General features: G+C 45.8%; 14 protein-coding genes across 14 annotated transcripts; 7 read left to right on the top strand and 7 right to left on the bottom strand.

Annotated features, from left to right (window-relative positions):
• Positions 1–9,406: 9,406 nt before the first annotated feature.
• PtA15_12A281 (uncharacterized protein) lies at positions 9,407–10,427 on the top strand (the record flags this gene model as incomplete). Its single annotated transcript, XM_053161874.1, has 4 exons — positions 9,407–9,452; positions 9,531–9,948; positions 10,027–10,183; positions 10,314–10,427. The coding sequence occupies 4 exons, from the start codon at positions 9,407–9,409 to the stop codon at positions 10,425–10,427; spliced, it is 735 nt and encodes a 244-aa protein (XP_053025848.1).
• A 1,344-nt stretch (positions 10,428–11,771) lies between these two features.
• On the bottom strand, positions 11,772–13,517 carry PtA15_12A280 (uncharacterized protein; the record flags this gene model as incomplete). Its single annotated transcript, XM_053161873.1, has 6 exons — positions 11,772–12,244; positions 12,337–12,490; positions 12,593–12,712; positions 12,835–12,967; positions 13,121–13,293; positions 13,386–13,517. 6 exons carry the CDS (start codon positions 13,515–13,517, stop codon positions 11,772–11,774), a joined length of 1,185 nt encoding a protein of 394 aa, XP_053025847.1.
• Positions 13,518–30,510: 16,993 nt separating this feature from the next.
• On the bottom strand, positions 30,511–32,106 carry PtA15_12A279 (uncharacterized protein; the record flags this gene model as incomplete). Its single annotated transcript, XM_053161871.1, has 1 exon — positions 30,511–32,106. The coding sequence occupies one exon, from the start codon at positions 32,104–32,106 to the stop codon at positions 30,511–30,513; it is 1,596 nt and encodes a 531-aa protein (XP_053025846.1).
• Positions 32,107–33,953: 1,847 nt separating this feature from the next.
• Positions 33,954–34,550, bottom strand: PtA15_12A278 (uncharacterized protein; the record flags this gene model as incomplete). The annotated part of the gene is made up of 1 exon (XM_053161870.1): positions 33,954–34,550. The coding sequence occupies one exon, from the start codon at positions 34,548–34,550 to the stop codon at positions 33,954–33,956; it is 597 nt and encodes a 198-aa protein (XP_053025845.1).
• A 6,935-nt stretch (positions 34,551–41,485) lies between these two features.
• Positions 41,486–42,141, top strand: PtA15_12A277 (uncharacterized protein; the record flags this gene model as incomplete). Its single annotated transcript, XM_053161869.1, has 3 exons — positions 41,486–41,655; positions 41,738–41,799; positions 41,924–42,141. 3 exons carry the CDS (start codon positions 41,486–41,488, stop codon positions 42,139–42,141), a joined length of 450 nt encoding a protein of 149 aa, XP_053025844.1.
• A 20,862-nt stretch (positions 42,142–63,003) lies between these two features.
• Positions 63,004–64,698, top strand: PtA15_12A276 (uncharacterized protein; the record flags this gene model as incomplete). The annotated part of the gene is made up of 4 exons (XM_053161868.1): positions 63,004–63,325; positions 63,404–63,478; positions 63,557–63,828; positions 64,594–64,698. The coding sequence occupies 4 exons, from the start codon at positions 63,004–63,006 to the stop codon at positions 64,696–64,698; spliced, it is 774 nt and encodes a 257-aa protein (XP_053025843.1).
• A 4,744-nt stretch (positions 64,699–69,442) lies between these two features.
• PtA15_12A275 (uncharacterized protein) lies at positions 69,443–70,318 on the top strand (the record flags this gene model as incomplete). The annotated part of the gene is made up of 1 exon (XM_053161867.1): positions 69,443–70,318. One exon carries the CDS (start codon positions 69,443–69,445, stop codon positions 70,316–70,318), a length of 876 nt encoding a protein of 291 aa, XP_053025842.1.
• A 4,315-nt stretch (positions 70,319–74,633) lies between these two features.
• On the bottom strand, positions 74,634–78,237 carry PtA15_12A274 (uncharacterized protein; the record flags this gene model as incomplete). The annotated part of the gene is made up of 7 exons (XM_053161866.1): positions 74,634–75,374; positions 75,538–75,756; positions 75,900–76,117; positions 76,202–77,024; positions 77,126–77,201; positions 77,275–77,397; positions 77,519–78,237. The coding sequence occupies 7 exons, from the start codon at positions 78,235–78,237 to the stop codon at positions 74,634–74,636; spliced, it is 2,919 nt and encodes a 972-aa protein (XP_053025841.1).
• A 1,037-nt stretch (positions 78,238–79,274) lies between these two features.
• Positions 79,275–83,199, bottom strand: PtA15_12A273 (uncharacterized protein; the record flags this gene model as incomplete). The annotated part of the gene is made up of 10 exons (XM_053161865.1): positions 79,275–79,391; positions 79,501–79,683; positions 79,766–79,852; positions 79,977–80,096; positions 80,230–80,434; positions 80,522–81,212; positions 81,287–82,234; positions 82,330–82,714; positions 82,851–82,970; positions 83,035–83,199. 10 exons carry the CDS (start codon positions 83,197–83,199, stop codon positions 79,275–79,277), a joined length of 3,021 nt encoding a protein of 1,006 aa, XP_053025840.1.
• A 968-nt stretch (positions 83,200–84,167) lies between these two features.
• On the bottom strand, positions 84,168–85,297 carry PtA15_12A272 (uncharacterized protein; the record flags this gene model as incomplete). The annotated part of the gene is made up of 5 exons (XM_053161864.1): positions 84,168–84,195; positions 84,287–84,378; positions 84,467–84,885; positions 84,965–85,092; positions 85,164–85,297. 5 exons carry the CDS (start codon positions 85,295–85,297, stop codon positions 84,168–84,170), a joined length of 801 nt encoding a protein of 266 aa, XP_053025839.1.
• Positions 85,298–95,663: 10,366 nt separating this feature from the next.
• On the top strand, positions 95,664–96,210 carry PtA15_12A271 (uncharacterized protein; the record flags this gene model as incomplete). Its single annotated transcript, XM_053161863.1, has 3 exons — positions 95,664–95,716; positions 95,802–95,947; positions 96,116–96,210. 3 exons carry the CDS (start codon positions 95,664–95,666, stop codon positions 96,208–96,210), a joined length of 294 nt encoding a protein of 97 aa, XP_053025838.1.
• Positions 96,211–100,313: 4,103 nt separating this feature from the next.
• Positions 100,314–103,248, bottom strand: PtA15_12A270 (uncharacterized protein; the record flags this gene model as incomplete). Its single annotated transcript, XM_053161862.1, has 9 exons — positions 100,314–100,484; positions 100,550–100,721; positions 100,835–101,167; positions 101,250–101,586; positions 101,692–101,851; positions 101,929–102,841; positions 102,913–103,001; positions 103,075–103,130; positions 103,197–103,248. 9 exons carry the CDS (start codon positions 103,246–103,248, stop codon positions 100,314–100,316), a joined length of 2,283 nt encoding a protein of 760 aa, XP_053025837.1.
• Positions 103,249–103,440: 192 nt separating this feature from the next.
• Positions 103,441–104,391, top strand: PtA15_12A269 (uncharacterized protein; the record flags this gene model as incomplete). Its single annotated transcript, XM_053161860.1, has 3 exons — positions 103,441–103,586; positions 103,672–103,841; positions 103,925–104,391. 3 exons carry the CDS (start codon positions 103,441–103,443, stop codon positions 104,389–104,391), a joined length of 783 nt encoding a protein of 260 aa, XP_053025836.1.
• Positions 104,392–112,837: 8,446 nt separating this feature from the next.
• On the top strand, positions 112,838–119,506 carry PtA15_12A268 (uncharacterized protein; the record flags this gene model as incomplete). The annotated part of the gene is made up of 13 exons (XM_053161859.1): positions 112,838–112,842; positions 115,505–115,733; positions 115,819–116,273; positions 116,407–116,695; positions 116,784–116,993; positions 117,083–117,340; positions 117,434–117,575; positions 117,676–118,106; positions 118,255–118,678; positions 118,785–119,135; positions 119,207–119,274; positions 119,382–119,392; positions 119,464–119,506. 13 exons carry the CDS (start codon positions 112,838–112,840, stop codon positions 119,504–119,506), a joined length of 2,916 nt encoding a protein of 971 aa, XP_053025835.1.
• Between the last annotated feature and the right edge of the window lie 6,324 nt (positions 119,507–125,830).

Genomic DNA, 125,830 nt, shown 5'->3' with positions numbered 1-125,830 from the left:
AGTTTTAAAAGGAATCTAAGGTCTAGACAATCTTGTTCTATGGCTACCAAGTTAATGTGGTAGAGATCGATGAGGTACACTCCATGCGCGAGAAAAGAGCCGCATGATTGACTTGTATTTTTTCTGACATGCGATCTGAAGAGCAGATACGTACAAGCCTGTGGCAGGTGATGAATAAAAACAATATGACTCACACAATTAGGAATCGGAAGGAGGCGCTGAACAACGATCCGCGAGGGGAAGCCTTGTGGGGTGGGATGAAATCGACTGTGACAGGGAATAACCGAGCAAGGAGTGGTCAAGGAGGGGGGTCCGGACTGGCACGAAGCTCAATGCGCAGGAAGGAGATTGTTTAAGGAGAGTTGCTGCCAGTGAGCAGATGGATTGTTGAGGAGGTCTGTGTAAGGAGATGTGCCAAGGAACTCTCCCTTGGATAGACCATCGACCCTTTTGAATCAGCAAAAGTAATCGATTGCGGAAACGAAAGAAGGTGACCAAAGCTGGCCGGATTGTAGAACGCGCAGCCAATTGGTTCCACTTTCTCTCAATCGAGCTCTCGATTGGTGGAATATATTCTACGCATTCATTCCGGCTTCAACATACGGCTTTCAGCTCTCAAGAGCAAATAAACCGGTTGGGAGATGTGGCGGCCAATCAAAAGCAGACAATGTACACTGAGTACACTGCCATCACTTGATCGCTGGTAGTACAACGTTCCACGTTGTAAATTTCTTCTGCCTTGCTGTATTGAGCTGTAGAAAACTCTTGCTAGCAAACGCGCGGAGAGCTGCAGAGGCTCGCACTAACTTCAGCCTTCATGCATATGTAACTTTCGAGAGTTTTTCTGAATTATAAAGCTGTACGAATTTAGCCTAACATCGGCTCGGCGGCCACTCTGCCCGTCACAGCGAGGATCGGCGCATAGCGGCAGACTTCCTCAGTGCCAACTCCGAAGCCCTGAACACTCATCAAACTCAGTTCTAGCAGCTATCGCCCTTCCACCGCGGACTAACTCTCGCTGCCACCGCGCTTCTCTTTGCCGAAAAGCACCTCGAGGTTGGGGACTAATGCCGAGTTCCATAGCCAATGCCGCCACATGGCAATTTGCTGACCTCAAGAATTACAAATTGGCATCTCCTCAAACCGTAATGACGACTTGATTCTGTTTGATTCCACAGCTTGCGCAAGCCCATACATACTACGGCAAATGTGAGTGCTACATAGATATTATTTGCGTACATGCCGCTATGTGATTCATCAAACCCACGAAAGGAATACTTTTCATTTTAATTGGTAAAAATGTGCATGTGCATGTACAGGCTCACAACAGCGGGTAACTTCTGTTCGATCGGGCGCCATGATGTATTGTATGAAGCCGAACAGAGCCGAACCTTCCACCTCAATGCAACTTGTTTGTGGATTGCCAAGCTGACAAACACTCGCGCCAGGCTGCGCCGTACGTCTGCAACCATTCCGCCCAGTGCGCATCAAGGAATATTGGCCCGAAACAACCGGAGATGCAAGTCGGGAAGCCCGCATGCCTACTATAGCAGTGTTTAATTGAACAAACAACGGCCCATTCCGAATACGGGGAGTCCGAACAGGTCCGGACTTGTCCAGTTTCTCGAGTTCATGATTATTTGTTGATTGGTTAAATGCACACTTCAGCATCGGCGGTCTCCACTCTCTCCGCAAATTCGTATATCCGCTCCGGGGTCTTTGCCCATAACATGAAATGTTTTTGATGAATAGCCAAGGCAAAGCATGTAAATCAGGCGAAGCATGTAAACTTATAGGCTTCCTGGTCATGACAGACGGTCATGGAAACAGAGCTACATATTCCAAATTTATAAAGAAGAGCTGCAGTTTCTAAATTTTTAGCAGAAGAAAAAAACATGAAACATTCATTCCAAACCTTAACTCTAGTACAGTCTCTAATCATTTTCCGCAACAATCACTTGTGAGCACTTACAATATTTCATTCTCTCTGACAATTTAATTTTATCATTGGAGGACTTCCCGTCGACTTCAAATAAGTCTGGAATTCCAGATTTTGCAGGGGAATCTGGAATCTGGAACTCTGGATCCCTTTGGGGACCAAGATTTCACTGCAAAATCTGAAATCTGTCGGCTCAGATCTGGATTTCCAGATTGACAGGAAGTCCTCCAGAATCTGGAACTCTGGATCCCTTTGGGGACCAAGATTTCACTGCAAAATCTGAAATCTGTCGGCTCAGATCTGGATTTCCAGATTGACAGGAAGTCCTCCATTGTCTAAGCGGAGCTTTGTACCTGTGCCTTCATACCGTAGTGCTGGCTTATTTTGTAATTTATGAGAATTAGGATTATGTTTACAAGGCACATGAATTCAGTTTGCAACTATGATCAACCAAGCATGCCAAAAAGATCTGGGAGTTTTCTGGGCACTTGTGCTTCTTGGATAAATAAGCAGCTCAATCATTCAAGATTAATTGTACCTGTTCAAGATTGAGATTTGGTGGCATAATAATCCAACAAAAAAACTTCCAAATTTAAAAGTAAAAGTGGAGAGGTGTTTTTACATTTCAATGATAACAACTACATCAAGGGTTGGTATGATCATTTGATTTGACTTACTGATTCTGGTTTAATATAAGTCTTTGAGAAGTTCACCTAAAGTTCTGTTGCAGAACTCTCCACCGCCATCGGTTACAAGCTTTTTCATTAGATGGCCGGTCTGTTTCTCGAAGAGTCGCCGGAAGTCGTCGATGGCTCCCACAACTTGATTCTTTTCCTTGAGTATCGCGGTATGGATGTAACCGGTGTGTTGGTCCACTAGGGTTAGAAAATACCTGGCGTTTCCGTTGTTGGGGGGCGAAATTGGTCCCACAAGGTCGCCATGGATAATTTCGAGTGGGGCACTTGAGGGCTTGAAGTGACTGTTGCACGGGATTTGGACTGCCTTGCCTTGCATGCAAGCGTTGCAGGCATGCATTTTCTTCAGGTTGAGCTGCGAGGGAACTGCTGCTGCGATTCTTGCTGAACTAGTGTGTCCAAGTCGATTGTGCCACCTCACAAAGTCAGACGGTGGTGTGGCCGCCTCGGTCAAGAGTCCGACCACCAGGTTTTCAGGGTCGAGAACACCCTTTATCTCAAGCAAGTTGTTGCTGATGTTGACACCGAATGGCTTGCCGTTGTCAATCTTGACTGCAAAGCCGTCCACACCTTGCTGGATGATGGCTTTGGTTTTCATCAGCTGGACAAATGAAACTAGGTTGCGTGTGAGTTTTGGAACATAAAGGGCGTCTTTCAGCGTGAGAGTTCCGCCATTGGCTAGCGGAAGAGTTGCATCACCGCGAGCCGTTGCTACAAGATCACCAGGACCGCTTCCCGTCGCAATGTTGATGTTAACCGAGCTCGTCTGTTTGAAGTAACCGAGCGCAGTTAGCATATGATTGCTAGCGCTGGAGTCAAGAATCGTCATGAGGTGTTGTTTAGGGCTTGAGTTTGACAGGTAGCTGAACGAGGGTCTTATATTCGAGTCCGGCGGTGAGTCTTGGCAAGAGGTAGTAGTGTGATAGGTTGATCCCTTTTCCTTCTCTTTCTGTGCCTTTTTCTTCTCCATTGCTTCCTGGAACTTTGAGGGGTGAAGTGTCCAGCAGTCTTGTTCAGAATGCTTCGCCGCGGGATTGTGTTTATGATCGTAGCATCTGATTGGATTGTAGGCTTTCTTCCGTTTGTTGGAAGCGTCCGTGGCCAGCGCTGTTGTGGTACCGCTCCCTGGGTTGGTTTCTGTTGCTTTTCTTTTGTTCGACTTTTCAAAACGGCCAACCTCGCGCAGCCGGTTGATAAAGAACTTAGGCTTGCCCAACGAGTTTAAATCGCCAAACAGGCTCTGCATTAGAAACAGCCTTTTCTTGGTTATTCGGCTGATTATACTGCAGCAGATGACAAAATCCGGGACGACCATGGATAGAGATTCGAACTTTGCTAGGCATTCTTCTATCCCAATGATGTAGGCCCTCATATCGTCGTTGAACTGAGTATCTTCCCACTTTGCCCAGACTTCGTAACTTGCTAGGATTGAGTCAGAGGCATATACTGACTTGAAAATCTGCCACAACTTGTAGGGGTTCTTCGAGTTGTTTTTCTTTACTATTGTATTGAAGACTCCATCGGTGAGGTTTGAGCACAGCAGATTGGCGGCCTTTTGCGCCTTAGTCTTGTTCCTTTGAGTCATGTCGGGTAATGGTGGCTCATTGATGAAGTGCTCCAGATTGAATTCTGCGAGGACCATGCGGATCTTCTTTTCCCAGATCTCAAAGTTCTTGCCAGTGAAATTTGGAACCTTCATGGTGGGTTTGCCTCCGATGCTGGATTCACTAGATTCATTATTGGATTCAGCCATTTTGTTGACCTGCTCCTAGTCGATCAAAATAGAGGTGCTGTTCGAGCTTCAAGACTGTAAATCTGAAAGATTTCAGACAACTAAGAGAATTTATTTCTTAGTAAAAGTTTGTAATTACAACTTAGTCATAATTAGATAGAAGGAATGGAGATGGAGGTTTACCTAAGAGCAGGCAAATATAAAGGAAAAGTGACTGGATGCCAAGGATGAGGCGAGAGAAGGGCTGAAGAATACAAGAGCACAAGATGCTCAGGGACTCAGAACAAAAGATCAGAAGTCTCCAAAGGAGCAGGTCTGTCTGATATGGGCCCGGAACTGAGTGAGTGTGTATTTCATGAGGGAACAAAAGAAATACACTGTGACAAGGGGCCTAGAGAGGGGGCCTAGTTGGCTATGGAACCCTCTGGAAAGGAAAAGAACAACAATAGGAATAAACCCTCTTCTGGGCATGGGGCAGAATTCTAACAAAATAGGCCGCTCTCTTAGCGTGAAGCTGATAAGAAGGGGATGAGTAGATGGACGGCGTTTCTAGTGTTTGGCCTGCATCGGTCTAGGCAACAAGTGCCGTTAGCTCATCTGTTCTTCTCTCATTGTACTTCAAGACTTGAGTGTCCTTACCCAATTCGGGTTTCTGACCCTTGGGGTCCACTTGGTTGTGCTAGGCGAAACGGCGGAGTAACAACACTGTCTTGTCTGATCAGAGCATTTCCCATTAGCCTCTTTGTTTCTTTTGTGCCAGCTTGGGACACAGCCACTCACCGTGTCTCTCTACTTCTCTTTGGTAGTAGGCGGTGCGGTCGGTCTGGTCCTCCTTGGCAATGTCTAGAGGATTTAGGATTTTTATGGTAGAAGCATTAGCTTTCCATATTGCTTTCAGAGTTTCGAGATGTCAGACGCTCACCTTTGGTGTTGACTGATATTCTAGCTCTTAGTTGCTGGGAGCCGGGATTATCCACAAGCCTGGTTTTGTTGCTCGCTGGTGTCGGACCTGCATACATCAAATTTGATGTGTCAGTTTTACAACGCCTCGCGGAAGATGGTTTGCTTTGCTTACCAAGTTCCGCAGCTGATTCAGCTCCGGGCCGCTCTCTCAATTTATGAGCGCTAAGCCTTTCGCCTTGGTGAGAAATCTCACATTTGCAAGTCTTCAGGTTCAGGATCACGTGGGATCCTTGCTTGAGTTATCAGAGAGGCTTGAGGCGACTGGAGAACACATGCCAAGCGGGGAGAGACCACGCAGCAGGCTGTAAGAGGCCTGGTGATTATTTCAATCTTGTCTGTCAATACTGGCTGACCTCAAGCCGGGGAGCTTGGAGAAATAAAATTGGATGCCAATGGAGAGGCCCCCGCCTCATGAGTCTTTGGTGTGGAAGTCTTGGGGATGGAAATTGCTTTGGGCCTGTCCATTGTGACGGCTTGAGACAAATTGCGGCTCCTGGTTATTGCTACCAGTAATAGCACATCAATATTCAATTATTGTAGGTGTGTGTCAAAAGCCACACTTACTTTGTTTGGATTGGCACCATGGCCCCTTGCTGCCAACGGGGACAATGTATTGGCCCTTTCTTTGGGGACGGCTTGAATGGTGTTGGAACACTCAATTGAAAGGGCTTGATTGCAGGAATAGCTGACAGCTGGGTCCTTCTGCAATCAGATAAAATCAACCACATGTCAATTTCCCTTAATAATTTGCACGTCCAACCTGAAAGACTGACTTAAATTTTATGCTCCAGAGGTCCTCAAGGCAATTGCAGGACGGTGTTCCCCATTGGTGTCAAAATAAAAGTGTGTTGCCTGATAAGATAAGGTGCTCCACCTCCTTTCTAGATAAACTCTGGGTTTGAATGGTTACTGGCGCTGGGCTTCCGCAACGTACATACCTCTTCAGCACTCCGAAAATTGCAATGAGCCTGATATTATCCACCTGGTCTATGTAGGGTCCAACCTCTCCGCTTCCGCACAGTAAACTCCACAAGTAAGTAAGAATTTGGGCGGTAAAAAATCTCCACAATGTAGCAATACACAAAAGTAGAGTAAGAATAGCAGTAAATGCAATATCTATAAAGTGTGTAGTACATAGAATTGACAGATTAGTAAGATGAGTGAGAGAAAAGCCACCCCAAGAGTACATTTTCCTCCACTCCCTCCACCCGCATAACTCTTCTCCCAGCCAAATTTGCCCTTCCTTTCCCGCACTTGCCATAACTCCGCATGCATCACTTCCCAGCCTAGTACTTCTCTGACACCCGTTCTCCTAAACCCTCTGACTAGCCTCCGAACTCAGTCTCTACCTGGTGCTTCCACCCCAACATTGTCCGCTTCTGCTGCTCCAGCTCACCTGGTGCCAATCTGCACTATTCAGTCCACCCAGAAGTCCCGCCACAGTCCTACTCCAACCAATCCCCTAAGTCTGCGCGCCCAGAACATGGTTCAAACCCTGGCTCCCTTGCACCCATGTTGAGTCCCTGGTCCCGCAGCTTTCCCTGTTTGCCGACTTTCTGCATGCTTTTGTAAGTGGTGCATTCAAGGTTTTTCCTCAGTCTACATATGGAAAAGTTAAACATAAGCACACCTGCTTATTGTTTGTTTGTATATGTAGACTGAGCATTTGCTCAGCCACACCACTGCATTTCCGTCCATGCTACGTTGAGCGGACATTCTACGCCACTTGCCTTTATAAACCACCACATTGGGGTCTACTGGGTGAGTTCTTTTCACAGTATTCCTGTCCACTGGCATTGAATAATAAAAGGAAGAAGGAATAGAAGACATTAGTTAACTCTAAAACAACTGAAATTAAATCAATGTAGGAATTGGAATTACATTTTCAGGTGGATCATTTGGTTGATGAATGATCATCTTAAAGACTACTTCATTTGGAAAAAAGTTGTATGCAGCCTCTGAAAAGTTGGTGAAGGAGGTGTTCCTGGCAATCCAAATCTTGTTTGCATGATTGTAATCCCAATTCCTGGATAGCGTGACACACCATTCAAGGGCCCCAATCTCATTGGCGCAACACAAAACACAAAAGCCTGAATCCACCTCTCTGGGTTTAATTTTGTGAGATTTAAAAGCCAACCCCTTCACAGACTGAAGCTCTAGAGTATGATTGAGCAATCATATTGAAGGTTGTGATCTTGGTTCTGGGGTTGTATTTTCAATATCCCATTTTTTTGGTGGTTTGGCAGCTGAAAGCTGGAATGGGCTGGCGGATGGGCTGATTGGATGGTGGCAGCAGGCAGGCGGTTGGATGGTCATGACAGGCAGGCAGAAGGATGACTGATGGTGGTGTGTATGCCCAACTTAAATAAGTGCCTCTATTGCCTTGGAGGGGCGGCGCTGCCCCGCAGGGACCCTTCGAAGGAGGGACTTAAGGTGCTAAGTCAACCCTGCGGCCTGAGAGAATTAGGAAAATGGCATGTTACAATCCTTTCTGGACACACCATTTCTCACTGGACAATGAAACTTTTGGGAAAAAAAAATGTACAAGATCATGAAGAATCTTTGTAACTCTTCTGGCTATTTTTCAGGGCCTTGGTTGGCCGTTGAGATCATTTTTTGTGACTGACATGTGCCCACTTCATTATGTATTACACATTTCGCACTGTACAGAATATGAAATTGATGATGTTACAACTATGATTGCAGCTGAACTAGAAGAGTTGAGGATGTGAAAAAATAGTAAAAAGATGGAGACAGGTTGAGCCATCCCAGAAATGAAAATTAGAGCAAAAAAGGTGAAGAAACTCATGTGAGAGATTGGTTTTAAAAAAAGTCCCCACCAAAATTCTCTACTGCCGCGCGGTCGACATAGCCCGAGTCCTTCCTTCGGAGGTCGCTTGGCTCCCCCGAGGAGGAGGGAATTAGCTAAGTTAGCCCGCGAGCACAGGGAGGGACTTGTGTTAAGTTCGCTGAATGACAGGCTCCCGCTCCCCCGGTATCACTCCCCCGGGTATTTTCAAAACTCATAGGTAAGGCTGGGACCCGAACCCCGGCTTTCGGGCCATGCCCCAGGGTGTATGCCCCAGGGTTAGGGCATCGGGATGGGACTCATATCATGCCCCGAACCCCGGGTCATGACAGGCTCTGAGGATGAGGGCAAGGGTGCGTCTCTTTTTGAGTTTTGAACCCTTTTCTCTGCTCAAAATTCATTTTATGCATCTTTAACTTGTGTAGGTACGACTCGCAATGCTTGAAATTATCTGAAACGGGATCACAATGGGCTCGGTACCATTCCTTGAGGCAAATAAGGACTGGCCCCTCCTTCCCCTTGCCCTCAAACACTTCCATGCCACCTGCTCGGAAAGCACGCCAGTGACATCCACTCCGCGAACGAGGCCCGCTGGCTGGTCATCAAGGGCTACTACCGAGCCTGCCTCCTACCGACGCCCGCCCACTTGCCTCCGCTCCCTGTGGGCAGCTTGTGGAGGAACGACGAGTCCCAGAAGAAGCTCGTCGCCTTCCTGGGCGGCCAGGACGTTAACAGTGCTTGGCCAAGCGCAAGGGCTGACGCCGAACGGGCTTTCGTCGCAGCTGACGGGGGGCGTTGCGGGGCATTTGCAAGGGGTAGTAGGAGCGGCGCTGATCAGCAGACGCCTGGGTGTGGGGAAGGGCAGCTGCACAGGACCGGTCCTAGCTGGACGGAGCTCAAGAGCTCGGCAATCCATGCGCTCGGATTGCTGTTCCACATCGGCCTCAAGACCACCCGGGCCTTCCCCCAGGCCTCGCTGCCCCCCAAGCTCATCTCCGTGACCGCCGAGAACAAGGGCTTGCCCACCCCTATGCTCGCCATGACCGGCCTCCCCCTCGACTTTATGGTCCGAGCCTCCAGCGGCGAGGACTAGATTCCCCTCTGGGGTTGATTTTTTTTGGTTCCATCCCCGGGGTTCAGGGCATGCCCCGATCAGTCCGGGGTCTGTGCTTCGGGACGAGCTTCATGCCCCGTCCCGAACCCCGGGTCCCACCCTTACTCATAGGTGCTGGTTTCGTTCTTTCACACTTGAAGTTGGCTTCTCCCAGATGACTATCTACTCATTTTATGTCTTTGATCGACATTGTGTTGCTGGTGCGCCATTTCAACTTTCTGACATATCGTGGCGAACGGCCGGTCTGGGCTGATAGGAATACGGATTCGCTTCTCAAGTATATTATCAAGATTGGCATCGATCGCCGTTAAAAGCAGCCAGGCCGGATCCTAACGTACTGCCATGTGTCTCACCAGCGATTTCGCCGATGAATGAACCCAGCCAAACGAGAATGAACACAGACCTGAATCGACAGCAGAGTGCGATCGGCAATCTGCCGTTTAGCAACCGGACAGGTGTCGTCATGGGAGGCGAAGATGTTCCGAGCGATCTCCAATCTCTGGTTTCGTCTTCGATCTTAAAGAAATCCATCCCTTCTCTCAACACCAATCAACTCTCAAAAGCAGCTACAGAAAATGCAAATGATGATCAAACTCAGACTTCTAAAAACCCAGGCTTACCATTCGATGAAGAGGCTAAATTGGTCTATGGCGTTGTTTTCAGCTTACGGAACATGGTCCAAAAACTTGCCGGCAAGTGAGTTGAATCTGAGCTGAAGCTGCAGCTTGTTTGGATACCATCAACCAGCTCATTCCTGCGTTTGTCCAACTGAAGGCAAGAGGTGCTTCATTGCTACACTACTTCAGCGTACACGTTACATATCCTCACCACACCCACAAATCATACATTTACCCTTTTCACTTCCCCGATGACCGAAAGTTTGAGACCGGCCCTTAAAACGTTATGGAGGACTGCTTGGCTGGACTTTGTGGTAAGAACGCACTCTTGGTTTTTCCCAATACTTGGCAGCATAAGTGTGATATTTCTTACTTGGCCTGAACTGGAATGTATGTTTTCCATTTTATTTTTTCCTCCTGGTCGGATACCAAACTTTGGTCTAGGTTCGGAACCCATTAGTCTCTATCGATAGTAAAAAATCGGGGAGAGGGATTGATAATGAAATGTTTAGGAGATCGGTCGATAATCAAATGAGAGCCCTGCCAGTATTCAATTGACATTTATCTGACTTGCGACCTTGTCTGTCCAGATAGGACTTGGAGCTATTGCATTGGGTTCCAAAATTGTCCCAATGGATGCCGGCCACCCGGAGGAATGTCTCAAGGTGATGGTTTACAAGTCGGCAGACTCAGGACCAAGCGCAATTCTTGCTTGGGTGATTGGAGCGGCTTGATGCAACTGGAAAACACAAGCCGAGGGGAAAAAGACCACGCGGCGGACTGTAAGAGGCCTGGGGAATATTTCAATCTTGTCTGTCAATACTGGCTGACCTCAAGCCGGGACACATATTTTTAACTTTCAAGACCACAAGACACTTTTTTGCAATTTTTGGACAAAACAAGTCCTTTGGTATACAAATCACACTTTATAGTAGCAATTGAGAAAGCAAGTGCAGACTGTGTTTGTGTGTAATTTTGTAGGTGAGAGAGAGCAAAACCAAGCACAGGAAAAGTTGTATATATATATATTTTGAGATTGAGAAACCAAGCACTGGCTGTTTTTGTACAAGCAGCCTTGGCAGCTTTGAAAACATGTGTTGATGGTGATATAATGATGTTCTGGTGATTGTATAGCCATCCAAACTGATTTCTTTTGATTATTTTTCCTCAGGCAGTACACCACAAAATACACATGGCAAGTGAATGTGTGGAGCAATTGGCAGTATGGAACAAGTAGGAATGCGAGGCAGGGCTGCTTGCGCTGGTGACGGTAGTGGGACAACATCATTTGGTGCTTATTCATCATTGGATTGTATGGTTGGGAATTGATGAAGTCCTAACTGCATGGACACGGGAGAAAATCCATCAAAAGTTGAAGCAAATCCAAGTGATGGAGTGATAACCGAGGAGGGCGGAGGGAGCAGGCCCGAAGCTGGTGGCATGCCAAAGCCAGACAAATAGATCTGTGAGTTGGGCTGATGGACATAGGCGCGTGAGGCCATCAAATCCGGATGGACATGCTCATGCTCAGATGGTGGATAGATCTGGGACAATGGGGCTGACACTTGCAAGTATGACCGTAAGGGTGGAAGTGAGACATGGTTGGGGGAGTGATTCTGGTATGGTCAGCTGGTACCAGAAAACCAGGGAAATGATTGTTGGAAGAGGGAGGGAAGGGGGGAATGAATGAAAGGACAAACACATCAACCAGAAGAGATCAATTGATCAGAACTCAGATATGTAAATGATGGTTTCATTCAAAAGAAGGGGACATGGATTATCCAAAAGTAGGGTTTGAACTTTGCAAGTAGGCCACTAAAGTAGATTGGTTTTTTTCATTTTCAAGGATCTGATGTTGAGGTTTGGGCTGAAAATTAAAATTGGAAGCTGAGTGAGAGAAAATTATTCGATCTTCCAACCAACCCTCCTACCAGCCCAGAACGGAACAAGCGAGACACCTTTCTGAGTCTGAGTTTCCAGAGACGATGTGGCATTGTTTTTATGGAGCTCAGTAGACACAGGAGGGTATTGATACGTAAAGCTATGCTGAATCAAGGATGAAGGATCCCGAATGAGGGTTACGGTTCTGGGCAACGAGGGGCTGGGTAAATCATAAAAGCGTCGTCCGAAAGTACTGGAAAAGTCCAGAAGTCGTTCGAGTGGGATAGGGCTGTGGATTTTTCTTTCCATCGTTGATGCCTTCCCCTGAGTCGCTAGAGGGGGGGGAACGGCTGATTCAAATATCGATGCTAAGGTCGGTAAGAGATATGCAGTCGTGTAAATTCCTGCGGCACAGCATTGTGAAGTCGTGTTTGGCAACTTTCGATGAAGTGGGTGGGGCGCCGAGTCCGACCCTAAAAAGAATCGGGGATGTCCTGTAACTCAAGCGAACAAAAACGATTCAATGTCCCAGTTGAGCTGAAAGCTGACATTATTCACAAAAAGGAATCTGAAGTGGTAGCTTTACCCTCGCGAATTACTTGTCTTAATGCCTCACGATCATCCGGTGACTTGGCTACAGGCTTGCAGAAGTTAAGTCCATTACCTGCCCAATCATCGATGGTCAATGAGAGATGGTGCAAGGTGATCGTACAAGCCACGGTTGGCCCGCATGCTTTTACCTAGTATTGATAATGATGGAAGAGATCCAGCCGCGTATATCAAAATACCTGTTTCATAAACCTCGTTTCATTTTGTAAGTCGAGTTGTTAAAAGCTACTCACGGCTTCCACAGCATCCCTTGTAGTGGCGTGCTCCAAGATTATTCTGAGCTGGGGAAACCGCCGATGAATTTCGAGCAACTGCGGTAAGAATTTTGATTCGGCGTTCCAAACACAGGTATCCTGGTTGACTCGAAGACGCGGTCATCGGATTATTCTGTTCAGTCTCTCTGCCTCCTTTATCCCTCAAGTCCACCATAGAAGTCCTGAGACAATGAAGTGCGGGTAGTGGAGAAGACACTGACACCGGTCTGGGTTGAGGGTACTTCGCCATGCAAATTCAGTACCAAGTTCTCCTGTTCCATTGCCTCAAAAACCGGATAGTAGATTTCGTAAGATTCGACACCCTCAGCCGAATTAGTGGTCACTCCGCGAGGACTAGAAAAAGAACATAGAAGGATCAACCAAAGTTCAAAACATTGTGGATGGACTTCGGGCGAATTCTTATCAATAGCAAGAGGGGACCAAGATACGAACTTGAAAGATCCAAAAATTTAAAGGGATGATAAGACAAAGACCAGAAAAGCTTACTAGCTTTTCACACCGGATACACCACATGCCTTGGCTCTACGTATATCGCTTGGAGTAAGTGAGGGCGAAAGATATAGAGAAATAAAGAACTGAATGGAGGGTTCCAGTTTTTCCAAAGTCTGTCGGTACTTGACCGCCATTTCTAGCGTGGTTATGGGTGGAACAGTGTTCGGCTGGAGGATAAATATTTAGTCACTTGATCAGTTTCATTTCCACTTCAGCTTCTTCCTGGATTTCATGAAGCAACGAAACTATGAAAACTGACCATCACATACACCGATTGAATCCCTCCACTGGCAATTTGAGCGACCACCAATTCGAGAAGCTCACCAGGCTGGCGAAGATGAACATGGGCGTCGAACGGACAAGGGATAACGATCGAGTCGATGGAAGTCATCTTGCTCTCCCGGCAATCCAAGTAATATTCGGCAGCCTACCGGTCTTCGAAAATTCGGTATCGTGCATCCCCGTCCCGCCCGCGGCCACCACAGGACTCAAGGGGGGCTTGTGCTAAGCCAGCTTTCAGGCTAGGGTTGAGCTCTAAACCCCCCTCATAGAGGGACACACTGTCACAAGGTGAGACCCGAACGGCGAAAGCCCTCCTTGAGTCCTGTGTGTCAAACTCAGGTCAGAAACAAACAAAAAAAAAGTAAAAAATAAAATAAAAACATATTAAAGCACTTGTAAATTCTATGTATTGTCTTTCCCATTAATCTTGGACCCGGCACTCTTTTTTTATGGATTTATGCAAGAGGATTTAAAAACTTGAAATTGTGTTTCTGCCTTGGATGTCTCACGGCCTTCATGTTCCCTGTCAGGTCGGAAAGCGGCCGGGTTCTTGGTTGGCCCCTCCGTTGGAGCAGAGGGCAATGAGTCGGAAAGCTGAGGGATGGGTCCCAGGGTCTACAAACTGCCCTGGTTCTGAATATGAGCTCGGATTTTCACTGGCTCTACTCCAACATCATCTACTGGAGAATGGTGGCTCCAAGGGTAATTTCCGGCGTCGGCTTTTTCTGACAGATGTCAGGATAAAACCCCTGAGAAAAAACAACTGTATGTCTTATGTCAATACCAAGTCGATGCAAAAGAGGTGCAAGCTTTTTGGTAAAGACAATAAATTCTCTGGTTACAAGTTGGGATTTCATACAGATCTTTTTCTATCATCACGGATCATTGATAGGTTACTTTATGGTTGTTGTAGCAACATGACAAACGATGTCTAGAAATTCTCTCATTAAAAATTATTTACATTCTTTATACGGACTTACTTTGCGCACTGCGGAAAACTCTTTGCGCACTGTGGGGGTCGTCGTATCAACGTCCAGCCCCCAGTGCGCGCTTCTGCCACGGCTCTTCGCGCACTGCATTTTCCGCCAAAAAAACAGCTTGCATTTCTTGAGATATTTTTTGATGAATCAATAGAATGGCTTTTTATGATCCCCCTAAAAAATAATCAAGTTATTTAGGGGTCTCCTTGAGCCTAGAGAAAATTGTCATGAAAAAATCATATTTTAACGCGGCAGGGACCTGTAATATTGCTTCCTGTGCCCCATTAGCCCCAAAACTTTCACAGTATCATGGCACATGTGTAAATTCATGACCTGATGATTTTCAGAATTTTTCCCAGAGATATAAGGGGTGCGCGGCAGGCTTAGTAGGAAAATTACTGCTAACTGTATAGCTTTTTTGTTACACACTCAAACAGTCCCAAAATTTCAGAAATGTTTTCATTGTGGATATTCTCTGCGCAATAAATTTCTTGGCAATAGTGTGTCATGATAACATGAGATGTAGTGCGGCGGGCTTAGTTGGAAAATGACTGCTAACTTATCTCATGTTTTAATGACACACTATTTCTAAGAGCTTTATGGCGCGGAGAATATGCAAAATTGAAACATTCCTGAAAATTTCAGACTGTTTCAGCGTGTAAAAAAAATCTATACATGTAGCAGCCATTTTCCTACTAAGCCCTCCGCGCACCCCTTATATCTCATGTTATCATGACACACTATTGCCAAGAAATTTATGGCGCGGAGAATATCCACAATGAAAACATTTCTGAAATTTTGGGACTGTTTGGGTGTGTAACAAAAAAGCTATACAGTTAGCAGTAATTTTCCTACTAAGCCTGCTGCGCACCCCTTATATCTCATTTTATAATGCCACACTATTGCTAGGAATTTCAGGGAATTAATTTGAAGCATATTTCTCTGTGCTCTCAAAATTTTGTGCCTTTGGTGTGTGTAACAAAAAAGTTATACATATACACAAAATAATAAACACAATACCTATTTGGGCTACAGGAAAGCTGGTGAAAATTCTGAAAATTATCAGGTCATAAATTTGCACATGTACCATGATACTGTGAAATTTTTGGGGCTACTGGGGCACAGGAAGCGATATTACAGGTCCCTGCCGCGTTAAAATATGATTTTTTCATGTCAATTTTCTCTAGGCTCAAGGAGACCCCTAAATGACTTGATTATTTTTTAGGGGGATCATAAAAAGTCATTCTATTGATTCATCAAAAAATATCTCAAGAAATGCAAGCTGTTTTTTTGGCGGAAAATGCAGTGCGCGAAGAGCCGTGGCAGAAGCGCGCACTGGGGGCTGGACGTTGATACGACGACCCCCACAGTGCGCGAAGAGTTTTCGGCAGTGCGCGAAGCAAGTCCGTCTTTATGAATACGATGAAGTGTTACATTGTTTTCCTTTTCCTCAAGAGACTTTTTGTTATCTTTGTTTATCCACACATAGTAAAATAAAAGTAAAAAGTTTAGTTTTGTCCAAAAAGGCCATAAAGTTTGGTGCGTTCTTTACATTATAAGTCTCTAATCATTTACACTCATAAGTACACAAGTATAAACAATCAGTTGTTGCATAGTTCATCATCACAGTAGCACAAAGCATAACAATTGTAATACAGAGTATACCAATCATTTCAGGTTTTTTGTTCAGAATTTCGCAATCAGTTCAAAATTCTGTCATATTCTCTAGCAAATCTCCCAGAGGAGGAATCTGATCAGTTGGGATCCTCCACACCTCGGTCAACTAGCAGTTCTCAACCCTGGTTTTCTCCCAATTCTTCCCCCATCCGTCAACATCTCCCCAGAGTTTCCTCCCCTCTCCGACAAACTCACACTATTTCTTCAGAACAAAACGATTCGAGTTCCCACCCTCCCAAATTCAATTGGCAAATCCCACCCCATCTCTCTCTACCCCCGCCGACTCTCTCTTGACGCGTGTCGCTTCGCCCCTTTCAAGAGTTGCTTGATATCATCCAAACAATCAATCACTGAACCGCTCTTGGATTCTTCACACGCAAATCCAATCTCAGGCCCAGGAACTTTCTTCAGAGACTGATCTCTTAGGTGTTTGCTTACACTCATATATTGATTCTGTTTCCGCTCACAATCATACCACCCCTTCGCAAACCGTTTCCCCTCTGCACGCACAGTTCTTGCCAGACAGGATGGACCCCAATGGATAAGATCATTCAAATCACAGTCAAGCTCCCGCGGAGAACCTTTTGATGGAGGCCCAGTCCCAGCGCTTGGACAAATTGGATCAGCAAGTGGGACGTATGGCGTTGGGTTTGGAGCAACTCATCTCCATTATGAAAGATACCAACCTCCGTCAATATCCCCCTCCACCTCCGGTTCAGTTTGATCCAGTTTCCACTGCCTTTGTGGACACCTCAAATTTCGCTCGCTTTGCCTTTGTTCCAAACGCGGAAGCACCGGTACCACAGCTACAACCAGGCAAGACTTTTCAATTGGCAGGCGGAAACCCCCAGCAAGGCAGGCCGATGCCTTTTCCGTCAAACAATCACCCAATTGAAACGGTTGAAGGACAGGAGTTGAGAAGGGTATACTTGGAGCCCCCAAAAATTGCAGACCTATGGTTTTCAGGAGATCCCAGGCATTTGGCTCGTTTCTTACAGCTGATTTGTGATTTTCTTTACTCTTGAGAGGCGTTTTTCTCGTCTCAAGCCAGGATGATTGTCTGGATCTCTTGACATTTTGGTTACAAACCATTGGATTCGAACCACAACCCCAGTCCGGCCAAAAATTGGTACAATTCTCTCATTTTGACCAATGCGCAAACCCAGAACGTGTTGGATCCCTACACCGATTTGGATCGACTTCCCTTTCTCCATCCAATGCTACAGACGGTAAAATATTTTGAGAAGGGTCTGGTGGCTTCATTTGGAGACAAATTCGCGGCGGATAAGGTGAAGAGGGCTTTGGAGGAGTGTGTTCAGGGAAATCAAACGGTTGCGGAGTACAACACCCATTACCAATCTCTGTGTCATTTGGTGGTGGATTCGGAGAGGGCGATGATTGACAAGTATGTGGAAGGATTGAATGATGATATTGTTGATCAAGCAATGTCAGAAGCGTGGTTAACAACACCCAATCTGGCCACCAAGATGAGTCTGGCTCTTAGTGCGGCAGTGCAGTTGGAAAATCTGTTGCGACAGAAGCAGAAGAAAAAGGGGAAGCATTCTCAATCCTCTTTGTACCCGGTTCACTATCCGGCTACCCATTTTTACCAGCACCCTAATACCTTGACCCCGGTCAGATCTCCGGACACTATGGACATCAATGCGGCATCAACTTTCAGAGCGCCCAAGACCCCGGAGCAGAAGTTTGAGGCCTTATTCTGGACGGTTTGCATGGCTCAGAGAGTTTGTTTTCGATGCTTACAACGTACCACCCCTCCAGACCATATCAACGCCTATAATTGCCCCAACATGGGGGTTTCGGGTGCTGCTTGCAAAAAATTTGTGGAGCAGTACCAGAATGTGGTCCCTCGTCAGGTCGTGGAGATCTCATTTGGAATTTGACCACCGGACAAGAGCAGTGTTTGGCGTCTTCCACTCTACCCCAACGGTCCTCCAAGCCTGCCACAGATCCCTCAACATCCCAGTTGGAACTGGGCCGAGACAGTAATTCCGGCCAATCCCAATGTCCATCCAATACCTTCTGTCACCACGGCAATTTCAAGCGATCCTATTGGTTTTGATGAACCTGAAGACAAAAGCAAGATCATCCCGGTGGCGACAGTTTGGGTTCAATTGGATGTTTCGAAGGCGGGCAGAATCCTAATTCCGGTCTCTTTTTGGACTTTGGCAAATGAGTCAGTCATAGCGTCAGTTTTGGTGGATACAGGGTCAATGGCAAACTTCATTAGCAATCGATTCATCCAGGAAAACAGGCTCCCCTCTCAAAAGCGCAAAACGGCAATTCAGTGTGTAGGGTTCACTTCAAGGATAATTAAATTTCCCAAGAAAAATACTCAAAGTTTGAGGTTGGGAAAATCATTGAAAAAAAATCACTCTGTACTGAAAAAAAAGTGCAAACTGAGCGTGCTCAGCCAAAAAGATAAAAATGTGTCAGACTGAGTAAAAAACAATGGGGCACATTTTTGGGGTGATTTGTTGGATGGGCCTGCACAAGGCCCGCATGGGCCCCTAACAGGCCCGTTGGGCCCATTGAAGAAGTAGTATTTGTTTGGAATTCCAATGCTCTGCTAAAATGTGAAATGGGTCAAACTGAATAAAAAACATGGGGGTACATTTTTGGGGAGACTTTTTGGAAGGGCCTAAATGAGGCCCACATGGCCCCCACAAAGCCCACTGGGCCCATTGAAAGAGTAGCCTTGGTTAAGAAAGCATATGCTCAGCTAAGAAATAAAATGTGTCAGACTGAGTAAAAACCCTAGGGGCACATTGTTGGGGAGACTTTTTGGATGGGCTTGCATCAGGCACATACGGGCCAACAGGGTTCCAAGTAAAAGGAAAGGGCTTGGACATATATTCTGTGAGTGCACAAATGTCATACAGATGTCAGTAGCCCTTCAATATCTTCTGTTGATTAGTGGTCAATTGGTACTGTTCTGAAACATCATATGGGCATTCTTAACCAAGACTACTTCTGGGTTGGCCGAACCAGCTTTGGGTGGGCCCTCACGGGCCTGATGCAGGTCTGTCAATAAGCCCTCCCCAAAAGTGTGGCCCCATGTTTTTTACTCAGGTTGACACATTTTTGTTTCTTAGCTGAGCATAGGCATTCTTGACCAAGGCTACTCTTTCAATGGGCCCAGTGGGCTTTGTGGGGGCCATGTGGGCCTCATTCAGGCCCGTCCAAAAAGTCTCCCCAAAAATGTACCCCCATGTTTTTTATTCAGTTTGACCCATTTCACATTTTAGCAGAGCATCAGAATTCCAAACAAATGTTGCTTTTTCAATGGGCCCAAAGGGCCTGTTAGGGGCCCATGCGGGCCTTGTGCAGGCCTGTCCAACAAATCACCCCAAAAATTTGCCCCATTGTTTTTTACTCAGTCTGACACATTTTTATTTTTTTGGCTGAGCACGCTCAGTTTGCATTTTTTTTTCAGTACAGAGTGATTTTTTTTTCAATGATTTTCCCAACCTCAAACTTTGAGTATTTTTTTTTGGGAAATTTAATTATCCTTGAAGTGGTTTGATGGTCAACCAGGTGTGGGTGGCACGGTTACCCACGATTGGGCAGGAAAGATCACTCTTTCAGCAATTGACAACAGGCCGGTGCAATTCAACAGTACCTTTGGCATAACTCGGCTTGGATTGGTCAATGCTATTTTTGGTCTGCCGTGGTTGGATAGGCAAACGTGGAGCGCTTCAGGGAGTGTGGAGCATGGGCATCGCTTCACTTTAGGGTCGACTCAGGTCTTTGTCATAGATTCTTTGGATCTTGGGGAGGGACTTGAAGGTAATGTTGACTTTCTTAACAGTATTGCCTCCATGCCAGATTCTCCATTTGTCCTTCCGTCTGAATTTGAAAGATTTGCTGATGTTTTCCGACCACAGGATAATTGTAATCTCCAACTGCATCGAGACATGGATATTTCCATCAATTTGCGGGAAGGAGCGGTCCCCCCCTTTGGTGGACTGTACAATTTATCTGTTCTAGAGTTAGCGCAGTTGAAAGAATATGTTGATGAAAATTTGAAAAAGGGTTTTATTTGAGTTTCTTCTTCTAGGGCCGCTGCGCCTATCTTCTTTGTGAGAGTTCCTGGTAAGAAACCCTGTCCTTGTGTGGACTATGCTCTGCTCATTTCTGTGTCAAGTTCTAGTTAAAAGCTAGCAACCTTGTTAACGGTTGTGAATGAGGTGTGGGAAACAATGAGTGCAATCTGGATGTCCTGCTTCAGGCCCTGGCAGTACTGGCTGATAAGGGTGGGGATTTCCCATCCCGCGGCAGAAGCGTGCTGGACAAAGGAGTGGGTGTAGTCTGCTTCAGCGCTCAAAGGGCCCATTCCGCCTTTGCCTTCTTTTCTGGGTCAAAATACATGCCCTGGAAGGCTGCCGTGAATTCTGCATACGTCAGGGTGGGCGGGTCCCCTGCTGCTTGGTCAAGGAATGCGGTGGCCCATACGCCCACCGGTCCGGTCATGTAGAAGCAACAATGGGAGGTTACGCTACCCGTAACGGTAGCGTAACAAAAACGTAACGGAATCCTTGCCGTTATTGTTACCATGACGGCGGCAAAGCTTCCGTTACGTTTTCTTTAATTTTTTTCCCTCTCTTCCTAGCTTAGTTACGTTATCCCTTGCAATTATAGGAGGATAACCTGCGCAAAAAAGGGGAGTTTTCCCCCTTTTATGGCATTTTGACCTCTGGTAACGCGGTTAACGCGTTATCTCCGTTATTTTTCCGGGTATTGAGGGTGAAAAAACCCTCTGTTACGTTACCCACCGGCCCAAGGAGAAATTTTGCCAGATAACGGTAGCGCGTTATCTGGTAACGGTGGGAAGTTACGTTACAAAAATCCCTCTGGATATCGTAACGTATGTAACTTCCCATCGTTGGTAGAAGGACACAAACAGTATTTGTGGCCTGTTGGTGGGGAAAAAGGCCTTGTTCAAGTTCATATAGATGCCAACCTGGCGGGAAAACATCTCCGCCGCCACTCCATGTTTGCCATTAAGCTTGCTGTGTTGGGAAACTTTGGGGGCCTTGTTTGCGGCTAGCTCTGCTCCGGAGGTTGGTACTTGCGTCAGGGGGAGGGGGGGGGTTCTGAGTTTGGAGTGCGTCTTCTAACTTGGCCTTGGCCTGGCGGCATTTTTCCTCCTCTTCATTGGACTTCTTAGTGATGTCGGCCAGTTGTTGTTGGAGTTTGGTGGCTTTGGAAGCATCCATTGTATAGCTAGGGCTGAGAGTTGGGTGTGATGTCAGAGCAGGATATTCAAGGTTTCTAAGAGCAGAGTTGGGATATTCAAGGCTGTGGAGTTGGGATTTTCAAGGTTTTGGAGGCGGGGCAATCTGGTTTCTGTTGGTCTGTTGGGTTCTTAATCTTTTTCTCCGTGAACTAGATCCTGCAACATGTTAGAGCCTGTTCTGTGGAGAGGAAGATGGAGTCTGGGGTCTGGGGTTCTGGATCCAAGATGGTAGATTGCAGGATGAGGAGCAGTCCGGGATCTCCAGGCTCTCAAATCTTGAGAGTGCAGTCTGTGACATGTACATGTAAGCTATGTACATGGAGTCCTGCGCTGCGGAGCCTGCGCTACAGCTCATAACAGGGTTTGATTTCACACCCCATGTTCTCAGGGCCACCTTTTCCCCCATTACAAACAAAGTTGCAGGCATCAATCTGAATTGAGTCACTTACAATATTTCTTCCAAGCCTCCAGGTACCTTCAAGGCCTGTTTTTCATTACTATTTCATTCTTCAGGCTGGTTCATCTTCCAGTATCAAAGTACAAACACTCCTATTACGTTTTGCTTTGTTTTGAACAGTGGCTGTAATGTGACTATTTTGGCTTGCTCTCTTTTACCATTTCTACTAGAGGCCAAGGCGGCTTTGCCGCTGCACTCCCAGGTCCCAGTATCTAAGGTTTATGGAATATTTGTGGTACTCATGGAGTACTCTCTGGATTGTCTATTTATTATGATGCCACAATTATACCCCTAGCCTAAGTCTGAAAATCAAAATCCTAATCCTCAGGATATACATACATACTTTGGAAAGAGATTAATTGAATTAGACATTGATCTGGCCAGAGTACTGTTTTCAAAGTTTTTAATCCACAAGGAGGTGGAATATATTTCTATGATTGTGATTCCCAAGTTCTCTCAAGCTGGTCTTTAGGCTGTAAAATTGCACGCAGCATTCCATTGTACAAGGTTTTTGTCTGGTCCCAAATGCTGGGGTCTAAAACCTAAAAAATACAGTTTTTTCACATATTTTTGGGCGGCTGGGTCATGGTATGGTGTCCTAGCTATGGTTTTACACCCACCAGACACTCCTCAAAGCACTGCATAACAGTTTCTGCCTTCATGTGTGGGTTTAGTGCCCAACCAGAAGGCATAAGTATGGGTTTAGGAGCCCATACATATGTACTTATGCCCGTATTTGGGAGGTGGATCCCAAAATATGGGCTGTGAACAAAAAAAAATTGGCTGGACCAAATTGGTTGCCACTTTAGATTTGGAATCCACACACTCTTTATACTCTGTTAGAGTGCTGGACCCCCAACCCAGTTGGGGTTTCAATTTTTGCGGGTAGCTCTGTACAGTAGAATGTTGCGCGTAACTGTAGATGTACCTTTGAATTGATATCAAATTAATATTCTCTGAATTAAAAGTAGGATAAGCCTAAATGTACTCCAAACTTGTACTACTTTTTGGCTTTGGGGGAGCTGGGTTAGGAAGATGGTACTCCAAAAAATCTGGAGGGCCTATTTTACTCTTAACTCCATGTTTGTTGGAGCACATGCCTTGGCACTCCAAAATACACCAAAATGGGATGCACTCCACCCTGATTTTGGCTTTGTACTCCAGTGTGCAAATATGAACTGGAGTGCCCACAGTAGTCATCAAGCAGGGCACACCCCACTTGATGACCAGCTAATGTGCAACTCTTCTCAATGAGCAGTACAGACCAGTCATTGAGAGGTGTGAGACCCCTCAATGGCTGGTACAGATCAGTCTTTGGGAGGTGTGAGACCTCGATGGCCGGTCCGACCGGTCATTGGGAGGTGAGAGATCAATGGCCGGCACGCGACTGGTCATCGTACTGCGGAGCCCCCCTGATGAACCCTTGATGGCCGGTCCGACCGGTCATCAAGAGGTGTGAGACCCCTCGATGACCGGTACCAACCGGCCATCAAGAGGTATGAGACCCCTTGATGGCTGGTCCGACCGCTCATCGGGAGGTGAGGGACCCCTCAATGGCCGGCAGCGATCTGTCATCGAGGTGTACTGTACTGCGGAGTCCCCTCAATAACCGGTACCGACCGGCCATTGAGAGGCATGAGACCCCTTGATGGCCGGTCCAAACAGTCATTGAGAGATATGAGACCCCTTGATGGCCGGTCCGACCAGTCATTGAGAGGTGTGAGACCCCTCAATGGCCGGTCCGACTGGTCATCGGGAGGTGAGTGACCCCTCGATGACCGGTCGGACCAACCATCGAGGGGTAATGTACTGTGGAGTCCCCTCAATGACCGGTACAGACCGGCCATTGAGAGGTATGAATCTCCTCAATGCCGGGCTGTTCCGGTCATCAAGAGGTGTTACCTCCCTCAATGACCGCGCAGACCGGTCATCGAGAGCTATGACTCCTCTCGATGACCGGCACAGACAAGTCATTGGAGAGGAGGAGAATCTGCTTGAAGCCGGTCTGTACCGGTCATCGAGGGGACTCCACAGTGCATTACCCCTCAATGGTTGTGTGAATCCCCCCAATACCACTACAGATTGGCATCGAGACGAGATGGAGACCTCGGGGAGGATGCCTCCCCGGCAAGTTTCCTTGGATCCGGAACATGTCTCGATGACCCTGACTGGTCATCTTGAGAATTCAAGCTCTCAAGCTGACCTGTAAACACTCGGATGAGTGTGTACAGGCCAGCATTGTGTCTGCCCAGATGCAGGGCCCTGACAACCAAAAGTTTTGGTTTGAAGGATGTCAGGGCCCTGTGAGCTTGGTCAGATACTTAAAGGGCTGGGGGGGGGAGCTGCTTGTCCCCCCAGGGGATCTGGTTTTGTCCACCCCCTCCCTGAAGGCCCCCTATTTCATTCGAGTAGGCCCCTTCTTGATTTCAAAAAACAAAAATTTCAAACCCAAACAAAACTTTAACAATTTAAACTTTAAACTCACAAAAAACAAGAAAATTTAAACTTTGAACTCACACAAAACAAAAACATTTGAACACAATCAAAACACACAAAAACATAAAATAAACTCACACAAAAACAATAATTATATAAACTCAAACAAACCATAAACTCTGTACATACTGAAAAAAAACTTAAACTTTTTAAACTTAAGGAACACAAATTTCAAACTTTTAATTTCTTCTGCCTGCAATTTCAATGAAATGCAGCATGAACCCATGAAGTCAGTTTCTGTGAAACTGTGGTTTTAATAAACTTGGATTGGAGCTTTCTTGTGATAAAATACCAATCAAAGCTGCTCAGCATACAAGTTTTTTGGGTGGAGACACCTATTGTAAATTAGAATTCTCTTTTTTTTTTTGAAATTCAACCCCTTCAATAAAGCAATTGTTTCATTTCACAAGTTGTGCTCATCTTCCATGTTTTGGGGTAGGGGGGCTGGAGGAGGATATGTGGGTGTTAACCATTTAGTGGTGTGGTGTTGAGCCCAACTTTCACTGTAATGACAGGCTTGATGACTGGTCATGTCCGTCATTGAGGGAGTAGTACTAGGGATCCTTCTCAATGAATGGTTATTCTGGTCATTGAGGAGAGCTCTTCATGAATGGTCTGGTCATCAAATGAAAATAGAGATGGCAAACGGGTACAGGTGTCTGTTTTTGTGCAATATTTAGGGGACTGCTGCTTGATACCCCCCAATACTGCTACCTTTTTTCTGCTGTGTAGGTCCCTGCCCTCTTCTGGACTTGTCTCCAAGTCCTGTGTGATATCCCTGGCTGCGGCTCCACCAGCTTTCCAAGAGAGATTCCTCTTGGAGAGATGGTGTATGTATACCAGCCCAGCAAGAGGGATCCCTCTTGGCAAGCTGGTACATGTCTACATGCTTTCCAAGAGGGACTATGTACACGGGTATACATACACCAGCTCGCCAAGAGGGATCCCTCTTGGGCACCGGCGAGCTGGTATATGTATACCTGCTTTCTGAGAGGAATCCCTCTCGGCGATCTGGTGCGTGTATACCAGTGCTTGCCAGGAGGAATCCCTCTCAGCTAGCTGGTGTGTGTATACCAGTGATTGCCAAGAGAAATCCCTCTTGGCGAGCTGGTATATGTATACTTGCTCACCAAGAGAAATCCCCTCTTGGCGGCAAGTATACTGATACCAGCTTGCCGAGGCCCAGGAGGGACGCCAAGAGGGATCCCTCTTGGAAAGCAGGTGCATATCTATATAAAAAAAAAAAAAAAAAGTTGGATCCATAATTGAGAGGGGCACTTACCCTTGATACTGGTCTTCAGGAGGAGTGTCCTCAGTACTGCTTCAGGTCCCAGGAGGAGTTTCCTCTGTACTGGTCTTTAACAGTACCCTCAATTACCAGTCCAGATTGTTCAGGGGCTATGTACAGTCATCTGTTGCTGCATTTCAGAAACCTGTTGCTCCTGATGACATTGCATGAGAATGAAAACCCACATGCAACAAGTGGGTGGCGTTGCAGGCTGCAATTTCAGCTATTTGCTTGTAGTGTGAGCTAAACACACAGTTTTTGTTACTGGAGATCTTTGAATATCAGATCATAAAGCTTGGTGTGAGCCTGAGTCTCTTAAGTTACTACAGGACACAAGAAAAAAGGGGGGGGAATCTGGTTGGATTTCTTGGGATGAAGAAATACAAACAGTAGGAGAGAAAGAAAGAGAGAAAGAGAGAAGATCAGGCCTAGACTTTAAGTCTTTTAATTATTGATCTGTGCTATTCTCAACCTGGAAATGTTGGATTCCAGCTGTGCAAGGCCAAGAGAGTGCAACAGCTTCCACTCACAACAAGGAAACATTGGTGGGATTCAGAAGTAAGGTTACTACTCTGCTCTGATTTTATAGGTCTTAATCAGAGACAAACTTTTGATCTTTGATGATTGAAAGAGTTAAAGAAAATGAAGAAGCTATCAAGAGCAACAGAGTTTCACTCTGGATAAGCAAGGTTCAGTGAAAGAGTTTACTTACTGTCAATATCCTAGGCGCCTGTGACGGTAGGTATACTGGGAGCGTGGTAATCTCTTTGGTGGTGAACCTGGGGTATCTGGGGTGTGGTTCTGGTTTGCTGAAATCTTTAGATCCTCCTCAGGCAAGGGGGATCCTGACTTTGGAAATTTTCACAGTTTGCTTATGTAATTACATATGTACATGTGGTTTGGTGCACCTGGTAGCGCTGACACTTCACAACTGCGCATGCGCACCACAACTCAAGAACTGAGGGAAGGAGTATAGTTACAAAGAATTGGTAAGTTTTAACTAGGGTTAAAATTGCATAAGAAAACAGAATATGAAGCAAAATAAGGATATCTCTTAAGATGAAAAAGATATGAAGTAATTCATATGTAAAAGTAGAAAAAGGTAGGCTTTAGGTCAGCTGTGTTGACTCTAAGGCTGATACTTGGCCACTCAAATGGGGCTTGAACCATATATAACAACACTCTCAAGGACCAGAGAATCAACGTCCAACCTGTTCCGGTGAGGAACTCCTACTGTGTCAGAAGGTAGGCAGTTGGTGGAGGGGAAATGGGAATGAGAGAATGAGCTGTGTGTGCCCTCTGGGGTGATTGGCTGTGAATGAGTGCAAAGGAGTCGTGTAGCGTTGAGGGGGGGGAATGATTTTCTGACGGCTGGAATTGCGCATTGGTGGTGTTTATGTTGAGAAGGGAGCCAGGGATACTGCCGGCAGAGGTATGATCAAATCAGAAACAGAAAGTGATCGACGTTTTCTGGGGTAATGAACTTAAAGAGCTGAGACTCCGGTGTGGTGATCCAGATCTGTTGCGCGCAACAAAACTGCCAAAAACTCAACTCACAGCCTAAAATACTTGCATATGATAGAATATTACTAGAGAAATAGATTCTACATACAAACTTAACCCTAGTAACTCACTTCAACTACCCAGCTAGCTCTTTTAGTATAGAAGTTAGTTACAATTATAGGTTTAGTACAGGCCATACCCAGGTGGAAATTCATATAAATCATAAAAGGCATGCATATAAAGAAGAGTATAGTTAGATTTACTAGTTAGGCAGGCCTCCACTATTAGCTACAGATCACCTCACGCAACCTGCGCGTTGGAGACTGCATCACTGCCAGCATATTTGGCTGGGATGAAGTCATCCCAGTTTAACTGGGATGCACTCAACCAATTTAGAATGGGTTGATCTCATCCAATGAAATATAAAACCAAGGGGGGTACCTTGGATTTATATTTCATCAGTTGAGATCAACCAAGTTTAAATTGGTTGAGTTCATCCCAGTTTAACTGGGATAACCTCAACCCAGCCAATCATGCTGGCAGTGCATTGACTAGGCCTCCACTCAACAACTCAACAGATTTGCGCGGACCTTAAATCAATGCATGCGGTCAGAAAGCCTCCACTTTGGCAGTGCAACCAACCTATGCGGCCTTTGCCTTAAAAAGTACAAATCACACATTGTCATGCGGAACATCAGTTTAAGTTATGCACCCCTTACAGAAGGCAGTGCAATCCACAGGGTCACCACCAGCAGAAATGCCTCGAGTGCAGCCCTCACCAGCAAAAATAACTCAGAAAAGAATATATAAGGAGGCCCTCCTCCTACCATTTTTCCAGCATCACCCAGGCACCCCAGCTCAGTGGTCACCAGTCATCATTTTGCCATCATCACGGAAGACACAGTCATCATACATTAACATAGAAATCTCATACCACACTCCATCATCATTTCCCTCTTCTGAAACCATTAAAAACCCAACAAAACATATTCTCACTTGATTATATTCTTTGCCCATCTTGCCATATAGAGGTTGTATACGCATCTTGTACTTGTTAAAACTGATCTAGGTCTGATAGAGACTACTACATACAAGTTTTCTCCGTCATAAAAGTCACGCCACAACAATAAATAAATTTGTTGTCAGAATTCTGTAGTATAATAGAGGGGAAGGTCTTTCAAACCACCTGTAACAGTAGTATTACTTAGCTGGAATATCATATTGTTATTTCCCCCTCAAAGAACTGCCAACCCATCCCAAAGGAGTTCTCACACCGGGAAAAAAGATGCCAAGACCAATAACTTTGAATTTTGATGGAGAACTGAAAAAAATATGGTTCAGAGTGGGTCCATGTCGCTCCAAAGTCTGAGTTCAAACTGAACTCTAACCCTGGAGCTTGTGACATCTAGCAGACAGCTCATCACAACCTAGTGGGCACACGCGCGCTACAACAAAGAAGACAGCAGAAACAAAACAAAGGAAAAGAAAACAAGACACAATCATAAAAGAAAACCAAACCTGTCCAATGCGCGCAGAGTGAAAAAGAAATAACATAACATGATTAGACAAGAAACTAGCATTAGAAAACAAAACAACCAACACAGAAACAAAGGGGTAGAAAGAAAAAGAAGAGGAAGAAGCCTGAAATGCCTTGAGGATGTGCGCCACGCTGTGCTGTTGAACCTGAGAAAGCCTTGAGGGCTGGGAACTTGAGGTCTTGATATCTTGAACCTTGACGTCCTCTGGCGCGCGCCACACGCAGTAAAACTTTGATCCCCACGTGTGTACCAGTTTGTCCACCACACCAGTCACCAAACAGGTTGGTCATGGTCATTGAGGGTACTCCCCCAACAACCAGCACACACTTGACATTGGGGAAAGATTTTACTCCCCTTGATGATTGCACTAGGACTGCCTGTCCTGGCCAATGGCTAGTCTATTGTCATTCATCAAGGGCAGTTCAAAGCGGGCCAAGGGCCAAGGGCCTGGGGGTTACCCAATTAAACCAAACATGGAAAGTGGTACTTGGGGGCAGTACCCGGGTACCGCACTGCTTTTTCCAAAAAAGACGGGCACCAGGCACTGCCTGGCGGGTGCAGGCGGCACCTGGCCGTGGGTGCCAGGTACTGGTCAACATTCTCTAGGCAGCTAGGTGCATAGATTTTGATGTCTTCCACATCTCCTTGTGCAAATCTGCTTGTGTCTCTGTTGCGCAAAGCTATAGTTATTTCACAAGCTATTGCACAAAATCTTGCTTGGTCAGGTGTCAGCCTTAGAGTCAACTCAGCTGACCTAAAGTCTGCCTTTTTCTACTTTTTACACATGAATTGCTTCATATCTTTTTCATCTTAAGAGATAACCTTGTTTTGACTTCATATTATGTTTCCTCATGCAATTTTAACCCTAGTTACAGCTTACCAATTATTTGTAACTCTACTCCTTCCCTGAGTTACTGAGTTGTAGCGCGCATGCACAGTTGTGACATGTCAGCGCTACCAGGCACGCCAAACCACATGTACATATGTAAATTACATAAGCAAACTGTGAAAAGTTTTGTAGTCAGGATCCCCCTTGCCTGAGGAGGATCTACAGACTCCAGCACACCAGAACCACACCCCAGATAACCCTAGGATCACCACCAAAGAGATTACCACGCTCCCAGTATACCTACCGTCACAGGCGCCTAGGATATTGACAGTAAGTAACCTCTTTCACTGAACCTTGTTTATCTCAGAGGTACAACTCTGTGTCTGCTTGATCTGCTCTTCTTTGCTGGCCTTTGCCATATCCTTGATCACAGGGCTGTCCCTGCTTAACATCATTCTTTTTCTGTGGTTTTTGTAAGAAACAAACCACATAGGTTTCCCTTCAAAGAACCTTGATTATCCAGAAGGAAGCTAAAAAATTGTGGCTGGATTAAACTTGTCTAATACAGAAGCCCTCCATGTTTCTTTGGTGAGAGGAGGCTGTTGCACTCTCTAGCACAGCTTGGCAGCACTCTTCTAGAGAGGTAGCATTGCCAGTGGACGTGCATTCCCACCAGAATAACTTTAAATATCTGCTTAATCTTGAATCTGCTCAGTCTCTCTCTCTCTCTCTCTCTCTCTCTCTCTCTCTCTCTCTCTTATATTTGTATTTTCTTGATCCAAGGAAATCCAAGTATTCCCCCCTTTTCTCTTGTGTCCTGCTGTCACTTTAGAGACTCAGGCTCACATCAGGTGCACAATAGATTATTTTTCTTTAATCTTTTTTAAATGAGGAATAACTTTTTATGTTGGTTCCTCTTTTTTATGAATTTTTTTATTTCTCTATTGTTTTTTATAGTTTGTCTAGTTATCTCCTACTGCATAGCTGGCTGAAATCCATGCATCAGACATATTTTGTTGGAATCTGGATTGTTGATGTTTCATACTTGAGATTTTTAGTGGATGATGAGCTGAATCAGAATGATGTTGACCTAGAAATGTATTTTTGATATTGTGCTGAGTAGGAATAAGTGAAGACATTATTAAATAATTCCTTGACCAATGTTGGGACAATATGCGAGCTTGGGTCTTGGAAAACTCCACTCCTACAAGTGGCCATCCAAAACTCCAAATAAGTCCAGAGGAGTGGATGAATAGCAACAATTCCATAAGCAGGCAACTGTCTCCTGAGATTTTCAATGGTATCTTTGATGAAATGTGGATTGTTGTTCATGTTCTGGTGATGTAAGGCCATTGTCAAGAAGTTGAAGGATCTTTGGGCCCAGTCAAGTTCAGTGGCCATAGGGGTAACCTTTGAGTTGACATGCCCTCTTGGAACAATGGAGCATATCATCTCAACATGAAATAGATAGAGGGGGAAGATGAGCCCAGCGCGATTGAGACCAAGAAAGTAGGGTTGAAGGAGATTTGTTTCGAAGTTGATCCCAGTTTCATCGAACCAATGTTGATACCAATGTTTACAGTGTGGCACAAATTCATATAGTTTTTTTGCTAATCTGCGCCTTCTAGGGTCTCCATCTTCGTTGCCAGCGGGTGATTTGGTAAGTTCGATATATTTGTGATATGTCGCCATGAATTTGCCTTCGGGGATGACGAGTAGGTGCGGGAACTTCTCGAGGTTTTTCCGGATTGCATGTATTTCCCACTGTTGCAAGGGTGTCAATGGATGATTAGGTGCAAAGCAATTTGAATGAAACTCTAGTCTTCCCTGTGGAAGTGTCATTGGAGAGAGTTGAACAACAAAGTCCGCTTGGGAAGGAAGTGGGACGTGCAATTTGCCTCGGCCTTTGTGCCGCTGTTGCTTACTCTTGTAGCTCCCACGACTAGTCTGAGGTCTGAGGCTTTCCACCAGAGATTGAACCGGGAGGTGCGATTTGCCTTGGCCTTTGCGCCGCTGTTGCTTAATCTTGTAGGTCCCACGACTAGTCTGTGGTTTGAGGCTTTCCACCACAGGCTGGACTCTTTGATAGGGTCCAGAGGTTGTGTCGGACGGAGGCGGGAAGGTATACCCCGAGACGGCGGGCGCGTGTGAGGGATCAGCGCCTGTCATTGAATGACTTTGACGATTCAACACATGCGGCACACCATAATCTGTCGGTGGAGCACCTGCCGCCGCGAGGCCATCGGTGCCTGGTATTCCGTCTTGGAGAAGCTGTAGAAGGCAAGCGGCGTCGTGTGGATTCCAGAACCCGGGTCCATATTGTTCGTCGGAGCCAAATGACATGTGCAGCCCATGACTAGGATGTGCTTGAGCAGCACTCTGGACAAGATAATTGTCGGGTAGGGGGTAGTTGTGGCTAGCTGATGACCCGGCTGGGAGGCCGGTAGGCTGTACATGATCGGCTAAGAGTGGTTGATGGTGATCCGCTTGGTCAGCCGCTGCGGCCGCCGGTGAACCAGCTTGAGGGAACATATCGTTGAGCCCGGGCAAGCGATCTTCCCAATGAAAATATTCCGACAATGCTTCCGAGCTTGAAAGCTCGCCGATGAGGACTATCAGCATGAGTAGACTGATTAACCGAATGTCTCTGCCGGAGTTATTCAGAGACATTGTCGATTCGCTTGACTAGCCTCTTCGAACTTGTTCGGCCTGGGTGTGTTCCGCAAACCCAATCGGAGACTCAATGAGTGGTCGTCGTGTAGCTGTGCCCGTGACACACAGACACCGGCTTCAAGTCCCGACCCTCGCCCTTCAAACGGACTTATGCCTTGCTCATTTCAGGCCGTCCGCCCTTCCGTCGGGCTTGGGGCGCTTCTTATCTCCACCCTCGCCCTCGCACCGGGCTTGGGTATACACAACAACAGCATCACGACGGACGCCTCCGACCTTCAAGACGACGAGGGTGCCTTCTTGTTACGTTTCCTTCACTCCGGACTCTTTGCATGTTTGGGCTCCAGGCCCGTTTCCGTTTCTGTACCAGCTTGTTCCCTTCACTGCCGCGCGGTTACTCTTTGTTCTTCTTGTTACGCGTCGAGCCTGAGGGTGTGCCCCAAAAGCGGGGTGCATGGGCCTTGGGTGCACCCCGAACCCCGTGGTGCATGATGTTTTCTTTTCAAGGGGACTTGGTGTTGATGTTTTTTGGGGAGTTCTGTGTTTTTTGTTTGCCATTCCGACGGCCATTATGTAACAACTAGCTTATCACTCGTTATTATTTAAAATTATGTTAACTGATGTTTAGATAATTACGGGAAATGATGTCATTTGATTAATGAATCATGTGCTTAATAGTTGTGAGTTCTTTACTACAAAGTAATACTCAGTTGTTTTAGAAATATTGTCTCGAGATTGTTTGTTACATTCTCGGTTCTCTCTTTGTCTTTGTTCCTCTTCCCTCTCTTCTTTATCTCGACATTCTTGTTCTTTACATTTTATCAACAATAGAAGAAACTCTTTTATCCCTTTGTGTTAAAAGGTTATTCTCATTAGAGTTTCTACAAGAATAATCCTTTCCTCCTCTCGCTTATGCTAGGCTACCTTGCCATTTGAGATAAGCCGAGTAGGGGGGTTCACATTAGTCTGATTTTGAAATCAGTCTAAAAACCTTGCTAAAAATTGATGTCTGCTCATGCAGGTCTATGCAAGGATATTCTAGAAAATAAATAGAGTTCTCAGCAAGACCTCCCCTGTAAAGGCCTTGCTGAAGGGGATGCTTATGCAGTATTTTTTTTAAGTTTATGCAGGAAGCGTGCATGAGATTTGAAACCATCTGTGACCAGCAGCCAAAATCAGGCTAATGTGAACCCCCCTAGTAGGTTGGCCTTCACAATTATATCGAGATCTTCATACTCAGATTCCTCAACATCTCTATAGCGTTTGCGGAATCTTGTTCTACACAGCGGTTCCACATCGCCGCCAATCCGGCCAAAGTTCGGCCGTCAATTTGACGGTTCCCCCCCAGCCAGTGTTGACCGTTTGCATGCCGGCCTCCCGTCAACCGTCAAGCGGACCGCCGAACTTGGCGGCACCCCCGCCAATGCCCAAGCGGACAACCCGCTGGCAAAAGTAAGGGCACATCGAACCGTCCGGCAACACGCCGTCCAACCCGAGCCCCCCTACAAAAGCGGTCAGGGCCGCTTGCCCACCGTTCGACCACCATTCAACCACACACCACCGGCAATTTGCCGGCCGAACTCTCAGGACAGCTCACGGGCACTTTCAGTTTTGTTTTAACGGCCACCAGGGCTCTTTTTTTGTATTTTATTGCATTTTAAAATGTTTTTTTTGTATATCGTTGTTTTTTTTTATATCTTTTTTCATTTTTTTGAATCTTTTCTTTTTCGGAATACATGCTAGGGAGGGAAGGAGAGATAGTGAAAAGAGCGAGAAATTGCGGAATACTGAATTCTAAGGGATTGAGGATTGAGAGGCTGGTAAAAAGAAAACAGCCGCACTACTGCTCAAGGGTAAGGTCCACTTCCATTCAGAGAAGCGCCCAAGCTGTCTCTGGGCCCTCCGCTGAAGACCGAACGGGGGGACGCGCGGTCGGGAGAGACCAGGAGGCGGTTATCGAGGTTGGCAAGGTTGTCTCGGGGGGGCTGAGAAGGGGGCGGAGGGGGGGCGAAGGAGTCGGTCTTGGCGGCGACGGCGAGCGAGCAGACTCTGAAGCAATGGGAGCGGTCGAGGTCGAGCGAGTACGATTTGGTGGGCGGGGGACGGGCGCGGAGGAGGGTTGGTGGGAGGGGCTTTTGGCCGAAGGAGTAAGCCGCAAAGGCTTCGCCGTGGCCTCCCTCCTCCTCTGCTTCCTCCGCCTGGTGCTGGTGCTGTTGATGGTTGGGATGGGGGCGTGGGGAGTGGGGTTCAATGCGTTTCGGCGACAGGACGCTGGCAGAGACGGAGGTGGAGGTGGACGAAGAGGACGGATAATGGTGGGAGACCGAGCGCGCGCTCTTTAGGTGGCCGAGAAGCCCGCTTTCGCCTGGGCAGATACTGTTGGCTTGGTGGGGTCCGAGGACGGAGTGGGTCTTGGGCATCAGCTTGCGCTGCTCGAAGCTCATCAACTCGGCCAAAAACCTGATATCTAGGTTGCGTCCATCTCATCAGTCCTCTCCTTTTTTTCCCTCTTCTGGGTACAGGAAAACACTCACTCGGACAGATCCCCGCCCGCCGTTCAGACACATGCGCATACGCTTTCTTCAGGCTCCACCGGTACCAATGGATCAGATATGCGAGGACAATAGTCACCGAGCGCGATTTGCCGGCCTTACAATGCACATAAGAAAAAAATCAGGAACTTCTGTTTATGTGTAATCAAGAGCAAGAAACGTGGACAAAACTGAGGACTTGATTAGCCTGGTCGATGCCCTTACGGAAGGAGCCGATGGAGCCGAGCGAGGTGCGGAGCTCGATGGGGGATGTGATGTGGAGGTGGGCGTGCTGTGGATGGGGTGTGGGCCGGGCAAGGAGGAGGCAGGCGCAGAGGGACATGTCTGAGGATGTGGTTTGGTGAGGGTGGGGGAGATGGAGGGTGGCGGTGATCCAATGAGCGGACTTAGGAAAAATGAGGCGGGTGGATGGATGAGGGCCGAGGGTGACGTGTCCCTCTGATGGGCGGACTTTGTCTTGGCCCCCTCTGCCCTTTTTTTGGGGTTAGCCTGGAGCTTGCCACTGTTCCCACCGGGTCAAGCACGTTCGTCGGCAAACCGGCCCCAGGCAAGTTATGTTAAACTTGCCTGGAGTCAAGTGCCGGCGGTTCGGCTGTTAATTTGGCTGGCAGTTTGACGGCTGACGGGAGGCCGTTAGGTGAGCGGTCAATCTGACTGTCACTTGGCTCTGACGGCAGTTTTGACGGCCGAAACCCTAATCCGTGCAACTGCCGTGTACTCAAAACTAAAGGAAGAAATCTTTTTTGCAGATTCAATAACAAACCTTCAAGCTTTGTTCTTCAAGGTTCAATCATCCTCAATACTCAATTTTTTTCGAGCGACTATTTGTTAGATTCTTTGGTGGTATCATGTCTGATAATTCCTCCCCCCTTGAGCAATCTTCCCATCAAATGCCTTTTCCTAACGCTACTACTACTGCTTCAACCCCGTTTATCCAATTTTCTCCAACACCAAATGTTCTTCCCCCTCAAGATAACGCTGCCACTTTGATTGATAACGCTATTCCTCCACCGTATAATACTCTTCCTTCTCCCGGACCAGAACCACCTAACTTTGTTCCTTGTCCCATCCCAGGGGTTATCGATCTTAATCATTGTCCCAATCCTAATCCTCATTTCACCACTCCTATCATTCCCATAGTCCCTCCCACTCCTAATGTTTCTGATTTGTTATCCGGTTTGCGAGTTAATGACGGTTTAGATCAGGACAATACAATCCTCTCTCATGCTCAATCCATTGCCAATCTTCAAATCGAATCTTGTCGAATGGAGGACAATCTTTGCCGGGCTGAAAATTCAATTTGCGAACTGAATGAATTACAAGTTTTTGTGACGGATGTGACTCATTTGAGAGGCAGTTTACAGCGTGAATTTCAAGAGGTTTGAGGGATTGTCGATGCAGTGAATGTGGCAACCAATGTTTGTTTGGCTCGATTGGAGGAGCCAGCAGTTGTTCTGGCTTGTCAGGCAGTTCAGAATATCCCCAAACCCCCTTTCTTCTCTCATATTTATTTTTCTGGTGACGTTACGGAGACTCATTGTTTTGCTTCTCTTGTTTGAGACACTTTTGCTCAACTTCCAAATCATTTTGCCAGCAATCAACAACGCATTCTTTGGATAGCTTTGTATTTCAGGGCAGCATTGGGTCGTATTGGTGATTCGTGCGCATCATATTCTTGGTGGCGTAGTTTGTTGGCTAGTAATGCTCACACTCAAGGGTTGGATACAAGGAGGGCCTCAGTGTTAACAGAGTATGTCATCGACGAATTATTGACGTCGGACGGTTTTCTTTCTGCTCTCAAAAACATCTTTTCTAATCATACTGAAGAAGAAGATGCTAGGCGACAGTTGTTGGCTCTTCAACAAGGTTCCCGTCCCATTGGAGATTTCAACATTCATTTTAGGACCTTGTTGTATGGTGTGGAGCTTTTGGATGCATCTCAGATGGAGGTTTACAATGCAGCTATCAACCCAAGAATCTTGGATCTGGCGGCGATCAGGGGAGGCTGGAATGATTTGACTACTTTAGAGGCAAAAATGCAAATGGCAGTGAAAATTTTGGTGGATGTTCCACAAGTGGCTTTAATTAGTCAGCGCCGTCCTAACCCGCCTGTCGCTCCCAGAATTTAATCAAGGCCAGTGGTTCCACCCCCTTCTGTCAAGCCATCTCAACCGGTTCCTATGGATTTGGACGCTATGGAGGCTTCCAACGGTTTTTCTTTTGTCAATTTTCGAAATGAATGTCGCAAGCGTCATCTTTGCATTTTTTGTGGCGAATCTTATGATAACAAGCATGAAGCTATCCATGGTTGTCCTCTTCCGGATAATCAACGACTACGTCGACCAGATATTCTTCGTTTATGGAAAGAAATGGGCGGCGCTCTTTGTGAGGATTCACGAGAAGACTGTTTGGACTCCCCTTGCGAGTTTCGTTGTGAATCCACTGTTGGTAAAGGGAAGAAGAGACAGTCCATTTCGGAGATATCTCAACCTGGAGCGGCAAAGAGGTTGCATCAAGATTCTTCCCCAGTAGTTTCTGGATTTCAAAACGGCTCTAGGGCTTTGGTGGTGGCTTCCGGTTCTGTTTCTCACGCTCCCGGTGGTTCTGGTCCGGCGGGCAATGGGTCTTCTGCCAATCATCAAGCGGTTCCTTCCAGAATGGAAGCCTTGGATTCCGTGTTGGTTGAGCCTTGGTTGATTAGCAAAATCTTGTTTCATCAACAGATGATGGAAGCTGAATATGATGAGGAAGAAGAGGATTGTAAGTTTAAGAATCTTGTTAAGAAGCCTGATGTCGCGAGTAACAGACCATTTTTTGACGGAAAATTGTTAGTAAGAAGATCGGAGCTAATTGATGTTTCCGTTTTGGTTGATTCGGGGGCTTTGACTTCTTTCATTGATGAATCATTTGTTTTACAGAATAAATTGAAGAAGAATCAATTAGATTGTGGCCTTCGAGTGCGTTCGTTTGATGGATTGGCTCCGGTATCCGGAGATGTGTTTTATTTTATAGATGGTTTCATTGTGATCCCCACTGTGGGGGGCAAATTTCTTCATTCTTCTGTTTGTTTATACATTACTAAGTTGTCATCAGCAGCTATTATTTTAGGGAGTACTTGGTTAAGCGCGACCAATACTTTCATTGGTGGAGCTTTGAATGACATTGTGATTCATGGTTGTGAGATTTTGATTCCTGTTAAAGCTTTCCCAACGGGTTCCACTTTGTTGAAAGAATTTGCAGATGTTTTTGTCACTGAAAGCTTGTTGTCTCTTCCTCCTCATCGAGCGGGATTTGATTGTGAAGTGATTTTAAAGGAAAATTCAACTCCTCCTTTTGGCAAAATGTACAATCTAAGTAAGGTGGAAAGAGATCAATTGCGCGCTTATGTTGATGAAAATTTAAAAAAAGGTTTCATTAGGATTTCTTCTTCTGCGGCGGGGTTGCCTATCTTTTATGTGAAGAGGGAGGGTAAAGCGGATAGGCCTTGCGTGGATTATTGTTTGTTAAATGGTATGACTGTAAGGGATTCTTATCCATTGCCCGTTGTCTCTCAGTTGTTAAATAACTTACAGGGTTGCAAGTTTTTGTCAAAAATTGACTTGAAAGCAGCTTTTAATTTATTGCGTGTAGCGGAGGGTCACGAGTGAAAAACAGCATTTCGCACTCCATGGGGACTTTATGAATATTTGGTAATGCCTTTTGGTCTAGCAAATGCACCGGCAACGTTTCAACGGTTTATTCATGAACACGTTTTGCAAGAATATTTGGATGTATGTTGTTTTGTTTACATTGATGATATCCTAATCTTTTCTCAAACTGAAGAGCAACACTTTGATGATTTGCGCAAATTATTGTCAAAGTTGAGAAAATACTCATTAAAAGCTTCATTATCTAAGTGCAAGTTTTTTTGCTCACAAGTGACGTTTTTGGGTTTTGAAATTACAGCAGAAGGTTTGAAAATGTATAGAAAGAAATTGGATACTATTAGGGATTGGTTATATCCAACTAATTTAAAAGTTTTTCGGAGATTTCTAGGTTTCACCAATTTTTACAGGAAGTTCATACCAAATTTTTCTCAAGTTGCAGGGCCGCTCACCACTTTGACACAAGTAAAAATAGGGGAGAGTGTTGGTTTTAAGACAACGGACTTGGTAAGGGCTTTTGAACGCTTGAAGTCTTTATTTATTGATGAACCGTTGTTGCGACATTTTGATTTTGATAAGATACGCATAGTGCATTTTGACGCGTCAGGTTTTGCCATCTCCGCGGTTTTAAGTCAACAAGATTTGGAGGGAAATATATTTCTGGTCAGTTATTTTTCTAGGAAATTGACCAATAGGGAAAGATCTTGGCTTATTTTTGATATAGAATTGCTGGCAATTGTTGCGGCGTTTGAAGATTGGAGGGCATGGTTGATGGGTACGTCAGAACCTGTGCAGGTTTTTTCTGATCACTCAAATCTTTTACATTTTAAAACTGCGAAGTATCTTTCTCCAAAGCAAGCTTTTTGGGCGGGATTCTTAGATGCTTTTAATATGTTGACTAGAGGCCTAGGCGGCTCCGCCGCTGCAGGGTACCAATCCATCCTCCTGTTCTACCAAACAGCTACCCAAGCCACCTCACTAGCATTCCAATAGATGGGTCACCACTCACTGTTATGCCTCCCCCCCACTTGCCTGCCCCAGAAAAATATCAACAGCAAGTCTTCCTGCAGCAGGGCAAGCAGGAACTGGGTGTGTCACAACCCAGGAGACTTTAATGCAATGATGTAAATCATGGTTCTTGATATTTTCAAACTTGGCCCTACAGCAATAGAGGAAACAAGAAAACATGCAACTTCTCAAATTTGGCATGTTTGACCTCCCTTGCTATTCAAGCCTTCTTAATCTCAATCATCTCATGTAATAGGAGTCACTTCAAAACACTCCTCATGTACATGGTATTTAGTTTTTACAAAGTAGCAAAATAACAAATTAGCCCACCAACTCGGCCTTTGACTCCTTGCTCTCCTCCAACTCTGTCAATATCATGGCAGCTATTGCACTCTTCAATCAACCCTGTTGTCACTCTTGGTGGGAAAAAGCTCATACTGTGTGGCTGAATATTGGTACAACCAATTATTTCTCATCCAAAGTATGCTTGTTCATCTTGATTGCTTTATTCTTGCTTGATCTCAAGACATGCTCCCCATTTGGTCAGTTTCCATGCACAAAACAATAATAATTAAACTTGTATTTTTTTCAACTTACAAAAAAAACTGATCTTGTGGTTTTGACTCAAGTGTTTACTATAATTCTATTTGTTTTGTTTTTTTGATTTTTTTAATAGGGAACTTGGTTTGGATTTGTTCTGGAAGACCATGATTGGACGACCATGGAATCCAATTTCCCTTTTTCTATCAGTTGTCATTTGTCTGCAGATCACCCTTGAACAATCAGGCCAGACAATACCGCTTGTGCTTCTTCAGGCGTTGACTCAGCTGTCATTCACGGTCTTTGGGGCTACGGGATTTTCCAGTCTGATTGGCTTGTCTCTGGAACAAACAGCCAAGTCCTTCTATAGTCAGGAAGGCAAGCGCCCATGACGTTGAGTCAAACATCTTGAGCGTTGGCGGACCAATGGGATACTTGAACAACATCAAGAACCGACTTGAGTCGGAGGTTGAGCTATTAAACAGGGTCTTGTAACTTTTAGTAGAATTCAAACACCTGAGTGAATTTAGATTTCAGATAATTAACAATCCGCGAAAACAAGACTCTGACTCTGACAACTCGCAACACACCTGCGTTGTACGCAGTGTTGATTTTTGTTTTATTGATTTGGAATTTGGATTTTGAAGGACGCGCGCAAGAGGGATTGATTAGTCTCTTCTTCACGGTTGAATTGATATAAACGCGTTTTTCATTTTCATGTTTGAGAGAAGAAAGTTATGAGATAAAAATATAAGCGAACCTGAGTGAATTTAGATTTTAGATAATTAACGATCCGCAACAACAAGACTCTGACTCTGACAACTCGCAACACACCTAGATGAAGAAGAAGGAAAGAAAAGGACAGGTAAACGATAATGAGATATAAGAAATTAGATATTGATTTTGATGTGATAAGAACGGTAGGTAAGATGCATACCTGCGTTGTACGCAGTGTTGATTTTTGTTTTATTGATTTGGAATTTGGATTGTGAAGGACGCGCGCAAGAGGGATTGATCTATGGGGATAATGGGAGGAAGGGAAAAGGGTAGAAAAGAAAGGAAAGGTTTTGATGGATAAGATTTGTTTCAGTTGAGTTTGGTTTCTTGGATGAGAAGTCAGAGGCGGGTGAAAATGGAAGGTGCTTACTAGTCTCTTCTTCACAGTTGAATTGATATAAACGCGTGAAGAAAAGACTATTAAGGTGTGCGGATACTTTCGGGTCTTGTACTTGAGCAATTAGGTTTACAACCGGTACTTTGTCTGATGAGAGTGAGAATTGAATGAGTTGCTGCGTAGTCAGAATGCGGAGCCGGGTTATGCATAATCTAACAGGTCTACTCCCGACCGAACCCTGAAAGGCCAACTCCTCAAGAGAATCCTTCAGCTGGTTGATTCAAACTTGATCCTTGTTCATCTCGACAGCTTACTCACCCATGGGCCTGTCAGGCTCCTGGAAAGCTTCCCCGATCAGGCCGCGGCTGCTTTGCTGAGTGGGTCTACAAGCTGCTGACCAGACTTGGCGAGCGACCATTGCAACATCTCTAGACAAGTTTCCGCAGTGGATCAAGCTGACAGGGGTGAAGCTGGTTGAAAAAGCCAGCGGGGGCAAGGCGGAGGCAAAATGAGACGCGGGGATGGTTGAACGACTGATTGATTTTAAGACCAAGCTGGACCGGATCGCCGTTGACTGTTTCGCGGAAGATTGGGAGATGTTCTATGCAATTAGGGAGGCATTCAAGAAGTTGATCAACAAACGTTGCAATAAACCCGCCGAACTTCTGGCCAAGTTTCTCAACCTTCAGATGTGAGCAGCTAGTCGGCCAATGAATGAGGCGGAAATCGATACCTGCCTCAACCATGTCCTTGTCCTCTTTCGTTACTCTCAGGCTGAGGATATGTTTGAAGAGCTCTATGAACACGACCTTGCTAAGCGGTTGTTGTAATCCAGGTCTAGCTCAATTGATCTGGAACGGAACGTGGTGATGAAGCTGAAAAAAGGCATGTGGCAACCACAGCTTAATGCTATTTTGATTGATTTCCTGGAAACTAATTGTCTTTGGTTTGGACACAAGAATGTGGGCCAGGTTTTATGGCAAAGTTAGAAGTATTGTTCCAAGATTTGGAGACGTCGAGTGATTTGAACAAGGCAGAAGCAACACGGAAAGAAGGCGGCCATGGCGAGGGGGTAGAGCTGACAGTGACAGTATTGATGTCAGGGAGCTGGCCGATGAGCCAGTCAAACAAGCCAAAAGTCCTACTGCCCACCCGTTTACAGTCCCACCTGACCTGATTCAAGAGGTTTTGTGCGTCTAAACATCTTGGTAGACGCTTATATTGGGCCAGGTCGTCCTTGCTGCCATGGACAAGGAGGACAAGTTGAGTGGGGGCCGTAGGGAGGTGGACAGGGGGACTCGCAAGGCACGAAGGGTCTGGAGGAGGGCGGGGGTTGGTAATTTTGTTGTTGTTGTTGGATGGACTTGGTCTGCACGGTTGCAGAGGATGACGAGAAGAAGTGGCACCGGAAGCGGGGTCCGCGCGTGGCGGTGGCGAACTGATTGATCATATAGGAAAATCAAATATGTATCAGTATGTGCATGGAGACAGCGAGTGATACTGGACCAGCCAAGTTTGAGAGCCCTCACAACTTGGCCTGCAAGGGACAGTCACAACAATGGTAAAAGGAACGTCCATGTTGTTGAGAGCGGGTCAGTAAAGTGATGCTAGCCCTGGAAACTTGCACGAAGCAGGGCATTGGCAACGTGCAGTCAGGGGTGTGCAGTCGAGTGCTGGTGGCATAACCCAGCGTGGTTATTTAAAGGAGAGCCTGTTGCACTGGTTCCCCCCAGGGGATCCGGTTTTGTCCTACCCCCTCCCTGGGAGCCCCTTAACTGCTTGGTTAGGCCCTCCCTGGACACCTTTAACAACCGGCCCACTTTTGCTTGTTGCTGCGGCACAGCTGGAGGGTCATCCATAGGGCCTTTGGGCCTTTGGGGAGTTTCAACTTGTGCCTTTGTTTAACTGTTGTGTGCACTATTTTTTTGTTGTAAATTTGTAAAAAAAACACCCCAAAACTTAGATCCAGAGGTCTAGGTTTTTGTGGATTTAAGAAAGCATCTTTAACAACCGGCCCACTTTTGCTTGTTGCTGCGGCACAGCTGGAGGGTCATCCATAGGGCCTTTGGGCCTTTGGGGATTTTCAACTTGTGCCTTTGTTTAACTGTTGTGTGCACTATTTTTTTGTTGTACATTTGTAAAAAAAACACCCCAAAACTTAGATCCAGACGTCTAGGTTTTTGTGGATTTAAGAAAGTGGGATATAGATATCTTATTGTATCAAAGGAGATAATAAGAAATGTCAAGGATCTAAGAAGTGAAGACTGAGAAATATTCAGAAGGGGAGATGTTTAGTTTGATGAGTATCTTAAAGGTTTTTGGGAAAGAGGAAACCAGAAAAGAAATGCATTGATGATCATTTCTAACCAAGTTGGAAGCCAAATGAGGTGGTCCAATGTTGGCAGGTTGAGCAAAACTTGTTGATTGAGGAAGTTAGATTCCAGTTGGTAGAGGTTTAGATCAGAAAGATGAACAGTTGAGTGAAATGAAGATGAGTTGATTGAGCAAGGAAAATAAGGGGAGGAATTGTTGTGTGAGGGTTCTTTGAGTGGTGAATGTATTGGCTAGAGTAGCAAGAGTATTGGTTTGGCTAGCAGGATGAAAGGAATATATGAGGCCAGATAAAGTGAGAGGATGAAGGAATAATATTTCCAACTGCAGCTTCCTTTTATAAGAGATATGAGATTGTCTATATTAGCAAGTGGTCTGTTTCATTTGAACATGCCCAGCCCAAATTTTGATATTGGAAACAATATTTATCAATACAAGGTTGGTTTTGCTCAGGCAACCACCTGGTCTGGTTGGTGTCCCACCAAGGGCTGTTAGTTGTGGGGTTACTCCTGGTTGAGCTTGTTGACCAGTCCAATTTATTTATTGACTAAAATAGTCCAAGTCCTGGGCAATAGAATGTGTTGGTTTATGCTGGGGCTTCTCATGGACACCTTGGCCACCAAGTTTTCTGGTGGCCATGCTGATGATATCTACATACATCAGTTCAAGGGTCTGCATTGAATGGGCTGGGGCAGCTCTATGATCAGTCATTGCCCAGGGAAGATTTGGGTTGGACTGGGCAGAGAAGACAAAGAACTACCACTCAGGGAATCAGAATGCTCTGGCAAGGCAGTCAGTCCGTGAACCAATGTTGATTGGGGAATGGGTTGGTTCGCTGATTGTCTTCTCAGGCGCTGCGTTCTTGTCTAACGGGCCTGTCTACATGTGTACTAGTTGATCATCTCAGGTATGGTTGTTTGACCTCTTGTCGGACATGGTTGCCCAAGGAGGAAGACCAAGAACTACTCAGCAAATCTGAATGCTCAGGCGGCACAGTCAGTCGCTGAAGTGGTTTCAATTGGGGGACAGATTGGTACACACACATTGCATCATCTTGGGGTCTTTGGATAGCATCCGCAAGCTGCATGGAATTGGCTCCCCATTGGTTCTCCTCTTCGTCATCATTGCGGCCGTCCATTTAACTTTGGGGGCATCCATTGTCCCTTGCAATGAGTCGGGAACACAGGGGAGGGGAAGAGTGTTCTTCTCCTCATCTTTTCATCATCACTGAGCTTCAGGACAAGGTTGGACAGCGAACAGTTATTCTCATGGGCGTCAATTTTTGAACGGCGGACGGGTCCAATGACAAAGGTCGCAAATATCTTTTTCTGCAGAACCCCTGCATACTTCCTCATCCCCACCCCAAGCCACTGCCATGAACGTTTTCCTCAATATATTCTTGTCTCACATATTACATCGTCAACCTACTGCACCACTCCTTTCAACGTTTGCACTTGAAAAAAACAATCAAGGCGAGCGCCCCAAAGATATGTCGGCAAAGTCATGCAAGCAGGCCTGGCCGTCCCTCCTCCCAAGAGAGTGGCAGGATGGGGGACGGATGAACAGACATAAATAGGCCAATTGGTTGTTTGCGTTTTTTGACGGTGTTGGCGTGAGTGAATGACTTGGGGAAGCGCAACTTCGCTGCAGTGCCACAGTAGCGCAGCCATAGAGGTAATGCTGTTGTTGTCAGCAGGGTCTATGTACATATTTATTTTTATGGGACCGGTGGCCGATCCAAGGTCTGGTCCGACTCAGTTTGGAGTGTGCGCGGTCCTGATCAGCGGGCCTGGCCCGGAGTTCATGGGCTTGTTCTGGGCGGAAGGGTTGGGGGGCATGCCCTTCAAACCCGAGAGGGTTGTGGATGTGGTTCTGACTGCAGTACATATCTATGTACGGCAGCCTGTACTTCACATATGTATCTGACACAGGTGTCAGAATTGGTTTTTTGTTTTTGTTTTGGGTGGCACAACCAATGTTGGCCCAGGTCCACCGTACCCCTCAATGACCGGACAGAGGGGACTGCAGCCCAATCACCAGTCTGTCAGTCGAGAGGGCTGTCCAGTCCTTGAGGGGACTGCAGCTCAATTACCGGTTGGTCCGGTCATTGAGGGGACACAGCCCTCTCAATGACCAGTCTGTCCGGTCATCAAGACTGCAGCCCTCTTGGTGACCGGTCTGTGCGGTCATCAAGGGGACTGCAGCCCTCTCGGTGACCGGTGTGGTGCTCCATTCCAAACCATAAGTAGTATTTTATTGCTTTTCTTTACATATATTCATCATTACATTGCCCATCTCCCCATAACCCTTCACAAATACCTCATTATTATTGCATATTCAGATTCTAAGCCAAATTTCACCTATAGTCACTCATACATAGTACCCCCTTATCTTCAATGGTTCAATAGTTATAAAGGATATAAGACTTACAGAAAACCTACAGTCTTCATTAGTTACAATACTCATTTCATTAGTAACTTAGCTGAATCATTACATCACATTCTTTTCACAGATATATTCTCACATACTAAACCCTTTACATACATTGCTCATTATTTACTATGCCTATTGTACACATTACATCATTGGATCTGTGCTTATCCCTTTCAGTAGTGCTCATCATTACAAGTAGTTACTATGTTCAAATCACCTTCTCCATTTGTACAAGCTTTTATTCCCATAGCCAGAACCTTTCCCTAGTTGTATAACCTTCATTCCCATAGCCAGAACTCCTCATTGTCTGTGCTCATCCTTCCTTCATATAAGAACTGTCCTTCCTCCCTCACTTGTACCTTATGCAGAATTTATAGAGAATTTTAGATACAGAAATTATAGTGCCCATTCTCATCAACCCATTGCCATTGAATCATTGCCAATTGCTTTCCCCCTTCAACCATTGCTCCAACACTCTCACCCTCAGTAGTCAGTAGTCAGCTCATAGTACTAGCTCCTAAGATCAAGTAGAAATCAGCCACACCTTTTCTTTCTTTTTCTTAGTTTTACTCTCATCCCCTCAGCATTAGTCAGGAAGGCAGCCTCATCAGCACCCTTGCATAGCTTACATTAGTACTAGTGTTGCTATCCATTTCCCTTCCAAGCTCTATTCTCCCCATTGAGTAGTTCCACACCGGTCTGTGTGGTCATCAAGGGGACTGCAGCACTCTTGGTGACCGGTCTGTCCGGTCATCAAGGGGACTGCAGCCTTCTTGATGACTGGTCTGTCCGGTCACCGAGGGGACAAAGCCCTCTTGATGACCGGTCTTTCCGGTGACAGTCATTGAGAGGGACTGCAGGTACCCGCGGGTACCTGCCTTTTGCACCCGGGTACTCGTCAACGGGTGCCGGGTGCAGGTGCGGGTGTCCAGAATCCTGGAAATTTGAGGCAGGTACCGGTAACCGGGTGCAAAGTGACATCTCTACTGAGAGGGCAAGAACAAAGGGGCCAAGCACTACAAGAAAATGTTGTGCAACTGCCATCAGTCAACATGGGCAACTTGAAGGCAGCAGTTTGTGTTTAGCTGAACCTTTGTCATAGGCAATTTAACACAGCTTGAATTTACAGTCACTGTGCAGAGAAACATTTCTATGTACTATGGTGGAGTTTAAATGACCATTATCCTGGAGCATCTTGCATTTTAACTGACAGCAGTTGCACAGCTTTTTCTTTTAGTGAAGGGAGCCTGAGGAGGGCTGGGAGCTGCTAGCATTGTAGAAATAAATTGTCCTGGTAAGAAATGACTGAGTCCGCCTTTCTTCAAGAATGTGTACCAAGCTGAGTGATTACCAATGACATCCTCTCTTTACTGCTACAGTTGGCTAATCTTCAGAACTTCACAGTGTGTCTGATCTTTAGCCTGATGGTCCACATGTAGTAAGCTCCCTAATTTGTAAGCACAAGCCTGCAATAGCAAGTAAGAATAAGGTCAACACATCAAAACTCTCTTCATACTTCAACTACCGTCTGCAAGTGTACTTCAACTACTGTCTGCAAGTGTAATTACAATAAGATGAGTAGTAAGTAAGATGATACCAAAGAGAAAGATATAAAAAATGTCCACCCCCTTCCACTTCTGGTTCTCTATGCTTGTCAAGTGCTGTTTGCATCCAAATCTGCACTACAGCACAATCCCACACAAGTCCACCATCTCCACATCCCAGTTTCACTGGGATGAAGCCATCACCAGTGTGAGCCTGTGTCTCTAAAGTGACAACAGGACACAAGAAAAAGTGGGCACTTCTAGTTTGGATTTCTGGGATAAGAAATACAAACAGAATTAGAGAGAAAAAGAGACATGATCTGGAGGTGGTCTATCAACTCAACAAACTGAGGATCCTCTGAGTCAACTTGAAAAAACTGGAAAATTTGTAAGGAAAGTTGTGCCAGAACAAAGAGAGCAACAACCTCCACTCACACCAAGGAAAAGTTGGTGGGACACAGAATTAGTAGAACTAATCTGCTCTGATTTTTAGACTATGTCTAGGTGGAAAAGGGTAACCCATGATCTTTTGATGTTATGGGAGAGAGAAAGAAAGGTGAAATCAAGAGACACAGATTTTCACTCTGAGATAATCAAGGTTCATTGAAAGAGTTTACTTACTGTCAATATCCTAAGCACCTGTGATGGTAGGTATACTGGGAGTGTAGGATCCTCTGATGGTTGATCCTGGGCTATCTGGGGGTGTGTTTCTGGTTGTCTGAATTCTGTGTATCCTCCAGCTGCAAGGGGGATCCTGAATTCAAAAAATTTCAAGGTTGGCTGAAATAATCATGTAAACCCCCACCCCTTTTGGGGTTTCACAAGTACTGTCACCCACTTACATCAGCCCCAACTTGCCACAATTACTTAGACTTGACTCCTCCCCCTCCTTCCTATAGGGATGCAATACGGGTCCCCGGCACCTGTTGGAATTCAGCAACTGGATTCATTTCTCAAAATATAAAAAAATCATGTGAGTTGTACGATTTGTGCATACTCTTGAGGATAGAATGCTGAAATAAGTTCTTTTGTGCATAGGCTTGGCAAGCTCTTATTCAGAGCAGCCAAAGAGAAAGCGCTCAGCTTTTGAATCAAGAGATGATACAATTGACATTGTCAGCCTTAGAGATACAACAAGTATCCAAAAGACTGCAATAACTTAATAAATAATAATAATTATTAAATTATTATTGCAGATTCAGATTCCTCATCATAAATTAAGGGGGGTCACCCACTCAAAGTACCCCCTTATTCCTATTCCTTCATGTACTAATTGTATAAATAAGAATTGGCCACAGAAAGCGCCCAAAATTAGTATTACATACATAAACTTAGTAAACAAACAGTGTACATAAAATTAAACTGTTATACATTAATGAGTAATATTACTCGTGTAAAAATACCCCGTGAAAGTATTATGTAGACTTCTACAGAAGCTCTTTCACATGACAATTGGTTATAAATATGTCATGTGACAGAGTCAGGGAAATTAGTCTATTTTAATACAATTAAAATACCCACAGCCAAGCCCTTTTCACGGCTACAACCCAGGATACTCCCATAGGGAGAAAAGGACTCAGTGTTTACGCCCACTGAAGTCCCCTCTATAAATAGAGGTCTATTTGGCCCTCAGGAAAAGATCCCCCAGACCATTCACCGCCCATAAACTGTAAGTTGCCGTGAATATTCTCCTCTGCTACAGAAGTAGCCACTTTTCCTTATAAACCATCCCCAGCACGTAAAATCCACTGGATTAAACCCTTTAAATCATCAAAAATCCCTTATTAGCATATTTAAAGCTTTATCCTTATAAGTAGTTGCCGTAAGACCACCGCCTCTGTCAAGCAGCCAATCAGTTTAAGCGCTTACCACCTACTTTTCCGCCAAATTAATTCCCTATAATTAATAATTACATATTATTAATTACATAATTAATCCCTCCTCTGTTACAGAGTGTAAAAACCCTTGTAAGTGGCCATATTTGCCACGTAACAAGCTTGGTAATTTAAATTACCAGTGTTTATATCAGCACAGTTATAGTGCTAGGGCCCATAAACCCTTATTTTAACGGGTTTTTTGCCCTAAGCTTCATAAACAGAGCTGTCATTTGGGGGCCTCATCGTGTTTTTTTACCCAGAGTACCTGTCAAGGATAAAACTGACTTTTTGCTGAGTTTTTTCCTTATTTTTAGCAATTATCCCCATAATTTTGCCGTCAGAACTCCCGTTTTTACATAAAAAACTAATTAAATCCACTAAACAAGTACGAATTTTTCCTTGTTTTTTGACTTATTGCGCAATAGAGATAAAACCAGTAAAATACACATAAAAAGTACATAAACTAAACTATCAAAAAACATATTTCTGCCGTTTTATCCCTATATTTCGACTTTAGTGTCTGCTCCCGTGCCAGCCGCTAAACTCGTCGACAACTACCCGGATACTACCAAATCGGCCGATCCGAAAACCGCGGCCGAGAAGAAACAAGCCAAGCGCACCGAGTCCCTCCCGCCCGGCTTCTTCCTTAGCCCATACCAAGAGAAGAAACGACCGCACCTGGCTACGCTACCAGCAAGGATCATAGAACGACAGTTTGACCCGAAGGCCGCGGCACTCAAGCTCCTAGAAGGTTAGTAAAACCACAAAATACCAATAAACGACCAAAAAAACAAGACTTCTAACTATCCTTGACCATGGTTGGAACCAGATCAGGAAAGGACCACGCAGCGAAACCTCCCCCCACCAAAAGAGGTCGAGGAAGGGGAAGCCAAGGAGGAAGAGCTCGAGGTAGTCACCGAGGAACCCCCTCGAGGTCAGTAGACACACCATCCAAACAAACACAAGCCGACGAATCTATACTGACATCGCTCGGCCCTAGTCCTGAACAAAGCGCAGGAGGACGCGATAGCGATCTTCAAAGCAACAAAGGCCGCTTATCTGAACGCGAAGAATTACGACGAAATGGACCTACTCAAGTCGTACCTCGAGCAGGTGATCTCATTGTTTCGAGTGGTTCAGAAGTTCCTCCCGTGGAAGGAAATCTTGACGAAGCACTCGGACGGCTGGAACCCGTACACGGAGCGCAAACATATCAAGGTCCTCAAGAAGAACAAGCAACCGGCAAAGGAAAGCAAAGAGCGCGATCCAAAGAAACCATACAAGATTCCGAAAATCAGAAGCATCGGGATCAAAGCCGAAACCTTACGAACGGAAGCCGAAGAAAGGCGAGAACAAATGGAAGGAAACCTTCCGCATGGCCCGAGTCCTCATGGAAGTCAAGGACGCGATCGAGGAATAGGTAAAGAACTCCCTAATACTCATATAGCGGTAGCCTCCAAATCGGAGAACAGTAAACCCGATAGTATGCGCAATCAATCTCATAATATTTCCATTATCAACCCCGTCGCTTCATCCTCTACATTGTTTTCTACTAAAGATCGAAATGTTTCAACTGCTAAAGAACCAGTCCCAATTTCTACTAAAGAACCTTGTACCGATTCTTATCCACATGTTCGTGAGAAATATAGTACCGATGTTAGTAATCAAGAATCTCATACTATATCCCAAGAAATGAACAATGCTCCTAAACAAAAAACAAAAAGTGTGCGCCAAGAAGTCCAACGCTTAAATAAGCAAGGACAAACTAGTACAAAAGAGAGTAAAGAAATCAACAAAAAAGATAAGACAGAAAATCTAGAAGAGCTTATTGATCCTAATGAACCTCTAGCACGAGTGGAAGATTTCTTTAATCAAATTTTGATTAAAAATATTGAGCACATTGATAGTAAAATCAATTCAATCCACCAGAATGTACATGATAGCGCTTTTAAAATGAAAAACTTAGCAGAAAATGCAGTAGAAAGCGCTAAAGATATTAAAAATATTGTACCAGAGGTCAAGAAAACTACAGGAATCATACAACAAATTAGCAATATTAAATTGGGACTTGTAGATCCAAGTTTATTAAATTCACCAAAACACAGCAAAAAAGATCTAAGTTTTGGTGTGCAGCCAAATGATGGCCACTGTTGAATAGATTATCCCCGAACACAGTATGTGCCATGGATAGACTCTCCAGCTTGTGACAGTGCAACAAGCAAAAAAGAGTCGGCATTTTGTTGTCTCAAGCAGGGGCCTAATCAAGCAAAGTAGGGGGCCTGCAGGGAGGGGCCAGGACAAAACCAGAACCCCTGGGGATCAACTTGTCTGTGGTCCTTCCTTCTATTTATGTCAAAACAACTGGCCAACACCAAGCTCAGTTGTCACCTCACCCAAGCGGAAACGCACCCCTTCACCTTGCTCTTCACAACGGTCATTGCAGAACAAATGCAATCCCTGGCAACGCAAGCCATTTTCTCCAGTGCAACAGCAACCAACACAATCATTCCAACAACAAGTCGCTATAACCATGCTCAAGCCACCAAGCCACACCTTGTTGGGACCATCATTGCCAGCAACCCGGGCGCCATCTTTGGCTACAGCCACAGCCCGCTGCGGTCCCAGGAGCAGATCATTGTCCACTGGAAGGGTTCTGCCAGACCATCTTTAGCCTACAGACATTGTTGGCTGTGCAACGCCATAGTCTGCTTCTCGCCCCCCTCCCCACCAATAAAACAACACTGCCCTTTGATGATCCGCGTCAGATGGGAGCAACAGCCTGTAGTCGGACGGCCTTGGCGGGCCAGATAAACAGAGCCATCCAATCAAAAAAGCCCCACAATGGTGTCTGTGTTTGTCGCCGCTGTCTCGCCATTGTCCTCCGTCATCAGGCCATCACCTGTCCGCCCCCATCCCTCAATTTAGCTCCACACCAGTCTTAGAAGGCTCCAGGAGGAGATGGAGTGTGTGATGCCAGAGTTACCGGAGGCTTTGGCCGGCGCCAGGTCATAATCAGTTGCTCTCTCTCCTTCTTGGTTTTGTCCTTGAAGTCTCCACGACACTGACCCATGTCCCCGGTTTTTGTGGCCAAGCAGCCCAGCTCGCCACTCAATCAGACCTCCTCGGCGCCCGGCCTTTGGCTCCAACTACTCATCATCCAACGCAAGCTACTCACCAACCTATCCCTCTTCGACGCCCAGACAAGGAAGCTTGTGGCGCTGATGGCGGCGGTGACAGGAGGGGCCGCAGAGGCCTGTCTGGTGCATCGCCGCCCCCGCCGGCCTGTTCCTGCGCGATCAAATGGGCCTGCTCCGTTCCTTAGGTCTGCTCGACACGCAGTCCTCACCCAACCCTCCCCCTCCTCGATACCGGTACTGCCCTCTGTTTGCCAACCTTCTACATCAAAACCCTCGGCCCCGCTTCCTCTGTCGACCCTAATCAGCCCGGTGGCGACACTCATGCCTCCCTCTTCAAGCTTAACGTCGTGCTGCAGCAGGAGCTTCAGATCAAGTCCTCCCTCGCCACCGCCCGCGCCAAGAGTCAGTTCGAAGACGTTGCCAGCCTCTCAGCCTCCCTCCTCAATCTCTACCTCCCCTCCTCCCCCTCTTTCTCCCCCCTTCTGTCGTGGGTGGGGACACTTATATCATTACTTTGTCTTTTTTTGATTAGCGGGGAGGAGATTGCCGCGTTCAAGAAAGTGCTCCTCTTGGCACCCACCCTCTTTCTCTGATCAATCAATTACTACCATCCCGGCCCGGCGTGGCACACATTCTGCTTGGAATGAATTGGGGCCAGCTCCAACCCAATTTTATTTCTTGAAGGGGGGGGGGGGGGGGGGGGGGGGAGGGGCAAGGAGCACTGGTCGGGCTCTGCCGCAAGGCACATTTTTTACTTACCTTATCTTAATCTAGCTACATAGACATGGTATAAATGCACCTACACCTGCATTGGCTTCTGTGCCGCTGTATGTATTCATAGTTTGGTTGTGTTTTTTGTAGCTCTACTGAGGAGGTTACCTGGAGAGTCAGAATGGTTAAAAATGATGGGTGGATTGCACTGTAGGACCATTTTGACTGTGTGGGATTACTAATCTTATAGAATTATCACTTGGCTGTGTCCATGATGTCAACCCAAATCAATACAAAAAAGCACACAACATGACTCTCAATTGCCTGGGTGAAATTGGGCCTTGAACCAAAACATTTTGCTTGAACAATTGTGTATGTATTCTTCCATCAGATGTTGTATGTAAAGCCTGTGATTGGATGGTACAGGAACCAATGCAAGTATTTCTGGGCACAGCACATCTTGTATTGGTGCAAGGAGCCAAAAAATCCAATTGTCTGGGTAATGTCTCAGAGAGGTCCTGATATCCCAGAAATTGACAGGCGCTCTGAATCAAAAATTTCCCTTCTCACCAACGGAAAAAACCCTGATTTATATGCCTGCTTACTTCTGTTGCCACCCTCATTATCAACCAGGTTTATTACACTGTTAATCTAATCCTACCCCATCCACAAATAGTTTTAGCTAACATCAGGCATGTAGCTCACGGGTTCACAACCAGAAAGGTTATTCCAGACAATCAGGCATCCTCCATAGTTATTCTTCCCTTCCCAGTCAATCTCTTAGCCCCTAGGTCATGCTGAATCAAACTTGGTTTTGCCGTGACCGTGTGAAAGAGACATCAACATTTTCTGTGCTCATGAGTGGTTGTTAATTGTATAGTTGGGGGGGGGGGAGGAGGGTTGTTTGGAAGTATTTTGTTGAAGAGCTGATTTTTTTGTAGGATTAATTGGCTTCATCAATCATTGAGGTCATTGTGAGGGGGTGCATTTGCTTGAAAAAATTGACAAATCATGTACGCCAGGGACCCAGATTATGTTTTGTGGAGTCATTGTTGGAGGGAGGGCGGGGGGGGGTTCCAGTGAACCAAACAAAGTTGAGGGGCTTTGCGCTTATTGGGTTGTAAGCTTGGTAGATCAAGCGTGTTTGGGGAAGGGTGTGCTGATGGAAAAGCCAATGGCAAGGCAGTGGATGGTGGGTTGGGTCTGCACGGGAAACTTGGCTAGATTGCCAGGGGCTCTGCATGTATGTACTCCAACAGTTTTGGAGCGGGTTTATTTGTGTGGTTGGTGCAAGCTATGTTTGTGGCTGTTACAGCAATATCTGATTGCTGGGACTGCTTGAGGGAAGGGGTGAAAAAGGGCTCAGCCGGAGGGCTTGTCTGGGGGTGCCTTGGGGTGCTCATTCCGCCATGTGTGTTACGGGGTGCAGCTGGACATGGGGTGTAATTACTTAATGGTTTCAGTGTTGTTCAAATGACACTATATCTTTATTTTTCCACTTAAAATGCCAAAAACTTTTATCTCCACACCATGGAGCTTTTTTGGGGGTGGCTCCCTGGAGATTGCAGCGGCGCAGCCGCCTTGGCCTCTAGTTATAATAATAAACTACAAAAAGTTACAACAGAAATTCAGACAAATGCTAAAGAAACTACAGTAATGGCCAAATTAAATGCAATACACACTGATATTAACAGATTGGATATTACCAGTAAATTGGACCAATTAAAAATAGATAGTGAGCATGAGTCAGAAAACCGTGAAACTCAAGATGAAAACATAATTGAGATAATGGACAAAGTTGATAAACTTGAACAACTTATCATACACAATAGTGACAGTATGGCAGATGAAATCATCAAAATTAACAATAAGTTTGATGAAATGCAGAGTAAGCTTATGGCCAGCATGGATAACATAGCACAGAAAATTGGCAACAATATACAAGTGCAACCCCAAATCCAGACACCATACAAACAAGGAATAAAAGATGTACTACCACATCAACCCAGTAATCCTTTCAGAAGAATGGCAGAAGAGGAAACACCCTTGAGAAAGGAGTACACAGTACCACCAACACCATTCTTTAAAGAACAATCATATAATCCAAGTATCCAAACTATGAGGGATAACTCTAAAGATGTACCCAGAATTAAAGACTGGCCATCATTTAGAGGTGAAGGAGAATATGACCACCTGGACTTCATTAAAACAATTGATTTGTACCAAGAAGATTTTGAGCTTAGTGATTCCTCAATTACTGGAAGACTCAACAGCCTCTTCAAAGGTTGCGCCAAGCGCTGGTTCACAGACTTACGCTCAACCCATGGCAAACAATCTTGGGAATGGTGGAAAGACCAAATCAATAGTAAATGGGGAAGCCCAGCATGGCGCTTCAAAATTGAAAATAAATTTGATGAGAGCACCTTTGATATTGAAAAGGACAATCCACTTAAATGGGTCATCTCTCAGAAAGACAGATTGAAAGCCATTTGGCCCAATTTAACAGACAATGAAGTCCACCTGAGAATCCTCAAAAAATGTGGAGGAGATCTAGAGCATGCCATTAAAAGCAGACTACCCTACAATGCAAGTACAGAAGATATTGTTAACACATTAGAAGACATAACTACACGTACACGCATTGGCAGAAGGTACAAGCCTAAATATCAAGGAGATAAAACTGAGAAAACAGAAGAGAAGAAACCTTCTACTTCAAAAGACCAGAGTTATCAAAAGGATAAGAAGTGCTACAACTGTGGAAAAATGGGCCACACCTCACCCAATTGCCCTCAACCAAAGAAAAACATTAACAATGTTGAAATAGAGGCAGAAGAAACAGCTGAAGAGAAGACTCAATCAGACACAGAAGAAACACATGATGATGGGTCATCAGTCTCATCAGGGTCTTGTAATATGATCAACATAGACATAGCAATGGCTGAAGCTGAAACAGAGTACAACTTACCACAAGCATGGCATCCTGGACAACCTATAGGAAATATACAGGAAGCTAGACTGATGAAAACTAAACCTACAAGAGGAAAAGGCTACACAGCTGGTAAAACCAACATTACACATATACTGTTTAATGGTAGAGAAGCTGAAATGTTACTTGAAAGTGGTGCATATTGCTCAGTAGTACCTGAGACATACTTGAGAAAATTATGCCCAGAATACAAAGACATTCTTCTACCACTAGGAAAAGTAAAGATAAACAGTGCCAGTAGTACCATGAAACCAATAGGAGTATTTGAATGCCCCATAATAATTCCTCACCCAACAGGATCAGTCAGAATGACAGTGGAGTTCATTGTAATAGAGGATGCAGTAAGTAAACACTTCATCCTAGGAAATGATTACTTAAATATCTATGGCTTTGACATAACCAATAGCAGAGAAAGATACTTCACTATTGGGAATGACAATAAAAAGAAGAAATTCCTATTTAAATCCAAAGAGCCTTTACCTGTAGAACAAGTAGAAATACATGATGAAGAGAAGGAGAGATTTGGAAGAGAACAACTAGCAGAAGCTAATTTTAATGATAAACTGAGTGTAGATCAACTACTACAGTTACGCAACATGCTGTACAGGAACAAGACTGCATTTGCATCAGATAAAGAACCACTAGGAGCAGTCATAGGCCATGAAGTGGACATAACATTAAACATTGAGCGCCCCTACCCACCTTTACTAAGAAGACCAGCTTATCCAGCAAGTCCCAGAGCAAGGGAAGAGCTTGCCAAACACCTGGATGAACTAGTAAGGCTCAATGTACTCAGGAAAGTAGGGCATAATGAAGAAGTGGAAATAACCACACCAGTAATTATAACCTACCATAATGTTAAATCACGCATGGTAGGAGATTTCCGTGCACTGAACACCTACACAGTCCCAGACAGATATTCTATACCAAGAATACAGGAGACTCTGACTAACCTAGCTAAAGCTAAATACATTACAAGTATGGATGCTTTGAAAGGATTTCATCAGAATGTAGTGACAGAACGTGCAAGAAAATACCTGAGAATCATAACACATAAAGGAGTTTATGAGTACCTTAGAATGCCTTTTGGAATCAAAAATTCCCCATCACATTTCCAAAGAATGATGAATACCATCTTCTGTGAAGAACTTGGACTGGGATGGCTAATTATATACATAGATGACATAATCATATGCTCTGAGACTTGGGGAGACCATATGAGCAGGATAGAATTAGTTCTGACAAAGATAATTAATGTAAATATGAAAATCTCCCTAAAGAAATGTGCATTTGGATTTGCAGAAATTAAAGCACTAGGACACGTGGTTTCAGGACTAGCATTATGCATAGACCAGAATAAAGTAGCAGCAGTGTTACAGAAACCAGCACCTACAAATAAAAAAGAAATGCAAAGCTTTCTTGGGTTTGCCAGCTACTACAGACAACACCTAGAAGGCTATGCAGCTATGGCCAGAAGCTTGTATGAAATAGCATCCAATGATACAGCCTTTGAAATGACCACAGAAAGACACATGGCATTTAATAGAATAAGAGAACATCTGACCAGAGCACCACTATTACTAATGCCAGACTTTGAGAAACCATTTGTGTTATATGTGGATGCCTCAATGGAAGGACTAGGAGCAGCCCTCCACCAACTACAAATTATCAATGATAAACCAGTAGAGGGTCCCATTTGTTTCATATCCAGACAACTTAAGAAGACTGAGGCACGCTATGGAGCAAGTCAACTGGAATGCCTATGCCTAGTTTGGGCACTAGAGAAACTCCACTACTATCTAGATGGAAGTGTTTTTGATGTAATTACAGACTGCATTGCACTAAAATCACTCATCAATATGAAAACCTCTAACAGACATATGCTTAGATGGCAGATATCCATTCAAGTGTACAGAGGTAACATGACAATAATTCATAAAGAAGGGAGATTGCACAAAAATGCAGATGGACTTTCTAGATGGTCTCTACCAAACACACCAGACAATCCAGCCTGGGCGCCTGAAGACCCAGATGAACTGCCAATCATGGGAATTAGCATCACTGAACTAGAAGATGAATTCTTTGAAGAAATCAGAAATAGTTATAAACAAGACAAGAACTGTACATTACTAGTACAAATATTGTCCAAAACAGATTCAAAGGATGATGACCTGATTGCAGCATTAGACACAGCATGGAAAAAATCATACCAAGAGGGAAGATTCCACATGTTTGACGGAATCATCTATCACAGATCCAAACATACATGTGTACTAACTGTAATGGACAGAGTATTGATCAATACACTACTACATGAATGCCATGACAGTACATCATCAGGCCACCTATCTTCAGACAGAACAGAAGACAGGGTAAGGAATCTAGCATGGTGGCCAACATGGCAACAAGATGTAGAAACATACTGTACTACATGTGAAAGATGCCAGAGAGCAAACAAAGCAACAGGCAAGAGGTTTGGACACATGATAAAAATAGAAGAACCCACCAGACCATGGGAAACAGTTAACATGGACTGGGTCACAGGATTACCACCTGGAGGAAAGAAAAACTATAATGCATGTCTAGTTATTGTAGACAGATTTAGTAAAACACCTATATTCCTACCATGCCACAAAGATGATACAGCTATGGACACAGCCATAATGATTTGGCAACAAGTGATTTCATGGACAGGACTGTTCAAAAACATCATCAGTGACAGAGACCCCAAGTTCACATCAGATCTATGGAGAGGACTGTACCGCCTATTTGGTACTAAACTCTCCTTCTCAACAGCATACCATCCACAAACAGATGGGCTAGCAGAAAGAATGATTCAGACTTTAGAAGACATGCTAAGGAGATTCTGTGCCTATGGATTAGAGTTTAAAGACTCTGACAGATTTACCCATGACTGGGTCACACTATTACCAGCCTTGGAACTAGCCTACAGGACATCAACCCATGCATCAACAGGGAAAACACCAGCTATTCTAGAAAAAGGATGGAACCCCAGACTACCACAAGACAGCCTGAAAAAGGACTTGGTAGAAGTACATCCCACAGCAGCAAGCTTTAAAAATATGCTGGACAAAGCCAGAAAACACGCTCAACAAAGCATGGACAATGCATTTGAATACAGCAAAGAAAAATGGGACAAAAAGCATAAAGTACCCAGTTTCAAAATAGGAGATTTAGTATTAATATCAACCACAAACTTTACTAATATTAAAGGACCTAAGAAACTGAGGAATGCATTTGTAGGACCATTTGTAGTCAAAGCATTACACGGACCAAATGCAGTAGAAGTAGAACTATATGGAGAATTAGAAAAGAAACATCCTACATTCCCAGTAAGCTTACTAAAACACTATAATGAATCAGATGCTGAATTATTCCCCTTACGCAAGGAAATACCTGAAGCAGAAGTACCTCCACTTGAAGAGTCAGAGGAGAAGAAAATTCATAAGATCTTGAAAGACAAAAAGATCAGAGGAGAGAAAGATAAGTTATACCTTGTCAGATACAGGAACCCAATTCATGAAGATGAATGGCTACCAGAAAAGGACATTAAAGATGCGGATAAATATCTAAGAAGATTCAAGAACTCTAAACACAAAGATTAAATTATTTCAGAATTTAACCTTTTTTAGAGGGGGCGAGTGTCAGCCTTAGAGATACAACAAGTATCCAAAAGACTGCAATAACTTAATAAATAATAATAATTATTAAATTATTATTGCAGATTCAGATTCCTCATCATAAATTAAGGGGGGTCACCCACTCAAAGTACCCCCTTATTCCTATTCCTTCATGTACTAATTGTATAAATAAGAATTGGCCACAGAAAGCGCCCAAAATTAGTATTACATACATAAACTTAGTAAACAAACAGTGTACATAAAATTAAACTGTTATACATTAATGAGTAATATTACTCGTGTAAAAATACCCCGTGAAAGTATTATGTAGACTTCTACAGAAGCTCTTTCACATGACAATTGGTTATAAATATGTCATGTGACAGAGTCAGGGAAATTAGTCTATTTTAATACAATTAAAATACCCACAGCCAAGCCCTTTTCACGGCTACAACCCAGGATACTCCCATAGGGAGAAAAGGACTCAGTGTTTACGCCCACTGAAGTCCCCTCTATAAATAGAGGTCTATTTGGCCCTCAGGAAAAGATCCCCCAGACCATTCACCGCCCATAAACTGTAAGTTGCCGTGAATATTCTCCTCTGCTACAGAAGTAGCCACTTTTCCTTATAAACCATCCCCAGCACGTAAAATCCACTGGATTAAACCCTTTAAATCATCAAAAATCCCTTATTAGCATATTTAAAGCTTTATCCTTATAAGTAGTTGCCGTAAGACCACCGCCTCTGTCAAGCAGCCAATCAGCTTAAGCGCTTACCACCTACTTTTACGCCAAATTAATTCCCTGTAATCAATAATTACATATTATTAATTACATAATTAATTCCTCCTCTGTTACAGAGTGTAAAAACCCTTGTAGTGGCCATAATTGCCACGTAACAAGTTTGGTAATTTAAATTACCAGTGTTTACATCAGCACAGTTATAGTGCTAGGGCCCAAAACCCTTATTTTGACGGGTTTTTTGCCCTAAGCTTCATAAACAGAGCTGTCACATTAAGTGGGTCTCCTCCACTCAATGACCATTGAGTGGCAATCTACTTGTTCATTGTCCATTGACTGGGGTGTGTACTCCGCTTGATCGCCGGTCATCAAGGGGAGTGTGTACTCCACTCAATGGTTGGCCATCAAGTGGGGTGTGTACTTGGCTTGATGGTTGGTCATCAAGTGGAGTACAAATCCCACTCAATGGCCGGGGTCAGGGTGTGTTACCCCCCACAATGACCGGCGCAGACCAGTCATCAAGAGGAGATTTTTTTTTCCCCCGTAATTACCAGAAGAGACCAGTCATCAAGGGGTGTGTGTATGCCACTCAATGGCGGGTGATTGAGTGGGGTGTGTACTCCACTCAATGGCCAGTCATCAAGTGGGGTGTGCCCTGATTTATGGCTATGTGCTGTGGGCACTGCAAAAAAAGGAGACTTGGGCCCTGTTTGGCACCAATATAAATATAGGTGAAATAATCACCAATTAATTCAGTAAAAAATACAATATTCAACATAAAGCCACTATTTTTTTGTAGGAAGCCTACCAACTGTGAACTCAGAATAGACTTATCCAACCATCTTCAGTACCATCATACCATTATATTGCTTCACATTGGTCAAAAGCAATATAATTGTATTATGGTGCTGAATATTACTGAATCAGTTGTATCTGAGTTATCAGTTGAAGAGATCAGCACTGTAGGTTGCCTACAAAAAAGGTTTTGGAGGCTTTATGTTGAATTTTGTATTTTTTATTGAATTAATTGGTGATTATATCACCTATATTTATATTGGTGCCAAATGGGGCCTTGGAATGCACCCCAATGTACTCAATTTGGTATTTGCCAGCTGGAGTGCAAAGCCAAAATCCTTCACTGAAAAGGTGGAGTGCTTGGGGTTGCACTCCATTTTTTTGGAGTCCATCTATTTGCACTCCCCTATTTTGGTCAATTTTGGAGTACCCAGTTGTGTACTCCAACAAACAGCCCATCTGGAGACTCCATTTTTTGGGAGCACAAAATCAAGGCACTCAAACTTTTTTGGAGTGCTGGCCCCCCAAAGCCAAAAATGTGGAGTGCTGTGCACAAAGTAAAAGTTTGGAGTGCATTTAAGCTGACCCTAAATTTTTCTGGTGACTCAAATTAAGTGCGCAGTGTGCGCAGCGTTCCTGGTGGGATGATAAAAAAAGGGGGTTGAGAAATCAACTCCCACACACCAGGAAAAAACAATTATCACTTGTCAACAAGTGACATAGCAAAGTACAAAGGCGCCTTTGTACTTTTTTATGTCACTTGCAGAAAAGTGATCATTGTTTTTTCCTGGTGACAACTTGAAAAATTGACTCCCAAATGCAATTTACGTTGCGCGGACCACCTTGGGACGTCTTTCCCGGGTCCTTGCAGCCATATTTTGACCCGGGGGCGTTTTGGGAGTCGGAATTGTAATTCCGCAATCCCAAACGGGAGTTGGGATTTTAATTTTACAAAAAATCCCAGAAAATAGAGAAATATTTATATCTCCTCACTGGAGAACCCAAACACTCCCAAAATTTTACAGCAATCTAGATACACTGTCTAGAAAATATGTTGAGGTTTACAGCAGTAGAAACCATCAGGAAGGCCTTGTGGAACAGGGGGGTTAATTTGGCGGATTTCCTACTAAGGAAAACCCCCAAAACCTTATCTATGGTTCTCCAAATAGCCCCAATTTTTGTATGCCACAAGAATACACTCTTTAAAACATATGCTGAGCTTCACTGCATTAGCACACCTCAGGGACACCTTGTGTAGCCGGGGGTGATTTGGCGGATTTCCTACTAAGGCAAACCCCCAAAACCTTATCTACGGTGCTCCCAACGGCCACAAATTTTTCTGCCAGAAGAATACACTCTTTGAGACATATGTTAAGCTTCACGGCATTAGCACTCCTCAGGGAGACCCTGTGTAGCCGGGGGGCGGATTTCCTTGCCAATTACCGGGAGCGCAGCGGGAGGTGATAAGGTCCAAGAAGCTGTGGACCAAGATGTGCCCTCCGCGGCAAAAGCCCAGGGAGAGAGCCGCGCAGTGGAGAAGCGTTGGCGGCAGGTGGCGCAGCACGCGCAGGCTTGGAGCTGCGGATAGACCCACAGACCCAGCCGGGCGGAAGCCGGACGAGTCGGGAACTGTGTACCGTCGGCTAAGAAACCTTACCGGAACCAGCCCGACAAGGTTATACACCACCTACCGCCAGGTGTAGAATCTTTTTTCGCCAAGGAAACCTTATCGGAACGGGATAATCCTCATCAAGGTTTCAACCCCAACCGACTACCGAGAAAGGATAAGAGACACCTATTTTTTTCGCTTAGCTCTCTTTCATCCTTAGTCCTCACAACAAAAATGTCAAACTCAATGCAGCAAGCGACGGCATTCGTAAAACAATTAGCAGGAATTCAACCACAGCGCGAGGAGGGCACGGAAGATCCCGCAGCGACGCCACAAGAAGAGGTCGACGAGGTGCCAGACTTGAACCCACCCAAGAAAATCAAGAAAGGAGCCGTGGCGAAAGAAGCGACACGGAAGATCGCAACCAGGTCGACGTCGAAGGTCCCGGAAGATCCACCGCAACCAAGAGAGGCCCACCCAATCGCACACCAGTCGAAGGAGACCGACAGGTGGGAGGAACTGTTAGGAGGAAATGGTAGGCCGGGCGACAAGAGAGGTAAGCGCGCGGAAGCCAACATGCGGAGCACAAGGAACTCCAGAGGAACTAAGCAGAGAATTTCCTTACCGCTGTCAGCTCATATACCAGAGGAAATCACCGACGTATCCTGGAACGAGAGAGGACAGAACAAGAAAGCGCGACCAGGATCAGGTAAGTCGACAGATAGCCCAACGGAACCCAAAGGAATAAACCACAGGAAGTCTGACCTGGCATGGCTTATCCCACCAGCGTCCAACCCATTAGACACAGAGGCAGAACCGGTGGTCGCGTTGGAAGCGATACCCGCAAGGAAAGCCCAAGAGATGTTGGTGGCGATGGTCGAACGGGCAATGAAGGCAGAATCCGAGGGGAACCAGGCAATGGCTACTCGCTTCTACGACATCAGCGCCGGCCTAGGGAGAGCAATGTCAAAACCGGCCCCGGCAACACCAAGCCTTAACCAGAATCAAGAGGTACCGCCCCCCCTAATCATCCAGGGACTCAAAGTGCCGATCCCGACCGTCAAGGACAGCTATTCAACCGAAGGGATAGAAGAACCAAGCCCGGCAGGAAAACCCAAACCAAATACCACCGGAAGCATTTTGATTTGCGACGAATCTGCGGTCCCGACCTCCGTCGACGTAGGGTTGACCATTGTCTTCCAGAAAAACCTAGAGGAATTGAAAGGGCCGCTCCCATTGACCATCTTCAACAAAGAGTGGCAGGACAAAGCCATTATGCACTACGCAGAGAAGAGGCCAAAGTCAGAAGATAGCAGCACCGACCCATCCCGGTATTCTGGGTACCCTTACCCAAATGAATATTGCCAGACGTATAACGAGTGGTCGGTGAACCATCAAGGGTTCCACACGGCACTACTGAAAATCGAGACCGAAGCACACAAAACCTTTGCAGGGTGGCTCATCACTCACAAGAGGCACTGCGACGCAATCATCCTCCGAGACGGCTACATGACCGGATTGCGGTATGACATACAGGTTTGCGCAAACGTATTGGCGCACAGGGTGACACTCGGAGATGGCCGGCTTTTGGTGGCTAACATCTCGGTGTATCGAGAGGACGTGGTGAGAAAAGCCTACGGGAAGGCAAGAAAATTTGAAGAGGTTGACTTCCCAGACAACCCGTACTCAGCAGGCAGCAGGCGTTACGGATGGGACCCAACAACGGGTCAACCTAAGGCAAAAGGGGATAATGGAGGAAACAACCTACCACTGCACCTTTGCCAACCGGAAACTCGCCAGACTGACGGGCGACAACACAACCAGCAAAGACAAGCCTCCCCCAAACCGGCAAAGGCTCAAGAGAAGAGCGGCCAAGGCAATCAACGCCAAAGCCAGGGGGGCTACAAGGGTAGCCGCGACAACCCTTGACACAACGACTGCGAGGGTAACCAAAGAAGGAATTACTAGTAGCAACGGTGAAACAGATACTATACAATACAGTATCTTCAGATACTTGTGTATTGTATCTGTTGAAAAATACAAAATTGTAAATACAAATGTATTGTATCTGCCTGAAGATACAATACCATAGTATTGTATCAATAAATTATTAAAACTTGATTTTCTTGTTTTTTGCCACTGTGGACTGTATACAGAAAAACTATCAAAAAACATAAAAATACAGTATCTTGTATTGGGCTGTATTTGCAACAAGATACCAAAGTTTGAATACATTTGTATAGTATTGGTCTTTGAATACAATACAAATAAATATTATTGGGTGCAAAACAGATACAAATACAGGAAGATACAGATACATGTATTGTATTTGTTTCACCGTTGCTAGTAGGCCTGATCCCTAATTTAACTTTTCTCGTTAGTCAGAGAGAAAGTAAATCCACCAGAAGAGCATCTACAGGGATCGCACCCGCACCCCTTTTTTTTTGCCATCATTTGTTCTTAGTCTTGGCATCTCAAGAGATTAGAACCCAAATGTTCTTTCCTTCCTTTTCTTTTTGCCAGTTGGCACAATGGAAAATATATATATATATTTAAGGAATGTTTTGTGCTCCGGACGGGCGCAACAAAGTGATAGACAAATAGGTCCTCCTTTATGCCGTGAGAAAACCGTGAGAGAGTAGATTTCTGATTCAAGGGTACAAATTTCTACGACAGTGATAACAACAGAGACAGGAAGGAAACCAACGGTTATGAGGAGGTTAACGCAAGAGAACCAAACGGTGAAGAGAACCTAAAGGCCTGGCAACTAGGCTGGCCAATAAAGGTGTCCTGCGAGATGAATATACCGCGATGGCAAGAGGCTTTGGAACAGGCAAACCTCCTGGAAGAATTTGAAGATGTACTGATTGGTTTTGAACAAGGTTTTGACCAGGGTATCCCTAAACATATCGTCGACGGGTACAAGGAATACTACACCCCTCCAAATCATAGCTCCGCCCTACAGGCCAGGGCAAAGATTGAAGAGTCAATGAAGAAAGAAGTGGCAGCGGGAAGGATGCATGGGCCGTTCACGAGGGAGCAAGTAAACAAGCATTTCCCATTCTTCCGAACTAGCCCTTTGGGGGCGGTAATCAACAGTGATGGCTCCTTGAGACCAATCAACGATCTATCATTTCCAAACGGAGATACCAGAATTCCCTCAGTGAACTCATTCGTTGACTCTGACGAATTCCAGATGACATGGGACAACTTCAATATTGTGGCACAATTCTTAAAGAAGACCAAAGAACCGATCCTCCTAGCCATTTTTGACTGGGAGAAGGCATACAGGCAGATACCAACAAGACCAGATCAGTGGCCATATCTGATGGTGCGCGACTTTGAGGATGGTATACTGTTAGATACACGAATCGCATTTGGAGGAGTAGCGGGCTGCGGTTCATTCGGAAGGCCGGCGGACGCGTGGAAACAAATAATGCTAGCAGAGTTTGACGTACTTGCCATCTTCAGGTGGGTCGACAATAATTTATTTGTAAAAAAGAAAGAATCAAGCCTAGTCATGACGGACGTGGTAAGGAGATCAGACGACCTAGGGGTGAAGACAAACAAAGAAAAGTACTCCCCGTTTGCAGAGGAACAGAAATATGTCGGATTCATATGGAACGGAACCCAGAAGACTGTCCGGCTACCATCTGACAAACTCGCAAGACGAATTTACCAGATAAAAGAATTTCTGGAGACCGGAGCGGAGTTTTGGTATAACGAGGTGGAGATCATTGCCGGTCGACTTAACCACGTATTGTATATCCTCCCGCAGCTACAATGCTACCTATGCAGCGTATACAGGTGGCTGAAGAGCTGGGTCTATAGAGACAAGAGACAACCACTTCCAACCGACGTCAAAGAGGATTTCCGCGTCTGGCTGGCAACCTTGCAGAGCTTCAAACCCACGCGGCTGATAGGGTCATCCAAACCAACCGAAGTGGGCTGGGTAGGCGATGCCTCAACAAGTTTTGGGATTGGAGTTATGATAGGGGAAAAATTGGGCACAGTTCCTCCTCCGGTCGCGCGAAGAATTGGACAGGGGGATATCAGACGAGCTCGATATCAAGAAGGAGAGGATATCACGTTTGGAAACAATCACGGTACGGTTAGGTCTATTGATGCTAATCAAGTTAGGCGCAAGAGCGGGCAAAACTTTCATTGTGTGGACAGATAATACAACGATGGAGACAGCGGTGAACAAAAGGAAGTCAAAAGATAGGTTCGTAAATGAAGAATGGAAAGTCATCCAGAAGACACTGATAGAGCGTCAGATCAACCTAATTGCAAAAAGGGTAAAGAGAACCGCACCGACGCGCTCTCAAGGGGATCACGGTTTGGCCATAAACAGCGCAATCAGATACAGATAGACATACCAAAGGATCTAGAACAGCTCATTGAGCAGGTAGTAGAATGTTAACAAAATTTAACACAAATGTATGCAAGCGCAAGCGCTAGATAACCGCATAGCTAGTATGGGGCGTGAACAGGCTAGCTCTGAGCAGGGCTCCAGACTCCTGGAGTTGAGGGTTGGGCTCAGACCTTTAGAGAGTTCTATCCAGGGAACCTGGAAGGAGCCTGGTGACCCAAGGGTCACGGCCCCCCTCTTCTCACAAAACCATGAGGCAGAAGTCAATTCTGAGGATGGTAAAATAGTGTGAAACAAGGGGAGGCCATTATCCACAACCCATACTCGGGCAGCTTGGAGAGAAGAGGAATCTCGGGCTACCCTAGACAACTACAGGAAATGGATTCAAAGTAGTTGTTGAAAGAGTCTACCAAACAGGAGGGTGTAAGTAACACCACAAGACACCACTGCGGGCAGGGATGGAAGAACAGAGGATTGGATACTAAGGCAAACCCCCAAAACCTTATCTATGGTGCTCCAAACGGCCCCAAATTTTTTCTGCCATAAGAATACACTCTCTAGAAAATATTTCAAGCTCCAAGGAGGTATTACACATCAGGAACACCTTCTATTGACCGTGGTGTAGCGTAGCGCAGCGCAGATGCACTATTTTTTAGTGTAGCGTTAGTGCAATTGCGCCTATCTGCGCTAACGCTACGCTAAAAGCTGAAATGGCTTTTCACCCTGTGCGCGTACCTTTAGCGCAGTTGCGCGCAATTGCGCTAAGGCTACACTAAAAAATAGTGCATCTGCGCTGCGCTACGCTACACCATGGTCAATAGAAGGTGTTCCTGATGTGTAATACCTCCTTGGAGCTTGAAATATTTTTTAGAGAGTGTATTCTTATGGCAGAAAAGATTTGGGGCCGTTTAGAGCACCATAGATAAGGTTTTGGGGGTTTGCCTTAGTAGGAAATCCGCCAAATCCGCCCCCCGGCTACACAGGGTCTCTCTGAGGAGTGCTAATGCCGTGAAGCTTAACATATGTTTCAAAGAGTGTATTCTTCTGGCAGAAAAATTTGTGGCCGTTGGGAGCACCGTAGATAAGGTTTTGGGGGTTTGCCTCAGTAGGAAATCCGCCAAATCCCCCCCGGCTATACAAGTTGTCCCTGAGGAGTGCTAATGCCGTGAAGCTTAACATATGTTTCAAAGAGTGTATTCTTCTGGCAGAAAAATTTGGGACCGTTTGGAGCACCTTAGATAAGGTTTCGGGGGTTTGCCTTAGTAGGAAATCCGCCAAATCAGCCCCCGGCTACACAAGGTTTCCCTGAGGTGTGCTAATGCCGTGAAGCTCAGCATATGTTTTAAAGAGTGTATTCTTGTGGCCTAAAAAAATTGGGGCCATTTGGAGAACCATAGATAAGGTTTTGGGGGTTTCCCTTAGTAGGAAATCCGCCAAATTAACCCCCCTGTTCCACAATAGAGATGGCACTTGGAAGCTGGCGGGTACCCGTCACACTTCAGCACATAATTCTATGCGCCTGCAGGTGCCCATGGCGGGTGCCAGGGTTTCCATTTTAGTAAAAATACATGCAGGGAGCTGCACACGTGCAATGGGTACCTGCAAGCGCATAGAATTATGTGCTGAAGTGTGGCGGGTGCCAAGTTCCATCTCTATTCCACAAGGCCTTCCTGATGGTTTCTACTGCTGTAAATCTCAAAATATTTTCTAGACAGTGTATCTAGATTGCTGTAAAAGTTTGGGAGTGTTTGGGTGCTCCAGTGAGTAGATATAAATATTTCTCTATTTTCTGGGATTTTTTGCAAAATTAAAATCCCGACTCCCGTTTGGGATCGCGGAATTACAATTCCGACTCCCAAAACGCCCCCGAGTCAAAATGCGGTCGCGAGGACCCGGGAAAGACGTCCCGAGGCGGTCCGCGCGACGTAAATTGCGTTTGGGAGTTGATTTTTTAATTTGTGGGAGTCGATTTCTCAACTCCCTAAAAAACTTCTGGCGAAATCCAATTGTGAACCCCTCTATTAAATATGTAGTTGCAACACGAGTATGCCCCTGGTCTTCTATTGAAGAGTACAGTGCCCGGCACCACTCCTCGACTTGCCGGCAGCTATTGGCTGGTGTCGGAGCTCATCCGGGAGGGATGTCCAAACCAGTTCATAAGGAGAGCCTTCTATCTAGTCCAGCCGCCGAAGAGCCCTGTACAGAAAACAATTTTTTCAGTCGACGAGTTCCCCACCGGCCATCCCCCCGTCAGTTTCTCGGAATACGAGGAATTTGAAGAGGCTAGTCAAGCCATCAACGATGGCTCTAAATTTCGGCAGAGACGTTCGGTTACTCAGTCTCCTCATGTTAATCGTCCTTGTCGGTATGTTCTCAGGAATGCAATCGGAAGCAGGGATCGGGCACCTTGGATGGGAAGAACGCGCGCCCGGCCTTAATGATATCTTTCAATATCCGGCCTCTGGTTCATCGATGGCCACGGCGGCTGGACAAGCTGATCACCATCAGCCATTCTCGGCCGATTATGTCCACCCTTTTGGCCTTCCAGCCGAACCATCAGCTCCCGACAACTTCTACCCCCTACCAGACCGTTATCATTCCCAAACTACTGCTGACGAACGTCCCACTGAATCCGAGGCTCATGGGTTGGACATGTCTTTTGCCTCCGTACTATTTGGACTCCAGTCGGGGGACCCACATGACCTCGAATCGCCGGATTACCTCCTAAAGCTTCTCCGAGACGGAACACTAGGCCCACATGACCTCGCGGCGGTAGGGGCTTCGCAAGCAGATTCTGGTGTACCGCAAGTATTGGATCGTCAAATTCATACAACCGCAGTTGCTGGTCTGCCAGACATGCCCGCCGTCTCGGAGTATAAATTCCCGCCTTCCTCCGTTGCAACCTCCGGACCCAATCAAAGGGTCCAGCCTGTGGTGAAACCCCTTAAACCTCAGACTCTTCGTGCTACTCGCAAGAGGAGGGAACGGTCGGACAATGTCCGATTGGAAAGTTTGGACGTCCCACTTCCGTCCGGAGAAAACCAATGGCCCCAACTCTTTCGAATGACACCTGCGCAGGGAGGACTAGTGTTTCCTCGGGATTTCTTTGTACCTAATAATCCATCAACTCCGGTTGAAAATTGGGAAGCGCGTTTGATCCGGACACAGATACCATAAAACGGCTCACTCGTTATCCCCGAGGACAAATTCTTCAAGTGCTATAAAAATTATGTCGAGCCTGTCAAGTCACGCTCCGGCGTCTTGGATAAATCCTATCACGCGACAAGAAGCACTAGAATGGCGAAAAAAGTACGCGAGTTTTTGCCTCACTGTAAACAATGGTATCAGCATTGGTTCGATGAAACTGGGATAGACTTCGAAAAAAATCTCCTTCAACCTTACTTTCGCCACATCAATCGCATCGGGCTCATCTTCCCCTTGTTCCTGTTTTATGTTGAGATGATATGTTCGATCGTCCCGAGAGAAGAGAAGATCACCCTGGCGACTGAACTCGAAGGCGCCCAAGACAGCTTCAACATTTTGACAACAGCCTGGATGCACCCGAGCTCGGGAAATCATCCGCAGGCCATTGCAACCGCCATCAAAAGTCTTACAATAAAGCTTCCTGTTGATGGAGCCAGAGCGATTAATCCCATCGTCTGGACTTTTTTGGAGTTTTGGATGGCCACTTGCTGGAGGAAAGAAGTTTTCCATGACCCAGAATCAACCTCGGATGCTATTTCATCAAGGATCAAAGAATTCGTCAATAATGTCTTCTATCATTCCTATTCTGCTCAGCACCAAATGTACATTCATAGGATATATTCAGCTCATTATCAACCACACATTTCTATGTTGAAACTTTGACTACCTGAAAATCTAGGTATTATGTATTGATTTATGGTGTGGTCATAATAGTATCCCAGTTTACTAAATCCACACAAACGTGGAAACTAAGGCCCCGTTTGGAGCCAATATAATCTGGGCAATTTATGAGTTTTTTTGCCTGACATCTTATGAGACATCTGATCAGGCCTGCCAAAACCTGATCAGATGTCACAACAAATCACATTATATTGTGTGATTATATCTGGTCCAAACAGGGCCTAAGATCTAATTTTTGGGGTTCAAATTGCAAGAAGAAAAAAGAAGAAAAAAACCTGCAACAGAAGGGCCAAAGAACAAAATCCCAAAAGCCCTGTGGATTGACTGAGGGGGTTAGAAGGGTGGGTTTGGGCTAAAAAAAAAGTGCCTAAACCCCAAACTTTTGTGGTGAGTTGGGTTGGGGTGGGTTTGAAAATATGCTCCCTAAACCAAACTTGGGGCTTGTTGTTTTTGGGACAGGTTGCCTCAGGTTGGGGCTAGCCCTAGATTTTTGAGCCAATTATAGAAAACTGGATAGCTCATGTATTGGCAAACTTAGCACAAGTCTCTTGCCTGCTGGGGGGCACACTGTGAAGCGCCTCACACAAATGGAGGGACTTGCATGCAATCCCTGTGAGTCTTGGAAGAAAAAGTCCCAAACTTTGGGAACACCACTCCCGTTTGCAGATTTATGTTGCCAGGACCAAATCTTGACCAAGTCCAGAAGTCAAACTAGCCCCTTTTTTGGGAGTTTTTCTCCCAAAACGGTTTTTTTTTGAGTCATCACTAATGATTATCTATATTTTTTTATTATCCACCATAGCCATAACTTTCTGGACCTACTTTGTGCATCAGCAGAAAACTCTTTGGGCACAGAATTGAATGTCCCCCAATGTTGCGCCCGCTGTGTGCACAAGCCAAAAAATACTTTGCGCACAGCAACTTCCCCCAAAAGTTCCTCCCAAAGAAAGAGTGGGTTTTTCCGGATTTGTTTTTGACAGATCAAAGGAGGGGGCCTTACTTACCTCCTCCAAAAAATATTGGATTTTTTGGAGGTGTCCTTGTGATGTAAAAAAATATAATATTGATCCAAAATAAGGCACCTGCTACCCCAATAGCCCACCCCGGAGACTTTTCACCTGCCAAAACCCACTTGGTTGGGTACCCAGCCCCTTGAAAAGCAAGTTTGAGGGGCAGCAGCTCCAGGCCCTGCTAACCCCCAGCTGGCACAGGCCATTGAGCGGAGTCAGCCAGCATATTTACACACGTGCCACAAATTACCAGTCATTGAGGGGATTATGTACTCCTCTTGATAGCCACTATGTCCCTGTCATTGAGTGGAGTACATACTTCCCTTGATGACTGGGTCCGTTCCGGTTGTGGAGAGGAGTACATACTTCCCTTGATGACCGGGTCCGTTCCGGTCATCAAGGGGAATGTTCACTCCTCTGAACGACCAGAGAAATCAGGTCACCAAGGTGAGTGTGTACTCTTTTCAATGGTCGGAACAAGGTGTCCATTGAGAGTAGTACATACTTCCCTTGATGACCAAGTCCGTTCCAGTCATTGAGGGGAGTGTTCACTCCTCTCAATAACTGGAGCAACCAGTTCACCAAGAGGAGTATGTACTCCTCTCAAGAATGAAAGGAATGTTACGGTCATTGAGGGGGGTAATTTAATTATCTTGGCTTTTGGAGTAATTGGGTTACCTAATACCAAGGCAAGTATGTACTCCTCTCAATCATGACCCAAAAGGCCCTCTCATCCAGAGGATTGAACAGCCCCCTGATGACTGGCACAGAGTGGCCATTGAGAGGAAATCCACTCTGTAACAGGACTGTTTAAAATTACAGGACTATAGAAATGGGTCTGTGGCGGAGCAAAAGCTACACACGGCAAAAAGAAACTGAGGAAAACTCAAGTCTGGGATTTCCATCTAGATAGAGATGGATGAGGAAAAGGAACAACAACTCAAGAGAGGCCATATTGTTAGGGCCTACAACAGCAGAGACAATTAACAAATGGAATAGCCATTGAGTGAAGAACTCAACAGTACAGACATGCAGGTGTGTACAAAATTTGTGATGTGAGTGAAACAGAATGAGACTAAACTAAGAAGGATGTGCCCCTGCATGTGACATGCATGAGGCATTGGCTTCCTCAACTCTTGGCCCGCAAGAGGCCGGAGCAGGAATTCCATAGCGCGTACAGTGCACCCATACTATGGACGCCTGTCACCTAACCAATTGTAGCACACCTACACCTTGAGGCTCAATGGCCGGTAATTTGTAGCACATTTACACATGTGCTGTCTGTTCATCAGGGGAGTTTTTAACTCCTCTCAATGCCCTGTGCCAACCATTGGCACGGCGGCTGGGGGTTAGCCGTGCCCAGAGCTAAATACTTTTTTGAGGAGGCAAGTAAGACCCCTCCTTTGATCCGTCAAGCAAAAATCCAGAAAAACCTCCTCCTTCTTTTGGGCAAAGTTCCTGTGCACAAAGTATTTTTTGGCTTTGCGCACAGGAACTTCTTGAAGTTGGGGGATGGTTTATTCTGTGCGCAAAGAGTTTTCCGCTGGTTAGTAAAATTTTCTCACATTTGTTTTGGGTGTGGTTGCAATAGCAGAAAGTCACTCAGATTAAATTACCAACCTGTTAATTGTTACTGGTAACAAAAATGGTGTAAAGAATGGTGTTTTTCCCCCTATTCTTCTGCTACTCAAGATATGCAGCAAAAAAATAGGGGTAAATCACAGGTCTACTGTGATAAACACATTAGAGGGCATTAAGGCACATTATAAAGCATTGTGATGCCCAAACCAAAAGCAAAAAAAAAACTCATTACAATACAGTCGGGCCACTAAAAACCTGGTTACTGCTAACAGTAATTGGGTAAAAATGTTACCGCTAACAGTAATGGGGTAAAAATGGTACTGCTAACGGTAATGGGGTAAAAAGGTAACAGAGATCAATTCAACATGAAATTGGCCCCAATATCATATCCAGTGTTGGTTGCATCAGCTCAATCTGATGTTGCAAGTCTTGATTATTGGCCGTCTTGGCAAGTTCTTTTCAGACCTGTTGCAATTCATCCTGTAAGCAAAGAACCTGGACATTGACCCCTTCCTGAAGCAGGCTGTTGGGCTGGTAGCTGGATGATCATTGGGCGGACCAGGACAATTAGCGTGTGACAGACCCCAATTACAATACACTGTGTATGTCGCTACAATACATGTTGTATTGGAATGGTTACATCGTTGATAAAGCTGTTTCTTCATTTTCTGGGTGGTTGTATTAGTTTGCAATTTGTTGGCTTGGTTTCCACATTGCAAATAAAGATCAGGGTTTTTTATCGGGGCACAATTGACCTGACTGCAAATAGACACACCAAGGCAAAAATAAAGACCCAGAAAAAGAATTGATAGGGAAAAAGGAACATATGGCAGGACATTAGGTAAAAAAATCTATGTAAATGTTTATTTGTTGAATTATCTATGTAAGTGTTGAGAGTGAAACAAGCACAACATCTGAGGTTTGATTTACTTTTTTTAAGCATGTGATTACAACAAAAAAACACTGCATATGATGGAGAAGAGGAGACCAAGAGATTAAATCAATCATACACACAATTAAGAGTGGTTTCTAGATTTAAGACCTCTGCGGTCATTATTAAGCGATTCGGCATGTTGGTTAATTTTCAAGTCAAGGAATTCAGAAAACCTGTTGATTTGATCAACCAAGTTTAGCACACTTTTCGCACAAGTATCGGCCGGAGCTCCGTTATGAGAGGTGGAGTTATCATTCGCAGCAGCGTCGGTTGGTGGTTGGATTGCGATCTGCTTGGTGCTCGAGCTCGAATTGGGCGCCTTCCTACTTGACCCACTGGTGGAGTTCTTGAAGTCGACCAGTTTAGCTTCGTACTCGATCCACGAGGCCAATTGGCGGATCTCCTTAGGTTCTGAGATTCGAATCCATTGATCATTTGGAGCTCGTTGCCCACCTTCTAACATGTCGATCTGTGTATCCTCTTTTTCATCAGGCTTGGCGACCATGGGTGAATCATGGGGGGTAGTAGCTGTCGTGGAAGCACCCTGTGCCTTCTTTTGACCCTGGCTCTTCTTCTTGCCCTTCACAATAGAATTCTTCGGCTCTGACCCGTGAATGATCAAGCTGTAACTCCAGGAGTAGGCCAATTCAATCGGGTCGTTTGGATAAAGTACTCCAGGTGTACTGCTGAGAATGTAATACGAGTTGTTCCGTGGGTCTTGTCCAATCGATTGGAATCTCAGTCGATTTGAAGATTCGACTTTGTACTGATCAATGAATGACATTCGGATTTCATCTTTGTGCGCGGATTCCGCTTGACTCATCTGTTGTTGTTTGAGCATATGCAGGGAAGCAGCCAGTCACCAGGCAAAATCAAAACAATCAGAAACTCTTGCTTTCATCAGGTGATTTGCTGAGCACGATCTCCAAAACTGAATGATCACGTGAGGTATAGAGTTGGGGAAAATTGAAGCAGGAAAGACTAACATCGGCTTCCCATTCGGTCAAAGCTTGAACACGAGCGGTTTCTCGTTCAACCAACGTTTTACTAGGTTTCAGGATTGTCTGTCCATCGTCCGACGCTAGTAAGGATTTCTTCGACGGCATCCCAGAGAGTTTCGTAGCTTTTGTCTCCGCCCATTTCTTGTTCAGCTTCACCCGTTCTTTGAGAATATCCGATTTGGCTTGTTTTTCTCTTTCCAGACCCTGTTGGATTTTAATCCAGTTCGAAATTCAACGGGGAAGGAAGCATGGACGATGTTAAGTGAAGCTTGGCCCGATTTGCCTTAAAGGGTATATGGTCGAAATGATGAGGGTATCAAAAAAGAAGCGGAGGAAAATGTTCTAACCTGTATGAGATCTTCACAAAGTGTATGGCCTCTCAAAGCAATCTCAATTAACCCGGAAATGACAGCGAGCTTCTCGACTGGAGGAAATTTAATTCTTTGTAATCTCTCATCATTGTGTTCATTCGTAGGAGAGCCATCCAAGGCCGAGATGTAAGGGGTTTCTGTGTCTTTCTCGAATAGCGGCTCTAATCCTTCTTCCTTCAAAAGACTAATCGCAGCTGTGATGATGGTTTTGGCAAGCCAATTTGAGAATAAGTTCATATAACGATGGGAATAATGGATGTCAATGAGAGAATACTAACTGTGCCAACATGGTACCGAGTTTTGGTGGTACGGAACCGGCGTCATCGAGTTCTTAGATTCGCGTTTAAGCTGAGCCAAGATGGCAGAACTCTGAGGAGATTTCAAGATAGGCGAGCCTTGCTCGGTAGACTGGTCATCAGGATTGAAATCGGATTCGATTAACCTGACTAGACCGTTCATGATGGCTCTCATACCACCCTCATCATCCACCCAAAAGTTCACAACGTCGTCCATCGAGTCTATAATTTTCTCAGCCCGTTGAGTTTCAGCCTTCGAATTCTTGGTTTCCGTTGCTCCTAGCCCGGGTATCAAATCCTTGAATCGACAGACGAATTCCCGGACATGTAACCTCTTCAAAATTTGTCCAGATCCTAGAATTCCAGTCGGTATACACGAATACGAAGTGGGCGCTTGAACAACATGTGGGGCTCGTCTTCCCGGTACTTTGCTCACTTCTGTAGCCAATTGTTCATTGACTTTGTTACCGTTGACCATGGGGGCGGAAGCTGGTATGGAAGAAGCAAGGGTTTGTTTGCTAGAGGATGGTTCAGACTTCTGGGTTTTGGATTTTCCGACCTGCTGTTGTTTCTTCAGCTTTTTGACAGCTTCCAGGTGTTTAAGGTCTTGACCGCTCATTTTCTTCTTGTGACTTGTTTTTTTGGTAGCCAATTTGTTGGTGAGCTTCTTGGAAGTTGGGGTCGAACTTTGCGAGCTTTTAAGTTTCATCAACTTTTTATTCGACGCGTCCGTTGTAGCTTTCGGTTGAGCTGGTCCCGACGATGACTGGTTTTTCTTAGCTTCTTGAATCAAGATGTCTGGGCCCTAGATTGGATTCGGAAAGAAGTGAAAAGACGCGTCAATTGCGACTAGGACATGGAGCAAATGGATTCGAACCAAACAGCACATGTTGAAATGATTCAGACCTGAGCATGCGGGTTTGCTGCGAGCAATTCACGCGCCGAGGCAAAACCAGCTTCAGTAGCTGCCCTGCCCAATTTTCTAAAGAAAATGATTGATGAGAAATCGGAGTGACAATGAACATAGCGTCAAATCAGGTGAGCTTTAGACTTACCCAGTCGGTGGTAATCCTTTCTTCTTACGACAGATCGAGCAGTTGCAGTAATCCTGACACACTGGACAGTTCCATTGGTAAGAAGAATTTACCGTGGGGCGTACTTTTTGCAGGTCTTCCCCACTGATCGGGATTTTCAGTTTTTTCCGGTAATGGAGGAAGCAAACAGCTGAACGTGAATAATTGTGCTGTGTCCGGATCTTTTCCAGAGGATGGGTAGACAAAAAAGAGGGAAACTACTGACTATCTTCCTGATAGGCATCGACCGCAGAAACTAACACGACAAGGCCCCCGGAGAAAAGGAACTTGACCACTAGAGGTCGAACTGGCAGCGCTAGTCGTCGGGTTCTGTGACGGTTCGCTTCTTCTTTGTTTGGGGATCACTCGAGCACACGTTTCATTTGAACACATGATCACGTTCGCCAGAGGTACTTCGGCGCGACATTGATGGCACCTTAAAGTTAATTTACCTGAAGTTGACGCATTGTTCTCATTCTTGGATTTAGCTTCACTTTCCGGTTTGTTTTTCTTATGGCTGACAGTTGAGGGTATATCCGAAGTTGATAGATTTCGCTTGTTTGGAATGGAGCCGGTGTTTGATGATGGTAAACCAAGGCCAGCTGCATTTTTATGCTGTTTCTTGGGTCCAGTCAAACTCGATGGTTTGGTATGAATTGTAGCTTCAGGCGGAGGCAGGGTACCGGTATTAACAGCGTTGTGGTTCTTATGCTTCGGCAAATTCTTTGGCTCGGATGAAGTGGCTGCTCGAGATATTGAATTTCTTGACGGAGTACTCGCGTTGATCGCGCTTGTTGGGGTTCCTAACGAGTGAAACTTTCTATTGATGCTCGATTCTAGTCGAGCGGCCGTTGTTGATGGTTGGTGCGGAGAGGTGGAAGTGTTTGGGTTCGAGCTAGAATTCGGTTGGGATTCAACGGCTGACTGGCGCCGACTGTTGGGCATGATATAATGGTGATATTGTAAATTTGGGGGACAGAGACAAGGGGGACCTTGAAGTATTTGGACGGCTGAAGTCCGTGTCGCGATGCGGGAGATTGAGAGTCAGGAGACAGGGCGGTTATCAGATAATAGGAGAAACCAGAGAGGTTTCAGAATCAGGGGATTATGAGATGGTGGTAATAGATGAACAGCTAATTTGGGATTTCGCAGGGAGGGGTTGAACAAAATCCTGAGGGGGACAGCGGTGCCTGTGGGCTGAACGTAAGGGGGGGCGGAGGGGCGGTTTCTTTCCAGAGGCAGAAATTCACAGTCAAATCATGAACTTCCTGAGGACTGGACTTGGCCTTTGTTCAGACTGAGAACTGCAAAATAGCAGTCAACCCGGGGCCCACGGTTGTCCTGTCCAACGGTTGCGCAGTTTTACAACAATTGCGCTTCCTACCAGCCCCCTGCCGCGCGGGGGGCCTATGTAGGGAATATTCCAGAGACGCTTGTGGCATGTTTAGGTTTCCTTTTCCAGCTTGGTCATTCTACTTGATTCTTGCTCCTAGTTTCTTGCTGGTCTGCTCTTCCATTTGTGTTTTGTGTTTCAGGTTTTTGCGGTGCTTTTTACCTTATGTGGCCTTTTTCATAGATTACTGAGTTACCAACAAGCTCCTAAGTTTCCCACTTGTTTCTCTTCGTCACTTTTTCCCTCTGTGTTTGAAGCTTTCTCTTGCAAAATTGGAAAGAGTTAATGTGCTGAGTCCAGAGAATGTGGTGTTGATGTGTACTAAACCCCAATGCCTCTGAAGAAACCATCTGACACCAGACTGTTTTTCTGTTTGTTTGTTTAGGTATGTAGGTGGATCTTCTTTTTCGTGTCCGCACTTTATCTAATAGGAGATCCGGCGCACACTCACCACTCAACCATCGCTCAAACAAACAAAAAAATCTCCCAACCAGAAAAGATGATACGTAGCAAGAAAAATATATGTGCCATTTTTGTTGTAATCAACATTCAAATATATGTGGAACTAAGAGCAGAAGAAGCAGAAGATTTATGGAGCATTAAAGGTCTCAAGATATAGTTGTTTAGATAGCTTGAGGGCTTGGTCGAGGTTTTCAGGGCCTGAATAGCACCCAACGCCTTGAGCCAAGTCCGGCTTCCCACCGCCCTACAAAACAAACAGACAGATGAGGATGAGGATGGTGATAAGTACTCATGACCAGAGCCCAAGACAGACACGTAGAAAAAGAGGGCGAAAGGAAAACAGATGGACATACTTTGCCGCCCAGGACTTTAGAGACCTGGTCCATCCAAAGCTTGGCGTTCCAGGCGGGCACGGCGCCGAGATCAGAAGGCGGGAGCGAGCTGGCATGGAACACTTTCTTCTCGGCCTCGTTGACGCTGAACAAGTAGCCGGCCTTTCCTGAACTCTTCAGCTGCCCACAAGCTACGCCTAATGCCTGCACCCACCATCATGCCCCCCTCTCCGTCAGGTCGGGGTCTAGTTCTTTTATCTCTTGAGAAATGCAGAAGGGATCTTACTTTGGAGTTCGAGCCTAGCTCGAGGACGCCCGTCATCACCCTTTCGTTCGGGTGCTCCTTGATCCACTCATTCACCACTTGAAGCGCCTATCACACAACCAGTTTTTTAAATGCATAAAAACAAGTCAGTATGATAGCACTTTTTTATCAAGCTACTGATATTCAATCAAGTCCCGAATTTTTCTAATTGCTGCGTGTTTTTGAATCGTACCTTTTTCTCGTCGGCTTTAGCTTGAGTTTTGGCCAACTCGACGAGCTCTTTTTGAGCCTGACTGAATTTAATTTTGAGTTTAGATTTCAGGATAACGGAGATTTCCAATGCAGCCAGTTCCTATTCACAAACAATCCCAGCCGATCATCGTCGTGCGCGGACATAGCAAAGAAGAACACCCATGAGTGATTCACATTGTTCTTCTTCTCCAGAAATGACTTGTTTCATTAGCAGGAGAGATAGAAAAACTTACGACGGAGAATGATTTGAGAGCCGGTTCACGTTCCTTAACAGGCAAGCTAATGATCTGATCGAGTTTGGCTTCAATATCTTTGGCTTGCTGGGAGACGCTGCGTGCGTCTTCGCCAGTGACGGCGACGATCCTCCGGATGCCCTTAGCGATCCCGGATTCTTCTACCAGGACGAGCTGCTTGATCTCGCTCGTGAGCTTCACGTGACTATGAAGGAGGATACACATGGCCGACGGTCTATGATCAGCTACGGTAAAAGGGGTTTAAAAGAAGGCAGAACCCTCGAAAACTCACGTCCCGCCACAAAATTCAACACTGTAGTTCAACCATTTGGGGTCCGCCAGATCTGCATCCAAGAGGTCAGCGGCATGGGGCCCGACGACGACGACGCGGACGGGGTCGGGATAAGCCTCGCCGAAGACGGCCCTGAGCCCGGGGATCTTCTTGGCCTCGGCCAGGCTCATTTCGCGCGCGGCGACGGCGAGATTCTTCGCGATCCATTCGTTGCATATCGACTCGATCTTGGCGAGCTCGTCGATGGAAACCTGTTGTTTGTGGGAGAAGTCGAAGCGTAACTTGCTCGGAGCGACGAGCGATCCTTTCTGGTCGATGTGCTCTCCAAGAGTCTCGCGAAGCGCCCAGTTCAAGATATGCGTGCCTGTATGGTTATTGCGGATAGGCCAGCGTCGTAGCTCGTCGTAGGCGGCTGAAACTGAGTCACCTACGGTGAGAATGCCTTCGGAAACTAGGCCACTGTGGAGCACGTATCCGTTGTAGACTTGCACATCTTCAACATCAAACGTCGTCTGCTTCTCTGGGTTCGTCAAGCTGCCCGTGTCGTTCTCTTGCCCTCCTTGCTCGGCGTAAAAGTTTGTCTTGTCCAAGATGATCCCACATCGAGAGGATGAAGGGACGGACTCGGTGGATGAGTGAAACTTCCCATCATAATAAATCGCCTTGACCGTCGCAGTGATACTACTCGAAGCTAAAGACAAAACGCGCGTATATTTAACTTATCGAGCCAGCAGTCAGATCACTTGGTAAAAAGAGGTCACCTACCAAATTTACTAGAGTCGTCTGTCTTGGGGACCTTGTCATTTGATTCTAGCTCGGCGATGGTATGGACATCCAGCTCGACTGCAGTTCCGGTGAGCTTTTTCTTGCCGCCCTTGGAGAGTTCCTTTGAGGCAGCCTGAGCCTTTTCGAAGCCGTCCTGGTCAATGCCCAGCTTAGCCTCCTCGGCCATCAAAAGAGTGAGGTCGACGGGGAAGCCGTAGGTGTCGTATAATCGCCAGACGTCTTGGCCGTCCAAGTCCTTCTTGCCCTCCTTCTTGGCCTTTTCCGCATACTTCTCGAACATCTTTTCTCCTCGGTCGAGGGTCAAGGCGAAGGAAGCCTCCTCCTCATCCAGGATCTCTTTCAGCTCTTCAGTCTTCGATCTGATCTCGGGGAACACCTCGCCCATCTGCTCGATCAGAGTGGGTGCTAGACGAGAGAAAAAGTTGCCGATCGGTACGTCGAACTTCTTGCGAACGTAGCGTGCCCCACGTCTGAGGATCCGACGAAGAACATAACCACGCCCGACGTTGTTGGGCACTCCCCCATCAGAGATAGCGAAAGTGAGTGTCCGGACATGGTCAGCGATCACTCGATATGCCGTATCGATCCCATCCACATCTTCCTCGCCCAATTTACCCGCGTAGGCTCTAGCCCCGGTCAGTTCTTGGATCCGGTCAAACAGCGACTTGAAGACATCGGTGTCATAGTTGCTCGTCTTATCTTGTAGAACTGACACTAGTCGTTCAAAGCCCATTCCAGTGTCCACATGCCTCGCTGGGAGCGGCTTGAGACTTCCCGAGGGCTCCCGATTGTATTGAATAAACACGTTGTTCCAGATCTCTAGTACCAGGGGGTCGTCTTGGTTTACTAGGTCTGCAGCATTTCTTCCTCCCACTCGATCGTAGTGTATTTCTGAGCAAGGTCCACATGGACCACTCGCGCCCATTTCTAAAAGTAAACAACCAAAATATATAAGCTCACAGTTTTCTGATTTTTGGGTTGAATTTACCAAATTAGAATTCATAAAGAATGCAAACACGAACCCCAAAAATTATCCTTAGCGTTACCGGGAAGGACATTAGAAGATTGGACGCCCAAGTCGAGCCAGATCTGTTTAGATTCATGGTCGGGTTCGAGGCCTTGTTTGGGATCGCCCTCGAAGTAAGTGACGTAGAGTCTATCCTTCGGGAGACCGTAGACTTTGGTGAGCAGGTTCCAGGCCATATGGATAGCTTCGCGTTTGAAGTAATCGCCAAAGGACCAGTTCCCCAGCATCTCAAAGAACGTGTGATGGTAGGTGTCCTTGCCGACGTCGTCTAAGTCGTTGTGTTTTCCGCCCGCTCGGATACATTTTTGGCTGTTCACCGCTCGCTTCAGACCTGTGAATGGATGGGATGGGTCGATTGTTCCTAGGAAAATCGGCTTATACTACTTGGATCAGATTTAAATGCCGACATACAACCATTTTCGTTCGGATGTCAGCATTGGCTCTTCTTTCCGGTCCGACACCCACTTTCTTCTTTGGATTACATCGAAAAAAAAAAAAAAAATCAATATGCTCAACTTGGTTCATGCCAGCGTTCGCAAAGAGTAAGGTGGGATCATCGAACGGGACGACGCTGGAAGAATGGACGAAGGTATGGCCATGATCCTTTTGGAAGTACTCGAAGAACGTCTTTCGGACCTAGAAAAAAAGAGGAAATCCACTTGTTAAGCAAAGTCGGCACGGAACAAGAATCTGCTCTTACTTTGTCTGCGGGCCAGTTGCCAAATTGACTAGATTGATTCGCCATGTGGACAGCGGAGATCGTCCTGATGAGTCTGATGTTCGTCAGGTGGGATCGATAAGCGGCGGGTGGTGGCGTGGAGCGTGGTCTGGCGAGTCTCGGGAACTGGGGAAACACTGGTTTCATCCAGCTCGGCTTGAGATGTCCGCTGGCGAGTCAACTGTTTCTCTCCGCGCCATCCCACCGGAACCAGCCGAGGCGACAGTGCAACTCCACCCTCGCCGGAGTTTCATCCGCTCTCAACAACAAGTGGGCCCTGCACTTCACAAGCAATACCGACTTCATACTCATTGCAGGACCTCCCGTCCAGATCTGCGAGGCCAGAAATGATTTGAAAATCTAGAGTTTACATGTCATCGATGACTTCCCTTCGGGTCTGCATCCCTCCCAAGTTTCATTTTTGCACACCGTAATTATGATTTTCTGGCAACTAGCAGTTGGAGTCTGGGAATTATTGCTGTCATGTGCAGTGGCTGTTTGTTCGTAGCTGTCTTGATTAAGATTTAGAAGCACACCTAGAGCTTTAAATGTTTATGGCGCGCCAATGATAGAGCGGGGTACCCTGGAGTACCACAATTTGACAGGCGACACCAGTCTTTTGCTTCCAGTTCATGTTAAACCAACTCTCACCCTATCCCTTCCTTATTCCCCGCCCTTTCGATGTGGAAATAAAGAAGCCAGGAAGGGCACGTACAATTACAGAACATCATCGTATTTCCTTTGCGTAGGCCACGGGGGAGGGCTGCTTAGTTGTACATACGCGTTCTTTTTGGCTTCCATATCATGTCCACGCAGAAAGGGCACGAAATATGTAAGCAAGGGTCTGTAGGCCTCGGCCGGGACATTTGAACATTCCGCCAAAACAGACATCAACCCCTGAATTGTAATCAACTCATGTGGGGTAGACATTCAGGTACATAGACTACACGGATAGTAGGATGTCGCTGCTCCCAGGTTCTCTCCAATGTTCAGAAGCCAGGGGTGCATATAGTGACGTATTGGGTCAAGATGATCAGAGAAGCGAATAATTCATTTCAGAGGCTCGCATAGAACACGTAAATCAAAGACCACTGAATTTTCTTTCATAGACTACACTAGTAAGTAGCCTTGGAAGCAACGAGTCTACAAAGACAAAGAAATATTATTTTTTGTGAGGATTTGAAGATTAGTATTCACATCAGCGAAATGCGGTAGGGCTTGGAAGGGCACGTACTGCAAGTGGGTTGAGAATTCCTCGAAGGGTTGGGGCGGAGGAGGGATCTGTTGCCACATGTCTGGGGTGAGGATACCGTAGGTAGCGGTGATCTATAAAAAATAAGCCGGAAAGAAAAAAGAAAAAAAAGTCAGACCGAGAAGGTGGGAGGAGGGGGATAGAGAGGGTTGGATGACTGACGGCAGCATAGGTGGCTTTCAAGAAGTTACCCATGGTGGAGGTGTTTCCACGGGACTGAGTGTAGACATCCTGGACACCGGCGAGTTGGAGGAGCCGTTTGCTAGCGGGGGCGGCGACGATACCGGTTCCTCGAGGGGCAGGGACGAGCTTGACGTAGACGGAGGCGGTCTTTCCCTGGACCTTGCAGGGCACGGTGTGGGGCTCACCGAGCTTGGCGCCCCAGTATCCTCGTCGGACGGGGATGATCGACAGCTTGGCAATGATGATCGCACCCCGGATCGCCGTCGCGACTTCCTTCGCACACTTCACGCCCAGTCCCAAGTGGCCATCCGAGTCTCCGATCGCAACAAACGCTTTGAATCGGGTACGTTGTCCGGCTCGGGTTTGCTTCTGGACAGGCATGATCTTCATAACCTCATCTGTTGTATTGTTTTTTGTTTCTCCGTTAGCTCCGATTCTTTCTAAATATCATATCCGGTAATCGGGGGGCCGACTCACCCTTGAGGTTGGGCAAGAGGAGGTCAATGATCTGGTACTCCTTGACGGGGAGGGAGAACAAGTAAATTTCTTCGATCGATTTGATCTTGCCGTCCTTGACCAGTCGTCCAAGTTTGGTGACTGGGACCCTGTGAGTAATAATTTGCCAGTATTGTTAGGTTCTGAAGCGGGTTTGGAGTGTGGAGAGTGAGAGACGGACCATTCCTTCTCCTCGTCCCTCTTGGCACCACGACGGGCACCACCTCGGCCGCGGCCTCGGCCACGATCGCCGCGTCCACGGCCGAACCCTCCACGGTCGCCACCAGCACCACTCGGTTGAGGTTTGTCGGCCATCTTGTTCCTGTTTGGTCTTGAGGGGAGCGAGTCTTCCGCGGGGGTTGTGTTGCTTGCTTGCTTGCTGTGGCTTTCCAAGGGTGGCGGGCCGCGGCGGCGATGGCTTCGGCGGGGGGGCTGCCCGGTTCTGGTGAGACTCGCAACCTGGGGCTGGCCCCAGTTAGGTTTCCCGAGCCCCCGGGGAGGTTCCTGGCAATCGGGCAAATCACTCGAGCGCCTTTCGAACGGGGGTCCCGAAGGGGCTCTCCGTACACGCCGGGGGTACTTCCTGGCGAGGTGGTTCTTATACGACGGGTGACACCAGATTTGTGAAACCCACGACCTCGCCCCCCGTCAGTATCACCATCACGTCGAGTATGGATGGATATAAGCCTCCCGGGACTGAGGGTGCGGAGCACCCCGATGCGAAGCATCTCCCATTCCCAATGGGAGGCTTATGAGTTATTGTCGCGTGGGAGCTTCAGGAAAATCATGACTTCTGGCCAGCTTTTTGAATCAAATTGTCCTTACACAGTGCACACTCCTCAAGCTGAAGTGCAGTGGATAGCTGAGCATCTCAGCTTCAATGTAGTGTCACTTTTGTGATACTAGGGAACTCGCGGCTGCGCCGCGGAAAATGAACTCATCTCATACGCCACAGAAGATGAACTTGGCACAGAATAATAAACCAGCAGTTTTTTATTTATTTCTTATCTTATACAAATTGTAAGAAAAAATGAACTGAGGGAATTTATGAGTTTGGGAAAATTGGTCCATATCTATCCATCCGTGATAGAAAGCACAACATTTATTTATTTGCTTCTTGTTTTCAAATGTAAATTGGAAAGAAGAGAGGATGAAAAGTGGTGTGTTGGGGATACATAGTTCAAGAAAGGAGGGGATACAGCATTCAGGGCCAATTTTTGGTGCTAGGAAGGAGGATGTCATGATCATTGAATCAGGCAAGTTCGTGCATTAAACAGACAATGGCCAGCCTGAACAGCACCACGGGCAGCAAGAGCAACAGCACAACCTCCGTGGCCTCCATCATTGTCAACCGGGGCCCAATCTTTACACCGTTGGCTACTTCTATATTGGCTTCCTCATCACCATCTCCTCCTCTATCCTCAATGCCTTTGGCAACAATCTCCAGAAACTTGACCTCAATAAACAGTCCAAATTGGCCACCAGCCTTCACCTCCAGAAATCGCGCTTCAGACCAATCTGGCTGCTTGAACTGTTTCTCTACGGCCTCTCCCAAGTCATGGGTAGCATTCTGGCCCTACAGTACATGCAATCAGATAGGTAGGAGCAATTTTTTCTCTTGCTTGTTGGACAAAACTCGAGTCTGGATTCTGGATTTTGCTTGATTGAAATAACAGAGTAGGTGGTGCCTCTAGGATAGGCCTCATTGATCTTCAGCATTCTATTTGCAAGATGGCTATTCGGGACAAAGATCTTGACGATAGATGCAGTTGGGACGGTAGTGTTGATATTAGGGGTCGTTGGGGTCATTGGCTTTGGGAACATCCGCCAAGCGGGGATCAACAAGGAGCCAAACATGTTGTTTTCCACCCTGGAAGCGCTCTGGGCCTGGCCGGCCTGGATAGCGCATCTGGTCCTCCTTGAGACAGTTGACTCTCTGGTCCTTTGCCTGGCGAACATACATATGTGGAGAAGCGGACGTTCAAGGCCAATCAGATCTCGCGAGACGAGGCCACGGATGTGAATATGGTCCTGCGTTGGGGCGGAGGTGCGGATGGCTCGAACGGGGGTCCGGACACGCACCACCGCCTTCCTTGCCCCCCTCCTCTTGCTCCCGACAAAGCTCCCGGAAGGCCTCAAGGGCGCCATCGGGCAATGGTTGCTCAGCCGCGCCGACCATTCCATGAGGAATCTGGGCCTGTAGTGTTGGCCTGCTTGTCGGCCAAACCCTGATTTTTGCCAAGAGCTACGTCAAGGTGGTCTCCAAAAATAATAGAGTATCGGAGAGAATTCACCAGAGAAAACAACGAAATCAGCCATCGAGTCAAGGTTAGTTTTGTCACGGTTATTTCCTGCAGCTGTGTAATTATGGAAATACTCGCCAATCAAGTAGTACAATACAGGTAAGCAAATGGATTAACACAAGTATATTGGGGAGACCAGGGGGAGCACCTCAAAAAAGGGAATCAATGAATCTCCTATTAAAATTATTATACATAGCGCACTCCGTGGGCGGGGAATGCAGTGGTAGCAAACTGCCCGGGTCAGGCATTTGATTTTCAGAGTAACTTTGTCGAGAATTCATGTGCCCGCAAACAATGCCATTTTGGGAGGTAAAACAGGACAAGATACCTTTGAGATCCGGGAAAGGAAAGAAGTTAGATTCTGATTGGACGTGAACGGCGGTAGCATCAACTCTTGAGGAGTTCGGCTGAGATATGAACACAGTCTCGGATAGAGGGAGGAGGGGTGCGGGTAGTTGAATTTGAGGCAAGAAGAGTTTCCAGTCCCGGTCTTGATTGATGAAGAATTACGGGCAGAGGAGCGTACGATTTGGTATTTCTGCCTGGAATTGTGAGCAAGGCTTTCCTATTGCGGTTCTGATTGGACGTGAGCGGCGGTAGCATCGACTCTGGAGGAGTTTGGCTGAGATATGAACACAGTCTTGGGTAAAGGGAAAGTACGGGCAGAGGAGCGTACGAGTTGGTATTTCTGCCTGGAATTGTGAGAGAGGCCTTCCTATTGCGGCTGTGAAGCGCGGGTGGAATAGTTTTGAGCACGTTAGAATTACTATGACAGGCTGGATTTGTAGTGGTCGGTCAACGTTTCCGGGTGAACGATGTGGAACCTCGTCAATAATTGTTTCGGTAAAGGAAGAAGCTGTATTACTGGTGATTGTAGATTGTTTGATCAGGGAATGAAAGTAGGAGGGATGGGGAAAAACACGAATCGGGAAAATAAAATATTTATTGGTGTGATTCAGATGTAAATGGTGAATAGCAAACAGATAACAGGAACAACGGCCTTAGGAATACAATAGAATTGAGAACAATGTTTGTCTGCGGCGGCGGCGTTGAGTGAGGGGATTTGAAAGGTATAAATAAGGCATCTTGATGAGAGGAAATGGACCAGGGCTCCGGAGTTTCAGGCTTGCTATGGAAGCCCTCAGGTTGTGGGAAATGCTGGATTTTTTTTTTCAGAAACTGGGAAATCTCTGGTTGGGATCTACACTTGAAGAAGAGTATGGCCCTTGCTCAGCAGTCAAGGTGGATGGAGGATGGAGTTCTGTATTTTAATTGAGTCCACATGGATCTTCTGGGAATTTACACACACGCTTCTGGTCAAACAAAAAAAAAATCACAAACTTCAAAGGGGAATGTAAGGAGTTTGTGAAGGGAGAAAAATTGGTGATTGACACCAAAAGAAAGAGAAAAATCAGGCCTTTGATCTGGCACCACAGGCAATAGGAATACACAAGGAGAAGACACCTGAAAGGGGAGCGGGACAAAACTCCCACCAAAACACTGAAAGCTCTCATGCCAAATTTTTGGCTTTACCTGCAAGTCCCTCCTTTTGAGGTTGCCCTTTGCGCCAGCCTAGGCTGTACCAGGGCCCTCCAAAGCAAGGGACTTGTGATAAGCCTGACTTATCACCACCTGCCAGGGATCTCCCCGTCATTCCAATGGGGAATCACATGAGATCCCTGTGGAGCCGACAAGAACACAGCAAGAGTGTTCCACATGATTTCCTTGTTGTTTCCACCAACAAGGAATCCACAGCACCCTTGGAATTTCCGGTGGCACCAACAAGAACACAGATGATGTGTTCAACATGAATCCCTTGTTGTTCCCTTGACAAAAAACACAAGGAATCCACGGATCCCTGGTGGAGCCAATTGGCACACATCAGTGTCAGCTGTCGCGTGTGTGGGTTAGGGTTTAGGGATATTGGCTTTAGTATTAGCGGGATTCAAAGTTAGACCTGTGCATGCCACTTGCAAGGCAAGGCAAGCTGGCGTTCAACTCAAATGTTGAATGTTGGCTTGCAGTCTCCCCGCAAAACTGGGTTATGCAAAGTGACCTGCATGCACGCGCGGGTCTACTTTGAAACCCCCTATTATCTGGCCCAGAATTCCTTCAAGTCCCACAGAACCACTACACAGTGCCATCCTCCAACATCAGCCACGCACAATCACCCACCCAGTTGAAGGTCAGCAATGTCTTGTTTTTTTTTCCTCTAAGCCTGCCAAGCCTACCACACCAGAAGCAACTGACCCTGCTCTTAAGACCCAACTCAGTCAGTTACTTGAAACAATCACCACCAGCTCAGCCAGTCAGGAACTTGCAGCCCTTGAACTGGAGCATGGGTTCCTTGCACAATATACAACTGGAATGAAAAAAAATGTGCTCTGTGCGCTCCACAACCAGCTAGCCCTGCCTTGGTTCCTCCCCATCCCTGCTGTCATTGTTGGCATACGGACGGTCCTCATTCAATTGAAAAAGCCGCTGGAACTGGAGAATTGCTGCCATTGACCAAGCACATTGGAGACCAATGTCTCCCTGGATTTACCTGTAAACAAGGAGAAGCCAAGGGTGTTGTTATTGCTCCTGGTCCCAGCACTTTCTTTGGTTGGACCGCGACTCTGGTAGGAGCGGACAACAACTCCACCGGACACATGCATGCTGTGCTTGCTAAAGTCAGTTGATGCCCTACTCACTGTTATATGCATCAAATGTACTGATCATTGCTCTTGCATTGCAGATTGGTACCTTTTGTTTAGTTCCCATTGGTATTTTGTTGCTCTGGGTAAGCATTCCATCTTTCAACTTGGTCAGAACCATGCAGGAGCTGATGTAGAAATCATCATTACCAGTACCGTTGAGGTATTGACAACATATTGATATTGATCATTGGTGGTATTCCCATTGCAATGCCTACTGTGTTGTCTGTCTGAGTCACATTTGCTGTTGGAGCCCAACAACTTGCCAAGTACAAAGCCATCATTACTTGTATTACTTCCATCGAAGAGCTGGCAAGTGTTGACATTCATTTCTCTGACAAGACCGGTACCTTCGACACCAAAAATCTCACCATCAATAAATCCACCTTCAAGACTTACGCTGATTTCAGCGCCAACAAACTTGCTAAAACTAATGATTTGATTAACAGGCAGTATTCCTTTATTGGTGTACAAACATGTTTTAATTACTCTGTTTATTAGCCTGATCCCAAAATCTTTGAAAGCAGATTAGGTATCCCCAATACCAGTGCAAGATCCTCCTGAAAAAACCCAATACTACTACTTCTGATCAATCTTAAATTTTTTCTTTTTTATTTTCCCTTTTTTCAATGTTTTCTATTTTTTCCTTTTTTTCCCTTTTTCATTATTTTATTCTTCCCCCTCTCCACCAACAATGCAATGCAGCGTGTGGTACCCAAGTGGTACCACATTCTGCTATATCTTGACCCGGCGGATTCAATCCGTTCCAATTATTTTATCCTTCCCCCTCTCCACCAACAATGCAATGCAGCGTGTGGTACCCAAGTGGTACCACATTCTGCTATATCTTTACCCGGCAGATTCAATCCGTTCCGTACAGCCTACCCAAGCCACACCACCCCCAAAAGTGGATGAAACGGACCACCTAAGCCCAATGGAACCCACCAATGAGCAACGTGGAATCCACCGGCTCAGAGGTTGTTTCCAGTTGGTTTCACGCATAATCCTTGGGGAGGCGACAAATTGAGCCCTGGTAGCCTGGTGTTCCAGGTGTGGGCCCGACCATCCTGTCGGTATCACGAGGAGTCCATGAGGGGCCCACAGAATGCTGAAAGCTCTCGTGGAATCCTTGGGGGCATCACACGGTGCCCTTGTGATGGCGTTGGTGATGCCCACAAGGGTGTGTGGACCAAATGCCGGTAGTCCAACTGTGCTCACCTGTTCACCGTGGAATCCACATAGATTTGCGGTGGGCGCTGTAAGAATACAGGCCTAGGGGAGCAACACTCTGCTCACAAAGTGAGGAGAGTGCCGCAAACCGCAACAGCTGCGGAAATTGGTAAGCAAAGCAAACCTCTTTCTGCAGCCCCAGCTACCCGCGAGACTGAGACAACTGAGTGCATCCAATTGATGAAAGCAGGACCAGCCGCCGTGGATAGCAATATCGGAAAAACAGGATCAACCTGTCAATTTTTGTTACTGGAAAGATTTACGGAAAACACCAAAGGTGAGTAAACTCTTAAGAAAACCAGCTAACTGACTAGGCACAGCTAACAAGCATGCCCTTCCCACTGTAGGCAAAGCCAGCAAGAGCAAGACCCAAGCGCAAACCAATTCAACCCCAAAAGGAGCTGAAGAGGGTAAGGAGCCAGGTCCAGATATCAGTCAGAAGCTAAAAAGGAGCAGCAACGGTGGGCCGCTACGCTACAGGGCCACTTAGCGTTAGAGCAGCGGCAAAAAGCGCCCGCCCATTTTGAGTAGCGTTAGCGCGCTGTTAGCGCCGCTATGCTGCGCTACGTTTCAGCGGCGCTAACAGCGCGCCAATTGTTTGTTAGTGTTAGCGCGCCGCTACAGTCACTACGCTACGCTACGCTGCGCTACAGCGCTTTTAGCGGAAAAAAAGGCCTTTTTTTCAGCTAAAAGCACCGTGGCGCACCGTAGCGCGCGCTCTTTTGCGCCCTGCGTGTGTAGCGTTAGCGCAATTGCGCGCATCTGCGCTAACGCTACGCTAACAGCTAAATTAGCTGTGCACCCTTTGCGTGTAGCATTAGCGCAGAAAGGCGCAATTCCGCTAACGCTACGCTAAAATTTAGCGGAATTCCGCTACGCTACGCCACGCTAACGCTACGGTTAGCGTAGCTGGCCCACCGTTGGGAGCAGGGACTAACAGAGAGTCTATTCAAATGCAGAGAATCTCGGAACTCCCGCCCTAACTCTTTGTCTGAACCTGGCATAAGAAGGAGTACATCTCCGGCCAAGTAAGCTTGACTTACCAAGGCAGATGAGAACTGTGAGCAGGAGTTAAAAGTGTGCTAAAAGCAGATCAATAGCAAAAACCCCAGCGTCAAGCAGCAAAAAACGCTGCTCCCAACCTCTCAACAGTTCTCATTCTCTCAAACCTGAACCAGGTGTCGGCTAAGCAACCTGCTTCCAGGTAAACATTGCGGCTTTTTCATCTCATCAATTCCTTCATTGCTGTTCTCTAGTAGGCATCAATAGTGATGATTGTAAAAAGAAGATTACATTTTAATGAAATGAAACTTCCAGTTCTTCCATTTTTCTCAGGCCCCAGGTGGAGGGACTCCCCGGGTGTAGGAGAGGCTTACCTCCAAAGTCACCTGCATGGCCTGAGCACTTTGAGAAAATGGTGAACTTTTCACCATTTATAAGCTCAAGAGTCATTTGAGCAAAAACCAAGCCCTTCAGAACAATTCTGAATCGGAAAAGTTGCACACCCCGGACTCAAAAATGTGAAGGAGCTCCAAATTGACTCCAGAGATCCTTTTAAGTTCCCGCCTGCAAGGCAGGACGTCGTGGTTGGGTCAAACCGGCTTTTTGAAGGGACTCCAAAGTGGGATCCCGGAGTCCTTTGAATCCATTTCAGATTTTCTCTGAGTTGGATATCCACTTCAAGTTATGTCCAAAGTGCATTTTGGAGAGCATCCAACACATAGTTCAAAAATCTCCAGAGTAACCTCAAATAATATTTGAAGTCTAACGACTTCAAATGTTATTCAATAGAGGACTTGCACTATGTTCAAATATTATTTGATTGGGACCCTTCCGGGCTTGCTTTTTCAAATGCTCCTCAGCCTGGCCCACCCTCACGCATTGGGGACCCATCCTGACCAGCTTATTTTCCCGATTTCTACTTGGTTTGGTACATATATGGCTTTTGAATTCAATCTAAGCACTAATAATGAAAACACTTTACAAAATATGTTCATGGGGAAGCTTTCTGATAAATGAATCATGTATCTTACATAGACTAGGGAGAGAGCAGGGGGGAGAGAGAAGACAGAAAGGGGAGTGCAGGAGCTGAGAACGGGTTACAGATCTCTTCCTGGTAGCTGATACTGCGCAGTACTTGATTGGGACCTGGGTAGGTATCCTTTTCTCACCACAAGAAAACAGAAGCCTGGGCTATAAATTAAAGCTGTGAAACCAGAACCAGCAGTTAGTATGATGGGGATAAGAGGAGCAGGGTTTTTTGAAGAGATGATGGGACAAGGATCTTCAAAAAGGCGTTGAGGAATGGGGCGCTGGGAAGGAGACTTACTGTTGTTGGATTAGAGTTTTTAGGGCCTGTACCATATTGGGCCTCAATTTTGAAAAATTCCAACTTTTTTTGCCTTGTACACAAAAATTGAAAACTAGCAGAGGGTTCAAATGTTGAAATTCTTCACATTTGGGCTCAAGCCTACATTTTTGCCAGGCTCAGTTTTTGTCCCAAGAAATTTGAGGCAAATAAATTTTGAAAATTTCAATTTCCATGCCCTATGGTACAGGCCCTTAGTATCTCAACTCTGCAATATTGGCTCTTGAGATAAAGGGGTAGATGGATGAACAAAGGAGAGAGTGGAGGTCAGTAAGGTTATTGGACAAGAAGGAGAGGAGAGAAACTAACTTGACAAGGTTGTTGGAGTCACCAAAATCAGTAATCAAGCAGATCTGCCGGAACTGGATGACAGCATCTGTGGTGTCTTTGGCCTTCTGGATGCTGCTCTGGCCTTGCAGACACCTGCTTGAGCCAGGCTTGCAATTGGCTCAGCCTTGGTTGTAAGCTCGCTCAAAGTGTGTTTGTGCTGCTGTCAGATTGTGTTTCCTGCTGGGTGTGTGGTGGGTTTTTGGTCAAGTGTTTGGTTTGGTGAAAGGTGAAGAAAATTGAGGAGCCTTTGAAGCTTGGGCACACAACAATAAAAAGCCACTCTCTGTTCACATCTTCAGATGCCAAACCTCCAGGCTTTGAAGTCAGAAGAACAAGGGAGCTGCTGCAGACTGTTGCCCGCGGTTGTGTTGGAAAATGATGGTATTGCTTGTCAAGGGGTCAGCTTCAAATGTTTTTCAAAAATCATTTGAATATCCTTGGGTGGACAACCCTGAGGATGGCACTTGAATATCATCCAAATGCCCTTTGAAAGACATTTGGAGGAGCTGGTTTCTCCACCAAAGGCGTTTCAAAGGGCATTTGGAGTTAAACTCCAAAGAGATGATCTGGCCAAACCCACTGGTTGGGCGGTTTTTTTTTTGGATAAAGTCGCGCTTTCAAAAATTCATCTGAAGTTTTTCACAATTTTTTGGAAAAACTTTGGATTGCTTTTGCAAGCCACTTGAGGGAGGGCACTTTGATGAATTTTTGAATGTAGCCACTCACTTCAAAGGTCTCTTGAAGGAAACCTTAAATGTGCGTCCAGGGTGTAGCCTTGCTTCTCAGGCATCTTTCTTGTTTTTTGGAAAAGAAAAACAGTGTGAAATAGCCGGTTGCTTGCAATTTGCAGTTGGCTGTGTTCTTTCATTTTGTGAAGTCAAGCTTGACAGGTGAGGAACTGTTTGGATCATCGGATCATGAACCCTCTTGCGGTCTTTGACTTGCTGCAGCCAGGTGCTGATGTTAAATACATAAGTAATATGTATTTGTTTTGTCTGCTGTGTGATATTTGGTTATGTATATAACACCAGATACATCTGTTGGGATATCTGGGCTTGAAGAAGTCGGATTGTTTACAGTGGCATTTTATTTACACAATGATTCTTGGAAGGGATGAAGCTACTTGGGAATTTCAATCTGGAATAAATGTGCTTGGAATCTTGCGCGTCCAATGGTGCCGGCGGCAGGATGTTTTTTGAAGTGCTAGTGGTGAATTGAGGGGGTGAGATCATCTTCCAGCCATATGTTTGGCTGGTAGCTCTCCTCTGAACTTAACACAAGTCCCTCCCTGTGCTTGCGGGGCGCCAGCACCCTCCCGCTTGCGGGAGGGACTTGTGCCTAATGTCCAATATTTGGCCTGAGGCTGCCCAGCCAAACATCTTAAATTTCCTTATATCCCCCATATCACTGTATACCCATTGGATTTCTTCACAGCCTCTGGCACCATTAGAACCAGTTTGTCTTTCTACATATTCTGATGTGTTTAACACAATATCTACCCCCATCCCTTGATCCCTCCCTTTGGGAGGCGGGCCCTTTGCCCCCCCCCCCCCCCCCCCCGAGCGTAGGCGTGACTTAGTGAGGAACTTGTGCTAAAGCTCGGTCCCAACTGGGAGCGCAGCGACCTCCGAACCCCCGAGGAGGGACTTACGACAAGTTCGAGTCCCCGGGCGCCACTTAGCCCCGAATCATACTTCCGTTAATCTCACCCTCGTTTTACCTAAATACCAGCGAACGAACTTGCGACTAGCAACATGGCATCATCGATCCTCAGACAAGCACTGCCTTCAACGGTCCGCGAAATCAGGTTGGTTATGAATTCTTTGGCTTTCTGCATTTGCTTGGTTGTTTCTAACCCGCTGTATTGGCATTTCTTTACATTCTTGCCCTAGATTCCATTTCTCCCCGACTCAAGCAAATCCAGTCAAATCCTTTATTCAAGCAAACTATTCCTCAATCAAATCGTCGAATCCTGATCTGCCGATCTTGTTCCGGGAATCGTCCATTGGTACACCCGCTCGGGCTATTGTCAGATTTGGTATTTATATATCCTTTTGAATCCTTTTCCTCCCTTATTGATGCTACAAGGTTCGTACATATTGATTGTATCTAAAACATTTTTCTCCAATTCTGTATCCATGGCAATCGACTTTTCCCCAATCGATGATTCCCCACTCGCTTCGGGATCCGCCTCGACGGAACTCAGAATATGGGATCGAAAAACAAGTCTCTCTGGAACAAGCAAAGTCTTCGGCAGAGATTGAATCGTTACTATCAAACTTGATCCAAGGAAAAAACTGATGTTAAAGTAGGGATGTAAACGGGTCGTGATTTTTTTTCTTAACCTTTTGAGAGAAAGAAATCCATTTAGAAGAAATCAGGCAGAGGAGGTCGGAAAATGGTGCCCATACCCGACCCAACGTGAGCACTGGGTCGGGTCGGGACAAAACTGCTAATGTACTGCCCAAACCCGAACCCATTAATGAGGAGTCGGGTCCGGGTCGGGTATATACACCACGGACGCATTTTCAAGATTTCAGTTCGAAGAAACTTTGAATGGGCATTAATCCATCTTTTTAAACAAGCATTTGAAAAAAAAAAAAACTCAAGTATTAGTTGGACAATATGCAAGATTTTTGATTTTCACCCAGTTGGCAATGTCCCAACTGAATTGATTTTCATTCAAAGCACCTTTGAACAAACTTTGGAGTTTTGCGTCTATGGTGTATGGGTTGGGTCTCTGGCCGACCCAAGACAGCATAAGTCGTGCTAAATGCACACCAAATTTTTAGTATGTGCACACCAAAAAAGGTGTACACAGGTGTGTACGCCATCCTTTAAAAACCTGTGTACATCATCCTTTTTTGGCGTGCGGGGACATGTATGCCAAGACACCCCAGACAATTGAGTCAACTTTGGGAATTTTCCCAAAAGGCCAGTGTGGTATGCTTTATGGTTCATCTAGCCCATTTCAAAATTTTCTTCTTTCTCATATGTGGCACCACTGGATTCTACAGCCAAAACTACACAGGACACCATGGACAACACACCTTAAACCCCTCTGGATCAGAAGTTACAACCCCCTTCAATACACATCATTCAGTTACATACACAAAAACACCCTACTCAGGTTCATGTAATCAATCACTGTGAAAAAAACTCAAGAAACTGCTGCCAGTTGACATGCAATATTACAAAGGCACCCTTTGTAATATTGCATGTCAACTGGCAGCAGTTTCTTGAGTTTTTTTCCCCAGTGAACATTAGCAGATACACTGCCAGCATATTTGGCTGGGTTGAAGTCATCCCAGTTTAACTGGGATGCACTCAACCAATTTAAACTTGGTTGATCTCAACCAATTTAATATAAACCCAAGGGGGGTACCTTGGATTTATATTTCATCAGTTCAGATCACCCAAGTTTAAATTGATTGAGTGCATCCCAGTTTAACTGGGACAACCTCAACCCAGCCAATTGTGCTGGCAGTGATAGGATTGATCAAAAGTGGATGCAATAGCGGCTTGGGGATTGTGGTTCTTCTTGAGTCTGAGGTTTGCACAAGGGCCTGCGTGGCTCAAACTCAATTCACCCGGTGAAAAATGCATATGAACTATGCATCCATGGCTAAATCTTTAACACCCCACAGCATGTCAGAGTTACTCATTTGACACTCCTCCTTAACTCTGCATCTGTAAGGTGAAGTTGGGCTTGAGAACTTTCCAACTTGATAAAGCCAAGCGGTTTGGTGAGTCCGTTGGCAATCATTTTATGGGTAGATACTTGCTGCATGATGAGTTGTTTTTTTGAAACTAGCTCAAGAACGTACTGAAAACGGACTTCAATATGTTTGGTATTTTCATTTAACTGGGCTTCCTTGCTAATCATAACCGCTCCTGAATTGTTGTTCTTCATGAGTAGCCTGGGTTAGCTATGGTGACTTTTCATGAATATTGGCAACTCAGCTTGCATAGATTTATGTGCAGAGCAACTTGCCAAAATTCATGCAAGTTTCTTGCCCTCAACTTTGAGTCCCACTATTTCTTCACCCCGCTTATTGGCTTGTAGCAGTTTCAAAGAAGTGCCTGTTATTCAGTATCACTCAAATGCTACTTTTTATTGCAAAATTAAGCTTGCAAGCTGACAAAAGCTGAAGCCTCTCTTCTGAAAGATGCTTTTGATTGCTTGTAAATTTTTTTTTATCCTTTCAACTCAAAGACCATTAGTAAACTGCTACAGTACTGGCTCATGGGTCCTGACTCCTCACATGGTAGGTTCAGGATCACTGAAGAAACTTCTACATTTAATTTTCAATAATGATGGAAAAGAAACTACCAGCATAAATCCTCAAGAAATATGTCCAGATATGTTATGGAATCATGAGTCTCCTACCTGCATTCTTTCCAGTTAGTCATACACCTCCGCAGTAGCCAGTGCATTTCTACACCCAGGGAGTACCTCCACACGGGACTGACTCGGAATTGACAAGGATTCCACGGCTGACCCTTGCAGGGGGCGGACCAGCGGCTGTCAGTCCACACGCCCACGTGGGCCACACCAAGAATCATGAGGGTGGACTCGCCGGAATTATCTTGTGGATTCCACGCAAGCCACGGGCATTCCGTGGAGGCAGCGAGCTCTCCTTGTCTTACAAACAACACTAGACGGGTCGTGGCTGCCCTGGCTTATGACAGGAGCATTGGGTCACTCTCCGACAATCTTGGGTCAACTGGTACTATGTAGCTGAACTGAAAGCTGCCACCCACAGGGTAGCAGATGCTGCATTATTGTGGATAAAAAAAACAAATGAGAATAGCAAAAAACACACTTTTACAACAGGAAAAAAAGAGAAAAAAAAAACAAGCAGAGGGGGGGGGATGAGATGAAGGATTGCAATGTGAGACGGATAGAGATGTGATCAAGGGAAGCTCTGGATGGGTGCCACTGCCAGGGGACAAAGACAAGGGCAAGGATGGCGAGTAGATAGATGAGTCTCCCCATCCGCCGCATCCTTTGCCCAACCATTCAACTGCTGCTGCTGCTTCTTGCATGGCTGGTTATCTTGAGAGAGGGCAGTCTGACAATGCTGCCGAGGGTCTTGGGAGTCAAGCTGCTCGAAAGGATGCCTAGGAGATGCTCATGGCGCCGGGTCTTGATGTCTTGTTGGGCAACAAACTGGTTGAGGATCAACTGGTAATCAACATACACACACTTCCCTGGGTTTGTAAGCTTGGATAATGTGTCCAAAGAGAGATATGTACCTTGTTTTGTTGAGACTGTTGGAGAGTAAAGCATGCACATGATCAATTGCTGCCTGGTTTTTCTCGAGCTCGAGAGAGCCGGGGCTCGGAGCGCAACTTACCGGGTCCATAGTCAGGAGGTGGTTGAGAAAGGTTGACGAGGGCTCACAGCGGGTTGAGAGGAGCGTGTTGGTATTGGGTGGCGGGCTTGGCAGTTTTTTTTTTTCTGATCAGGCATGGAGTCGAGCAGAGACTGGACAGGGGGAGTTCGGAGGGGGTTTGGAGGAGTTCGGAGGAGTTCGGAGGAGGGGAGGGCAGGCTTCGAGGAGCTCGCATTATGATGACGGGAGGCGAATCGAGGACCTTGGCCTTTTGGATGGATATGAAGTCAAAGAAAACCTAACTGGGCAGGGCATGATGAGACCAGCAATTAACAGTCATGACTGCATACAAGCATGGTTAAAAGCATGATCCTGCCCGATCAGAGCAGCCATGGAAAGCACATATTTAGCAAATAAGTGAAAGTGTGGTTTCCACAATCACAGATCTGTGCGCTCATGGACTCCACCGGGAGTCCATGACCTGGCATGGAATCCATGCATTTTTCCCATTGGATGGATGAGGAATCCACACCTCTGTCCTTTTCCGACGGGGTGCCCACAATTCCTGAATTCCACTTGGGTTTCCCAAATTTGATGCAACCCGTCGGATCCACACGGCCGCGCGGCAAGAAGTACCCCCGTCGTGTAGCATTCTGATTTTATTGGTATCTACATCTACATATGCTCCAATATGACAAGAATAAACAACCTAGTAGATAGAGCCTACAAGATGTGGTCAAGAACGGGGATACAAGAAAATCAAATAAAGACGTGTTGAAAAGCAGACAGGTCAGGGGTAAAATCAATGTCTAGTAGAGCAGATGCTGGATGAAGTGGATCACACATATCTATAGAATTTTCAAGGTCCAGAGCGGGGTTCAGGCAAGGGGATTTGCAATACTCAAGCGAGGTGAAAAATGGTTTTGTGAAATTGGACAGTGTAAGCAAGAGATAGCGCTGATACGCTACGCGACCACGACCAGGACTGGATTGTGTGAGCTGAACGGCAACACTTGAAGAAAGTGTCCACCGATAGAGCCTGCGCCTTGAGTCACTTCACCCCAGCTAGCCCAAATGAGTTTGATGAGGCATTGTTGGGTGACTCGACGGGGCATGGGCAGGAAGGAAAGCAGGGGGTGGGTGAAGAGTGGTGAAAAATGGTAGATTCAATGCAGTAGCATCGACCGCGACATCGGAGATTTCGACTGGGTCCCAGGACGTCTCTCTCCTCACGTCCTGAGAATCATGCTGGGTAATGGTTAGATCACAGCAATAGAGTCTGAGCGACTAATCTGGCTCACTGGTGAGGCCGAAACAGGGTCCGAGGGAGGGGATTGATTCAAACCCTGATTTTTAAACTGCGCCGGGTGTTTGAGTGGTGCTTTTAACGAGTCCAGGACTGAGGGATTCTCGGCGTCCAGTAGACCAAAAATTATCTTTGACATGTTGCTATACGCTGCTGCTGCATGGACACTGAGGTGTCAAATAACGCAAAGAAACTGTTAACAAGCTTTCTTTTCTTCGAAATTGTAATATTCACTTAGGGAGAGACAAAGATGAATTAAAAGAGGAAGGCAAGTACATACCCAGATCCCAGCTCCAGATCGTCTAGGATCATGATGGCCAGAAGGATGTTATCGCGCCTTACTTGATTGTCCTGGGGACTAATGAACTCCCTCTGTTTCCTGATTGAGCAAGCCAACAGAACGACAGTTAAGATGAGGTCGCCGGGTATCCAATAAAATCCCGCGGTCAACAGCTTCCGAAGCCGCAGTTGGTTTATGGCTTGGATCGACGAAATCGCAAACTCGACACATCTATTGATGTGCGGGTTGGGGCTCGCCGTTTTGCGGTCGAGATCATCGCCTTGGTAGTGAAATAAAGTGTGGTGTATCAAAAGCTGAAATTTGCCATAGCAACTTAGAAAAGCAGCGTGTACAAGTTGAATTAGACCAATATTCTGATTAGACTCGACACGAAATCGAGATGGAACCGGCTCACGTGATGACAAGTACCGCAAATACCAACATTTCGCCAGTGCCGTGGATATCAGGGCGTTTAAAAATCGGAGGCACCTTGTCAAACCATTTTCTAGCATTGAGATCGAGCTGGTCAACCAGTGCTTTTAAGGATTTTATTGTTCCAGCTCCTCCGGGCGCCTTCGTACTAGCTTGCATTTTGAAAAGGAGGGGTAGCATAGACCGGAGCGTGCCAAGTCGCAACATCAATACTCTTACCTCGTCGAACGCGACGCATGCGTCATGAACAGCGGGACTGATACTCGAATATGGATTGACAAAGATGCCTAATGGATCTCCACGCTGTGCATGAATTGGTTCTACAGTGGAGGAGCGGTCAAATTTTAGGAATCGTTTTTTATCCGGTTGCGTGGAAATTGCTCGTAACAAGCGGGAGGAGCTTAGAATAATGAGGTGCCACTGACGCAGATCATAGTCATCATACTCCACTAGAGGCCTCCGGTGTAAAGAATGGCTAGCTCTGTGAGCAATTTCGTACAGCTGAAAGAAAGCTTGACGCCGTAGGTAGTCCTGAAGAGGATCAGCGTTCCAAATATGGTGAACCTCCCGATGAGCGCCGCATTCCTGATAAGGGGGAGAAACAAAATCAGCACTCGTCACATACAATGTTCATAACTTTTTCAGAATAAAATTCTTCTCACTTGTGCACATGTCAGACCCTGCTCAGCGAGCAACCAGGTGATCGCAGGTTGGCATGCACCAAGTGAACCAATCGCTAGCAGGACATAAGCCTGCAAGCGGAAAAGGCTAGTGCCATCGTAGCCAGCTTGAAACACTCCTATGTAACTAGCATATCCAAAAGGCAAGCCAGCAAAGTGTCGAGAGGTCTGTGGCTTCCCAGCCAAGTCGAACTGAACCCTAGGATCCATTGACCATCTACTGGCGATGGAAAACATGATCAGACAAAGAGATCTGAATGTACGGTCGGTCTTCGCGAGCCCAGATTTATGAAGATGATAAAATGTTGTCGGATGAATGATTGGGACAAGCGGGTGGAAATGCTGAAAGTAAATCTTGAGGAGATCGAGCTCCAGATCAGGCTCCGGATAAAAGCAATTTGTTCTCGAAACATGTTCTTCATGACGAAGGCGAAGAAAATCATCAACCGGATACCGTGTGCGCAAGTCCCTAGGAAAATTGGGAATCCCGTATGCCACTGGTTCGGCTATACTGAGGATGGAATTGGGTCCGACATAGTTGTCGGCTGATGTATTGGCCCCAACGAATTTGGACGTTGGTTGGCTTTTATCTGATTGAGTCCAGTGAATGTCAGTGACATGAGGCTTTGACGGAATTCGCAAGCCATGAATCCCAGTAACAACGGCTGAAAGCTGAGATTGGAAAGAGTCCTGTAAGACAGTTTGAGCGGAGTGAGATTCTGCTTGTGATTTTGCGGTGGTGGGCAATTGAGTGGGAAACGGGAGCGTCTCTGGGGTATGCGAAACGGGCTGATTACGAGTAAGGTCGGGCAGGTTGTTGAGGTCAAGTGTAGGGTCGACCGCGTGGAGGAGGCGCTCCAATGACCTGATACGGGCCGTAAGTTGCTCGGCGTCTCTAGATTTTTTTGATCAACAGTACATAAGCTCCTGGCTAGCGGAGTTACTTTGGCGAGAGGAAAAACGCACTTGACCGTTGGAGGCCTTTCCTTCAGACTGCCTGGATCGGCAAACGTGCATTTTAGACCAAGTCTGGTACAAGTATGACAGCGGTCATTCTGATGGAGAAGGGCGAAATGAGACACCTTGAGCAGCGAAATATATCATCAAGGCCAAAAGACATCGACTCACTTCAACAACACACTTCACTTTGCTACTCCTACATCTATCGCAGCTACGAGGGATGCCTGTAAAGATGGAGGGATCTAGTCAGCTACTGGTCTGCTTATGTGTAGTTGAGCCGGTTAACATACGATATCTGCGCCGTTTTGGCTTGTCTTCTTGTGTTGTCTTGTTTTCGCTCATGGCTAGCCTCGGATACTTCCAGAGCTCGCACGTGTCCCGAACTAATCTCCCGTGCCCGGGCTCGCGGGGCGCGGGCACTCCGGGATTTGCCCAACTCGACTCGACACATGTTCCAGCTTCCGCGGATATATAATTCTTACATACCCGACTCCATAGCAAACCACCGGACGACTGCTGAACTCGGACTGAACGATGCCCCACACGAATTCAAAAGAATGGCTCAAGAGGAACAAGCTGTCAAACAGGAAACCATCGAGCTCGAAAAAAACAAGCAGTTCAGGCGGCTCCAAGACTGTCCGTCGGCCTCACGCGGTCGAATACGACGAGAAGGATCGCTAGTATGTACAACTATCCTAAATGAATTGCTACGTGCTCACCCCAAGTCCTGTCGCTGATTGTTCTATGATTGCAATGTGTTTATAGTGAGTATCTTACTGGATTCTCGGCCAGGAAGAAGGCCGGTAAACTTGCTGCTCAGGAACGAGCCGCTCAAAAAGCACGGGAGGAGAAACTAGAGTTTAGACGTCAGTTGAAAGATGCCCGAATGTCGAAGATCAAGGAGGCGATTGATCAGCAGACCGAGTGGTATGGCAGTAAGTCCACCCATCCATCATATGTTTGTGTCGAGCCGTGTATGTCGTTTCTGATCTGGCTCTCTCTGGTGGGGTACTGCCAGTCGATGCGTTTGAGGGACAGGTGGGTACAGCACCAAGCAATCAGCCGAGGCCGGCACGGACCGTCGAAAAGTTTGTCGAACGGTCGAACGATGGTGTCGTCTCCGGCCCATCACAGACCACCACCACCACGGTCACCATCGAGCCATTGGAAGTCGACCATACCGTTCTGATGGCCCACCCTACCAATCCTCAGCCTCACTCCAACTACCAGCCCCACCCTGACCGAAACTTCCACAACATCCAATCCTCCTCTTCCTCCTCCGCAGCCACTCGAAAATCCCGGGACGGGCCTGATACCACACAGTCACGGAAGACGATTAGTAATAGAGTCAAGAGTAGTAGTAAGATCAACAAGAAGAAGAAGATCCCGTATGAGAGCAAAGCTACTCGGACAATCGAAAGGGTTAAGAAACAGGCCAAACGAGCATCCAAATCTTCACAGAAAAAATCACCTCGTAAAAAATGATAATCCTCATAGGTTTATCATGTGATTAGCTCCCTGCTCAATCCCCACTGCTGCCTTCAGTTTCCTTGTTGTTAATCTTCTACTATTGTTTTATCATACTTTAGTTTTAAAAATGCTTTCTACTCCTTCATCTTGTCTTGTGACGGATTGCTCAGATCTCGCTATTCTTGTGTGCTTCTCTCCCCAAGCTCAAAAGTGGATGGTGTATCCCATCCTATTAATAATTGATCCACACAGCTACTCTCCGGCAGCCCTTTTCATTTACAGCTAGCCCAGAAGAGCTTGCGACTTTGACCGCGAGCTCCGCAAGTTTGTGCCGCAGCGGCTAAAGTTTTGCGCAGCTGCAGAGGCCCGTGCTCGGGGAATCCCCGGGGAGCCCGCAGGTACATAGCGCCACCGATCCCCTGCCACCCACCCCCATCACCGCCGTCGCATCCACCACCATCCAGCCACCACCGCCGTCGAATCCACCACCGCCATCGAATCCACCACCGCCGTCGAATCCACCTCAGCCATCGAATCCACCACAGCCGTCGAATCCACCACAGCCGTCGAATCCACCACAGCCGTGAATCAAGGACGTTTGAAACTGTAAGTTCTTTCTCATATCATCCCATATCTCATCTTACCCTCAATGAGCACTGCAATCTGACAATATTTACCCCCCTTCAAGAACTATGTATGTCAGGTATACTGCCGCATTCAAATACATCGTCGTTCGGGCGGCCCTTGATGGACAACCCCTTGCCGATATCAATATGTCAAATGGATCCGAGGTCAGCTCCGATTCCCTCAGACGCTGGCGTAGTCTCTACGAAGCAACTCGCTCCGTTGTCAACAACCCGGAAACCTATCAAAGAAGAGGTCGATCGTTAGCCCTCAGCAAAGAAGAACGTGCATTCCTCTCGGAGTTGGTCACCAATGATCCGACCATCTATCTTCAAGAGATCCAGCAGTCATTATTCGAACAATGTAACCTCCAAATCTCCCTACAAACTATATCAAACGAGCTTCACGGACGCCTCCACCTCAGTCAAAAAACCATGAGAAAGGTAAATGCAAATCAAGACCCAACTCAACGAGCAAAGTACGTTCTCCTGATGGCCAACTTTGACCCTGAATGGCTTGTCTTCACTGGTGGGTCATCATTTTTATCCTTTTTTCTTCTCTCTGGGTGATCCCTCCCAATCCCTTACTAACACTTCTCTTTCAAAGACGAGAGCGGGGTTTGTCTGGACGCAGTGATACGCACTCGGGGCTGGGCTCCGGTGGGCGAGAGGACCTCCCGGCTGGTTGTAACCCGAGCCACCCATTGATTCAACCTCATTCCCACCGTGGACCTTGGCGGCCTCGTTGCAGTGATGGTGCAGCCCGAAAACGTCAGGCGCATTGATTTTGAGTGTTACTTGGAGCACGTGTTGGTGAGTCAGATATTCCTTGATCCTAACCTCAGCTTCCATCCAACACTGACCATTTGATCTTTGAAGCTTCCCAATATGAACCCATACCCAGGACCCCGAAGCATCCTAGTCATGGACAACGCCCAGATACATCACAACGGCAACATCGAACAGCTCGTCGACGACCATGGCTGTCTCCTTGTGTATCTCCCGGCCTATTCCCCCGACAAGAACCCAATCAAGAAAGCCTTCAGCGTCCTGAAGGCTTCCTTACGGCGACATGGCGTGCTTGATGGAGGTGAAAATGTATAACTTGAGTGAAATAACAAAAAAAAAAGAACTTATGATTACACAGTAAGCAAGTGTGAGTGAGTGAAATAACTTATAATTACAAAGTAAGCGAGTGGAGTGTGAAAATAAAAACTAAAAACCAATTGGTGATTACAAAGAGTGTGAGGATCAGAGAGAAAACAAAAAAAATGAACTTATGATTAAAAAAATAACTTATGATTACATACAATAAGTGATTCTACTTATTGGTCGGTGATTCTACTTATTGGTCGCAACCCTCATCAAGTGATGGGAGTATTTCTTCGCAGAGGAAGCGATCGATCGAGCCGGGCCTTCGGGAATCCCTTTGCTTGCGAGCTCTTCTGCCTTGAACCATTTGAACATGGTCCAATGGGTGATGCCAAGGGCGCTCATCCCCTCGCGGACTTTGGGCGATTCCGGGTTGACGTAGGCGAATCGGAGGAATTCTTCAATGCTGCTGTCGTCGTGGGTAGGGGTTGATGGGGATAAGGCTTGGGTTGGATGATCTGGGGTGCCGGGGATGTTCTGCCTGGTGGCCATCGAGCTTGCAGGCGCCATGTGCATTGGGTTGAAAATCATGCCGTGGGGCATTGCGACTCCAAACGAGTTTGGGAATTGGAGGGCGGCCGCCGAAACGGGAGTCGGTGGTTGCGCTGGAACTGGAGGCGGCGGCGGCGGCGGCGGCATGTCGTCCTTGGTCTTGAATTGAAAGCTATCCGATTTTGGGGGAACCCCGAGGGTCACTTCGCCGGGGTTGTTCCTCTGTTACATGGGATCGGAGGCAGTAATGGTCAGTATAGAGAGCTTGAATAGTTAATAGTCTCAAATAGTCTCGATAACTTACAATAGCTTTGGCCCACAGGGCGGTTCTTTTTGGGGTCATTTGGAAGAACTCGTTGGGGTTCTCAGGATTGATGAAAACCCCCGTCTCGTGACTTCCAGTGAGGTGTTGAGCGGGTTCGTGGATACAGCTGAGGTTGGTGACCAAATCGGTGAGGGTAGCCGCTGCCTGTGCACCCGCAGAGGGCCCTTTGGATGGGTCTTCCGCCGCGCTGGGACCTGTGTGCATTAATCGGAGGTGCTTATAAGCAGACTCTTTCTGAAATTTAACACAAAATGTGGTTGATGAGCCATTCCGACTTCGTTGAGATTGAGATAGATCAGAAAAAATCACGTACCTGAGCCAAGATGGTTGGATCTTTGCGGACCAAGCGGCATATGATTTGACGGGATTCCGGAGTGCCCTCAGCAGTTAGGAGGAACTGCGTAAATGTTTCGGCCAAATCCAGTCGCTTCTTTTGGGCTGCTGCAAATGCGCGTCCATTTGGGATGATAGCATTCCAAACAATGCTGCCCTCGGATTCCAGTTCTCGGGCATATACTCCAAGACCCTTGTCTTCATCGTGTTCGATTAAGAGGATTGCGTCCGCCTTGAACCTTTCAAGATCGTAGTTGTGTGTGTCCCAGCTGAGTGTCAGCTTTCCAGGCTCTGATTCAGCCTTTTGGTACTGGGTGCCAACAGGTGCGGCTGAGGTTCGGCGTTTGCGGGAGTTGATCGGAGGTGGGCTGGGTCTGGGGACAAATAGGAGGAATTCGATTTAAATCGGAACCTCGGGGCGGCCAAAGGTGGAGACTTGACGATTGGAAGGAACCTGGCTGTGTTGTCGAGACTGAGTCGCAGTTGATTGAGAGGGAGAGGAGCCCGAATGGCTGGATTGGCTGGTGGCCGGGGAAGCTGCGAGTAAGCCAAAGAGGGATGGGTCCAGTTGCGACGCTCTTCGCTGACTTCTGATGAAGGCGTCACGGCGGCGGTTGCGCTCCGTGACCAGTTGAGCAGTCCCATCGAACGGCAGGGGTACGTGTCGGTCCGCAGGTGGCGTCAGTGGGTGGTGGAGCCATTCGCTGTAATCGGAGGGAGAAAGGGATCGTTCATCGTTATCCATCCTCAAGCTAGATAATTCACGGACGTTATCAGTAAGGCTTGCGTGCTCCCGATAGCATCAATGATAAACAGAAAATACTCACCTGCGTTGAATCGTTCCGATGGCCGGATGATTCTGTCTGGCGGCTGTGGTGGATTCGATGGCTGAGGTGGATTCGACGGCGGTGGTGGATTCGACGGCGGTGGTGGCTGGATGGTGGTGGATGCGACGGCGGTGATGGGGGTGGGTGGCAGGGGATCGGTGGCGCTATGTACCTGCGGGCTCCCCGGGGATTCCCCAAGCACGGGCCTCTGCAGCTGCGCAAAACTTTCGCCGCTGCGGCACAAACTTGCGGAGCTCGCGGTCAAAGTCGCAAGCTCTTCTGGGCTAGCTGTAACGATGTGGGCAAGAAAACAGAAGGCTGCCACTGTGCCATTGCTGCGCAGCCAGTTGCGGAAACATGAGCAGAAGGGGAAAAAAACAGATCTGGTCCCATGGGTCACGACTGGAGGATGCTGTTAATCTGTAGCCCCCTGCAGAACCAGATCTGCAGCCAGAAAGCCATAATTTTTGCGGGAAAATGCTGTCCCAGGGACTACAGATCTGGTTCTGCAGGGTCTGTAGATCTAAACTGGAAGTACTCTGTTGAAGCTATAACTTAGGTTCAAAGCTGTTCAAAGTCAGAAGCTCGAAAATCAGAGACTGGGACAAACAACAGAGGGAAAATGAGGAGCAGTCTCAACGGATGTGGTTCTCTTCTAAAGGTGGGTGCAGGGGAAAAAAAGGAGAACCAAAGTACATGCATGTGACAAAGATGTGGTTGAGAAAAATTGAATAAAAAACAACAATGAATAAAACACTCTCTATGTAGGAGACTACACATGAAGATAAAATCACTAATAGTAAGCTCTACTACGCAGGATTCAAAGACTACAAGGTGTGAGAATTAGGGTTCTCAAAGTTGAAAACATACAAATGTGACATACTGCCATGCAAACCTTTTTTGCAGGGAAGCATTTGACAGTCCCTGCAAATAAGGTTGTATGTTTTCATGACATATGCCGCTATGTTGCAACTTTGAGAACCCCAAAAGATTGATTCTAGACATGAAGGAAACAATTCTGAGACAAAATGGAGAGGCATAAGTAAGGGGATAAAGTCAGATATGCAGTATTCTCTACTACTTATCAGGAACACCATCCAATGAGCTACACCAATCTTCTTGTCTTCCAAGTTGGCATTTGGTGTAATTATTCCCCAGAAGGTTGACCAAATGTTCAAAGTTGCAGTGTCCTGTGGGTATGTGAGGTGTACCACTGACAAAAAAAACTGGGTCAACTGGGAGCAGTTGACATGCAGGATCTCAAAAGAAGCTTGTGGTATTGCTCCAAACTTTCTCAAAGTTTAACTCAACCCAAATTTCAATGCACAGTCACTGTGCACAATGAGCAGTGTGTCAGTGACTGTGCCTGTGCCAAAAAAGGTCATTATGTAAACAGGTGGACTTACAATGGCAGCTAGGCTGGAGTATCCTGCATGTCAACTGTAAGCCAGTTTTTTTGCAATGTACTAGTCACCTGGCGTCCCAGCAATAGTGAAAACCCCTAGAAATGAGGGTAACCAAACATCCAGACTTTTGGATAAATTTGGAACCCATTCATACACATGTGTCCCATGCCTAGCCTCAATGGATTGCTCATACATTTTGTGTGCCCACCATTCACCACATGCAAAAAGTGGATCCAAATGCAGGACAGGTTACACTGTCCTGAAAATTTTTCAAGAGTATACAATTTATGCACAAATAAACCAACTTTGAACACCGTGATTATGATGTTCAAAGTGGAAATTTATGCATGCACAAATGCGTAAATCAGAAATTCATAAAACCGCTGCCAAAGATTACAGAAGCAGATGGATGAGATCCTGCAAACAAATTTTTATGAATTTATGGTGTTCAAAGTTGGTTTGCATAATTTTATGCATGCATAAATCATAAAATCATAAAATCTTTTTTGCAGGGGATATGACTGTCTGATTATGTAATACAAAATTTTCTCACCAAGATATTTTTATGAATTTATGATTTATGCATGCATAAAATTATGCAAACCAACTTTGAACACCATAATTGATGATTGAGGCATTTATGCATGCATAAATTTCAACTTTGAACACCATATGTGGTGAATGTCACATGTACAGTGACTGTGTATAGGTGTTCACAGAATTGTCACTTCCATGACAGCTATTGAAGTCAAGAAAATTTGGCAGTTTACAGCACAAGTCACTACCAGCATAATTGGCTGTGTTGAGGTTATTCCAGTTAAACTGGGATGCACTCAACAAATTTAAACTTGTTTGATCTTAACTGATGAAATATAAATCCAAGGCACCCTACTTGGTTTTATATTTCATTGGATGAGATCAACTCATTTTAAATTGGTTGAGTGCATCCCAGTTAAACTGGGTTGACTTCATCCCAGTCAAATATACTGACAGTGTGTGTGTCCATCATGATTAGTTACAGGAATTTTCAGCCTGTAAGATAGGCAGGAAAAAGGGTTAAATGCGGTGATTTATGCCAGGGGGCACCACAAAAGCAAGCTGGGGTGTACTGAGTGCTAAGGGGGGTGTCAAAAATAAGCCAAGGATGCGCAACTGAGGAGCATGGTCTCTCAGGACTCATATATTGTTTTAGTTGCTACCCTGCCTTCTCCAGGAATTAACACATACACTTGAGGTGCTTAATTTTAAGGCCAAAAAAGGACATTCACATCATCTTTGTGCATACCATAATGGGACCAAACAGCCATATGATTTGGTTGTATCCATAGTCCTATGTAGTATGTACCTTCTCTGATGATGAGCATTACATATTGGTTAGACAAATCAATATCTTTTTCTTAAATCTTGGATAATTTCTCAAATTTTCTGGTTTTGTTGACTAAGGGCAATACCATATTGGTCATATCCCTGCACATACTGCATCTTGACAGATGTCAGACAAGGACCAAGGCCAAATCCACCCCCAGAGCCAACATCCTCCAGTGGGTGGTCTGGGAGTTGGGATGGAGAAAAACTGAGTTCATATTCAGAACTGGAGTGCCTTATTTACCTTATCAGTCACTGCCTATGACCATTAGTCGCTTCCCTCTGCCAGTATGGGGGGAGGGAGGGGCCAACCAAGTGCTGGGTTGTTACATAAGGACATCCCAGGCAGAAGTAAATCTCAAAGTTTGGTTTAAAGTTAGGTTTGGATTTTTGTGTGTGTGTGCTTAAAAAACTTGGATGCAAGGTTTGCCTGAATTTTGGGAAGTTTAATTTGAAGGTAAGTGCATAAAAAAACTGGAAAATTTGCAAAACATCCAAGAATTCTACAAAAGACATTTTTTAAGTGTAGATTTGATTTGACTGTAGATTTGATGATTTGACATTGCACAATGAAGTGTATATTTGCTATATGTACAAAAAGGTGCATTTAAACGCCTTGAAAAGAAACCATGTGTGTCAAAATGTGGATTTTTTTGGGTTGGGATTGGATATTAATCAAGCAGCTAAGTATGAAAGTGAGAGGAAGAAGAAGGAAGATTTTTGTTATCAAGTGTTCCAATGTTGTCGCTTGCGGCTTTGGATTTCTTGCTTCATTTGCAGGCATGATTTCAACCAAGGGGGGTGAGCAAACTTTTCATCCAGTGAGTTGACCGGCTTTGCCAAAGATATCTTCTCCTGAGTAATGCAGTTACAGCATTTGATGGGGCCCATTGAATTTGTGGTACAAGCATTTGAATTGTGTGGTTCTTTGCACTTGTTGCAGACACTGCAAGAAAAACTCTAGAAACTGCTTGCAGTTGAGATGCAGCAAGCTTCAATCAAGGCTCAGCTCAAGCTGGAGTCAAGCACTCAAATTCCGTGCTGGTGCACCTTGATCAAGTGTGTACCTTGTTCAGCATTTCAATGTTGAACATGCTGTAGTGCTCATGCAGTAGGCTGAGGCAAATGAGCATCTCCCTGAGCACCCTTTTGTTTTCTTTTATTAAACACTCCATGCGCCATTGAATCCAGCCAGAATAACATAAAAAGGGTATGTACACATGAAAGGGATATGTACAGATGAAAGAAATATGTACACATGAAAGGGGAATGTGATGAGGTGTATTAACACATAAAAGGGATATGTACACATGATGAAAGGGGTATGTATGCATGAAAGGGGTATTCATGCATGAAAGGGGGATGTGCAGTAAGGGGTATTTGCACATGAAAGGGATATGTAAAAATCAAAGGGGTATGTAAACCTGAATGATGAAAGGGGTATTGAAAGGGATTTAAACAACTCAAAGGGGACATGTAAACATGAAAGGATCATGAAAACATGATGAAAGGGGTATGTACACATTGTGAAAGGGATACATGCACATGAAAGGGATATACACACATGAAAGGGGTATGTGCACATAAAGGGCTATGTACACATTATGAAAGGGGTGAATGCATGCAAAAGGGATATGTGCACATGAAAGGGGTATGTGCACATGAAAGGGGAATTTTCACATGAAAGGGGAATTTGCACAGGTATCAACTCCTGTGCTCAGTTTTTTGTACCTACACTCACTCTTGCATAAATGAGGCAATGTGCATGGAATCAATCAGTGCTTGATTCATGCATGAGGCACAGCTTGCCTTGAGCTCTTGCATCTCAACTGCAAGCAGTTTCTAGAGTTTTTCTTGCAGTGAGAGTGGCAAGGTTTTTGCACCATCGAGTATATGACCTAACTTCCAGCAGCAAAAACATTGAGGGACCTATCATACATGGTGTGCGCTGTGGTGAAAAAAAGTGGTCCTTGCGTAGAAATGGCAGGACACTGCCGCTCCAAGATGATTCCTGGGTAAAGTTGGGTGATCTGTAGAACTCCGCTCCGCTCCGCAAGTAGGTATGAGGCGCAGTAATTGTAAACGCAGGTAAAAGTAATGTATAGAATAACCGCAAAACACGTAGAAAGCCGCAGTACAACAGTAAAATCCGCCAAGAAGTACACAACAGGAGAAACTCCGCCCAAGTAAGTAATCCATGCCAGAGTAATGACAAGAATGAAGCAAAATCCGTAAACATCATAACAATAAGATGATGGGGGGAAACTCCCTCCCCCCTCCGTAGAAAAGGGAACACAACATGAGAGAAAGAAACCATTCTCCTCCACCTGCCTCTCACACACGCAATCCGCCAAGCCTCACTCCCACAACCACGCACCTTGTCTGTCCATTCCGCTCTCATGCAGATCTCCTGTCAAGTTTGCGGCACATCATCACCCACCGTTGGACTCCTCTTGCCTTAGCTTCCTTGCCCCTGACAGCTGTCTATCCTAAACTGCCGGGATCCCACACGCCGCCTCCGCCCCAGCTACGCCTGCTGACAAAGCCCGCTTTGGCTGCCATGGCTTCCCCCGGTCACTGCCGCTACTAGCCAGTCCGCGCCGGCCCGCTTAAGTCGAGTCCAGCTCCACCGCCGCCGCGCTGTGTACAATTACTCCGCGCTCCGCCTCAAAGACATCTTCCGCGCCACCCTTGCAGAATCCGCAGTCCGCAACCTCCGCCAATCCATGCGGTCAATTCAGGTCCCCGACCCGGATTTACCACCACAGCGCCCTAGTAGAGTTCATTTTGAAGAAAGAGTCCTGTTTTTTTTATCTTGAGGGCAATCTCCTTATTGAGTAATTGTAGTACTATCAAGCCGTTTTTTTTTTTTTTTTCCCTTTGCCTACTGGGTTACCCAGCCATTGGGCTGATTGAATCAATGATGGGTTGATACGGTTCTGAGTACCTAATTCATGAAGATGGGTTTGGTTTGTTGGATCAAAGTTTGTTGGTATAGCATGGAGGATTACTGGAAACCAACTTGGAAAAGCTTTGAGGTTGCTGCTAACTAGCTCCATCCATGTATGTTTGTTGGTGAGGAGCTATTGGGTTTGTTCTTGGGTGTTAGTGTAAATTTTGAGATCTTTTAATGGAAGTATTGCAATACCGGCTGCCTTGATAATTTGAAAGTTGGAAGTAGTGTTTATTGAGGTCATCACATTGATTTTGGTAGTGATTTACAGAGCTGTCATTGGGTCTAGAGCCGTGAATCCCAGTGGTGTATGTATGACAAAGCTGGCCTTCTTGAATTTGTTTATTTCAGTTTTCAGGGGTGCCAATGGTACTTGCTGCCCTTTTGATTGATTCATTTTCTTCTTGTTGTTATCTCTAGCAACCAAAGCCCATGTTGCAGGTGGTGGAGGAGCCGTGACCATCATTTGATGTTCCAACCAATCCAAGTGTTTGGCTATCCTTTCTAAAATCAGACTTTCCTGTCTAGTTTCTGTTTTGCTTGTTTTTTATCTTTACTAGTGTTTTATGCTTGAGTGTTTATGCTGGCGCTGAATTCAGCAAGAGCTGTCTGGAGTTGGATGGTGTTGCTTAAAATGTGCCAAATTTGTTCAAAGTTGAGTGCACGTGTAAGGTTTTTTTCCAAGGCTGCTTTGGTAAGAAATCTGTAAAGGAGTCCGGTGATCTGAACGGCCAACTGGGGTGTCTCTGGTAGAAATCCTGTAGGCGAAGGAGGTGGATCTGGGACAGGGGATGGAGACATGATGCTTAACTTTTGTTTTTTGGGTGATTTCAAAGAAACCAAAAAGTGAGTTTGTGGTTCCAAGCAGCCTTGAACATTTTCCTTTGACCAAAGATGAGCACCAAGTGCTTCACTTGGCACTACTCACCCCTTCTATCAATCATTGGTTGAATGTCACCAATCACAGAATTTGGTGAATGTGACTGTCATAGATTGCACCAACTCAGAAGCATACAAACCACATCTGATCTGATTATGTATTTAGTCAGTAACCTGCTACATGGGTATTTACATATCTACAGAAAGCTGGGCAGCACATTTTCAATTGGGAGGGATGATAAGTTGTGTTTAGACTGGAACAAGCTCAGGGGATGGTTTGGGTTATGGCTCAAGGGTTGACTACGCTACGTGTGAACCATTGATTGAAGATGTGTATTAATTTGATGGCCCTCATTTTTGTTGGTTAAACTGGTTGTTTCAAAGCTTTCAATTTTGCATCGATGGAGCCGAACAAGCTGTTGCCATTTGTCGCTCCTAAGTTTTTCTCATCTGATAAGTACCAATCTAGCCTGAAGACTCAAGAAACACAAGTTTTGGGGATTCGGGCGATCGTTGGCAACCATGGCCGTGTTGATATTGATTAGGTTGCCTCGGATATTGCAGATTCACACCCCTCTCTCGATCATCCAAGCTGGTCTTCCCCATGGAGTGGAATTGGTTGCGATGCTGTTGATATCCTGAGGAGTCAGGACATCGTCGTCGTTGTCTTTGGTGCTAATACATAGTTGTCCTGCCAGTCTCTGGCGGGAAGAAGTTGCGTGTATGCGCATCTCTCTGCTTATGTAATCTGCGCGCCGCCCGACGTAAGCCAGACGAGCACCACCACCTGCCAACTGCCACTTCAAGATCCGAGGGAGAACCCAACACACCAACATCCACTCCCAACCAGCAAGAACCCCACCCAGCACACAAAAAAACAACCTCAGCCACACCAAGCCAGCCCCTGCCAGCCAGATGGCCAAGATGGTCACCAGCACCAACGGGCGACCAGCCGCCAAACGGGTCATCTCCGAGTCATCCTCCGAAGAGGATACCCCCATCGTAAGCTGCCTTGCCACCCTTCCGAAACGAAAACAGCTGGAAAAACTAACCAGCCACCATGAATCAAATCCACCCACCCCTCCAGGCCAAACGCTCGAAATCGGATTCCAAACCAGCCCTGCCAACCCCTAATTCAGAACCCCCACCCACATCATCCGGCCTATCTAGTGTGGATGAGAACGAGCTGGACGATGGAAAACCTGCAGTGGATGATGATGAAGAAGAAGAAGACGATGAGATGGTCCACAGCAGCGATGTCGACGACGATGATGACAAACCAATCGTGAACTCAAACTACAAGCCGACCGTGGCGCCGAAACGATCGATCGACGAGAGCAGCGCTTCGACTACTCTCACAACAAACACAGAAGTCCCAACCACACAGGCTATCAAACTACCCAAGATCAAGAAAAACTCCCAGTCCCCCCAGAAAAAGATCAAACCCGAACCCGATTTATCTTCCGACGACGACCAACCCCTGGTTTCTCGTCAACCCGGCCCCGCCACTGCTCCCAGCACGTCCAACAAACGGCGAGCCAGGTTTGTTTTCGTCCTTCTATAGTGATATTGCATTACGCCGGATTCAGCAAAGAGACAAAAACTCACACATTTTTCAACCTCCTTCTTTTCAACCCACTCAACACCAACCTTGTCGATTTGATACTGACCACAGTGCGAAGGTGAAGAAAGAAGAAGAATCCGAGTCGGATGACGCGCAACCCTTGATTCAAAGAAACACCCCTAAACCTAAGCCGACCAGAAACTTGAGAGGAGCCAAGAAAGCTGCCCCAAAGCCCGTCAAGTCACAACCAGCCAAGCCGAAGGGTAAGAAAGCTAAGAAAGAGGAGGATGACGACGACGAGCTAGGATATCAAGAAGAGACGGAAGCTCAAGCTGCGGAGCGGTACAAATTGTCGGAGCATGAAAACAACAACGGCGTCAAGAAATGGGACAAGCTCCAAGTAGGTCTCTGACCATTCCTACCATTCCTCCCTCAGAGGTATGTCAGACGATTGACCTTTTGTGTATCGCTCCGTTCTACTTCCACAGCATAACGGCGTGCTCTTCCCTCCCGAATACGAACCCCTTCCTGGCCACGTGAAGATGAAGTACAACGGCAAGAACGTCGATCTGCCTCCAGAATCGGAGGAAGTCGCCTACTTCTTTGGCTCCATGCTGAACAGCGATCATGTCCAGAAGGCTACTTTTCGCAACAACTTCTTTGAAGATTGGCTAGAAGTATTAAAGAAACATCCACCTGTGAGTGTCCGGATCACACCTACCACATCCTGGGGTTAACTTTTCATCAAACTAACTATTTTTGTTTTTGTTGTTGTTGGGTTCATCAGAGGGACGGTACGAAGATTACCCAGTTCTCAAAGTGTGACTTCACGCCGATGTTCGACTACGCCGTAGCTGAGCGAGAGAAAAACAAAAAATTGACCGCCGAAGAAAAGCTGAAACTCCGCAAGAAAAAAAACGAGCTTGAGGAGAAATACCGGACTTGTCTGCTGAACGGGAAAAAGGAGAAGGTCGGCGCCTTCCGCGTCGAACCGCCCGGCCTATTTAGGGGTCGAGGTGAACATCCGAAGACGGGCAAATTGAAGGTGAGTAGCTTCCCTCAATCAGGCTGTTGTCTGATCACCTCTCCGCTTCCAAGGTTTGGTCACCAGATCACTGATCCCGATCCTCGCGTCTAGAAACGAGTCACTGCCGAAGACATTACTATCAATTGTGGGCCCGAAAGCAAAGTTCCTGAACCACCACCAGGGCACGAGTGGGCTGCCGTGGTACATATCAATACAGCCTGTTGGTTGGCCTGTTGGAATGAAAATATCAATGGTATGGACAACGTTCTCCCTGGAAGATCCTATTTTGATTGATTTCTCTCTTTTTCGATGACCAACTGAAGTTTGACTTGTATTAAAAATTTATATGAAAGGAAACACAAAGTACGTTTTCCTCGCCGCCGGATCCTCGTTGGGCAGCCAGTCAGATTTTAAAAAGTTTGAGAAAGCTCGAAAGCTTAAAGACTACATCGTCGGGATCCGGAAAGATTACACAACCAAGCTCAAAGACCGGATGATGGCTGTCCGACAACGGGCGACGGCGATGTACTTGATCGACAACTTTGCGTTGCGAGCGGGTAACGAGAAGTCTACTGAAGACGAGGCCGACACCGTCGGTTGTTGTAGTCTCAAAATTGACCATGTCACTCTCGAACCTCCCCGTACTGTCACCTTCGACTTCTTGGGCAAAGATTCAATCCGGTTCTTCAATAAATTTGAGGTAGACGAAGCCGTCTTCAAAAATCTCGCCATCTTCAAGAAAAACAAAGACCATCCTAGCGACAAGATCTTTGATCGACTGACCGTAAGTCTTCAACCCTCTCTCTCTCCCTCTGCTCTATCGAACCTCGATCGCAATATTACTCGATTATCTCTCTCAAAAAAAGGAGCTCCACCAAGAAAACAAAAAAAACTGATGTAATCTCATTGATTGGCTGGGCGTATGTATCCAGACAGGCACGTTAAACAAGCATCTCTCGAGCTACATGGAAGGACTGACGGCGAAAGTATTCCGTACGTACAACGCGTCGGTAACGTTTGAAAAAGAGTTGGCGAAGAACATGCGACTGCTAGATCCAGGGGCGACTGAGAAGGAGAAGATCGTGGCTTACAACCAGGCCAATCGGCAGGTCGCCGTGCTCTGTAACCATCAGAAGGCCGTCAGCAAGACCCACGGCGCCTCGATGGAGAAGTGTGTCGACAAGATTCGGGCGATCAAGTATCGCAGACGTCTCGAGAGACTCAGTCTACTTACCCATGAGCTCGACCGTAAGACTCGCGCGTTGTATGAGGTCGACGAATCGGATATCGATGAGGAATGGATGGAGAAGCACGAGGAATCGACCGAGACGAGGAAGCGGGACACTATTATCAAAAGCAAGTGCTTCTTCTTTTTGGATAACCAGAATGGTTTTTAGTGGTGGCAGTCTGTCATCTTGCAAGAATGAGCAAGCTAACGATTGGATTCTCTGCGACTCTGTAGAGTATGCTAAGTTGGAAGAAGAGCTGAATGCGCCCCCGAAGGAGCCAAAGCAAGAAGAGGAAGGGAAGGACAAGAAGCCGACGGCGATGGAGAAGGCCTTAGAGAAGTACCGGGCGATGACGGTGGCAGAGCGGCAGGAGCAGAAGGCGGCCGAGCTCGCGTCGTGTGACGGCGTTGCGGAGAAGATGCGCACCAAGCGGCAGAAGATCGAGCCTAAGCCCAAGACACCCCAAGACCTCATCGAGCGCATCGCCGTCCTCGATAAGGAGATCCAGGTGGCTAAGACCCTCCTCAAGGACCGCGATGACGGCAAGGAAACCAGTCTCGGAACCTCGAAAACTAACTACATCGGTCCGTCTTCTCTCCTCTCTATTCGATGCGCCCTGTTTTAACCTTGCCATGTCGGCGTTCATTTGTTGTAGACCCTAGACTTACGTTCGCTTGGGCGGGTAAGTATGGCATCAAACCTGCTAAAATCTTCCCTAAAACAGTTCAGTTCTTCATTCCTCCTCTCCTCTCCTTATCCTTCGCTGAGACCCTCGTATCCTCTCTTACTAACTCCCCCTTTCTATCTGCGCGCGTCTCTGTTTTTTCTAGTTGCAAGAAAAGTAAGCGATTTCTTTCTTCGAGCGGTGGTACGCGGACCAGTGGACTTATTTATCCGTCTTTTTTCCCTTAGGTTTACTTGGGCTGAAGAAACACCGGCCGACTGGAAATTCTAAAAACCCACACACACATTGAAAAAAGACCCATCAAACATTATTATCTTATCGACTACCTTTTCGTATCCATATCTATATATTTCTTTTCTTTTCTTCCCCTTAGTAACAGCTACATATACATATCACCCCCGAAAGAGCCCCGCAGCAAAGTGCACCACACACACGCACGATTGACGCACTTAATACTCTTTTTTTTCTTAGGAGGTCAGGAGGGCATAGAAGATAGAAAGAGGATGATTTGTTGTTTCATCTTTTGTATAATTCTGGTAAACATATATATATATCAACAAACCGACCGTTTTTTTGTGATTGAGGGGTTATTCTTCCCGGCCCGCTTGTTTTTCGCTCTTGTACACACATCGACATCCTGATTATATACATAAATAAATATAAAGATATCTGTGTAGGGGCGGTTCTGTTTTGCTTAGCTTAGCTGGACGGGGAAGTGGTGTCTAATTAGTAATCACAATAAATTGGTGCTTGTATAACATTATATTGCTGTGCTGAAGGTCATCAAGGCAAGAATAAGTCCAGCCCTCTTCTATTCTCCAACCAATCAGTATAAGGGGACAGCTTAAAACTCCTGCGTGTTGTTTGGATTGATACACAATCCAATCAAGGTGGAGAAGACTAGCTAGTGGCTTTATGCTACCACTGGGTTTCGTGTCTTTTTGGAGGGATAGCAATATGAATTGTTGTATTAAACAGCGGGCAAAGAAGCTGATTGGCTCCTGCCAGAGACGGTAGTCTTGCAGCAACTGCTTTCTAAGGAAGAGATCAAGGGGTAGTCTTGAGAAGCTAACCATCAGTTATGCTTGAAGAATAGAAATCACCACAGGAAGTGCATGCCAAATTATGAGGATGTTTCTATCACAAAGGACCTGCAATGTAATTGGATGTAAATATGCATGATGAGGGCATGGGGACATATAAAATACTGTGCACAATGAATTACAATTATTCTCATGATATTTGTACATTTCAATTCTAGTGCATTAGAGCAGAATTTGAAATAAATATTGTAGAAACTCCTCCAGAATATAAAAGGAGGCCATTTCTGGCCTTGGAATGGATCCTCAGCATATTCACCCAGTACCACCTCAGGAAGTACTCATATTCTCCTGCTACATTTTGCCAGCCTACATAATGCCAAGGACTAATCCTTCTAGCTACACGTGGTGCAATACTAAGATACAATGTAGAACCTCCAGGAAATTATTTTTGGCAGTGTTTTGCTTTTCCTGGAATTTTGACCTGGAACACTTCCTGGACCAATTTTGAAGCCCTCCAGTGGACATCAAAAAGAGCACAAAGGGTGGATTATTGGTTGTGAATTCACAGGTCCGGATTGGTGTGGGGAGTGTCAGAGGCACATATAGAAGACACTAACTCGGAAGGAGCTCTGGCATGAGCTTGGGAAAGACCCTCCCTGTACTTTACTTGTTGGTCAGACTTGTTACCTGGACCTCAATCACACCAATAAGTCTTGTATGCTTTCTTTACCTTTGTTCTCGCTGACGCGCACAGCTAATGGACCTTACCTGTTTAAGGCTCGGGATGGATTAGTCTAACCCGGAACAGGTCTCATTTTACAAGCTTCCGGACCTGCTCCAGCGGGGCAGCTCTGAGGTAAGCGTTCTCACTCCAACGTCGTGAACACACACTGATCTCTTCTCATCGGGGGTCGGGCTCGTTGACTTGCAGGCCCTGCTATTATTTGTGTCTTGACTTGTTCAGACATGTTTACTCGGCCTGAATAACACATACATACCGTTCATCAAGATTCTTGCTATTGCACACTGTACAAGAAACAACACATGTTCAGGATTCTGAATGGATTGGTTGTAACCAAGAAAGGACCTGTAATTTTCGGATCTGCACATTCGGACCTGCACCAGCGAGGCAGATTGCGGCGATCGCATCACGCATGGTCAGCTGGTAAGGGAGTATTCTGACATGCCTTGGTGGCAATTGGTCACCTCATCATGAATATAAATAGTCAGTATTTTTGGTGATTTCTTGCATCCAGTCATTCAGATCAATAAGCAAATTGTTATCAAATATATTCTCAACCCACTACATCCTACACCGGGTCCCCCATGAACCCATATTTACTTTAACCTTTCAACTTTTTTCACTTGTTATACCTAACCCCATCATTTCATTGCCTCTTATCAGATTTTTTTTAGATAAATTTCAACTGCTCAAACTTATTTTGCATAACCAGACCATCATATTCCCCAGGTGCTATAAATACCTATCACGGCAAACTCCATTTTCATCACCAACAATTAATACTATCCAACAAGTCGTTGAATTTCTCTGATTTAACTTTTCAACCAGCCAGACCCTCACATAAAAATTTACATAGATCCATTTTTTTTTTTTTTTTTTTTTTTTTCAAAAATCTTGTGGGGCCATGCAAAAATCATCTATTATGGCATTCCTATTGGCAGGCTTTGATCCAAGGAGCTCTGGTATGGAATTAAGGCAAATGTCTGGCAAGTATTCTCGAGCACATTTGACCTTGAATTCTGCCAACACTTCAAGGATAATTAAATTTCCCAAAAAAATTACTCAAAGTTTGAGGTTGGGGAAATCATTGAAAAAAAATCACGCTGTACTGAAAAAAAATGCAAACTGAGCGTGCTCAGCCAAAAAAATAAAAATGTGTCAGACTGAGTAAAAAACAATGGGGCACATTTTTGGGGTGATTTGTTGGACGGGCCTGCACAAGGCCCGCATGGGCCCCTAACAGGCCCGTTGGGCCCATTGAAAAAGTAGTTTTTGTTTGGAATTCTGATGCTCTGCTAAAATGTGAAATGGGTCAAACTGAATAAAAAACATGGGGGTAAATTTTTGGGGAGATTTTTTGGACGGGCCTGAATGAGGCCCACATGGCCCCCACAAAGCCCACTGGGACCATTGAAAGAGTAGCCTTGGTTAAGAAAGCATATGCTCAGCTAAGAAATAAAATGTGTCCAACTGAGTAAAAACCCTAGGGGCACATTGTTGGGGAGGCTTTTTGGACGGGCCTGCATCAGGCCCGTACGGGCCAGCATCAGGCCCGTACGGGCCAACAGGGTTCCCAGGAAAAGGAAAGGGCCTGGACATACCTTCTGTGAGTGCACAAATTTCATACAGATGTCAGAAGCCCTTCAATATCTTCTGTTGATTAGTGGTCAATTGGTGCTGTTCTGAAACATCATATGGGCATTCTTAACCAAGACTACTTCTGGGTTGGCCGAACCAGCTTTGGGTGGGCCCTGACGGGCCTGATGCAGTTCTGTCAATAAGCCCTCCCCAAAAGTGTGGCCCCATGTTTTTTACTCAGGTTGACACATTTTTGTTTCTTAGCTGAGCCTGAGCATAGGCATTCTTGAACAAGGCTACTCTTTCAATGGGCCCAGTGGGCTTTGTGGGGGCCATGTGGGCCTCATTCAGGCCCGTCCAAAAAATCTCCCCAAAAATGTACCCCCATGTTTTTTATTCAGTTTGACCCATTTCACATTTTAGCAGAGCATGGGAATTCCAAACAAATACTACTTTTTCAATGGGCCCAACGGGCCTGTTAGGGGCCCATGCGGGCCTTGTGCAGGCCCGTCCAACAAATCACCCCAAAAATGTGCCCCATTGTTTTTTACTCAGTCTGACAAATTTTTATTTTTTTGGCTGAGCACGCTCAGTTTGCATTTTTTTTCAGTACAGTGTGATTTTTTTTCAATGATTTCCCCAACCTCAAACTTTGAGTAATTTTTTTGGGAAATTTAATTATCCTTGAAGTGCAATGATGATGGGAAAGGTTTGTACTTATTGAGCTTGAAATTAGGTAAAATAGGAAATGAAACTAATCTGCAGTCTCCCTTCTGGATTTGATTTCCCCTTGTCTTCTGTTTTTCATATTTTTGTCTCCCAGAAATAACATCCTCTACACATAAGGGCTTGGAAGAAAGTTCAGGTATGTTTTCTAATTTTTCTAATTCCTGATACAATCTTCAAACCAAAAGATAACACTTCTGACTTGAGTGCTATGTTAAATATTGCTCATATTCTTATATGAAAGATTTGCAGTCAATGGTTCCAATTAAAAATGATCCAGATCAAATTTCTGTTGTAGATATGGAGGATGAGAAGAAGGAAGACCCTGCGTCTTCTACCAGGGAAAAAATCTCCAAACCAGAAGGTAGAATAAAAATAATTTCATTGACAAAGTATCTCTTTGTTAGAATATTAATCTGATGCATATTTAAATGATTATGTTTTTTTTAGATTCAAATGGGGAGGAAATTCCTCACAAAGGTCACCTTGCTGTTCAGCAAAAAGATACAGACAATTTAAAACTAAAAAGTCTGCACATCAGAACCTTGTTGTGGCGGCACCAAATTCTCCTTTCCTGATGAACTCTTTTTTTCTCATTATAGAACAGCATCGAGACGAAATGATGAGCAAAATTGCCAGACTTAAAAACAGATTTTCAATTAAAGACACCATCCTTCCAAAAGATTTCCTTGAAAATATAACAATTTTGGAGCGTATTGTGAAGCGTCTTTATGATAAAAAGGTCATTTTAATTCGAAAAGGCAATGAATTTCTACCAACAGAAAAAGAAGATGGATTACCTGCTGAAATTTGGGATAGAATACACCTCAATTCAATAGATGATCCCCTCTCATTTTTTGGGAAGTTTGTGAAATTTGTCACTCAGAAACCTTTAGAACGTTTTTTAGATGGAGAAAGATCAAGAATTTCCCAGTGGACTGAACTGATGATTGATTTATTGTACGACTTGAAAAAGCTTGGAATTGTTTCCCCAGAAGCTATTTCAGAATACAATAGAAATGACCATGGCAAATTGTTTTCAAGCTTCATTATTGCCAAATACCCTCAACATGAATTTCCCAGCACATACCTCAACTATGACCTCAGATTAAGCATTGCAGAGGACAATAACCTGAAGAATAGCAAATTGAAGGAGCTGACCCAGGGTGAGCTTTTAAAATCCATATTTTTCAAATTTAAATAAGAAAAAAAAACCTCCTTGTTTATTCTTTATTGTGTTTGTTTTTTGGTATGGACATTTCAGATTTTGATGAGGACACTTGGAACCAGTTAGAGCTCCAAATCCTTCATACTCGAGTTGCATATGGAAAATCATTACCGTCTTTTACTGGTTATGATAAATTTGAGCCAATCTGGAAAGAATTTGTTGAAAAATTAACACCAGGGAAAGCCAGATCAGTAGCTGAAATGACAATCCTCTTAAAAAATATAATTTCCCACTTGTCTGTTTTCAAGTTCACAAGTGATATTGATGCATATGGAGCACTCACACATTACAAAGTGTTATACGACATGGAAAAACTTATCCAGAGAAAATATCCACAGGTGATATCAAATGAATTCAAGCAATCAAGAGAGTTCCAACAACTTTGGGCTTTTGAAGAAAATATTGGGATGTTTTCAAGTCTTAAGCACTTTGAATATAACCTAGGGAAGTTGTTTCCAATGCATATAACTAAAGGTAAACAATTGTTTTCAATAATTAGAAAAAAATATCAAATGGATCGAGAGAAAAAACCAATTGATATTGAATGGGAATTAGAAAATTTTGAGTATTGCAAAGAGTTTTTAGACACAGAAGGCTACAGATACATGACTGATTTAAACAAAAATGGAAGAATTTCAAATTTCAATCTCAATAAAAAATGAGAAAAATTTGAAATAGGCCAAGAAACAATAGAAAATCTCAAGACATCACCAAGATTCCAAGAATATGAAAAGCACTTTGAACTAGCCTCAAGTCTTTGTGAAAGGCAGGGAAAGGAGTTTCCACAGAATTTCAAGGAAATGATTGATGATCAGTACATCAGATACCTCATTCAACTGAAGAAACTCAAAGAAATTCAAAATGGAACCAATGGATCCTTCCCAGAAACCATTGAGATGCTAGAATTAATTGTGCTTGCAGAGCTTGATAAATACCCTAAAAAACTTGAGCGGTACTTGAAAGAATTTCCCCATTTCTTTCATCCAATATGAATTTGAAGATTGTTTGGTAGATTTGGCTAAGATTATAGTTCATTTATCCATTGATCTTTCCACATCATCACCTTCAGCTGTTCTTTCATTCCACTCCTATAGCATCAATTCTGTATACCTGGGCCAGAAAGTTTTACTAATTCTTTACTTAAATGTCTCCTTGCATATTATTGCCATTCCAGCCCACCATTAATCCTATATAGCTATAAGCTGATACATCAATTTTGATTCCGTACAACTGGGACAGAAAAATTTGTGTTGGGTTTTTGACCAAAGAGCTCATAC

The sequence above is a fragment of the Puccinia triticina genome, chromosome 12A (assembly GCF_026914185.1).
Source record: "Puccinia triticina chromosome 12A, complete sequence".
In the NCBI taxonomy this organism is placed as follows: Eukaryota; Fungi; Basidiomycota; class Pucciniomycetes; order Pucciniales; family Pucciniaceae; genus Puccinia; species Puccinia triticina.
This window is presented reverse-complemented; position numbering and strand designations above follow the sequence as displayed.